This window comes from Melanostigma gelatinosum (assembly GCF_949748355.1).
Source record: "Melanostigma gelatinosum genome assembly, chromosome: 19".
NCBI lineage: Eukaryota > Metazoa > Chordata > Actinopteri > Perciformes > Zoarcidae > Melanostigma > Melanostigma gelatinosum.
Window position 1 is genome coordinate 4,673,490 of NC_136652.1, and position 144,179 is coordinate 4,817,668.

Genomic DNA, 144,179 nt, shown 5'->3' on the forward strand with positions numbered 1-144,179 from the left:
TGGTGGGTCCCTCCTAGTCTCCTCAAGGTGAGGGAGCTTTTCCCCTGGGATAGGCTGACAGTAGTACATTCATTAGACATGTGATCTGAATGACAATCCTGTTACAAGCTAAGGTTAAGATGGTGTTGTTCAGCATTGTTGTGATTTACTAACTTCGTTGCCTCAGATTGATTCTGAAGCTCTGCTAATGTATCATATGTGATGTTGCAGCGTTTGTTAATAATGTTGAGACATTAGCTGAAGCGCATTAGGAAGCAATGGGGTTAGATTTGTATCTAAATTAGGGGTGTTAGGGCCAGGGTCCTGAAGCTGCCCTGAATAACCGAGCGAGGTTCCGAACCACACGGGGTTCCTCCTCCAGCGGTGGCCCTTTAGAGAGGGTCCATCCTGGAGTACATCCAGTCCTCCCACACCTGTTGCACACACACCTAAATCCGTTGATATCGGTCAGTCGGGAAGGCCGATGTTTTTAGCCTGAAATAAGTGATACTCTAGCACCCTGTTGCCACAGAGACCTGGTTCAAAATACCGTAAAGGCACGTACACACAGGAAGCAGTGTTATGAAAATATAAATCTTTTATTGGTACAAATATAACTAGGTGGAGTAACCAGTGACAGCTGGTTTAGCGGGCAGGAGGAGTTCGCAGACCATGCGCTAAGATCGGCATCACAAACAATTTAAAGCAAAAGAAACAAAACAAAAGACCAAGGCAGTGTTTCACTAACTAGAAACTAAATGAAAACGAAAACATAAGGAATCACAAACAACTGCCAATAAACAGAAAACAAACCCAAAAGATTCTACTTCAACCCATCTGTTCAGCAACCCAGCCACCCCCACTTGGATTCCCCCCCAGCTATCATTGGGTGCACTGCTCAGGAAGCTCTAAAAAAACACGAATACAACATTACATATTTCTTGATCAGAATCAGAATCGTTTATTGCCAAGCAAGTTTTCACCTGCAAGGAATTTGTCGTGGCGGAAGGTGCGTAACATTCAAAAATAAACTAACATTTAACTATCAACAACAGTCAGCACAGTGCAGGAAATAGAAACATATTTCAAATGTACAATAAGATGTGGAATATAGGATATAGAATAAAGTGCAGACAAAAACATATAACAGGACTGTAAACCAAGTGAAGTGTATGAAATGTTAAAAGTGACAAGTAGAGAAACAGGGATGTGCAGGGGAGAGTCCAGAAGTAAATGTCCTGGGGATGACAGAGTCAGTGGGGGACCCGGGCTCTGTTAATGAGCCCGACTGCGGACGGGAAGAAACTATTTGTGTGGCGTGAGGTCTTAGTTCTGATGGACCTCAGCCTCCTGCCAGATGGAAGGGGCACAAACAGATCATGTCCAGGGTGAGAGGGGTCGGCTACAATCTTTCTTGCTCGCTTCAGGGTTCTTGAAGCGAACAAGTCTTGGAGGGACGGCAGATTGCAGCCAATCACCCTCTCAGCAGAGCGAATGATGCGCTGCAGCCTGCCCTTGTCTTTGGCATTGCCAGACCGTGATGGAGGAGCAGAGGATGGACTCAATGATGGCTGTAGAAATGCACCATCATTGTCTTTGGCAGGTTGAATTTCTTCTGCTGCCTCAGGAAGTACATCCTCTGCTGGGCCTTCTTGGTGATGGAGCTGATGTTGAGCTCCCACTTGAGGTCCTGGGATATGATGGAGCCCAGGAAGCGGAAGGACTCCACTAGGGCTGCAACTAACGATTATTTTAATAATCGATTCATCGGGTGATTATTTTTTCGATTAATCGATGATCGGATAAAAAATAAAATAAAAGCATTAATTTCCAACCCTTTATTCAAAAACAGAACTGATCTTCAGAAAGTGCACAAACAGGTTGCTCCTTGAACATCCCTGAGCTGTTAAAGTAACAATAAAAAAATCATGAAAAATGGACTAACACAAAGAACATACACATGTGCACAAAAATATGTATATTTTTGTTTAAAGGGACCTGAGCTGTCAGAACAATGAATAATTTATAAAAAAATAAAGAAAAATACAAATCAGAAAACTTTGTTTGAACGTCAGAACTTGTTCTCTACACTACACTCACAGACGCACACTCACAAACTCTCACACTCACAGACACACACTCACAAACTCTCACACTCACAGATGCACAAACTCTCACACTCACGGACGCACAAACTCTCACAGACACCCACACAAGTTCACTTGAAGCCATCATTGTAGTAAGTGCAAGTTAAGTTCATTTATACACCACATTTAAACACAACTTAATGACCAAGCGCTATAAAATAACTTTAAAATGAAATTAAAAAGTACAGCACACAAATATATTTGTCAACAATAACTGATATGGTACAAATCACAGAATATATATACATGACAACAGATTGAAAAATGAATGGGCCAAAAAAGGCGAGTGAATAAAAATGTGTCTTTAGTCTTGCAAACTATACCAGCCCTGCTTTACTACTGTTATTAACGCGCTAACGCTAACTTGTCATGCTTGTCAAGCTGGATAACGAGTAAACACCAGCACCAGAAGAGCTACTGGAGGGACGTAACGTTCCTCACTTCGAAACGGAACTAAAGTAGGAGTCTGTAGTGATTTAGCCTGCTGTTGAACATCCTTCCTCCTCATCAAGGACTCCAACATGATTACATTGTTGAATCAGGAAATAAATACTGTAGCCGTCTGTGTTCACCCAGAGCTCTACGATACCTCATATCAATAGAGACCGGACCAAACTATGTGTATAAATATGTGTGTGTGCACCATATGGAAGTCTGTGATCCACTTGCAGGTGGAGTCGGGCACGTGCAGCTGGGAGAGCTTGTCGTGCAGCAGAGACGGGATGATGGTGTTGAAGGCAGAGCTGAAGTCCACAAACAGGATCCTGGCATAGAGTCCAGATGCTGGAGGGTGAAGTGAAGGGCCAAGTTGACTGCGTCATCCACAGATCTGTTGGCTCTGTAAGCGAACACATGGAGGTGTTGAAAATGTCTGTAAACACCGGAGACAGCTGATCAGCACAATGCTTTAGGGTGGAGGGGGAGACAGAGTCCGGGCCGGCTGCTTTGCGGGGGTTCTGTTTTTTAAAGAGCCTATTTACATCTCTCTCCAGAATAGAGAGAGTCGTCACTGGGGGGGGGGGGGTGCTGGGGTGGGTGATACAAAGGCATGGGCCCCTGCTGAGCTGGTGGAGGGGGGGCTGGTGGTCTGGGGCTGGTTGATGGGGCTGTGGGGGATGGAGTCAGGACTGTCCCATTGTCTTTCAAAGCTGTCAGGATCCAGGATCCCGGTCTGACCTGTTCGGTGTTACCTCTGTTTCCCCTGATCTCCTCTCCTCATGTGTTCTGTCGTTCCCCTGTTTGTTATTGTGTGCCATGTGCTCTCTGTTTGTCCTCTGCCTCCAGACGCCTCCCATGGCCACACCCTTGAGTGTGCACAGCTGAGGACACTCCAGCCGATCACCTCCTGCTGCCTGACACACCAGACTCAGGGCCCACTAATGAGTCCCCTGGCACTACATAAGCTCTGGCCCTGCAGTCTGGGGTTGTCAGGTCGTACCGTCTTTCACCCGCGTCAACCCCGTGGCGTCCTCTGCCCTCCTTGTGTGTACGGATTACACTCCGCCGCTCTGCCCTCCTTGTGTGACACGGACTACTCTCGCCGTCAAGCTGCCAGCCCTCCGGTGTCGAGCCACGGGCCTCACACCGTCGATCTGCCACTCGGGTGTCGGACCACGGGCTCCACACCTTCACACAGTCTCAATAAAACCTGTTTATAGTAACTTCTGTCTCCTGTGGTCTTGCATTTGGGTCCTACCTGTGAACTCACGTAACAAAAGCGACAGTAGAACTCACTCAGCTTGTCTGCCAGGTGGAGGTCGTTCATGGAGTGGGGGGTCTTAGGCTTGTAATTGGTTATCTGTCTGAGACCTCTCCAGACAGAAGCAGAGTCATTGGCTGAGAGCTGATGTTGCAGTTTCTCAGAGTACAGACATTTAGCATCTCTCACCGCCTTGCTGAACCTGTACTTTGACTCTTTGGATAAGACCTTGTCCCCACTCCAAAAAGCCTGATCTTTCTGCAGCCTTAGGCCATATCCACACTAGGCCGTGTCTCGTTGGCTGCAGAGTTCTCAAATAGAACCGATCTCCGTCCACACGGGAGTTTTCAGCATTATTGGAGCATCCACACAGCAGCCTTCGAAGGCGGACAGCACGTGACCATTAACGTACACTGGGCATGCGCGTGATGGTGTAAACAGGAAGTGGATTGCTTGCTTAGTTAAAAAAAAATATGAGAGTAATGATGTAGTCTAACAATGAAAGGTTGTATTTGATACTTAAGATCTTCCTCTATAAACTCAAACAGACACAGTTCGTGGAAAGTTTTATTTTTCAGACGTAGTTACAGCGCTGCGGGGTCTGTCTGTCTATCTCTCTCTCTCTCTCTCTCTCTCACATCAACTTTACTTTAAAATCAACACTTACACGGAAACGTTTACTCGATTATGGTCCATAAATGTGGTCAACACACGTCGATCACTCGCTTCCATGTGTTGTTGTCGTGGGGGCTGATGAATGTAACGTTAGCTCCATTGGGGTATTCCTTCATGAGATACGGCATCAGGGGATAAGCTGGGTCACCCAGCAGAGAAAACAGGGACATCATCTTCGCCCTCTATCAATTCTTTAGGGCATTTGCTCCATCTTTTAGGGCACAACATCATGCAACAGCTCCGACTCACTAGCTTCTAAGCTCATTTTAACATTACCGCCAATAGGGAAATTCTAACCGCGATTAGCATCAGCGAATATAATATATCTTCGTACATATTTTCATAAAGAAATACTTGCAGACTGCGGTCTGTCAAGGCTACCAAACGGAAAAAGTAAAACGAATCAGCGTCGATCACTAGTTTCCTCTGTGTTGTCTGTTTGTAGCTGTAGCGCTGAATAGCATTTATTGCTAACTGTAGCTTCAGACAGCCGCTCCGTGGGGGCTGATCGCCGATGGTCAAGCAGCTCGCTCATCGCTCGAAGAACAGCTCGCCTCCTCCGCATGTAGGCATTAGCAGCATTGTAAAATGACGAATTTAACTCCACAATAGCTGCTACTACAGACAACAAAGCAAGCAAGGCTGCTGGTCGCCCGGCTGTTTTGTTTTCTTCCGGGTACGGGTCACGTGATAGTGAGTGTGACGAATCAGGGACGGAGACGTCATGGCTGGTAATAACCAATCCAGTAGCGAGCACGGGTGTGGGCTCATTTTTTTCTAACAGACATCCGTATCCAACGTCTACACTGAACCAAAACCCCGGGGTTCTCAAATACCTCCAACCTCAGCGGAGTTTTCAGGTTCCTCCGTTAAGGCTGCTCCAAAACTCCGGCGTGGTGTGGCTGCTCAGTGTAAACGTAGGAAAAGTGGACAAGTGTGGACATGGCATTAGCTGTCTGAGTTCTGCTGTAAACCAGGGTTTGTCATTGTTATAACTCACCCTGGTACTTGTTGGAACACAGCTGTCCTCACAGAAGCTGATATATGAAGTCACAGCCTCTGTAAACTCATCCAGACTGTTTGTAGCAGTCCTGAAGACATCCCAGTCTGTACAGTCCAAACACGCCCGAAGGTCCTCCATAGCTTCACTGGTCCACTTCTTGAATTTCCTCACCACAGGTTTGCAGAGCTTTAGTTTCTGCCTGTAAGCAGGAATCAGATGGACCATGACGTGGTCCGAGTGTCCCAGTGCAGCACAAGGGACGGCGTGATATGCCCTGCTGATTGTGGTGTAGCAGTGATCTAGAATGTTCTCCTCTCTGGTAGCGCATTTTATAAACTGTCTGTATTTAGGGAGTTCATGGCTGAGGTTTCCTTTGTTAAAGTCGCCGAGGACAACAACTAGAGAGTCCGGGTAGGTCCGCTGTGCTGCCTGCACGTTGCTCTGCGGCGGCATGTAAACACCAATCAGAATGAATGAAGTGAACTCGCAGGGGGAGTAAAATGGTTTACAGTTCATAGTGAAAGATTCCAGATCCGGAGAACAGTGCTGTAGAATCACTGTCACTGTCACTTTCCCCAGCACACAAAATACATTAAAAAAACCCTTCCACTATAAATATATATATATATACCTGAATCAGCCATCCCCCAAACACACGCTGTCCCCTCCGTAACGGATGCCTCCCAGACACTGCGCTACCGACGCAACTTATGCGGCCTCACGCTACGTCTCCGCTTGTTGCGGGAGAGAAAATATATGGACTCGGCACCCCTGCTCGTGGTGGCGGAGACAGAGAGCAGACACGGCACACCAGCTCATGATGCCGGAGAGACAGACAAAAGAACGCGATTTGCCAGCAGGTGTATCTTTTCAGCTAATCGGGGCCCGTGCACCCCATTACCGGTCCGGCAGACACAATACTTTCACCCCGTCAGTTCCACTTGGTTACATCCACCTCCCCCTTAATCATTCAGTGTCCCACTGATGGCCTATTTCCCATCCAGATCCCACATCAACCTTCCCCAATTCTTTAGCTAACCCTGAAAAAACCTGTTTCAGCACTGCCTCGTGAGTCTGCTGCAACTGCACCACCCCTACAGGAGCTACTCCCTTCTCCCTTAGATGGCTTACCACAGACCTCGGCAGCCGGTGCGTGTTAGAATGAACCCCCGCAGTAGCACGCTTGGACCTCCGAAGTGGAAGTGATGGTGAAGGCACATGTGATGGCAGTGTCTGTGGTGAATGCAGGACATGTCTATTCTCACCTGCACTTACTCTCTCCTCGCCCACAGAGGGGGTAGCCCCCGTTGGACGGGGGGGAGACAGCCCTTCCAAGCCAACTTCCCTCTCTCTTTCCCCTTCCCCCTTCACAATGCTCCCTTGTGCCCCCGGTCCATCAGGACTCTCCATCGGGAAGTGAGGACTTAGCCACTCCCTGGACCCCCGGTTCCTCTCCATCCATCTGTAGGCTTGGACTACAAATACGCAACTCATTTCCATGCAGGTTGCGTTGGGGTTTCGAGAAATCAATCGGGACAACAGAATACACGGGCAGATCACCACCCAGCTGAGCTATGATTCGGTGATGGGTGGGAAGCCACACATCCTGAATCTTATGCCGACCCAAAACCTGACGATTCCTAACATACACTAATTGGCCTGGCTGTAAAGGATGGTCACCTACAGGCGCGCCTGCATACCTTTTGCGAGCTCCCGCTGCCTGCTCCATGTTCTTTCTAGCCTGAGCATAGGCACAGCCCAACATCCTCTGATGCTCCTCAACCCACTCATGGACATTACCATCAACATCCTCCCTATCCTGTCCCAGCCAGACATCCAGCGGAACCATTGGAGCCCTCCCGAACATGAGAAAATACGGCGAGTAGCCAGTACTTTGATGTTCAGTGGTGTTATAAGCATACACCAGCTCCGGAAGGTACTCAACCCACCTCCTTTTCTGCTCCGGCCGCAGGGTACGCAACAGATCATGCAGCGGCCTATTGAAACGCTCACACTGTCCGTTCCCCTGGGCATGATAGGGGGTTGTTGTTGTTGACTTTTTTTTATCCCATACAATCTACAGAGACACTGGACAACCCCAGCCTCAAAGCATTTCCCCTGGTCAGAGTGCAACCTTGAAGGGACCCCATTGGGCTGAATCCAATATTTCACCAAGGCCTTTGCGACCGTTACTGCACGCTGGTCTCTGGTTGGCACAGCCACCGTAAACTTGGAGAACACATCGGTCTTGTGGGGGTGGCTGGGTTGCTGGATGCAACAGGAGACCCATGCTGTTGCAACTGTGCATTCAAGGAGTCATTCATGTATTTTAAGGCCGACATAGCTGCCTTGTCTGCCACACCCTCTCTGTCAGGGCCTGTAGCTCCTCTCGAAGATATTCCATCTTCACCGTTCACGCCATCCACTCCAGCTGACGACTCCGGCTCTTGTAGCTGTGTAGACTTCGTGAGACCCACTGCCTTGGTCTAAAATCTATTGCCTTCGCACCAGTCCTGCCCCTCCAGCACTAGGCCCAACCAAACTGCCACTGCCTAATTGTACCCTACTCACAGCGCCAAACTGTAGCACCCCGTTGCCACAGAGACCCGGTTGGCTAGTGGTAGTAGGTTAGTGGTAGTGGTATTAAGTTATCCTGGTTTTCGCATCTCTAAGCAGGCTAAGACAGTCTTGCGTGTAGATTTTGGGAGATGCGTTCATTACTTAGGTCGGAGGTTATTGAACAAGCCATCTTCCAGCGCTTCATTCGCACTGGGAGGGGGTAACGGTTACGCAGCTAGGCTGTACACCTTTTCAGCAGCATTTCCTGTACCAACAACCAGGAGAGAGCTGCGCCGTTTCCTTGGGATGTCAGGATACTATAGACGGTTCTGCAAAAACTTCTCCTCTGTAGCAGCTCAACTGACTGCTTTAACCAGTCCCGCAAAGCCCTTTGTGTGGTCTAGTGAGTGCAACCAGTCTTTTGAAAGTCTTGAGAGTATAATGTGTTGCACTCCTCTCCTGACTGCCCCAGTTTCTCCTCGCCTTTCAAGCTGGAAGTTGATGCCACTGCAGTTGGAGCTGGGGCAGTTCTTCTGCAAGAGGATGACCAGGGCATCGATCATCCTGTGAGTTACTTCTCACGGAAGTTCAACAAACATCAACTTAGGTATTCCACCATAGAGAAGGAAGCTCTAGCAATGTTGTTCGCCCTACAACTTTTTGAGGTTTACCTTGGGTCAAGTGTTAAGCCTATTAAAGTTTTCACAGATCATAACTAGGGTTGGGTATCGTTTGGGTTTTTTCCGATACCGGTGCTAAAACGATACTTTTAAAACGATACTGGTGCCTAAACGGTGCCTGAACCGATACTTTTTTCTTCAAATTGAACAATATATTAACTGTTTAAAGTATACTATCAATATAAAAAAATACAAAACACTTGGCTTCAAACTACAGCTTCAAACTTTTTAACTATGAACAATATTTTTTACAGTATACTTAAATTAATGTAAATAAATACAAAACACACACACGCTGTACACACACTCCAGCTTCAAACTTCAGCAATTATTTAGCAGAAATATGAGCATATTTTCCTTCTCTGGCAAAATACAACACGTCTCATGACTTATTTTATTTTACCAGTTGGTGGCGGTAATGCGCCAATTCGCCATTTGACAACTGCCAGTACACCTCAAAGGAGGAGAAGAAGCTTTCGCGTGCCTGTGTTGTTGTGCTTATGAGCGACAGCGCTAAGTACCCCGTTGTAATCATACTATGAATGAGGAGCGGAGTCCTACTGCCAGAACGGAGTCATCCGAGTAGTGTAAAAAAAGTATTTCAATCGGCTCTGGCACCGAAAGGAAGCACCGAAATCTGCGTTGCGTTTCGGTCCGGTAGGTACCGGACGTATAGGAACCAGTGCCATATTGGCACCGAGTTTCGGTACCCAACCCTAATCATAACCCTCTTGTGTTTATATCCAGAATGTATAACTACAACCAGCATCTTATGCGTTGGTCTCTGATCATTCAAAACTACAAACCGTGTCATAAAAAGGGGTCTGAAAATGTTCTTGCGGATACTGTATTATGAGTGGGGGTGTTACGTGTTGTGTTTCCTGCCCTTCTTTCTTTCTTTCTTTCTCTCTCCCTCATTTTCCTATCAGGTGTCAATCAGTTGATTGGGTTCCACCTGTGGGGGCCGGTCGTGCTGCTCCGTGGGTTGCACCAACTTCAAGGTGGCCAATCAGCAGAGTGAGAGCCAAGAATACAGGCAGTAAAACTCAGGAGTCAACAGGGCTTCATTTTGTTGTGTTCTGTCGATGCTGAGACTGAGACTACATGTTAATGTTTGTGGTGAGAGGTTACGGACAGTAGGTGAGTCTCGGGTACCCTTTAAATTGGTACAGACACGTAGTTGCTTTCTGTGTCTAGATACACTCGGTGTGTTGGTCGCTGTCCCCTTTGTATTTGGTTTTGATCGAGTAACATTTAGAGAAGCTAGAGAAGCCTTTTTGTTTGTTTTGTTTCAGAGGTAGTTCGTCAGGCTTAGTTTTGTTATGTTGATTGTTTGGCACGACCACATGTGACATTATAAGAATACTCCACCACATAAAGGTGGCAATTCCTTGAAGATGTGTAACATGTGAAGCATGTTGCCTACTGTTACTATCTTGTTACCCGGCTTCATACGGTTGTTTTTGCTGTTAAAATGAAGGTTTTGCTGATTTTATGTAATTATTAGGTGCCATTTGTATCACTGCAGGCCGTCCTGCGTCATATGACAATAGATGCATAGATTAGATCAGGGGTGGCCAACCAGTCAGAGACTAAGAGCCACATTTTTTACTGTGTTACCGCAAAGAGCCACATCATACACATGGGCACACATGAACATCATCCCTTCCTCACACACACACACACACACACACAGCCAGATTTATTGTAAATGACAGAAATTGACTCCTACAGTACTAAGACCACAGGCCAGTCATTTTCAACAATGAACATTGTGTGCACTGTCTCACACACACACAGACTCTCAGTTCAACCAGGTCCACAAACAAAAATATAATAATTTACAATAGCGTTTTTCTTGCTTAGTGGGACTTCTGGCATTCCTTGCCTTGAACAATCCTCTTCAAATCTGGCTTGTATTCCGTTGTTGCCACTCGAAGCACTTCTTTCACATGGGTGTCAGTCAGAAGAGATCGATGCTTTGATTTCACGTGTTTCAGGGTAGAAAACACAGACTCGCAGACGTATGTTGACCCAAACATTGACAGTATCTTAAGCGCAGCCCGTTTGACATTGGGGTATTTTTCCAGAACTCAATGGTCCCTTCCCTTAAAGCAGGTTTCAGTTGGTCCTCCTCACAAAGATCGATCATCGCCAACTCAGCCACGGCCTCATCTGTGACTAGCGGGGCTTTCAAACAGTCCGTCTCCGCATTAAATGGGTCGATGAGGAACGTAATCTGTGGCCTTTTCAGTTGTAGATCACGGAACCGGGTCACAAAGCTTTTGTGCAGGTTTTCAATCAGTATTGCATATCTGGCTCTTTGCTTATTCAGGGCAGCGCTGGTGACTTGCCCGCTGGCTTTTAGCAGAGTGGGAAAATGCGTTAAATCTCCACATGGACGTCTGATACCATTCGTTTTAGTTTGTCGTTTTCAGGAGACAAGATTTCAACAACGTCACAGGCATTTTTTAACGAACTCCCCTTCATTGTATGGCTTTTTAGCCCGTGCAATGTTCCAAGCCAGTTGATATGATGCAAGCGTTACGGTCTCTGAGTGCTTTGTACATTTTTGGAAAAACTATCTGCTTTTCTGCCTGACTTTTCAAAGTGACCAACTTGTGCTTGCGAAGTTCAGTCCCTTTTGGAAATTCCTAGTTGATGTTAGCATGGAGTGAGCTGAAGTGGCGCTGAAGATTTGAAGCTTTGAAATGTGCTAATGACGCCTGACATATAAGGCAGACTGGCTTGCCATTATGTTCAACAAAAAATATGAACTCTCCCACTCTGTTAAAAACGTCCTGTGTTCATCTTCATATTTTCGTTTTGCTGTGCATTTTTTCCCAGCCATTTTGAGAGCGAATTGGACACAAATTGTTTACTCAAATGATCTTGCCCCTACAGCAGGGGTCTTCAATTAAAATTCCAAAAGGTCCAGCTTGAGAAAATCTCCTCGGGCAAAGGTCCGGAACAGTGTGTGTGTGTGTGTGTGTGTGTGTGTGTGTGTGTGTGTGTGTGTGTGTGTGTGTGTGTGTGTGTGTGTGTGTGTGTGTGTGTGTGTGTGTGTGTGTGTGTGTGTGTGTGTGTGTGCGTTGGTATCTCCGGATTGTGAGGGCTTTTCACCTGTTTACATACTTACTTTGTGAGGACATGCTGGACTTGTGAGGACAAAGTCCATGTCCTCACAAGTCGCGCACTGTAGAGGCACTTATCAACACGTAACTAACGTCCTCCCGCATTTTCTCCGCATGTCTCAACAACTCGGTTTCACCAGAATTCTAGTGTATGCCAGTGTGTGCGCCCAGTGTATAATTTAGATTTCCACATTTCTTTTTATTTTTTTATTTTCCCGCGAATGTGTATCAGTGTGTCGTCAATCATTGGCTAGTATTAGGCAGACTGGTCATTGGCTGTACTCGAAGTCAATCACACACTCTGATCTGTGATTGTCTGTTCTCGAAGTCACTCAGGGAGATGCTGGTCAGTGATTGGCTTCTGAACCTGCGGTCAGGTTTCGCCCTGACGCTGAAGAAATGAGTCTGGATTCGATGGACGTCTTTTGTGGGCTAATACGGACTTGGAATTAACTTTACCGAACTGGTAAGTGAAAGTTTTAACGATGTATTAACAACTAAATGCATTTAGTGAAGGGCTGTCTTTTCGTTGCTTTGTAAAACAAACGTCTCCACTTCCTCGTGAGCCTGGACCGGCGCTGCACCAGGTGGAATCAATCCGGCTTAATGTTCAGCTGATTCCACCGCAAACTTTTACTGCACTGTAAAAGTCTGCGGAGGAATCAGCTGTTATTGGAGCTCGTTGTGCTAGCAGCAACTGGCCAAGCCAGTTAGCTGTAAATGCTTTTCCGAGCTACGACGAGCAACAGTTATTACCGGTATATTCGCTAATGCTAATCGCGGTTAGCATTTCCCCATTGGAGGTAATGTTAAAATTAGCTTAGAAGCTAGCGAGTCGGATTTAGATAGATAGGTACTTTATTCATCCCCAGGGGGACATTTGTATGTTACAGCAGCAAGACACACCAACAAGTAAAGTAACAGAGTAACCAAAATATTAAGTATTAAAAATAATATCCATTAGAAATAAGACGTCTTAATTAGTGACAGCTGATATGACTTAAGCCCGGTGACGTTCGTCAGCCCGAGCATTCATAATTATTGTGAGGAATAATTAACATGGACATGTGATCAGACAGTCTCTTCACATATATTATTATTATTATTATTAAAAGGTGATCTGTGCAACTTTGTTTTTCAGGAAGTTTGTATCAAACAATATGCCCCTGTTAATTATCCAACTTTGAAACCTAATTTAATTATTGCTATCCTCACTATCAATACAGATTGGTTTAGTACTGCAGACTCAGCATGTTCTCTGGAAATTATTGCAGCAAAGATGGTGGCGAGAAGGAGAACAAAGACTCCTGATCGAGATGCCATGGACCACATCATTCTGGCCAGAGACTAATCTTTTCTGGAAGGAAAATTCATTGACACATTTAAAGGTAAGTCTTTCATCTCATATTGTTTGGACACCACTGACATCATAGTTAACTCGCAGTTATATATATGTACATATATATATATATATATATATATATATATATATATATATATATATATATATGTACATATATATATATATATATATATATATATATATATATATATATATATATATATATGTACATATATATATATATATATATATATATATATATATATATATATATATATATATATATATATATATATATATATATATATATATATATATATGTACATATAAAACAACGGGGACGGATCCAGCACGGACAGTTACAGGAGTGAGGGATGAGGAGGTAAGGAAACATGAGAACACCAGGGTAGGGAGTGAGGGATGAGGAGGTAAGGAAACATGAGAACACCAGGGTAGGGAGTGAGGGATGAGGAGGTAAGGAAACATGAGAACACCAGGGTAGGGAGTGAGGGATGAGGAGGTAAGGAAACATGAGAACACCAGGGTAGGGAGTGAGGGATGAGGAGGTAAGGAAACATGAGAACACCAGGGTAGGGAGTGAGGGATGAGGAGGTAAGGAAACATGAGAACACCAGGGTCGGGAGTGAGGGCCTTGGGTCCCCTGAAAGGCGCTATATAAATTAAAGTTATTATTATTATTATTATTATTATTATGTTAAAATGAAGCTCAACACCTGTAAATACACTAACTGCAGAGAATACGACGATTCAGTCACGGATATTCTCATCTCTGCGAGCGCCGAATTCACAATGCTCCGCTAGTTCGTACAAAGCCCTGATAAAAGTCTCAGCTTTCTCTCCCGGTATTTGCACGCGCAGATGGAAACATGCACGTTCGTGTATTACATTCCTTCTCGGCACAAAGTACTCATTGAACTTTCCAAGCACCCGAACAAAATCATCTCTTATGTCCATCTTCGGGAAATGCAAACAAACGGAAGATGTTCTCCGACTCGCTTCCCATAGCGTATATCAGGCTGTTCACCTGCACGGCACCATCTTCTTTGTCCAGCTTGGTGGCGGTTCTGAATCTCACAAAACGCTGCTTCTACTCCGGCCATTCTCCTGGCTTATCGAAGGAAAAGTTTGTCGGGGGATTGAACTTTGTCATGTCTCCGCTTTCACTTCTGACACCATGTAAATCAATGCAATAGAGGCTTCTTAGTTTGCTCAGCTGGTTTTAATGGATCACCGTGTCTCACTTTACATACATCTGGAACTCCCGTATAAACCCCAGTATATGCGCATTAGACTACCGTATATGACAGTACCCGCCTATGAGTGCTTTTGGGCGGCGGAAGGGTTCATGGCAGCACCCCCACTGCTCGTTCAGGACAGTGCAGAATGTACGAGCTTTAACGTCACAGTCAAAACACCAGAAAAGTCTCCAATAACACCAGAAAAAGTCGCTAGATTTGTCGCAAGTAGCTTTTGGCAAAAAAAAGTAGCCATGAGGGTTTGGAAAGTCGCCGGATTTAGCGAGAAAGTCGGCAAGTTGCCAGCACTGGCTAAATATGTCCCCAGAGCAACATTGGACGTAACAATAATTCCTATCGCATATAAAACCAAACAAAAATCCATCTTCATAAAAACAAGTTGTAAAAATAATAATATATAAACAAGCATATTAAAGCTACTGCAGATGTAAAAACAAACGCATTTAACTTAGCAGAGCTGCTGTTCACTATCTAAAGACAAAGTGCATCCTCCTTTCTTTGTTAAAGAGTTTAATCTCACGGTTGTTCAGTACATCCGTGTGTTTTAGTTCCAGTAAGAAGTCCTTCTCCGTTCATGGACGCCAGTGAAGACAGTGGAGTCTCCCAGTTGTATTTCTTGAATACGTTTTAATGCGTTTGAGGCTGAAGATGTCTGCTCACAGAGGCAGCAGATTTTGGGATTGTCACCGCCCAACACGTCACGCTAGCCCACTGACCAATCACGTACTTGTAGGCCAGCTAGCAGCTCTGACACGTCAAAGAATACGCCCAACATGTCAAACTAAAGATCTGATTGGTTGAACACGATGACAATCAACAATATCGTCCCCATTCACTTAAACTGCAAAGAGATTCAAGTGAGAGTCTGCAGGCCTAGTCTTCTACCTAGAGACACAGAGGTGAACGCTGATTGGATGAAAGCTCTACTTAAAACAAGCTGCACTGGAAGCAGAGCAACTGAGGAAGACAGTAGCGGTGCAATGAGAACATAAGATAATGGGAAAATATGTTGATAAATTAGAATACATGTAGTGTATTTATGAAAATGTTTTAAATTATAAAATAGCGATAACTTTGTGATTCTGTTTAGGCCAGCAGAGAAGGCTTTGAAGGCCCTGACAGCCCACCACTGCTGTTAACAAACACAAATACATGCAAGTGTAGAGCTTATTGTATAAAGATCTCTGCTGATCAAGCAAATGTAAAATCTGTACTCCAAATGTACCTGCAGGGCACAAATAACTGTGGGCGGCCCACCCAGATAAAGCCATTGTGTGGTTAACTTTGTTAAGAATTTGCGACCTACATTCCATGTTTTTGCAGGATTTATTTCATTCAGAAGATAAGCCACGAGTAGCGTTAATTGCCGAACAAATAGTTAATTCTTTCCTTGCTATTTTAGGGAGAGGTGTTTTTACACGGGAATACATTGCACCATCCAGTTTTGTGATGGAGTACCGTGGAATTCTGTCACGAACTACAGGTGTAGATGACACAAATAATCCCTGTGTGTTTGATTTCATCTGGAATGGAACACACTATTGGTAAGTTAGCTGCTTGTTGATTTACTGAAATGGATTTCTTTTTATAGAGTTATTTGTTGTAAAAGAACAAATCAATCATCAGTTCAGATTCAGAACAAAGATGGTGTATGCTGCATGGTATACTTGTATCTATTTAGTTTAACCAGGGCCTCATCTTGTGCGTGTGAATTTCCCAAAAGTTATACAGCACAATGCGTGGGAAAATGTAAGAGTGGTGCAGTGGTATATGTGTACAAAAGGTTCCTGTTTTACATATAAACCAAGGTTGGACAACACAGAAAATATTTCTGTCATGACATTTTGAATGATTTAACCCCAGGAAAGCTTTTGAGTTTTATCTGGGCTATTTGTCTTACAGCATAGAAGAGGATGGAACACTCGGACGACTAGCAAATGATAATCACAGAAATCCCAACTGCAAAGTTAAAAAAATAATTTTCAAAGGAAGGCCACACTTGTGCCTGTTTGCTATAAAAGACATATTTCCAGGCGAGGAGATAACGTACAACTATGGGGCGTCTTCTTGGCCATGGAGATCAATGGTGAGTTTATGTTCTCATGTTCTCTAAATGATAGTGTGTGGTAACTGACGGGGCAACAGTGTTTCATTGTCTCCTGCTTTTCATTGAACTACTTGGCTGATTTATTCAGATCATATTTTATTCCCAGACATTACAATGTCCTTAAAGTCCCAGTGAAACAGAGGTGTAACTTATTTTTCTCAGTTTTCTGTTGTCATTGTGTATAAGACTAGAGTACTCTGTAGGCTAGCTGATCCACTGTAAATGTACACACCTTCATAACTGCAACGCCTCTGCCTTCACACAAGTCTTCCTCAAACTTCTCCAGAAGTTATATGACAACAGCATATATTTTCTCTGTACAATCTTAGGCACCTTGTAAAGAACCGTCTTATCCTGAACCCAAGAAAGGAGTTCCATTCTCGTCAGAAAAAGAAATGGTAAGTTCCTTTTTGTAATATCGCAGTCGCATGCTGTTTGGCTAGAATGGGGGGAAACAACACCTCCATGACACATCCGCCTACTTCCTGGGATGGGATGTATTTCATGTCTGCAGTGCACACCGCATGCTAACAGTGAAAGTGGCAGTAGGTATTTAATCAGCATAGAATTTACTAAAGTAATTCCCGGGGAGAATTTGGGTTTCATCGATACAGTTTTGCCCACTTAGAATAGAAAAGTACACAAAGACAAATTATAAGAAAATAGAAAAAAGAAATGTGCAATATACTACAACAATAAATAACATATATGGAAATAAGAAATGTGTAAAATTATATAAACTACAATATAAAACAGTGTAAATAATAATAATGCGGAAGAACTGCAGATAACTTGTCAAACATGAATTAGCCATCCCGGTCAGTAAATGGCATCACTTGTGTGTCGGGGGATGGGCACAGCATGGACCTGCTTTGTGAGGACACCTGTTCTTATGAGGACCATCATATTTCTTCACACACTGGTCAAACAAGTTGGTTTCATGTTAGCTTTTAAGCATTGACTAGGCTCAGGCCTTACGTACACTATTCAAGGCAGGACATACTTTCATACATAATTTGTGGTATTTATTGAACATGAAGGAAGGTCTTGATAGATTTCTCTCATAAGTTGAAGGTATTTTTCTCAGGTTATTTTGTCTCCGTGTATAGGATTCATCAGTGATCTTTTATGTTCCATCCTTCCTTGCTGGCTAGTAAGCAGAATTTCAGCCAGACAAATGGCCAGTGTTGTAGAACTTTGATTGCTGAATGTAAATGAATCGCTGCTGTTTTTATATTTTCTAAGAGTGTCCCTATTTTTGACTCATTCACAGGAATTCTGTGGTGAATCAAGTGATGCTTTGAATACACCTTGTGCAACTCCCTTCACACCAGTGAATGAGAACGTAAGTTGGAATGTATTCTTCTTTCACACACTGGCAAGACGTTACATGTGGGTGGCTGGGGGAAGACGGTAGTACCGGGCTGTTTTACCTGAACCATATATGTCTCCACTCTTTGGGTCAAACAGAAGCTGGTCGAATGTTTTAGAAAACTTGGTAAAGTAAAATGATGTCTGGTCACAGTGTCTTGTGAGGACAGCAGATAACTTGTCAAACATGAATTAGCCATCCCGGTCAGTAAATGGCATCACTTGTGTGTCGGGGGATGGGCACAGCATGGACCTGCTTTGTGAGGACACCTGTTCTTATGAGGACCATCATATTTCTTCACACACTGGTCAAACAAGTTGGTTTCATGTTAGCTTTTAAGCATTGACTAGGCTCAGGCCTTACGTACACAATTCAAGGCTGGACATACTTTCATTACTGTTACAACTACAACAAATGACTTGCATACATAATTTGCGCTATTTGAAGGAAGGTCTTGATAGATTTCTATCAGAGGTGTAACTTATTTTTCTCAGTTTTCTGTTGTCAGTGTGTATAAGACTGGAGTACTCTGTAGGCTAGCTGATCCACTGTAAATGTACACACCTTCATAACTGCAACGCCTCTGCCTTCACACAAGTCTTCCTCAAACTTCTCCAGAAGTTATATGACAACAGCATATATTTTCTCTGTACAATCTTAGGCACCTTGTAAAGAACCGTCTAATCCTGAACCCAAGAAAGGAGTTCCATTCTCGTCAGAAAAAGAAATGGTAAGTTCCTTTTTGTAATATCGCAGTCGCATGCTGTTTGGCTAGAATGGGGGAAAACAACACCTCCATGACACATCCGCCTACTTCCTGGGATGGGATGTATTTCATGTCTGCAGTGCACACCGCATGCTAACAGTGAAAGTGGCAGTAGGTATTTAATCAGCATAGAATTTACTAAAGTGATTCCCGGGGAGAATTTGGGTTTCATCGATACAGTTTTGCCCATTTAGAATAGAAAAGTACACAAAGACAAATTATAAGAAAATAGAAAAAAGAAATGTGCAATATACTACAACAATAAATAACATATATGGAAATAAGAAATGTGTAAAATTATATAAACTACAATATAAAACAGTGTAAATAATAATAATGCGGAAGAACTGCAGATAACTTGTCAAACATGAATTAGCCATCCCGGTCAGTAAATGGCATCACTTGTGTGTCGGGGGATGGGCACAGCATGGACCTGCTTTGTGAGGACACCTGTTCTTATGAGGACCATCATATTTCTTCACACACTGGTCAAACAAGTTGGTTTCATGTTAGCTTTTAAGCATTGACTAGGCTCAGGCCTTACGTACACTATTCAAGGCAGGACATACTTTCATACATAATTTGTGGTATTTATTGAATATGAAGGAAGGTCTTGATAGATTTCTCTCATAAGTTGAAGGTATTTTTCTCAGGTTCTTTTGTCTCCGTGTATAGGATTCATCAGTGATCTTTTATGTTCCATCCTTCCTTGCTGGCTAGTAAGCAGAATTTCAGCCAGACAAATGGCCAGTGTTGTAGAACTTTGATTGCTGAATGTAAATGAATCGCTGCTGTTTTTATATTTTCTAAGAGTGTGCCTATTTTTGACTCATTCACAGGAATTCTGTGGTGAATCAAGTGATGCTTTGAATACACCTTGTGCAACTCCCTTCACACCAGTGAATGAGAACGTAAGTTGGAATGTATTCTTCTTTCACACACTGGCAAGACGTTACATGTGGGTGGCTGGGGGAAGACGGTAGTACCGGGCTGTTTTACCTGAACCATATATGTCTCCACTCTTTGGGTCAAACAGAAGCTGGTCGAATGTTTTAGAAAACTTGGTAAAGTAAAATGATGTCTGGTCACAGTGTCTTGTGAGGACAGCAGATAACTTGTCAAACATGAATTAGCCATCCCGGTCAGTAAATGGCATCACTTGTGTGTCGGGGGATGGGCACAGCATGGACCTGCTTTGTGAGGACACCTGTTCTTATGAGGACCATCATATTTCTTCACACACTGGTCAAACAAGTTGGTTTCATGTTAGCTTTTAAGCATTGACTAGGCTCAGGCCTTACGTACACAATTCAAGGCTGGACATACTTTCATTACTGTTACAACTACAACAAATGACTTGCATACATAATTTGTGCTATTTGAAGGAAGGTCTTGATAGATTGCTATCAGAGGTGTAACTTATTTTTCTCAGTTTTCTGTTGTCAGTGTGTATAAGACTGGAGTACTCTGTAGGCTAGCTGATCCACTGTAAATGTACACACCTTCATAACTGCAACGCCTCTGCCTTCACACAAGTCTTCCTCAAACTTCTCCAGAAGTTATATGACAACAGCATATATTTTCTCTGTACAATCTTAGGCACCTTGTAAAGAACCGTCTAATCCTGAACCCAAGAAAGGAGTTCCATTCTCGTCAGAAAAAGAAATGGTAAGTTCCTTTTTGTAATATCGCAGTCGCATGCTGTTTGGCTAGAATGGGGGGAAACAACACCTCCATGACACATCCGCCTACTTCCTGGGATGGGATGTATTTCATGTCTGCAGTGCACACCGCATGCTAACAGTGAAAGTGGCAGTAGGTATTTAATCAGAATAGAATTTACTAAAGTGATTCCCGGGGAGAATTTGGGTTTCATCGATACAGTTTTGCCCATTTAGAATAGAAAAGTACACAAAGACAAATTATAAGAAAATAGAAAAAAGAAATATGCAATATACTACAACAATAAATAACATATATGGAAATAAGAAATGTGTAAAATTATATAAACTACAATATAAAACAGTGTAAATAATAATAATGCGGAAGAACTGCAGATAACTTGTCAAACATGAATTAGCCATCCCGGTCAGTAAATGGCATCACTTGTGTGTCAGGGGATGGGCACAGCATGGACCTGCTTTGTGAGGACACCTGTTCTTATGAGGACCATCATATTTCTTCACACACTGGTCAAACAAGTTGGTTTCATGTTAGCTTTTAAGCATTGACTAGGCTCAGGCCTTACGTACACTATTCAAGGCAGGACATACTTTCATACATAATTTGTGGTATTTATTGAATATGAAGGAAGGTCTTGATAGATTTCTCTCATAAGTTGAAGGTATTTTTCTCAGGTTCTTTTGTCTCCGTGTATAGGATTCATCAGTGATCTTTTATGTTACATCCTTCCTTACTGGCTAGTAAGCAGAATTTCAGCCAGACAAATGGCCAGTGTTGTAGAACTTTGATTGCTGAATGTAAATGAATCGCTGCTGTTTTTATATTTTCTAAGAGTGTGCCTATTTTTGACTCATTCACAGGAATTCTGTGGTGAATCAAGTGATGCTTTGAATACACCTTGTGCAACTCCCTTCACACCAGTGAATGAGAACGTAAGTTAGAATGTATTCTTCTTTCACACACTGGCAAGACGTTACATGTGGGTGGCTGTGGGAAGACGGTAGTACCGGGCTGTTTTACCTGTACCATATATGTCTCCACTCTTTGGGTCAAACAGAAGCTGGTCGAATGTTTTAGAAAACTTGGTAAAGTAAAATGATGTCTGGTCACAGTGTCTTGTGAGGACAGCAGATAACTTGTCAAACATGAATTAGCCATCCCGGTCAGTAAATGGCATCACTTGTGTGTCGGGGGATGGGCACAGCATGGACCTGCTTTGTGAGGACACCTGTTCTTATGAGGACCATCATATTTCTTCACACACTGGTCAAACTTGTTGGTTTCATGTTAGCTTTTAAGCATTGACTAGGCTCAGGCCTTACGTACACAATTCAAGGCTGGACATACTTTCATTACTGTTACAACTACAACAAATGACTTGCATACATAATTTGCGCTATTTGAAGGAAGGTCTTGATAGATTTCTATCAGAGGTGTAACTTATTTTTCTCAGTTTTCTGTTGTCATTGTGTATAAGACTGGAGTACTCTGTAGGCTAGCTGATCCACTGTAAATGTACACACCTTCATAACTGCAACGCCTCTGCCTTCACACAAGTCTTCCTCAAACTTCTCCAGAAGTTATATGACAACAGCATATATTTTCTCTGTACAATCTTAGGCACCTTGTAAAGAACCGTCTAATCCTGAACCCAAGAAAGGAGTTCCATTCTCGTCAGAAAAAGAAATGGTAAGTTCCTTTTTGTAATATCGCAGTCGCATGCTGTTTGGCTAGAATGGGGGGAAACAACACCTCCATGACACATCCGCCTACTTCCTGGGATGGGATGTATTTCATGTCTGCAGTGCACACCGTATGCTAACAGTGAAAGTGGCAGTAGGTATTTAATCAGCATAGAATTTACTAAAGTGATTCCCGGGGAGAATTTGGGTTTCATCGATACAGTTTTGCCCATTTAGAATAGAAAAGTACACAAAGACAAATTATAAGAAAAAATAAATGTGCAATATACTACAACAATAAATAACATATATGGAAATAAGAAATGTGTAAAATTATATAAACTACAATATAAAACAGTGTAAATAATAATAATGCGGAAGAACTGCAGATAACTTGTCAAACATGAATTAACCATCCCGGTCAGTAAATAGCATCACTTGTGTGTCGGGGGATGGGCACAGCATGGACCTGCTTTGTGAGGACAAAAGTTCAGATTTCCTGATGCTTAGAAACTTCAAGTATTTGGATTGTTAAAATTGGAGTTATGGTATAGAAATCAAGTTGTTTTTTGTTGTTTTAGGGAGAAAAAAGAAGATTGATTTGACCCAGGATGAGGCCACCAACTCCGAAGGTAAATATAATAATGCTATGGATGGATTTCTTAATTATTATTTTTTTAGCAATTCAATGTATGTGGTCCTGTTGATGCTTAAGTGGGCCTGCATAAAGACTTATGGCTTTGTCTACTGTGATAGGTTCTTCTGTACCACTACTACATTGTACTGTTGTGCGGAGGAAAAGACGATGCGCCTCATTCTGCATTTTAGTTTTGGTTCTATTTCTAGAAAAACACATTGCCCTGGCAACCAATGCAGATAGTTCAAAGATGCCAGAACTCACAAGTCCGACCTGCACACTTGCAAAAATAACAGTGTAGAGAGTCAGTCCTAAAGAGAAAAGTTTTTGTACAATTTCGAATGTTTCAAATATATATTTTAAGTGTACTATGTTACAGCCTTAAGCAGGAGTTATGTAAAGTTTATTTACCGAATACTATCGGTACAGTGGTGACATAATGCTGTTTTTATACTCATTTTAATTGAACTTAAGTATATATAACTTTGATAAATAATATACTCGATAACCCACAAATGCTACATTTGAGTGCATCAAAAGTTATTCCAAGAATGTTGTAAATCTCGACTAAACTTATGATTGTCTTTATTATAATCTAATCAAGGAAAATATGTTCTTGTGATTGGCAGATGTCTGAAGAAGATCTTCCAAAAAGCCGTGGAGCAAGGTAGAAGTTTCATCTGTCATGAAACACTTTAGAATACACATTTCAAAGGACACCTTGCTACGAAGTTGAGTGTGAGCAATGTAAGAATGCTCAAGACCATGTTTTGAAAGACAGAACTGTTCAAAACATCCGAGATTTTGTGAGGAACAGGGGCCTGACTTACAAAAGGAATAATGTAACATGAATATCCATTAACCGTAGAGTTTAGTGCATCTGTTGCATTACTGCACCTGTTGCAGCACAGTTTGTAGCGCCGTTTACTGCGTCTGTTTCTGTTGCGGTGCCGGTTAATGGGGCAGTTTGCAGTGCGTTTAACTGCGTTGTTTGCAGTGTGTTTTACTGCGTTTGCATTGCACTGCGTCATTTGCAGTGCGTTTCGCTGCATCGTTTGCAGTGCGTTTCACTGTACACTGCACCGCTTGCAGTAAGTTTCACTGCGTTGTTTGCAGTGCGTTTCACTGCGCTGCTTGCAGTGCCGGTTACTGTGTCGCTTGCAGTGCGTTTCGCAGCAGTGCGTTTCTCTGTTTCGTCGCAGTGCGTTTTAAATGTAGCATTTTTCTTTTATTTACGACAGAAATCTTGTACATTCTCAATGTTTAAAGTCATTACATTACAATAAATGTATTTTCATTTAAAGGCATTCTGATCTAGCTTTTGATTTTATTTCCTCCATTACCCTGTTGCTGATACCATTTTATACTTATTCTAAACAAACAACAAACAAAAAAGTCGTCACAATTTTAAAGTAAAAGCAACCTTTCAGAATAAACATTGAATATATGCAATTCAAATGTTGTCCGTCTCTACCATTCTTATGCAAACGTCCATTTGAACTCAAGGATGAAATTATTAGATTTTGATGGTCAAAGGTCACTGACCAGACAAAAAGTCTTCATTTGCTAATTATGACAATATCACACGAATGAATACAAAAAATGTGCGTGTGAAATGTTAACATTTAAACCTACATAGATGTAATTTGTAACATGACTGGTTGATGGATGCATACAACTGTGAAGAGGTAATTCTAGTTTAATGGGAGGGGTTTGTTTGAGTTTATGTGTGTGTATTAGGGGTATACAGTTCACGAAATTCTCATTTCAATACAATACAGTGGTGCCATGGTTAGGTTCGGTACATTTTCAATACAGCAAATAAGCAGAAATGCCTCGCTGGTGAGACTCGAGGGGGCGTGTCTGAAGAACATGGCTCTTCATCTCCCATTCAGTAGTGAGGTAATGTGTCGTTACAGTCAGGTAGCTTTGTGTAGTCCGTGACGTCCGGCCGTCTGTTGTTAGAGGAACAGCGGGAGCCTCGGACATTTGATTCTCTGTTTGGACTTTTGTTTTCTTTAACAAAGCAGGAATTATGGTCTGGCGAAATGGGCTCGTGAATGAGTAGTGTCACGGGGCTCAATAACATTAAGCATGTTGGTACAGTCTGGTGTTCCAGTCCAGATTAGGGTCTCGTATCTGCGGCTATAAATATAACAATCGCCGTGGCGATTGCTTTAGCCCTGTTTGAATCGGTAGGGAGTAGCTGCCTAAACACTGCGGGAAGATGTTGAAGTGGGTGTGCTGCTGTTGGTTTTACTGGTAAACTAGTTTAGCGTAGTGCGCCTACGTAGTTCTTCTGTGGTGGGCGTGTCAGACAGCACGTTGTCTGTTATGTCAGGTGGGTTGCCATATCTATCTATCTATCTATCTATCTATCTATAGGATGGTCCTCATAACTCAGGGTCTTGCCATGTTTGTGTGTGTATTGGTAATGTCCCACTGAACCAGGATGGTCCTCATAACTCAGGGTCTTGCCATGTTTGTGTGTGTGTGTGTGTGTATTGGTAATGTCCCACTGAACCAGGATGGTCCTCATAACTCAGGGTCTTGCCATGTTTGTGTGTGTGTGTGTATTGGTAATGTCCCGCTGAACCAGGATGGTCCTCATAACTCAGGGTCTTGCCATGTTTGTGTGTGTGTGTGTATTGGTAATGTCCCGCTGAACCAGGATGGTCCTCATAACTCAGGGTCTTGCCATGTTTGTGTGTGTGTGTGTTGGTAATGTCCCTCTGAACCAGGATGGTCCTCATAACTCAGGGTCTTGCCATGTTTGTGTGTGTGTGTATTGGTAATGTCCCGCTAAACCAGGATGGTCCTCATAACTCAGGGTCTTGCCATGTTTGTGTGTGTGTGTATTGGTAATGTCCCGCTAAACCAGCAGGGTCTTCATAAGTCAGCGGCATGTTAGGATCCGCCCCGTCCCAACAGTCCTGTAGAATGTCAGGTCTTAATATCTCCAGATTCTTTGATGAGATATTAATTCTGAACAGTGAGGTTTGTTCCCTTTATCATAAGGACCAGTTTAATACTTATTATCACTGTCTAGGACTAAGGAAAAGGTGCGTCTCCATATACCAGGGTTTGAACTGGTATGGGTGAAAAGCCCTCATAAACCACCCGCGCCCGTATAGGTGTGTGTGTGTGTGTGTGTGTGTGTGTGTGTGTGTGTGTGTGTGTGTGTGTGTGTGTGTGTGTGTGTGTGTGTGTGTGTGTGTGTGTGTGTGTGTGTGTGTGTGTGTGTGTGTGTGTGTGTGTGTGTGTCCCCTACTGGCGAGAGATCAGAGAGCTTCAGAGCCTCTCTGCAGTTTGCACTCTGAGAAACTCAAACTCTTCTGTCTGGACCATCAGCAGCCAGTGTGTGTCGTCTGCAGAGATGCAGAAAAACACACCGACTACAGATTCAGACCCATCGATGAAGCTGCTCGACCACACAGGAAGAACCTTCAGGAAACTCTGGAGACCTTAAAGGAGAAGTCAACTGTTTATGAAGAAGTTAAAGTGAAGTCTGATCAAACAGCAGAACACATGAAGGTCCAGGCCCGACGCACAGAGAGGCAGATTAAGGAGCAGTTTAAGAAGCGTCACCAGTTTCTAGAGGAGGAAGAGGAGGCCAGGATGGCTGCACTGAGGGAGGAAGAGGCGCAGAAGAGTCAGATGATGAAGGAGAAGATGGAGGCTCTGAGCAGAGAGATAGCAGCTCTTTCAGACACAGTCAGAGCCACAGAGGACGAGCTGAGAGCTGAAGACGTCTCATTCCTGAACAACTACAAGGCTGCAGTGGAAAGAGTCCAGCAGCGCCCCCTGCTGGAGGATCCACAGCTGCTCTCAGGAGCTCTGATAGTCGAGGCCAAACACCTGGGCAACCTGACCTTCAACATCTGGAGCAAGATGAAGGACATGGTCTCCTACACGCCTGTGATTCTGGACCCAAACACTGCTCATCCAGAACTCATCCTGTCTGAAGATCTGACCCGTGTGAGAGGAGGAGAGAGACAGCAGCTTCCTGATAATCCAGAGAGGTTTGATGAATCCTGGTCTGTTCTGAGCTCTGAGGGCTTTAACTCAGGGACTCACAGCTGGGATATCCAGGTTGGAGACAGTACAATCTGGTCACTGGGTGTGTTAGCAGAGTCTGTCCAGAGGAAGGGACTCATTCTGTCTGGATTATGGACAATATTGTTCTATAAAGATAAATACTCAGCATGTTCACCACCAGCTTCATCCTCTGTTGTCAATGTGCAGAAGAAGCTCCAAAGGATCAGAGTGAATCTGGACTGGAACAGAGGAAAGCTGTCGTTCTCTGATCTTGATACTAACACACACATACACACCTTCACACACACTTTCACTGAGAGGATGTTTCCATACATTTGGACTGCTGACAAACTGAATATATTACCAATGAAGGTCTGTGTGACAGTGGAACACAACAGTTAGAGATAAAGATCATAAATATATTCATGATGTTTATGTTTTAAAGCCTTAAAGCTGCACCTGTCCTCCTGATGTCTCATTATTCTAAATATATCTTTATCATTTCAGTTATTGTATTATTGTTTTTGTTGTTATTTAGTTTGACAATCAGCTGTTTGTTTATATTCTCTACCTTTTCATATGTAAATATATCACTTAGTTCCTCATGTTGTGCTTTGTTTAGCCGTTCTCGTCCTCGACAGCCGAGACCAGAGGCTTCATGTTGTCATCTTGTTTTCATGATGTTCGTCCGCTCCATTCTCATCAATGTGATGTATCAGGAACGTCTGGAGGGAACTTCTTCAACTCTGATACAAACATCCACTTGGACTCAAGGATGAACTGATTATAATGTGAAGTCAAAAGTCACTTTGACTTCACAAAACAATCAAGAATTCATCTAATTAGGGCCCGAGCCACCGACAATGTCGGCCAGCGAAGGTCCTATTGAAATTGTACTCGTTTAGGTAAACGTACGCATGTTTGGAGGACTTGCCATGCATGAAATCTCACCAAATTTTGAGGACTTGTCAGGCCTGGTGAAAATAGCCATCTGAAAAAGAATGTATCTTTCTGTGTAGAAAATGGCTCTCTAGCGCCCCCTACAAGTCGGACCGTCGACGGCCCTCGGCCAGTATGTCTGAATGTCCAAATCCGCCAGATCTAAATCCGCCAGATCTAAAAAAAAAAGCCTCTCAGGCCCCTAAGCTCCGCCTACTTAGATTTTCCGCCATCTTGAATTTAGTGAAAAACACATTTTTGCAAACTACACGCTGGGTCCGATTTCTATACAATTTGCTGTGGATCATTAATGGACCTATATCATCTAAAGTTATCAAAAGCTTTTATAGATTCATATTCTTTTACAAGATACAGACCAATGAACTTCTTAGGGGCGTGGCATAATATCAATACACATCAGTTCTCAACCATTTCTTTGAGAATTTCTTTGCATTCGACCACTAGGGGGTGCTACAGTAAACCCGCGAAATTGTGTTTTTTGTCACTTTTTGCATTTTTCAGCCTTCGTACTTTAACAAACTCTTCCTACAGAATGTATGCGATCTTTTTTAAATTTGGTCAGGATGCTCTTAAGAGTTTTGTGATTAAAAGCTATCAAAATCGAGAGTTTTCGTCGAAGATCCTTGACGTGGCGTGGCGGCAATTTTGCGTCATTCGGCATGAAAAAGCAAGTTGTTATAGCTCCAAGGTACATTATTCTATCTGCACAAAACTTCTTATGCATGATGCTACTTCATGCTGCTACTTCCTGCCGGCACCCCCGACATGCTGGAGGATGCGAGGGCCCGTTCATCGCTGCTTGCAGCTTTAATTGTAATTTGTTTTTCTGCCATGACCCCTCATTTTCTCCTTGGCATGTCTGGAAAGATAACTTCCAAATCTCCACAATAAATGATAATCTTCACTTTACAGGATGATTTTAATCCAAGTGTCCTTGTACATGTGCATTTTGGCCAGACAGAGAAAGGAATGATATTCCCACATCTAATTCTAGATACAGAGAAGCTCATCGATATTAATTACAGAAAGCCAATCAGGTAATGAAACAAGTCAATCTGGCACGACGGGAGGGAGGGGTATAAAAGCAGTAAAGCGTATTGAGAAAGAGAGAAGACAGAGAAAGCAACTGATTCTTCTTAATCTGCCACATTTTTTTATTTTTTTACAAGCTGCTTCCCACCCACTCCTGCCTGCTTGCAACTCTCCCGAAATGAAATATGCATGGGAGCCTTGGATTTTATCTGCTGTTTATCATCCTGCCTTTGTAGAAATACAATAATAAAAGATAAAAATAATAAAAAATAAATGAATAACATAAAACAATATATATATATATATATATATATATATATATATATATATATATATATATATACATACATACACACATATACAGTTGCACTCAACATGCTTCAACCTCCACCGCAAATCAGGTCCATCTGCAAAACCTACAAACCCTCAGCCGCTCCCGATAAACAACCCAAACAAGGACAACCCAAGTACCACAAGCGGTCTCCCCAAATCCAACACAAAATGCCACCACCAGAGAACACCGCAGTCCCAAAACCACTCAACACCCCCATGACAAGCACCTCCAGTACCCTGCAGAGCACCCCAACGCTGCCACGACCCAATGCAAACACGACGCACAGCCAGACACCAGGCCCAACAGCACCCCGAGGAATCTCACAACATCCCATCATAACCTACAAAAGTGACACTTGGGCTCCCTTAAGTATTTTTTCTACTTGTTTATCAATATGTATTTAATTTGTATTGTCTTTTTGTTATTTTGATATTTTGTATTATTTATTGTTTTATTACACATCTTTTCATTTTTTGTTATACATTTTGATATTTCAGATTTTCACATGGTGTGTGTGTGTGTGGGGGGGGTCTAACTGAGAAGTGAGGAGAGTCAAGTCAGTCCACTCTGCATTTATGAAAACTGTTTTTTGTTATTCATACAGATGGCCACTAGAGGCCAGTGTACGTACACATATTGGCAGTCACAACAGCCACTCATGAAGAAGTCACTCAGTGATGGGGTGGAGTTGATTCTGTTGGCATACAGTTTTGCGTCTTTGAGGGCCCAAACCTAATTGATGACTTGTTCAATAGTTTCTGTGAAGGCTCCTTTTGTGTTCTTGCAGCAGTAACACATTTTATTATTTTTGTTTGTTACTGGATTTTTGTAAGTATTTTTTTGCATATGAGACTTGTATATCTGATTTGGACTCGGGTTGTTTTCTTAATGTAGATTCTGCCTTCTTATTATTCATGTAGATATAAATATATTATATATGTAATATATATAGATTTGTATATATATATATTTGGAAGTTATCTTTCCAGACATGCCAAGGAGAAAATGAGGGGTCATGGCAGAAAAACTAATTACAATTAAAGCCGCAAGCAGCGATGAACGGGCCCTCGCATCCTCCAGCATGTCGGGGGTGCCGGCAGGAAGTAGCAGCATGAAGTAGCATCATGCATAAGAAGTTTTGTGCAGATAGAATGATGTACCTTGGAGCTATACCAACTTGCTTTTTCATGCCGAATGACGCAAAATTGCCGCCACGCCACGTCAAGGATCTTCGACGAAAACTCTATTTTAATAGCTTTTAATCACAAAACTCTTCAGAGCATCCTGACCAAATTTTAAAAAGATCGCATACATTCTGTAGGAAGAGTTTGTTAAAGTACGAAGGCTGAAAAATGAAAAAAGTGACAAAAAACACAATTTTGCGAGTTTACTGTAGCACCCCCTAGTGGTCGAATGCAAAGAAATTCTCAAAGAAATGGTTGAGAAGTGATGTGTATTGATATTATGCCACGCCCCTAAGAAGTTCATTGGTCCGTATCTTGTAAACGAATATGAATCTATAAAAGCTTTTGATAACTTTAGATGATATAGGTCCATTAATGATCCACAGCAAATTGTATAGAAATCGGACCCAGCGTGTAGTTTGCAAAAATGTGTTTTTCACTAAATTCAAGATGGCGGAAAATCTAAGTAGGCGGAGCTTAGGGGCCTGAGAGGCTTTTTTTTTTTTTAGATCTGGCGGATTTAGATCTGGCGGATTTGGACATTCAGACATACTGGCCGAGGGGCGTCGACGGTCCGACTTGTAGGGGGCGCTAGAGAGCCATTTTCTACACAGAAAGATACATTCTTTTTCAGATGGCTATTTTCACCAGGCCTGACAAGTCCTCAAAATCTGGTGAGTTTTCATGCATGGCAAGTCCTCCAAACATGCGTACGTTTACCTAAACGAGTACAATTTCAATAGGACCTTCGCTGGCCTGACGTTGTCGGTGGCTCGGGCCCTAATTAGATGAATTCTTGACTGTTTTGTGAAGTCAAAGTGACTTTTGACTTCACATTATAATCAGTTCATCCTTGAGTCCAAGTGGATGTTTGTATCAGAGTTGAAGAAGTTCCCTCCAGACGTTCCTGATACATCACATTGATGAGAATGGAGCGGACGAACATCATGAAAACAAGATGACAACATGAAGCCTCTGGTCTCGGCTGTCGAGGACGAGAACGGCTAAACAAAGCACAACATGAGGAACTTAGTGATATATTTATATATGAAAAGGTAGAGAATAGAAACAAACAGCTGATTGTCAAACTAAATAACAACAAAAACAATAATAAAACAATAACTGAAATAATAAAGATATATTTAGAATAATGAGACATCAGGAGGACAGGTGCAGCTTTAAGGCTTTAAAACAAACATCATGAATATATTTACGATCTTTATCTCTAACTGCTCTGTTCCACTGTCACACAGACCTGTCATACATTGATTTTGTTGTAATTACATTGAATGTGTTGTAATTCTTCTTCAGTTATGCTGTTCACTCCTTACACATGACATCTATTGCACTTCAGTCCATCCTGAGAGGGATCCCTCCTCTGTTGCTCTTCCTAAGGTCTCTTCCTCTTTTCTCCCCGTTAAAGGGGTTTTTTGGGGAGTTTTTCCTGTTCCGATGTGAGGGTTCCGGGACAGAGGATGTCAAATGTGTACATATTGTAAAGCCCTCTGAGGCAAATTTGTAATTTGTGATTTTGGGCTATACAAAAATATATTGAATTGAATTGAATTGAATTGGTAATATATTCAGTTCATTAGGACTGCTAATATATGGAAACATCCTCTCAGTGAAAGTGTGTGTGAAGGTGTGTATGTGTGTGTTAGTATCAAGATCAGAGAACGACAGCTTTCCTCCGTTCCAGTCCAGATTCACTCTGATCCTCTGGAGCTTCTTCTGCACTACGACAAGAGTGACTGGAGTTGATGGTGACCGTGCTAAGTAGTCACCTTCATATAACCCTATTCTCCATAATCCAGATTGTATCGCTCCCTTCCTCTGGACAGACTCTGCTAACACTCCCAGTCTCCAGAATGTACTGTCTCCAACCTGGACATCCCAGCTGTGAGTCCCTGAGTTAAAGCCCTCATAGCCCAGAACATAGCATGAAGCATCAATCCTCTCTGGCTGCTGTCTCTCTCCTCCTCTCACACGGGTCAGATCTTCAGACAGGATGAGTTCTGGATGAGCAGTGTTTGGGTCCAGAATCACAGGCGTGTAGGAGACCATGTCCTTCATCTTGCTCCAGATGTTGAAGGTCAGGTTGCCCAGGTGTTTGGCCTCGACTATCAGAGCTCCTGAGAGCAGCTGTGGATCCTCCAGCAGGGGGCGCTGCTGGACTCGTTCCACTGCAGCCTTGTAGTTGTTCAGGAATGAGACGTCTTCAGCTCTCAGCTCGTCCTCTGTGGCTCTGACTGTGTCTGAAAGAGCTGCTATCTCTCTGCTCAGAGCCTCCATCTTCTCCTTCATCATCTGACTCTTCTGCTCCTCTTCCTCCCTCAGTGCAGCCATCCTGGCCTCCTCTTCCTCCTCTAGAAACTGGTGAAGCTTCTTAAACTGCTCCTTAATCTGCCTCTCTGTGCGTCGGGCCTGGACCTTCATGTGTTCTGCTGTTTGATCAGACTTCACTTTAACTTCTTCATAAACCGTTAACTTCTCCTTTAAGGTCTCCAGAGTTTCCTGAAGGTTCTTCCTGTGTGGTCGAGCAGCTTCATCGATGGGTTTGAATCTGTGGTCGGTGTGTTTTTCTGAATCTCTGCAGACGACACACACTGGCTGCTGATGGTCCAGACAGAAGAGTTTGAGTTTCTCAGAGTGCAAACTGCAGAGAGGCTCTGAAGCTCTCTGATCTCTCTCTAGTAGGAAACTCTCACACAGGTTCTTTACCACCAGGTTACAAGGTGGATGTTTCCTTGAAGATATTGTCTGACAAACTGGACACTCCTGAGTTTGTTTCTTTCTCCACCAGCTCTTCACACAGTCTTTACAGAAGCTGTGGCTACATGACAGAACAACAGGATCTCTAAAGACTTCATGACAGACCGGACAGCAGAGATCCTCCTCTATTCTGGAAGCCATTTTTTTCTCAGAGTGAAGCTGAAAACACAGAAAGTACATTCGATTAGATTAGAAAAACTTCATTAATCCCCAGTGGGGAAACTCTTTTGCCACCCAAAAACTCATACAGACGACACAGTCCACAACAACACAGTACACAGCAGACAAAAACATATTACAAAGGATAAATAACACCAGACAATGCCATATAAAACATGATCGACATCAGAAAGATAAAACCTCTAAAGGTGTGCATTAAAAAAATCGGACTGCTGCTGGAACGAAAGACCTTCTTAGTGGTTCAGTAGAACACTGAGGCATCCTGAGTCTCTCACTAAATGAGCTTCGGAGTCCATTGAAGACACCGTGTAGTAGTGGATGGCCTTCATACAAGACAATTGTTTTTAACTTGGCCCTTGTTCGCTTTTCAACAGTGATTTCTAGTGAGTCTGGGGTAAGACCAATCACTGAGCCAGCCTTTTTGATCATCTTATTGATCCTGTTTTTATCATCCACAGTGATGCCCCCCCCCCAGCAGAGCACAGCATAAAAAAGAACACTAGCCAAGATCCCCTGATAGAAAACATGAAGAAGCTTCCTGCTGATGTCAAAGGATCTAAGCTTCCTCAGGAAGAAGAGTCTTGACTGAGCCTTTTTAAAAACAGCATCAGTGTTCTTCTTCCAGTTTAATTTACTGTCCAGATAGACCCCGAGATATTTATATGACTGGACAATCTCTATCTGCTGACCTGCAATTGTCACTGGGGAGACCTCCTCCTTCTTCCTTCTAAAATCAATGACCAACTCTTTGGTCTTTCCAATATTTAGTTTTAAAAAGTTTTCATCACACCAGCTGAAAAATTATGCAACCTCCCGTTTGTAGGCCAGGTCATTGCCTCGGGTAAGTAGACCAACCAGAGCAGTGTCATCTGACAACTTCTGGATGTTACAGGACACATGGCTCTGCCTGTAGTCAGCTGTATAGAGTGAGAATAAAAAGGGGGATAAAACTGTTCCCTGTGGTGCTCCAGTTTTAGTTAAGATGGTGTCAGACAGTTTGTTATCAAGCCTGACAAACTGTGGTCGAGACAGAAGGTAATCCAAAACCCAAGCAACAGTTGTATTGTGCAGTTTAAAAGTCATACGTTTTTCAGCTAAAAGGTGCGGTTGGATTGTATTAAAAGCACTGGAAAAGTCAAAGAACATGATCCTAACAGAGCTGGCAGTTGTTGCAAGATGACTATAAATAGTGTGGAGCATAAAAAGTAGTGCATTTCTCACACATCAGTCATGGCTCCCCTCCCTCCTTTTTTAACTACACTGTTTTTAGTCAAACTCACATTCAGTGTGTGGAGCGTCAGCAGGTTGAAGCAGCAGTGTTGTAGTTTTCCTCTTTTCTCTCCTGTAGCTGAACTCACTCAGATGAAGTTGTTAGTTTGTTCCGAAGGTGAATCTGATCGTCTGTTTTCAGTCTGCGTGTCTCTCTTTCGTGAGAGAGGAAGACAAACTGTTTCCTGGTTTATCTCAGCTCTCAGCTGAGGGGTGGAGCTTTGCCACTCCTCCTCTGATGGATGTTATTGCTTCTCATGTAACACTGAGGCGTGTCTCCCAAAGTATTAACTCATTGCTGGATATGTAGACTGATAGAATGCAGCAGGCTGTTGTAAAAGTTATCTTTGTGTTCAAAGGTAGTCTGAACGTCAGTAGAATGTCGTGGAGGAGTTAAATATAATTTAGTAAACTGCTGAGAGTATTCTTTGAATAAGGAACCACGGAACTTCAAGGGAAAGGAGTAACGTGGAGTATTGTTGGAGAAGGGTAGTATGTGCAGTAAGGAATGATGTGTAGCACCCCAACACTCTAGAGATTAGACCTACGCTGGAATGATGGGGTGTAGTTACCACAAAGGTTTACCTGATTTTGGTGACTTAATATTACCCTCCGAATAACAAAGAAAGTGTCAAACTTAGCAATAATTAAATAACTGACCACAGACAGCTGATTGGGATGAAAAAATATATACAAGTTTCGTGACAGCTTTTGAAAATGTTCAAATAATAATTACTCTTTCGGGGGACACGAAAACAAAACAACAATTAAAGCTGCGACTGGCGATGAACGGGCCCTCGCATCCTCCAGCACGTCGGGGGTGCCAGCAGGACTCCGGCCTGCACGTCCGAGAACGTCCGCGACTTGTCTGACAGCGCGTCTGCGAGCGAGACATTTCTAATCCCGCGTGGACCGCCTGATGCTGGAAATGATGCTTTACAAATAGTCCGATGCTTCCTGTATCCGCTGCCTAGCACTACAGAACACGTGCATTATGTAGCTCTATATCAAGTGTAAACCACATTGTGTAAAAGTCATGTAAATCGAATGGTGTTTGTCAAAAAACGCAGATTTCCTTTGGCCAGCAGGTGGCACTGTGAGTATTAGGGAAAATTAGCTTGTAGACATCCTCAGGCCATGAGTGTTATCAAGCATGTGAAGTTTGGGACCATTTGGAACAAGTCCAGCTGAGTTACATCAGACATTTCCTTTAGCCAGTAGGCGGCACTATGAGTTATTGAAATTTTTTCAATTGAAGTATGTTCAGGCTTGAAGTAGCATCATGCATAAGACGTTTTGTGCAGATTGGATAATGTACCTTGGAGTTATAAAAACTTCCTTTTTCATAAACAATGAGGCAAAATGTCCGCCACATCAAGGTTTTTCCACGAAAACTCAATTTTAACAACTTTCCATCACAAAGGTCTGAAGAGCATCCTGACCAAATTTCAAATCTCAGGGTAAGTTACTGGATGCAATGTGCACATATGATGAATATTTTGGGAATTTCGGATAAATGGTTGAGAAGTTGTCTATTGATATTATGCCACGCCCCTAAGAAGTGTATTGGTCCATATCATATGAACGCAAAGAGATATCAAAAAGCTTTTGATAACGTTTGATGATCTAGATCCAATTATGATCCACGGAAAATTTCGTACATATCGGATCCAGCGTGTAGGAGGAGTTTGCAGAAATGTGTCTTTTCACTAAATTCAAAATGGCTGACTTCCGGTTGTGTTTAGAGCTACATGTGATACATCTGTTGAACAAATGTTATACATCTACATTTTATATATCTAGCTGAAACGTACTGCGAGGGCTGCATCGTCAAAATATTGTATAAATTCATACAAAATTGAAAATGGCCTTCCGGTAGGGTTTAGAGCACGGTCCCAAGAGACTTCTTTTTAAGTCTCCATAGGATACATGTGCCTACCAAGTTTCATACATGTAGCCAAAATGTAGCGCTGGGGCTGCTCTTTTGAAATATTGTAGGGAGCGCTATAGAGGCAATTTACGGCCAATAAAGAAAAACATATAACCTATTTCTTCCAATGACCTGTGACACATGTACAAAGTTCCATGAGTTTTTGAGCATCCCAACCCACTAAACCATCAGCTTCCTTTTTCATGGCGAACGATGCGTCGCCACGGCAACAGCGTTCAACGAAAACTCACAAAATTCATGATGATGCATCATCAATGTCTTAAGGCTATCCTTACCAAATTTTACACTCATCAGGTCAACTGGCTAGGAGGAATAAATAAAAGTATAAATATGACATTTCTTTTAGCCAGTAGGCAGCGCTATGAGTTATTGAATTTTTTTAATTGAAGTATGTTCCAGCTTGAAGTAGCATCATGCATAAGAAGCTTTGTGCGGATTGGATAATGTACCTTGGAGCTATAACAACTTCCTTTTTCATGCCAAATGACGCAAAATGGCCGCCACGCCACGTCAAGGATCTTCGACGGAAACTCTCGATTTTGATAACTTTTAATCACAAAGCTCTTAAGAGCATCCTGACCAAATTTCAAAAAGATCGCACAAATTCTGTAGGAAGAGTTCGTTAAAGTATGAAGGCTGAAAAATTCAAAAAGTGACAAAAAACACAACTTCGCGGGTTTACTGTAGCGCCCACTAGTGGTCGAATGCAAATAAATTCTCAGGGTGTGTTACGGGATGCGATGAGCACATATGCTGAAAATATTGGGAATTTAGGAGAAATGGTTGAGAAGTTATGTGTATTGATATTATGCCACGCCCTTAATAAGTTAATTGGACCGTATCTTGTAAACGCTAAGCTATCGAAAAAGATTTTGATAACTTTAGATGATATAGGTCTATTAATGATCCACAGCAAATTATATAGAAATCAGACCCAGCGTGTAGGAGGAGTTCCTAAATTCAAGATGGCTGAAAATCTAAGTCGGCGGAGCTTCGGGGCCTGAGAGGCTTTTTTTTTTTTAGATCTAGCGGATTTGGACATGTGTGTTGAATTTCAAGTAAATCGGACATACTGGCCAAGGGGCGTTGCCGGTCCGACTTGTAGGGGGCGCTAGAGAGCCATTTTTTAGACAGAAAGATACATTCTTTTTCAGATGGCTATTTTCACCAGGCCTGACAAGTCCCCAAAATTTGGTGAGTTTTCATGCATGGCAAGTCCTCCAAAAAATGCATACGTTTACCTAAACGAGTACAATTTCAATAGGACCTTCGCTGGCCCGACGTTGTAGGTTGCTTGGGCAGAATACTGAAAATACTATGATATCCCATATGCTCCACTTAAAGGACCAGTGTGTAGGATTTAGTGGCATCTAGAGGAGAGGTTGCAGATTACAACCAAATGAACATCATGTATCATCATTTATTTTCATCATGTCTAATCTTTCATTTATTCTTTTTCCGGCAGAAACGGCCTTCCATGCTAAGGATGAATAACTGGAGTTATGGAGGACTTTACTTGGCAACATTGTGAATAATTATTGTTGGAAGATTTCCTGGCCAAAGTCCCTCTTTTAAAATCGCACATGTACAATGTAATATTGAAGGAAAAGGCATTTCTAGTGAAAATCTTCAAACTTTGTTTAGTACTCAGTTGTGACCCATATTAGAACCATCTTCTCCTTACCCTGCCGGATACTGTGAATACCTTTGACATTGATTCATCCAGGGAAGCTTTGCTGAGTACACACGAGACGTTTTAGCATCCTCTAACTTCCCACTTTAATCATCCGACACTCTCACACATGCAAGCTACGCAGTAAAACCTCCATTTTCTTCCATTCGTCAAAGAGCGGCGCCACCGGAGCGGCGAGTTAATTAGCTAAAGAACACTCTGATGGATGTACAGTAATTGGTTGAATGAGGAAGTCATGAGGATGTCAAACTTGATTTCCTTGTGATCTTGTCATTAATTAGGTAATGTAAATTGGCTGTGGATCTCTTGTTGACTGCAGTAAAATGTGCTGCGCTGGTCAGTCAGATTGCGTGAGTTGCTGTAAGTCTGAACTCTTACTGCACTGTCAGGTTTACCAGACTTGTTTCTCCCAAAGGCAGCAATCTGGTGACTGCCATGCAGTGGTGTCGTTCATAGGAACCATCGCTGCACACAAAGCCTTCTCAACTGACGCCAGATAGAAGCCTCAAAAGCACCAGAGTGAGAATGACATCATCAAAACTGTCATGCTCACTTGTCGTAAAAAAACCCATATTTAATGAATCGGAAACGTAAGGCTGTTGTTGACCATCTAGTGGTAGTAAAGCCATGTTCAGACCCATATCTATATCTATAACTAAACTAAACAAAAAGGTTGAATCTCAACGTTTGCCGTTCCATAACGTGACGTCATCGACCAAGAAGTAGAGCTTGTCAATCATGTTGAAGGTACAGCGGCCATGTGCATTTTTGTTTATTGGAATCAATAAAAAAAAGAAACGTCAGAAACAAGAAAACAACTTTGGTTTTTCGTTTCGTCTTCGCGCAACGTCAGCGGGTGGAGGCTCTGGGAGGCAGACTTTCAGCTTCGAATTCCGCAAGTAGTGCAATCTCCAGCACCGGGGGGGTCTGATGCCGAGGGACTGCCACCAAAGTGTCTCTCTGCATCTTTACTGCAGAAAGTGCGTCGCACTTAAAGCTTGAGTTGGCTAGAAGTGACAGGACAGAGTAACTTAGACATACATCTGAAAATAAGAGTGGCTGAATAAGTGCATTAGACTGTCTACACCTCTTATTTCTATAATGTAATCCCCCCCCAGAAAATGTTGCCCACGGTGGCTTTAAGTGGATTGTTAAAAACAATATACTCTACATTTGCTGTAATGAAATAAATACGTTCTGATCAAAAGAGAGGCTGACATCTCAAGACACAGAAATAAGGTAGCAACCGACTTTTATCTTCTGAAAAAGATAACTCCACTCTCACTATCTGGCCACAATAACTATTCAACTCGCTTGACATTTAATAGTGAAATTGAAACGGAATTGACAACAACAAAGAAAGTCACTCACAGGTAGACAAAAGCTCTTTTAATGAAAATCAAGTATTTTCCTGTCAAGTAAAAAAGATTGATCATATGCATACTATTTATAGCTTTAACATAGCAGGCAGTATAAAGAGTTTACATTTAAAATATCCGGAGCATTCAAAAGCATACGTCTTCTAATCGGTTGACACTGAGACATTCCCGTACACCGTCGACTCCCTGTGGTTCTGCTTTTGGCTGGTCTGATCGGTGGTTGTTCAGCTCCTCGCTACCAAAGAAATGCACACAATGTGCAAGCCTGGCCTCAAATTCACATGTCCAGAGTGCTGGGAATGATGCTGTAATGTGCTGGGCGTGCTCAATCAATCGACGCACGTTAGAAAAAGGATTGGGGATAAGAAGTAGACCCATGTGATTTCAGTCTGACACATCTGTGATGGCTAATCTAGGATGTCCAAGAAGTCTTTTCTGTTGACCATTTTCCACCTAGATGTCTGCATCTATGGAAGACTGCTTGATCATTTTGCTGCTGATTTGCTATTGCCGTTGTTTCATGTGGCTGTTGTTGACCTCCGAGATGAAAAGTCCACGAGTGTGCAACTGCAACTGGACAGGTAACACAAAAATACACACAAGCTTACATGATGTATATGCGTCCATCTAACCCTCAGCGGACTTCTGTCACAGGGCATGTCAGCGTATCGACATGTTGGTGTAGCAGGTTTATCATGCACACAGTATGCAATGTGACACTAAGGAGCCGGAGATGATTCTATGTCACACTAAATATCACCAGATTTGAAACACAAAGGATAAGAAATGTGTATCAGAAGTTCACTTTTCTATTTCAATTAGTTGACAGAAGATTCTTTGTGCTATTCATTTATTGTGGAGATTTGGAAGTTATCTTTCCAGACTACATGCCAGCAAACTTACAGCTACACTAGTTTTGTAGCCACAACATCCATACTAAGCCAGCTTGTTTCTAAAATGCTCGTTACATGTGAAAACTACATCTGTTCACACCAGTGATTTACGTCCTTTGTAAAAGCATACGTTTTTCTTCGTTTGGCGCCAAACTATTTCAAATGCAAGAAATAGATTTTGCGTCTGAATTTTACAGTAACAAAATGTATCTCTGAAAAAAATATCCACGATTGAAAGAAAAATTGAAAAATCAATATTACAGGTGATTCCAAACTTTTCAATGGCAGTGAATATCTTAATACACTCCCCCGGCATGAGTGCATGCATCAATAGGACTCGCACTCTTTTCAATGTAAAGACAGATGAAGTCCACAGGAAGGAGGACGGGGTGCAACACAGAAGACCAGTATGTGTTTCCTGTGTGAGACCAAAAGTCAATGTGTTGGCATTCTCCCATTTAGTTGGCTTTGTGTGGACGTACGACATTCAAAGTGGGTTGGATGTATGCTGTGGTGAGCGAGCTGCGATATTTGTCCATAATCTTTAAGAACTCTGATATAGAATTAGAATTACCTCGAAAAACCGACTGAGTCTGAACATTACTTCCACTCCAACAACTTTCTATTCTTATTCCCATCATTCCTTTGCAACATCGCACAGTGCTCGTCACAAACTGTAAATAACATAACTAATAAAGATCTAACACAGCCATCTCTCCCTCACTGTTCCCCTCCCATTTGGCAAAAGCTGATGGACTTTCAGTCCCTTATGAAATATATATATTCATATGCTTTTCAACTCTCTTCATTGCCAAAAGTTTTCAGCATCTCTTTCAGGTGGAGAGAGAGAAAGAGCAAAGGAGAGAATTCTAAGGACGTAATTATCACGGCGACCCTCGGCAGGGAATTCAGACTACTTCAGTAGGTTGTGAAGAAAAGCCATTGAAATGAAGGATGTTAAAAGGTAGGTAGTGGTGCTAACGAGATCATTGATTTATTTATATATTTGGAGGGTATGGGGATAACTGCAGATGTATTATACAACCTATTCAATTAATAAATGATATAGAACTGATTGGTGCGCATTATGATAATGACATATATATATATATATATATATATATATATATATACACACACACATATATATATATACATGTATAGGGGAAAGCTACTGCTCGTGGTGGTGGTGTTAAAGAAATGTGCGCAGGAAGGGAGGATGGAGAAGGTGAGAGTAGGTGGGGTGAGAGGGGTGAGAAGGTGGGATAAGAGAGGAGAGAGGAAGCATGAATAATCCATTGGAGAATCACGACAGGATTAAGACAAGGTGGAACCAGAAATATCCCCAGTCGAGGCAGCTTGGCGCAATAACGCTGCAACGGAGCACCACACGACAGCAAGCCACTCCTGCTGCCAGTCTCCGCCGGCTCAGGAAGCAAAACGTTAGGGGAATTATAAAAAAGCCACTATGATGTCGCCTTGTACAGTAAAACGTCCAGCATGACGCAGCATAGAGCCTAGACTCTATCTGCTTTCCCGACTGCCTGTGAGACACAGACCTTTTGGTAAATGCAACATAAAATGTGTCAAACACCGGCCTAGCACTTTACTCAATTAAACAGATGGTTTTCTGAATCCAAACTTCAACACAAACCCTCCTGCTGAGGTCCGACAGCAAAACAGAAACAATTTCAAGAAGTCACTTCCTGATCTTTAAAGGGGCACTCCAGCAACGTTCCTCTTCAGTTCAGTGTACTTGTCATGGAGAGTACCACTCACCATGTGAACACAGCTGTGTAATGTATTTTGTGGCTCTGGTAGAACAATAAAAAACAAACAGCAAAGTCTTAATGATGTCATCTGGGTTATCTTGTTTCGGATTGGATATTTTAAAACCCGCATCACCCAGGTTGTCCGTGTGGCAGTTACTTTTTGATTAATTGCTTCTCTGGTTGCTAATATGCATGGGGTGGCGGTTTGATCAGACTTGAGTCACAGTGGTCTGGCAATAGAAGTTAACATCCTGACTCAGGCGTACAGTAAATACTAAGTGATGTACAGCAAACCTTCAGCAGGGTGATATTCCAGCATAGAAATAGCGCTTAGTGTCTCAGGGGGAAAGTGTGTCAGGGGGCTCAACAGGGGCCCACAGCTACCTCACAAACAGCCTAGTGGATGAAGTCGCCCTGCATAGTAGGAGCTAAATGTCAGGCTAATATCACCTAATACCACTTGTGAATTCTGTCCCACACAAGTCCCCCACCTTTATGGTAGTACAATACGAACATGCTGGAGTACCCCTATTCCTTTAAACATGCTATAAAATCAGATAATTCTGAGGTAATTCCATTTTCTTCAACTGAACTTGATCAGTGTCTTGACAGCGGTGGAGAAATCTGCCCTTTTTTTCAAGATTTTGACTGAAACAAGTAAATCTGCGTCGTTATGACAGACGGCGACGTTTATCTCTTCCTCCCTCTAACGCCTCTCGCCGACATTTCCTCTCACCCTTTCTCTCCCCCCTGTGTTTGTCTGCGTGTGTCACTTCATTTAAACAAGGTTAAATCTTCCCCCTGCTTGGTAAAAGAAGCGCAGACTAGCAAATCAGAGATCAAACTCTTCCAAACACCTAGGTGACCAGAAAAACAAGCAACACTGGTAATTTCCTATTCGTCTGGGAAGAGTATACCTCGGCAACATGTGTGCACAATACAAAGCCGTGCAGAGCTGTGCAGAGCTATACACTGCTCTTGAGTGACATTAGAATGTCCACAGCATTGGGAATCTTAATAGTGACTAGAGGTGGTGAGATGGGGGATTAAAATTCATTCTTTAGGAATATCTCGACATGTGAAACACAATTTCTGCGCACAAACATGCATGCTTTGCTCTGTTTCATAGAGACAACATACGTACTAATTCATATGACTGTGAGTGATTTTTGCAAGATGAACAGTTATGAGAAAGGCATTAAGAATTAAGAGCATGTAGAAGCCTAAATCCCACAGCATCGTTACAATCTCAAATGACAAGTTACCATCCAATTTATTAATACACTTCCACTCACCTATTCAAACAGCACGCAGACAACCATAGACATTTCACATCACTGTCATTGTCACTGTCACTGTCATTTCACATCACAGTGTATTTTTTATTTTTTTTGGTTAATACACTGGGAGGGGTTCTGCCGTTACAACCTTTTTTTGCTCTGGCCAGGAGCTAAATGAGTATAAAGTTGCTGTATAACTCCCGATAATGTTTAGGGAAAGAAAATAAAAAAATTCCACATTCTTTCTCTTACTTGTTAAATTTCATGAGGAAAAAAAGATGCAATTACTCATTTCAGTACACTTTAGTTTAGCTACCACAACCTCCCTTACTCTAGCATGGCAAGTAGCGTCTGGTGGTTCAAGCTAGCTAATTAGGGCTAATCACACTCCACTTTGACCCAGGCTAAGTGAGCCGTTAGCCTGGGGCTAACACATCTTTCACCGTGGGCTAACCAAGACTTAAGCTAGGGCTTGCTGGCCATGCTCCAGAGCAGGGCTAGGCTCTAGTTTGTGGGGTCATCCCCTGAATAAACGAATAAACACAAAACTAAGTTGTGTTAGTGTGATGGGCTAAAGCAAACACTGGTGTTGTTTAAAATGTAACCAATTTAGCCTGAACAGTAGCCATGTGCTACAACTGACATTCAACCCAGGGCTATAGAATGGGTGGCAGTGTTAATCGTACAGCACTAAGCATATGTTGACAATGTGTGACTGTGTGAAAAGTTATCCCAAGGTCAATGCAATATGTAGTGTGAAAAGCTAAATTTTAGCAAACTCAAAATGACCAAATAACAGATATTACTGAGTCAGTTTGTCAAATGTATGGTCCTTCTGACTTGTCACACATGTAGCATTTAAAATGATTCCATAATCATCATTTGAGGACAGCCACTGTTCAGCTAAAGAGAAGCAACCACATCTTGGACCACAGTTATGTTTCAGAGAGGTTAAGACAACCTCAAAACCTGTTCAAAGAACATTTTAGTAACCAACACTTTCCTGGATACAATCTTTCTTGCTCTGGCATGACCAGAGGCTTTTGGTGGCCAAATTATAGTTAATTAATGGCAGCAAATTTGCTGTTTAACATGGTTTATCATAACTGAAATTACTGAGTCAATTCAATGACTTTTTCCCATTACTGTAATGTGTAGACATGGTGGCCGATGTTTAGCAAAAAGTCAAATTAACAATAGCTTTAAAGAGTATTCTAAAAACCACATGCTTTATAACATTCAGCGACTGGTTTCTATGACGGAAGACTGTTAAGTTATAAACTAGTCTTCATCATGCCCATAGGTTGTTGTAATGTGATGTAGTTGTGCTACATTACTAATTCTAAGCCTATCAATGGAGCCTCTCACAAAACATTATCAGCCTACCTGTATACCGGTACAACTGACATCCAGTACCACCTGACTCTTCAGGGATCTGTATTGAAACAGTACTTGGTGGTTTGAGCGAGAGCTGACCATGAGGACTGGACTTCCCATACATAGCATATGTAACTGGTTAAAATGAGTGGTATACCCTTTTAAGACACAGTATTTAAGGCTCAGACTTTGGCAAAGTTGAACTGACCAGACTCCTCCAAATACATGGAATAATAAGAGCAAACAACCGTGTGTACTCTCCAGAGTTAAATGGACACATTGTACTCATGTTTTGTATCATTATTTCATGTGTTTGGGTCATAAAACTCAAGTAGTAACACAAAACCATCGGTTAGACAATGTTGTATGGAACAGAAGCATAAAAATAGGTTCTTATTAACAGCCACACAACTATAAGTATTGCTACTAAGATAGATAGATATATAGATATATAGATAGATAGATAGATAGATAGATAGACAGATCTAAGACACCCCATCTATCTGCCCACCATATAGCAGGAGCTTACAGAGTGGATCCAATGAAACCGATTTGTAACATTAGAAAATGTGCAATGTTTGTACGGTCACCATTATCTGGTTTGTTTTCTGAATTAAAGATTTTCGTTGATGAAAGTAAGTTTTATACATGATTATAAAGCAAGTGAATAAAAGTGACTCAAACAACCAAATTTTACTATGAATGTGTAGGATTCAAACTATATTTGTAGTACAGAAACATAAACTCTGATAAAAATATGAAGAACATACCATCAACAAATCCAATGAAATGACCAAAACCACCAATGTATTGATCCTGTGTGTATCAAAGCCTTATATCGTATTCCTCTGTGCCACATTGCTCTATTACTGAGTTGCTCAATTATATGATTAATATGCTGCTGAAAATAGTCCTGCAAATGCACCCATGTGTGAGTAACCTCTCTTGTCTACTACTGTGCAACCAATGGGAACCAAGCCTATCGTCAGTGGATTTGAGACCTACCGATACAGTAGGGTGAGTCAATTAGAACATTTTAAGAGATGGACAGACAAGACAAAGAGATGGTTTTGGTCAGTAAGAATCATTTTGAATGATGCCAAGCTCATAGTTTAAAGGGACAGTGTGTAGGATTTGGTGGCATCTAGCGGGGTGTGGTTGCAAATTGCAATACCCATCCGCACACACGCCCTTTCCACACTGAGATAACGTATGCCCTAGTGCAAAACCATGATAATGCAGGCCATCCTTACCACAACAATACTTTTGTGGGAGCAAGTTAGACAGTGGCTGGCGGTGCCAAGGTTTCACAAGCGTGTCGGAAAATTAAGATGCCTTCAGGTAATGACAAACATGAAAGACCTTCCCTAGAGCCGGTGTTTGGTTTGTCCATTCTGGCGTACTGTTGAAACATGGCGGTGAAAACTCTGTGAGTATATGAAGGGCTCAACCCAAGATAATGAAAACATAGTTATGAATATTATATTCCATTTCTGCTAATAGATCCCTTAAAATGCTTCACACTGGCCCTTTAAGCAGTTTTTTTTTCAAAAGAAAAAGACCGAAGACTATAAATACGTGTTTAAATATCGGATATCACATGCTGTTAATACAACCCATTGGTAAGACTCAGTGTGTTGCCTTAGAGGAATTTCCTATTAATTTATAATAATGCTATTTAAATACACAGGTGCCTAATCAGACAGCATTCAGCATTGGGAATGATTGTAAGAAAGCCGAAAAGTTGTAAAAGGAGCTAGGTAACAGCAATAGCTTTCTAGGCAGCAATGACTGGTTGCCCAAGTAGACAGGAAGTATATTTAGGAATGATGAGCCAGAATAGTTACCGGTTATGCAAAATACTGAAATCTTTGCAGTGAAGCTTGACCTGCTGTACAGCAAACTGTAATCGTTGTTTTTCAGACAGATTCTGTAAATTTCTAATCTCAGTTTTTGTGGAAAGTGATTTCTACAAACCCTTATAATCTGTTCTGTTGTTTCAAAAAGGGCTGTCGCGTAGTGGATGTTAGGACCAAGTACACAATGTAGAGGAGTCGAGACACACAAACAAACAATAGAATGGTGTCCACAGTTTCCCATATAAAAACTTGAATCATCAACAAACATTGACACTGCAGTGTGTGCAAGGAATACGATCGCGTATACTGGTAACATTCCACTGTTTATTACTGGCCCACTGTGTTCAACTTTTTTCCCTTTTTATTCTTTTTTTTAAGAAAGTTCTGTCATTAAAAATCTTTCTGTAGTATATATTTTTTTCTTAGAAAATATAGAAAAGAGAAATTTACAGTTATTTTACACATGAAATATCCTCTGGCTTTTGTTTTGGAACAGATGTGACTCATTTTGTCCTTTTGCAGCACATGGTGTTACAGAATATGCATCGAAACAACAAATATAAGTCACTACAGCGTAGCAAAGAAAACCCAGAAAAAAAATAAAAACACGCAGACTTCATACAGAAAAATTAAATACATGCAGTGCCATGCAAACACAGTTCATTTTGGGAAGTAAAAGATTTGCATTTCTTTCCCGTGTTTCAAACATTTCATGCCTTCTTGCTGTACATACATGACATGGCTTTTACATAATGTGACGTTCACTGCAGCTGCTGCAAGAAGTAGCTTGCCAAAAACTCCTCCCTTCTAAGTAGGCTGATGTTTGGTCGATGAAAGTTATAAGGTTCCTATTATTTAACATTTCAGCAGTTTTAATTGCTTTCTAACTCCAGAGAAGCAGGACATGTGTTTGTGGTAAAGTATGGCAGGTAAACAATGATTCCTTTCTACCTTCGTGTCTCATTTGCTCACTGATATTCATTTTTACAAGAACTGGGTTTTGACAGTTAGTTATTGATTTTGCACTTGAATCTTACTCTCTGGTCCAGTCCCATGTCAAACACATATTTCTCACTCACATTTGGTCCAATATTACCATTCTAATCTCCCCCTACATGCCTGTTTAGCTGTCCTCTGTCAGAGCCGTTCACTTTCTCAGTGGCACCACAAAGAAACAAGACAGCAGTGTCCCCTCAATGACAGCCCTCGTAAGATCCAGCCAATCACTGAAGAAGATATTTACTGGTCTGCAATCAGCCACATCTGCTCACGTATGGGGCCTCTCTATCACACGCCACCAGCTAAAAATCTGCCGACAAAGAGGTCAGTGTGAGATTGGTATCTGCCAGAGCGGCTGACCTTGAGTGTGTTTGTTTTGGTACTGCAACCAAGATTCTTATCGGGCCTTGGCACATATAATACATACATATATATATAAATAAAACCCTCTAGGTAGCCGGCAGACGTTTTAGACTTCTTAGACTGACTATTAAAAGAGGGTATTTGTGTGTGTGTACCTTCACATTTAGAATGCTCCAAATAAATTAGATAGCTGAAGTCTTGACGTCACTTCCTGGCGAGATGCTATTCTTAAGCTATCGTAGCTCAATAGAATATCTCATTGAGGGTGTCTTTAATTGGCCTCTCGGAAAAAGTGAAATGCTCTGCTGTGGTTTTCTACTCCAAGATCAATGGGTGTGTTTTACAGTATTTGCTATTAGCATTCAAACCCTTGATGATTGTAAAACAAAAGTTATACGATTGATTTGTTAACATAAAAAAAAAAGCTGTTAAAAAATCTGGTTTTCTAGCATGGCCTTGCCCATATTATACATCACTGTAACAATTCTCTTCCTTGGCTGGTGCCAATGCTAGTGCTATGTCATCATATCTAGTCTTTCAGTTGGTATTAACCCAGAATGGTCTTAGGCTTGGGGAAATGGTGTTCATTAAAGCAGCATTGTTTTGGTCACGTGGGGGCCTTGGAACATGCTGAAAAACACATCTTGATAAATGATCACCTCAAAAAGTAGGCCTGTATTAGAAAGCAATTGATTATTTACACATCTAGCAGATACGGAGCAACATTAGCAACAATTTGGCATTGTGTTTCTGATTGAGCTTCTTCAAGCTCTGTTTTGGTCTCCACCGACTCCTGATGGACATGTGTGGCTCTTTAGCCGCTAAATGCTATGTCCACTCATTTTCTCTGTTTGCTATTTGTTGCTGGGAAGGTAGCAAAGAGAAGGTACATCAAAGCTTTTTCACAGGACAAGCTGCCTACTGCTGGAAACGAGGTTGAGAGTAGTGAGAGCGAGCCGTACAGTTTGGCTGCTGGCCACAAAACAATGGGCTGAAAGACACTACAATGCTCTGCAGGGCTGAGGTGAACAACAGAGTTGGGTAATAATCATCTGTGAACTTGTCACAATGATCAACCCCTCCGTATGAACTTTAAATGGAGTGAACAAAATACAAAGATAATGTTGTAGGGCTGGATTAGTAGTAATTTGTTTAATTACAAATGTCAATGATTTTGAATAACTTTACCTCACTTCTGGAACACAAATCTGGACGTTCTAGTTTCACTACGGCTCTTTATCAGTTTTTTCATACTATTCAGAGACAGTCTATTCAACAAAAGGTGCTTCACAGCTTAATTTAAAGCCTGCTTCACAAACCTGAACATTAAATAGCAATCATTCAAATTAGCTTGAATAATTCATGATTCGTGGTTGGTTTCTGTGAAAGTTCAAACTTACTGAGTCTTGCTGTTGTTATAGAACTCTGTCAAACAAAAAAGTATGTACACTATTTGGCACCACTGCTAGTTTTGAATCCCATTCAGACCTTCCAATTACCAGTGCCATGCCATGAGCTTTTGTACGTGGATCACAGAGACATTCATACTCTCTCGGGAATTTTCCATTGTTATCGACCTGCAAGAAAGTTCCATATTTCCAGCCATGGAAACACCCTTCACTTTTGGTTTTACTGGTCTGGTGCAAAAGCAGTTTCGGATAAGTCATACTCAGGCTTCCTGCCTTTTAGAAATACTGCTGCATGACAGTTACTTATCACTTCCTCTTCATAAGCTGCAGCCCACTGCAGTTCCTGTTCCTGTTGCCATTGCCTACGACCTCATTTGCCCTCTGGAATAAAGCAGGAATATTTGACTCCTGCTAATATGAACCTCGACGGTTCAATTTGCACGATGCAATGTGCAAGATAATTCTTCATAGTGGACACAGTGTATGCCATCTGCCCAGTTCAGCTGTTCAGCTATTTTTTTACCTACATAGTTTCTCTCCTTCCATGGAATTTGGTTGCGTTTGTTTTTGCCGTTACCACGGTGTGAGGAGTAAGGTGCGCGTGCAGTCGTCTCCTGCACAGTTTCGTTTACACACTTTTGTATGATCCCACTAACCACTTTCACCAACTAGTCCTTGACTTAACAGACTGCTATGTTCCTCACTCACTTCTTTTGAGATAAGGGCAGCAGGAGATGAACATAGAATTGCTAATATTTAAATAGACTCACATACCGATTGTTTGGAATTTACTTACAGACTTAGCAAGCATAAGTTCTGGGAACTAACTCGTCTAATATACCAAATAGTTGGGAAAGAGCTTTGGAACCGTGGGCATGCTGCAGTTTGTGCAAATGAGATACACTGTCCAGACTGAAGGACTGACCAGTGGGGCTGCGCTCTACTCTGGCCAGCTTAGCTGCTGTTGGTTGGGAGTGATCAGTTCCCACTCCTCAGGGGACTTCTCGGACGCCCCTTTACCTCGAGAGGCGGCTCACCATTGGAGGATACCTCTAATCCACCAATAACTGACGGATAACCACTGATACTCATTGCTAAAATTACAAACTACTCAGACGTTTGTCACATGATCAGGATTCTCCCTGACTTCAATGCACTCTATCTCCTCCCTTTCTCTTTCCCTCTCCCGCTCCCTCTCCCGCTCTTTGCGCTTGGCCCGTTTCTTTTTCTTGTGTCTCTTTTTGGACGGCGGGAAGAAGGTCAGGAAGACGGGCAGGATGACAAAGCAGTGCAGCACGGTGCAGCCCGCCGTGAGGAGGGAGCACTTGAACAGTGTGTAGGTCAGATTGGAAGGCACAAACACCAGGGGCATGATCCCGATCACAAAGCAGGATGCGTTCTGCAGGATGGCCGCCCCGTGCTCCTCCAGTGCCAACTTGATGCACTGCGTTCTAGTGTGCTCGTTGGCCAGCACAAAAGTGTACAGGTGTGGTACACAGTGATCCATGGCGAAGTTGAGGGTATAAATAAGGCACAGGATTGAGATGCTGTCCATGCCGACGTTCCAGAGGGTCATCAAACCCAAGACGCCCAGCTCCACGGACGTTACCGTGAGAATGAGCCAGAAGTTCCCCAATGGGTTGATGACCAGGAAGAAAGTGAGGATGAGGATTGTGAGTACGCTGAAGCCTGAGGTCAGGATGGGCGAGATGACAGAGGAGCTGTAGCGGTCCATAAACACAAACGTGGGATTGAAGGCAATGAATTTGATGCTGTTGATCAGCATCAACGGACGGAGCTTTTCCAGAAGCTCCACCACCGCCTCGCGCTTCTTCTCTGTCGTCCGTGCCACCAGGTACATCCGAGAGGCGATAATATCGTACTCATCAGTATCGCGGTTCATGGAGAAAATGATGTCCTCAGTGAAGTGCTGGTACTCCGGGCTGCGAAGGAAGGAGCCCTTAAGGATGGCGATGAAGTCGCTCTTGGTTGACGCGCTCACATTCACCACGCGCAGGTAGTGTAAAAAGTTGTCCATCCAAGAGATCTTGTTGAAGCCATGACTCAGGGTCTTCAGGTGCTCCTGCACCGTGGAGTTCCAGTACTCGATGGGCTCGTAAATGTAGAACCCAATCACAGGACTGTAGTTACTGAAGTATTTCTGCTGGGTCAGAGCGTACGAAACACTCGGAGAGTTACTAGCCAGCAGGTTCACGATATTAGATCCATCACTGATCTGTAAACATCCCATGAATGAAAAAGAGGCGTAGATGAGATATAGAATGACCACAAAGGGTTTGACATAGGTGTTGGTAATCCATTCTGTGTAGTGCTCACGCAGGAAGTGCTGGATGAAGTGATTCTGGTAGGGGACGCTGTCGTGGTGTGTGGACAAGTCATGGCCATCACTCATCATGGTTTTGAACCATGTGGGCTGGCGGTCCAGGTACTCCACTGAGGGGATTTTACAACAGAAAACACTGTGGTAGCGGTTCTGTTCCAGCTGTCCGGCAAACACCAGGCAGGAGCCGTAGAAGGAGAAAACGTAGAAGTAGTTGACCAGGATGGCAACGCACATGCTCTGGCAGAAGATTTTCACAGACTCGATGTTGGTGAAAGGGCTAGCTCCCATGCCAAAGGTGATGATGTAGAGGGAGCTGGTCATGGTGTAGCACACCATCACATCGGCAAAAGCGTCCGCCACGCGCTCCTTGAAGGGCAGGTTTTCCCTCGTTCTCCTCCAGCCTGCCAGCAGCTCGAACACCCCTTTGGTTCCATGGCCTAGAATGAAAGAGAGAGAACTTGGTAAGAATTCGGTTTGCATTGATGTATGAGCACTGTGTACATCAAACATGACATGGTTTAGAAAATTGTTCTCTTTGCATGATATACTCATTCCTAGTCAGTGAAATGGTCCTTGTCTCAGAGGGATTTTGGTGCCACTGAGTAATAGCATTATCAGAATGCTCCGGATTCCTAAAACTGCATTATTTTGTGACTGAACTGAACTGCTACACATAATGTTATTAAGCAGCATCAACAGATATAAAAAATATATCATGGTACAAATGAGCACGACATTTTGAAGAATTTCTTTCAGTTTAAACGTCTGTGCCACCGTAACAACTACTTTATGATGACATCTTCAGATGCCATGTTTTGTCCAAAAACTAATTCAATTTTATCAAATAAATCAGAGAAGACCTGAGGACACAATCTGAAGCTTAATTTCTGTAATCTTCAGATTTTTGTTGATTTGACATGTTTTGTACCCCAAGAATGAATCAATTTGAGGTCCCTACCACTCGGACAGTGCCAGAGGCTAATGGAAAAACACAGGTCCAAAGAAAACAAAGTTTAAGTCATTTTGAACTGGTGGTCATAACATAAACCTGTAGTATTGTTAAAGCATCCTGTGTTTCTTTGTTGAGGAACATTGAGAACATTTTTACAATTCTGAGATTTATTAAAACCTTGTTGGCATGTACAGTACTCAAGTACTCTGATATAGAATTAATGTCAAATCAGCCAGTGTGTTCACACAAATCTCTTGGTAGATACCCTGACATATATTTCAAAGAAGTATTTTTTGTAATATGACTTTTGACATGAACTTCTGAGGGCTGCATGATCAACTTGCTGGCATCACAGTTTACTGGAGCGTTTTCATAAAAGCAGTAAATATGTCAGGGTATCTGCCAATCTTCGCTGTCCAACGTGGCCCCTAGAGGCCGCCATGTCCAGTACACACTTCAATACACAAGCGCTAAAGAAAGAAGACAATGCACAGATGTTTTGGGGTACTTTCACCATGTACCAGCAAAGCTGCTGAAGGGTTTTTGTGTGACACGACAGATTAAAAATAAAATTTAAATTGGAACATCCTTGGTGAAACTCCTCCAATAGAGACTTTCCTTTTCTGCTCATATCTGAGATATAGTTGTACACGGTCCTCCCTACCATGCACCAGTAAGCAGCATCCAAATCTGTCTGCAGCAGGCCCATTCAAAGTGAGTCAAATCTGTGGGATTTTCACCAGTCGAAAAATATAGACATGAATACACAACATTCAAAGGCATGTCCTCCACGGTGCAAAATCTCCCACACAGGAACACCCACCCTCCCACGCACACTGTTTATTTATTTGTAAAATGAGCTGCATTTCTGATCAGGGGGAAACTGCTGCGAGGGAATGCGCTATGAATTTCTGAACGCTACAATCAATTTCCTCCATCACGTAAATATTTCAGTACAAGTGAACACTGGATTGGGCCCATATGCATATGCCACTCGGCCAACGTTTAAAGCTGTAAAATGTTCTTTTCAAACCTAGCAGGCGAGAGGGATTGCAACACTTGACAGCATTGTAAATTTCCCCTCGTCTGATACAGAGAGAACGAAAAGTTAATTAACTATAAAGGATTAGGCCTTTGGAATGAGCTGGCTAGATGGTTTTTCTGTGCTGCAAGTCAATTTGTTAGTGCCAGTTGGTTTAGAGCAGGGGTGTCAAACTCATTTTCACTCTGGGGCCACATCAGCATCACGGTCGCCCTCAAAGGGCCGGTTGTAAATGTAAGACGGTGTAAATGTAACTACGGTACTCCTAACATAGTTAGTTTAGTTTCCCGGGATATCTGTGACTTCCACAACACGTACTTCCAGTTGTGTGATTTCTCCTCCGCCATTGTTTCCTGTTGCTGGTGCAAAATGCATTCTGGGATATTTGGCTGTCCCAAGTACAGACAAGTCACCTCCGATGCATCCCGGGTAAAATGGGCAGAGCGAGCCACATCCGGGCATTAGGGCCGTGCTTGGCTCGATGTGAACTTTGAATTGGAACAGTACTTGGGCTGAGACTGATGACGTTTCAGTACAGAGAAGTACGCATGTTGAGAAACTTGTTGGAAATCCTCTTTATGGGCTGTTGCATCTCCTGTCTACCTGTTGTGATAGTTTTAATGTCGGCACACAGACAACATGCCATCTCATCACTTCGACTTTCTATCTCATAATTTCGACCATGGGGATATTTTTATTTTCACATCTAACTTTAAATTTTTGTAAAAAAAAAAAAAAAAAAAATTTTTTTTTTTTTTTTGCTGGCGGATTCGCGGGCCACATAAAATGACGTGGCGGGCCGGGTCCGGCCCGCGGGCCGTATGTTTGACACCCCTGGTTTAGAGGGTGTGGAGATGAGGGAAATTCATGCCCATATTTTTTCCAACATTACACCAGGGGCGTCGGCATGCATTTCCCTTCACCAGTTACCAAATAGGATGTTAAGTAGCGTGTCATTTGCTCGTCATTATTGGAAAAGCCTTGGGATTTATCATAGTGATTGATTGCTGGCAGGAGGAGGTGGATACTAACAATGAGGCCATCTGGTGTATCCCTGGTTACTCTTGTTTTTAGTTTTTTTTTACCGATGCAATAGCTAGAACTTTTGTTGTAAAGTCTTTATCTTTGGATACACTCATTCACTTACATCACACAATATTTTGTATCTGTATGTTGTAGGGAATAACAGTTCCTTTAATACTGTATATTTTCAGATACAGTAAAACATTTTAAAAAAGGCCCAAAGACAGTGATGCATACTGATTGTGCTGCAGCTGTTTATTTTCAATAATATTTAGTATGTTGATTATTTTTGGTAGGGCTATTGTTTTGAGGCTTCGATTTATGGATTTTGGCCGCAACCATATTTGGATGCGATGGTGGAGGGAGGGATATGCATGACCATGCTGATTGACAGGCCGTCAAGCCATGAATCATACCCTGCTTTATTATGTATTTTACTGTAAATTATGTACTAAATTAACATCATTCTGTATTGAAGAAGATATTTTCCTGAGGTAATGTATTAAGTGAGAAGTGGGTTTATTTTCTCATAGACTTCTATACAATCAGATTATTTTTGCAACTGGAGGAGTCGCCCCCTGATGGCCATTAGAAAGAATGCAGGTTCAAGGCACTTCAGCATTGGCTTCACTTTTCAGACCTGGTGCACCATGGCACCAGGACACCTTGAAGATTTTTTATGATTAATCACAGACAATGGTGAAAAAAGTTCCAGAAACCAAATTCTACAGAATTTGCAATCACACCCAGTAGAATAAAGCAGTTAATCCCCACATCAAAGAGGCTGGAACAAACACATCTGATTCTGATTCTGGTTGATTTATAAAAGACCTTGTGGATTGATTTTCTGCTAATCAAGTAATTGATTGTGGCTCAGCTCGACATGCGCTCACGTTCATTATTTTTGAGACTGAATAGTTTCATTTTTACACACACATATATATAACCCTATTACCACTAATGACTATGCCATTATCAGTGAATCTGTAGACATATATTCATCGTATGGTTTACAAAACAAGTGTGCTTTCTAGTAAGAGCAGAAATCATTTCATCAATGCCAGCGGGAGATCTCACACCTGTCTTGCCTCTCTGTGAGAGTAGGTTAGTCTTTGAAAGCCTCATGCTTAAAAGAAGAATCCCAATTCGAGGGGTTGAGTGAGAACTGAAAGAGCGCAAGCAAATATCAAAATCAGCAACAAGCTCGCTGGGGTAATGTGTATTCACAACCGTGTCACACAAAGACAGATGCTCTAACGCAGCGGTTCCCAAACTTTTTAGGCTGCGCACCCCCTTCTACATCCCAACCGGGTTCACGCACCGACAATCCCCCACACCTTAAAAAAAAAGAAAAAATCAACAGAGCCTATTTATAGCCGCATAGAAATCGGACCGATGACAGAACAGTTTGCTCGCGCGTGGCGTTTGTTTACAAGATTTAGTCCGCTGTTAAATGTTGCAGTATCAACACAAACCGAACAAAGGGGAAACTGCAACATTGTATCATATTAATCACTGAATCAGAACAAAGCAAACGAAGTGAAGGTGTGAAAATGCCCTGAAACACTGCAACAAAGTTTCAATATCTTTCAGTTCCACAAGGCGTCACTTTTAAAGAGCAATCAGGATGCGAGCACACACGCACAGGCTGAGATTGCATCACATTTAATTTACAATTAACCACACATAGCGGTTACATTAATCTGAATCGAATTACAATAAAGTTACTCTCTCCAATCATATATTCCACCATCTCTTTGGCAGCTGGCAAGCACACGTCTTCGGCGATTGTGTGCGGTAGCCCCTTTCTTGCTATTCTGTAACTGACCAGATATGAAGCACGTAGTGTGTTTTTTGACCCAACATGAATGAGACTGCAGTTGTTTTTGGCTGTTTTGTAACTCCTCCAATTTCGAAATATAAAAATGTAAGGGGCTTTTGACTTGCACTGGCATGCTTGGTGTTCAGGTGGCAACGTAAATAAGAGGGCTTCAGACAGCTGTTAGCCAGAACCTCACTGCACACCACGCACTGTGGCTTTGGGGAATCTGCTTTGCCAATCCAAGTGAAGCCCAGACACAGATCATTTTCATCATATTTCCTCTTGTTTTTCCCAGTCTGATGCTCTCTCGTTTCCTCTTTTTTCACCTTGACTCCGCGATGGGCCGATGTGCTCCCCATTTGTCTGTGCTATCCCTTCTTCCTTTTCGGTCTCCTCCGTCTCATCTCCGACTCCTGCTCGATTTCTTCTCCCGGTCTCTCCCCAACGCACCTCTCCGTTCCTCTCGCCTCCGATTCCTCTCGCTCTCTCTCTCTCTCACGGCAGCAGAGACTGAGATAGAGATTGCATTCCCAATTATTGCAGTGATAAAAACTCCAGTGTCACCGGGATGTCCCCTAAACCAGGGGTTCTTAACCTTTTTGACCTCGGGGCCAAACTTTTCAAGTACAAAGTGTCCCGGGGCCCACTCTGACTATATGCATCAAAAGTGTCAGACAACCTGTAGGTCATACAGAAACAGAGCAGTGGGCCTTTGGAGTCAGTAAAAATTTAAGATTTTTGTCCGCATAAAATAAAAAAGTATCTTTCAGTATAAATAACTGCCGGTGGCTGTATCTGTACAGGTAAAGGACAGTATAGGGCTGTAACTACACTATCAGTGAACAACTGCCTCAAATTTGAAGAAGATTGGACAAAGTATGACCATTCTACAGTGTTTCTTCCATGAAGAGATCCAGGCGGAGCTCTAAAAGGACATTTGGAGACCCAAATGGACACATGGTAACCACATGATATTCTGACACACTAAAGGTGTTTCTCCCTTTATATTTTGATATTATATTATTTTCCTTTTATTTTTAGCCTTTGCAAATTGCAAAAACTATGTATATATGGTCGAAGACATGGTGTGTGAGTAGCAGACTTGCTGTGCTTAATGGCTGCGACCGAGCGCACGAACGAGAATGAGAATAGCTCAGTTACGCAAACGTTGGTTGACGGCTTATGGAAGAGTAGAATAAGGTTTGTACTATAAGTACTAGCGTTTTCTGAAGGCAGTAGCTCCATGGTAACATCCGCTAGCACGTTGTCGGGTCTGTAATGTGTCTTTTTCCGTCTAAATGCTGCAAGATACGACTTGCAGCGGTTATGGCGACTTTGGACAGTGTGTGTGTGGGCTCCTTTTGTGGCGAAACCATAAGAAATTAAAGAAAATCGATGATTTCTTTGCAAAGAAGAGGATTTTGGGCATGCTGGGATACCAAACACGGACATGTTTTGTGACGTATTTGCGCAAACAAGCCATAGGAACGGAAGGGGAGGGGATCGAGGATGCCGGTGTTGAACAGGCAAAACCCTTGTTAAATAAATAAGATGATACAATGTGATGATCACAAAGACATTTATTATCATGTGTATGTAAACCTGCATACACAACAAGAAGCCCAACACTTTCCCACGAGCGTTGGATGTTTCGTCGCTTGGTGTCGCTTTATTTTTGAAGGCTTCAGTGCTTCGTTTGATAGCATTAGCCCACATTCCACACACTGAGCCCTCGGCTCTGCCTCGTTGCCTCCGTTCACAAAGCCGTACTTAAGAAAGTCAGGGTTGTACTTGCACACACATTTAGACTTTTGGGGGGTATGGCACCACTGTCGTCTTCATTTTTTCTTTTTAATAACTTATCCATAACTTTCGCTACAGGCTAGCGGCTAGCTGAGTGTCTTCTTCTGCTTATTGCAGCTTGTTAAACAACTGACTGACGCATTACCGCCACCAGGTGGTGGGAAGCTATATTGTAACTGAGCGTCTCATGGATAACAGTAATATCTCTGGTGTCTTCAATTGATAACCTATGCGGTCCCGCGGCCCTCGCGGCCCACAGGTGCAAAACTGAAAGTTTTTCGCGGCCCTCTAGGTGGCGCTCGCGGCCCAATCATGGGCCGCGGCCCTATCATGGGCCGCGGCCCTAAACAATGGCGCACACACACACACACACACACACACACAGTATGACTACATTGCTAGAACTTTATAGCCACGACTATGAGTCTGCCGGGGAGACCACACTGTCATTTGCTGTTGCTCTCGCCATCGTCACCCACACACAGGCGCTCTGGAGCAAACACCCACATACAGACAGCAAATGAACTAGTCTGCCTCCTTTCACCTCCCTTTTCCCTCTGTATACGAGACTGCAGGTGGTGTAACACACTCTCTGGCAGCTGCAGTGAAGGCTCACAGCTGAGCGCACTGACTGGGGATTGAGATAGATAATAACAGCCTCTTATCAGCAATGTCAACCTGCAAAAACAATCAAAATCTGCTTTCCAGGCAGCATTGATTTTGCCTGTTTCCCAAGTGTAGCTGCCATTGAGGACAATGATAGACAGATAGATAGACTTTATTTCAGACTCGGGGTCCATACAGACAGATACATAAAAAGACAGACACAAACAATAAAAGTACATAGGCCTAGCAAAGGCCTTACAAAGAGACAGCTGTACCAATGTCGCCACAGCTGGGACTGGTAGCGTGTGGTGCTAAACCTTATGTTGGTTAAAACAAGTATGATCCCATTTACAGTCATTCAGTCTACAGATGAATTTGTACAATTTAAATGAGATCATGTCCCCAGTATTTTATCTGGAAATGGAAGGGTTTTGTCATCTTTTGAGGGGGTTTACATTCCAGAACTAGAAATGACAATCAACACTCTCAATTTAAATCAAGCTCCGGGCAGTCTTGAACAAAGTGGACAATGTTGTTTCAATCAACCCTCTCAAACGCTGTGTCGGCATCAGCTATGTGGCTCTAGATCAGATTGTTTCATGCCACACCTCTGTTTTGGTTGGTTATGACCAATATTTATCTCTCTTGTAAGGTCCCTCAGGGGTCAATCCTGGGTTCCCTGTAATTCTATATGTACATGATGCCACTCTTCAGACTGTCACTAGCCTTGCGTGGCACTATAGGCTACACATGGCTGTAATCCCTCAGTAAACAGAGTAAGGCAATGCAAGGCAAGTTTATTTGTATAGCACATTTCAACAACAAGGTAATTCAAAGTGCTTCACATGAAACCATTAAAATCATAAAGGCAAAAGTAAAGGAGATTTAAAACATACATTGAAACAATAATCGATGTCTCCCTGAGACATTACGCTGCACGCAATCAACCATACACTGCCGCAATTCTGCAATTACTCGCACACAAACCACGTCTGGAAAAGATCTCTGCCGATCTGCGTTTTATAGTGTACGCCTTGCACGAACTCGGTCCCGGAGGAAATGGCGATATATTGTGCAGTCCTTTTAAAACCATTAAAAGCATCAAAACATAAGGCAAAAGAAAAGGAGATTTAACAGCAATTAAGAACAGTGTAAGAAATAAGAAGTAGAAGAAGTAGAGGTTGCAAACCAGAAAAAAATAAGTTGTCTTGGCATTTGAACACATGCACATGTACAATAGAAAAATGGAGAGAGGTCTTCAGGAATTTATTTTATTGTACTTTCATGTCTCATGCTGTTCGGCCAAGGGTCATGTGTATTTCCCAATGAAGCCTGGTGCTATGGCTGTGTCTCTTACATTGCTGATATTGAGTGCTGAATAAATCAAATCCATATAGTCCCCCCTGGTCCAAGTGCCTGCATCGTTACAGTCTAGTCTGGGTGCGCTATCTAAATGAGAAGCTTGTGATCTTGGTGTCATTTTTTGACTCCGAGCTATAATGTGATGCTCTCAAGTCACCAAAGTACTGCAGTGTTGTTTCATTCAAGGCATATAACCAAAATCCGTCATGCATGCTTTTATCTCCCGCTGGCTTGACAATTGTTACGCAGAGTATTCAAGTCGCAGCAGGTACTTATACTTATGACCTCAGTATTTCTAAAAGTCTGGCTACCACCTTGGCTGCTTTTTTTGTCAGTGTGGGCATTTAATTCTGGTAATTATCTGACCATTGTTACTGATTAGCCGGTGATAGAATTTGCTAATTTTGTAGTTGCGGCACTGATGAACGTTTGCACCGAGAGAGCAGCTGCAAACATCCGTACACCCGTCTGCAACCTTTTACTGAGTCACCTATTCCCCTTCCCTCCAGTGGGGGACAGGCTGTGTGTCTGCCAGCCGCCACAGCAGAGAAGCAGAGACGGATCAAGAGGGATGGGGAAGCTGTAGCTCAGAATGGAAGGATGAAGAGGCAAGAGGGGCAGGTACATCCCTGAATGGATGGTAAGAGGGAAGTTTGTCACCAGCTGTCTTGCAGACTATTTTCTACTGTGAGGAGAGGGGGGGGGGGGAATAAATAAAAGCCTGACTACGTTGCTCCCATAATGGAGGCTCTGCCTGCATTCGCTGCCCACCTCTCCTCCCCTGGCACCGCACCGAAAAAAAAGCCATCGAGTCATTAAACTACATTACTGCTCTAAAACTTTTCTCTTCTGCGGCACGCGGCCCCTCGCAGCACATCCATCACGAGGCGAGAGAGCGTGGCGGCGCTCCCGCCCACCGCGGGGTTCTTCCAATCAGGGCGACCGTTAACCATGCCGGCTTGTCACACAGGTGGAGATGACGGAGGAGCCAATATCGCACAGAGGAGGTCCCGCCGCAGAAGAGTGATGCAAGCTCAATAAAATAAAAAGAATAAAAACACATGAGGGGAGTGAAAGTGAGGAGGAGCACAGGGGAGCCCAAAAAGCAATCTTCACATCCAAATCAATATGTGGACGATAACACTGCTAATGAACTCCAATCTTTTGGGGTCTTTTCTCGCAACCAAGAAGGACATTTTATCCAATTTAACTCCGCGGTGCTGCATAATTTCAGCTGGAGGTGAGTTTGACTCTGCTGCAGTGGGTTACATACAGAAGTAATGACTACTGGAAGTCATTGCCTAGACTGGAGGCCCAGAGAGTTTTAGTTATTTCACATGACAGGTATCACATAAGATGCAAAACCTTTAAAAGGGACAGGTCACCCCCAAAATTCAAAAACAACAAAAAAACTTACCTGTGGTGCTATGACTCAATCTAGATTTGTTTTTTTGTGACTCGCCTGGTCTCTCAAATATACTACATCAAAACAATCTAGATTGATCAATAGTAGGTAAAAGGAAAATATAGATATTTTGGGGTAAACTCCCTTTACATTTGATTCGAGAATATTTAGTCAGAAATATTTTGTGTTATAGAGAAATACTTCTGTAAGCCAGTTTGCAGAGACTTTAAATTGGACTTCCCTTGGCAAACATTTAGATTGCACCTGATACTAGCTCACTACGGTTAATAATACTAGCTTCACCATAGACAACATTGAAAGTACGTGTCAAAAATTGAATTCTTGCGTGGCCATAAACGCAAGAGTCACTTCACTGCAGACAGAATGATTGCAAACCATATCAAATACAATTTTGCACCAAAAAAACACAAATTCTGCACCGCTCTGCTTTTAATAACTGCAAGATTGCCTTTCCTGTATCTTTATGATATTGGACTCACTCACCCACACACACTCACACTCCGTAGTTCGGCAGCAACGCTATCCTGGATTTTGAGTCGGAGTCTGGCTGGGTTTGCCCCCGGGGTGTGAAACAGCACATTTGGACATTTGCATGTTTAAGCTCTCCCACTTCTGAGAGAAAAAGTATGTTGCTTCTGCTTTTCTGCAGCAAAACATGGAATTCACATCTATGTGCTGTCTTATTTGTGTCTTTCCAGCGGCAGGTTTTGCAGTAAAAATCGAATGAAGCGCACCAGGTGTAAGTGTAGTTTATTGAAGTAGCTTCTTTGTACGTTGGATACATTGCAGTGTTGACACCGAGCTGAGTGATGCTTTTTTATCTTTAGTTGAGTGAGTTGCCTGGATACGTGTACGCATGTCTCCATTTATTTATAGGCTTTTGTTTGTATCCATCTGCTGATGTCACTTCCATAGGTTGCCATTTTCAAACTCACAGACAATAAAGCTGTGTCAAAAAGTGTCTCCAGCTTTGATGAGATCTCTGTCATGTGTCTCCCCCTGACTCTGGCAGAAAGGTCTCCTCTTCCATCAGATCCTGAGAAGTAATTAATTCCCTGGAGATGCTGATCTTTAATGATACGTCGCAGTGAGTGTCAGATTTTGCTGCAGGGTTATCCGCAAAAACAATCGCAAAAGACTTTCACAATAAAATCTTCCATCCATCGATTTATGAGCTTTTATTTCTGAAGTTCATTTTGAATCCGTTTCCCTCCACCTGCAAATACACTACATGAATAGCCAATATGTCGTAGGCTCCGCCGTAGCCTCATCCGTAATAACTGTTGTGGCTGTAATATGGAGTAAACTGATTGGAGGGTCACAACCAGGCGGCAACCTCCAGTTCTGCTGAGTGAAGCCAACGCAGAAGTGTCATAAAACTTGCATTCTCTCTAATGACCAGCAGGGGGCGACTCCTCTGGTTGTATAGCAGTCTATGAGAAAATGACTCTACTTCTCTCTTGAATTATTCCCTCAGTAAACATTGTAAACATGAGTTTATGGTCTCAATCTCTAGTTTCAAGTCTTCTTCAATACAGCATGATGTGATCGACTAGTTGATGACTACGTCCGCTTCTTAGATACAGTCTATGGTCACAGTATTATTATCATTATTACAATATATAGTGATGACTATCAACATGAATCAATATTGAAAATATTTTGACTGAATTCAGAAAATAATAACACTGAGAGTAAAAGGTCTCCAGGATGCTGAAATGGAAGAGTCATTTATTCGATGCATCTTTTTCCCGTTAGAGTGCCACTCTTCACAAGACAACACGGCGCACTTAGTTACACCCAGCCATCCAACCAATCACACGCCTTCTTGTGTTTCTAAAAACAATTTCCCAACTGAGTGATATTTAATACAACTGTCAAGTGTAACCCAAATGTATGAACACGAGTCTGAAATAACCGGAGAGAAAAGCATTGCTGTCACTCTCTCGCCTTTGATGTGAAATGAGTTCACAAGCAATCAGTGGCATGCTGTGAACATAAATACCACGGACCAAAATACACAGATGCAGGAAGTATGATGCACAGTTGAGCCATTAAACATGCAAGAGCTCACCACTCTTTGATGCTATACTTAGCGATGTCAAAGAGGGGTCCTTCCGAGACCCCACTTCCTGCTGAACGTTAAAAATGGATGAGCCCCCCCAACACGCCTGCTCATTGACTATGATCTGTAAAAGTGGCTCTCATCCCCTTTCAATATTCACACATTCACAAATGGCAAATCAGTTTGCCAGATTGGGACAAATTGGGCTACTTTTTCTTTGATTGCAAGGGTTGCAAATGGTTTGGGTGGCTGAGAACTTTATCGTTAGGGCAGTACAGTTAGGCTACACTGTGAGTGATAAAACTCTCCAATCTCAAAATGTGCAAATTTTAACCTTCTACGATAACGATGGCTAATTATTTATTGCTTTCTAAAAAGTTATTATTGAATCTGTTTTCCACTCCCAACAAAGACACCAGATGAACAGCCAACAGATCGTAGTCTCTGCCGTAGCCTACATTTACACCGTCGCCACTGTGGTTCCTAGCTACATTGTTTTGAATGTCACATTTTAAGCAAAATTACTTGTTTCACTATCAGCATTTGAACCATTTTCAATAAGGACAATAAGCGTAAAACTATAAATTGTGCATTATTATTAATAAATATATCATAATTATCAACAGCAATAATAAAAAACAACATTGTGATACCTTTGTTGGCCTTATTGCCAAAAATGGGAAAGGTATGCCTCGATCTGACGTTTTTAGTCATTTTCATTTTAAGTCATATATATATGAATGATATATATCCCGCGATACTGGGGCTTTGGGCATCGGCCTATACCATGTACCAATCTGATACCAGTGTTTAATCAACAAGTTGCCTTAAGTATGCCTCACTGTGTGAAAGTGACTTTTAAGGCGACATCAGGCTTGATTTACACATTGCTTTTCAAATTTTATTGTACAAAATGTAACAAATAAATGCGTAGATATAAATGTACTAAATTGTTTTTTATTAATATAATGATATCCAATACCAGATCGGCCTATTAGAGTCAGTATCGGACCAATATATATATATATATATATATATATATATATATATATATATATATATATATATATATATATATATATATATATATATCAGTATTGGAGCATCTCTAGCCCTAACCTTTAGGGAACAATGACAAAATCGATGAAAGTACAGTACAAATACATCTACAAAGCATAACTGAACTTTATATATCTCGAACACTGAGTTCACACTGACTTATTACAAACAAACCAAAAGGAGTAAACATGATGTGCATAATTATGTTCTCTGTTACACAAGCAACAAAGTTGTCATGAGCAGTATCCGTGGAGACTGGAACATTACAGTATTTGTCATAACTAAATGACAGACACAGCGGTATTAGAGGACAGTAGAGTACTTTGAGGTGAACAGAATTACTCCTTAGGCTACAGGCCGGATCGCCATGGGAATGTGGAGAGGTGGTGCAGTCGCAAACTGTGTTGTTCTTGATGTCTGCTTTGATTAAACTCTGACTTTTCCTTCGTGCCACTGCAACTACTTTAACATGCAAGAACCACGCAGGCTCCTTATACTGCAGATACGGAAACAGCCTTCAACTGACGCTGCTGTGAGGCAAAATACTGAACCCTGATTTTATAATTGTAAACTGAGAATGGAAGTAATACTTGGGAAAGATAAATAAAACGTGAACATCGCACTGGGAATGGAAGCAGGAATACATTTAGTTCTCAGAATCTAAAAAGAAACATTGTTCCCGTTGCCCACGGCAACATCAAATTGTGGTCATCAAGAGGAGTATATCGTATCGACTCCAAATGGCTTCCAGAAATGGCGTGTTTTTCCATCTGGGACCATATCATCATAGAGCTATATTAATTGATGTATAGACCTGGTTTATGATTCCTCCCTGCGGTCCTTAATTACAACCCCCAAGCTGTCACACTTCCATCATCCCAGAGCCGCTCACGGCAGTAATATCCATAGATCGATCATTAGTCATCCGGCCCTACTTATAGAAACAGGCAGGGATTCCCAGCGGGCATTTCACCACCAGCAGAGATGGCCACCGCGCGTGACTGGCTGCGAATGTTGAGTGTCACTATTTATCTTGCCCTCACAAGATAGAAAAATAGCAGTCCGTAAAAAACATCAAGGTCCAGAAAGAGAACACTCCCGACAGCTTGTAAATCATGCAGCAACACTGCCGGGGACATCACAGGCTCAGATACAGTAGATGTGTCAGAATACAGAGAGAGAAAAGATGATTGATGGAATCATCTTTAAAGATGCTTCTTTTGCTCAAACTTAACTGCTATGATTAGAACAGCAGATCAACACAACTGAACAACTAAGCCATACTTATATTTTGGCAACCTTGCACATTATTCACATGGGTACCTGTAGACCCTTTTCACAGCAGAGAATTTGGCTGGCAAAAGCAGTGTCCCCATGGTAGTTGAGGTTACTACAAGAAACTTTTCACTCGTTATGTCACAATGTAATACTGATGCCTCTTTCTGACCTACAAAAGTAAACGAGACCGCAGCAACCAGTCTGCCGCGGGCAGACCCAGATACGGCTTTGTTACCGCCTATGACCTGCAGTTGGAGCTCAGGCGGGGGGGTTTGAGTTCTTGTGACTTGACTTGGACTCCAGCTCAACGACTTGAGACTTGGACTTGCCCATCAAAGACTTGCCCTTAAAAGGCTTGAGACTTGACTTGGACTTGCCCCTCAAAGAACAAAGACTTGATTTGGACTTGTCCCTCAAAGACTTGAGAGTTGACTTGGACTTTAAAAAATGACTTGCCAGTACAACTACCTCCAAAACTCACAAATTAACATGGTACATCCCGGACTACATCTTGACTGGATGCAGTGACTTTTACACTGGTTGCCTGGCAATCTAACAGTGATGACAAGAACTATTCTTCAAACATTCAAAACTAGAACGATTTTTAAGCATTTTCTACTTGGTTTCTTTGGTGGTGATATCACTTCCCAGTACACCTCTGTGCTTTAAAATCTCAATACTGCTGTGACCACCGATAGGATTCTTTGGAGTGGAATTAAGGAAAGTGTGTCTGATTGTTGTGGAACTAATTCCTAGTTTGACTCTCACCCAAAAATAAATTAAATACAGTTCAAGGCAGCCATTTGAAACAATTTATGCTGAGACAAATGTGGCCCAAGTAAAAAAAGATTGGATTACGGCTCGGCGCCATGGAGCACCACCATTTCCCTGTGGGATGTACAGTGGCTGCATGTTATTCGTAAGTATTGGTAAGATGAATATACTGAGCTGATTGAGGCCCGTCACTGCCTGTGAGAGAAAGACTGAGCCGTCCCGTCCTCTGTGATGCCGCTGCATGTATGTTTCATGAGTCTCTTCCCTTTTCTCCTCACCCTTCCTGTTTATACACTTCCAACAGCCCTCGCGTATCCAGAGGGAGAAGGAAGTGACAAGCTCAGCTAAGCAGTAATTGGCCAGCTCGCAGAAGACACGGCAGATAGACACAGGGGAGACGGACGGGAGAAGCTGCTCCATATTAAACAAAAAGGTCCACCCGCATGTGGTGGTACCTGCCCCGTGTAGTTTCTTTCTCTACATGATTCAAAGGCCTGAGATGACATTAGCTTCATTGTTCAGAGAGAATAATGCATTAGTTTTACTTTTACGTTAAAGGAGGCTTGAATAAAACAGAAGAAAGGGAAACGGTGATACAGCTTTACGTTTAACAAGCCACGTTCAGCTTCAGAGGGCAAAGTCTTTGTATTCCCCGATGCAAACTTTGACGCAGCGCGTTATTGTGTCTGTTCTTTGAGTGTTACATTTCTGATCGGTGCTACCTTTGTGAGCCTCGTAGCGTTGGGTGTGAAGCCTGGAATATTTAAAACGGTCAAGTACAGAGATCGGCATCGAACGACTGGTGAGATTTTTAGCCTTTAGTTTGCTTATTTTATTTTATTTGCTTATTTTCTGATGAGATAGTTCCTGACTGAAATCATAGTTTTGCCAGTTTTAAATTGAATGTCATTTAGCCATGATTGGCAGAGTTTAAGAAACAAAATAGCACTTTATTGATCAAGTATCGGAACATTTGGAACGATACTCAGCCCTTGTGTTTTGCCGACTGTTGTGCCAAGACTGTTTGCTACTTGTGCAGGTGTATTTGTTGTTTTTTCCCCCAGGTAGCCCGTCTCTATATTGGGTTCATCTAGTACTGGGTCCTAGTAAAAGCTTCCTTGTAACGTGGTGCTACCAATACCACACCTCGCAGTGATAAGCCCTACTCCAGCAGTTGGGCCCTATCAGGTCACAGTTTAATGTTGTTCCACTCTGATGGGAGAGTTAGTTTGCTTCATGCTCTCAGAGTTCTTTAAGTGCCAACGCATATTCACCAGTTGGGCAGTCACACTGACCTTACTCAGGAGTGGCTTTCAGCTGGCCACTCCACCACACAGGCAAGATGAAGAAGTGCAGACAAGGATGGATGTTTTTGTGGTTACAACGCCCTCCCCTTTGCGGCGATGGACCCCGTTGTGCCAACTTTCAGTGCTAGTGCCTTTAGACCAGTGATTCTCAACTGGTGATTCGCGACCCAAAAGTGGGTCGCGGACCCGTTTTCAGTCTTCAGCCTTTGCCTGACAAAAAAAATAAGTAAATAATTGTGATTTTATTTTGAAGGGCATTTTTTATGTAGCGGAATTATTCCAGCATTTACGGAACTTGTTCAGCGGTGCAGGAAAAACACAGACCAATGCGTTGTGAATCACATCACGTGATGAAGCTCAGCCAATCAAATATGGGTATTGTGACAAGTTTCCTGACTTGAGTGAGATGTACACACACGGGGAGAGACGAGGAGAGAGAGAGCAGAGCAGGGCTGTTGAGGTGTGGGGTGTGAAGGTCAAACCATAGGACGATCTCCAAAAGAGAGAAATGTCCAGAGAGACCAGAGTCATTAGACTCTGACTGGACAGACTCATCGAGGTGAATTCTTCCAACACTAATTTCTCTTTTTGGAAGATGAGAAAAATATAATATTGTGGATTTTTCACTTCACACTGAATGAACTGAATTTAAAGCTGCAGGACAATTCAGTGAAAATATTTTTTTCTAAATTGAATTTCATTACGTAATTTATTTTTTAATCCAGCTGTTATTTTACTTGAAATGAGAATAACATGTATTCATGTATTTCTATGTGTTTATAATCCATCCAGTTAACTTTGAAAAATGAGAATATTTGTTAAAATATAATTGGTGTACTTTCTTTATTTGATTTGACAGTACTACACAGAGACGTTACTACTACTAGACATCTTGAATATAGATATACCCAAATGATATATATATATATATATATATTAGGGGTGTAACGGTTCACAAAATTCACGGTTGGGTTCGGTACGATACAGTGGAGCCACGGTTCGGTACGTTTCGGTACAGTAGAAAACTATAAATGCCAGAGAAATGTACTTGATTTTAAAATATATTTATTCATTACAACTAACATCATAAAGTTATTCTTTGACTTTGTACAATGATGGAACTATACCTGAGTGACCCATCTTCTGGGGTGTCTTCTTAGCAACATATTAGCATAAAAAACAAAAACTGCTCCTTAATGTTATGTAGTATTGTTACTTACATCTTGCTTACATCTTGTGTTGTTACTTACATCTTGCAAAAGAGATTTTAATCTCAATGGGACTACCTGGTTAAATAAAGGTTTAAAAAAAAAAAACGTATTCGGTTCGTCATGCGTACCAAACCGTGAGCCTCGTACCGAACGGTTCAATACGAATACGCGTAACGTTACACCCTATATATAAATGATATATATATGTACATAATTTGGGTCGTGGGTCCCGGCTTGTCATTAAGGGGTGATGGTGGGTCCCGCAGCCAGACCAGTTGAGAACCACTGCTTTAGACGATACTGTGTTGCAGGTCTATGGTGACTTATTTAGACTTAAAAAGGTATTCCAAGTGATATGTACAAATTAAAATCAACCAATCAAATGTACCCCAGGTCAGTTTAAAGGATAACTCAATGAGACATAATGCATCTCAGCTCAAATTTAATACAAATGGTAAACATTGTCATAGCATCCCACAGAGACTTAGAATAAAATAAATAAATAAAAGAAAGTCCAGTGAGTCAGAGAAATAGAAAGTTATTTTCGGATAGTTTCAAAGCAGGTTCTAAAGCACAAATAAACACACACCTCCACACAAGGCTGCGGAAGCTGCCGGATTTAGAATGAATGCAGCCGAAGTGCACGCTTCATCGTCACATACCGCCACTTTGGATCATAGACGCTAAAGGGTGCCTCAGTATCAGACGCCAAGGGGCTTGACAGTGGCGGTATTTGACAAGGTGGGAATGAGATCTAACTTCACACCCTGCTGATGAGCTGGGGGTTACAACCCCTCGTGGAGCCCGAAGGCTCTTTGCTGACCCCCAAAAATGTCCCGAACACATCAAAGTAAGAAGAAAGAGAATCCAGGCAGACACCACCGAACACTTCTAGTGGGTCATAAGTGATGATTGAGAGTGACTTTTCTTAATCAGTCTATTCCTTTTTTTTAGGAAAACGCTGCATATTTATAGGCCCTCCTGTAGCATTGAAGTGCCTGTGTGGATCATTTGAAAGTGTCTGTACATTTTAGGACACTGTGGCATTTACATGTTTTTCTACAAGCACAAGCCTTTGAAAGATGATAACATTCTATAATTTCTATACATAGGGGCTCTTTAAATATCACTCTATGATCCCAAGTGTCACAGTAGTCCCCACAGAGGAGATGAAGGGATCAAGAACAAGCTAAAATGCCAGGGGGACTACATTCAGATAAGATAATTAGGTCTATTGTGTGCATCACCAGCTCAAATGAATCATGGGACTGTGCAGAATGACTGTGTGTACCTCTGCTTCAGCAAAAAATACTTGTTAGCACTGTGGCTAACAGACATCATTAGCCACAGGCTAACACATTAGCACAAGGATAACATAGTGAAGTTAAAATATTCTTCCAAGAAAAGAAATAAGGCTTTAAGTTGTGGTGTGAGAAGAAACAGTGAAGAACTGGACAGATGAGTCACGCTTCATAATGCTGCAGTATCAAAACAATTGGCAATTTCCTTATACTTGCATTAGTAATGATACTTACAGTAGAAACTAATGTGCAGCTGCTTTAGCTAGTTGGATGTCAGATAAGCAGATTGAGAGAACTAGAGCAATGAGAGAGATGTTTGAAATCCCATCTCCTCGCCAGCATAAAACGCATCCAGGGACAAAAGAAATGCTCTTTTTTAAATTCGGAAATCGAATGACTCAATGTCCTGACATGCTTGAATTGATGAAGCATGCGCAAACACAACAATTAGCTGGCGAGATAGATTAGCCAAGACGTTAAAATGCAAAAAAACGGAACTTGCGAACTTCAGTGACGGCACTTCCGTAGTTATTTTAACGCAAACGATGAGTGGTTTTGTTGCCCAAACCTAATAAGTATTTCATGATATTTTCCTGAACCTAACTGTGACGGCCCCTGCCTATCTTACAAGTGTACAAGTGTGGTTTTGCCAGTTATTTGTCCCTGTGTCCCTGAAGGTGTCACAGGAACGTGGTTGCGGCAGAGTGCCGGATGCAGAGCACCTGGTCCTGGAGCTCCTAGTTAATAAAAGCCCTACTCAAGTGTTGCTCTGGTCTCTTCTGCTCACCTGGACTCATCCCTGCCAGTATCTGGCCGTTTTTGCCTTGCTTTGGTGTTCTTTTGTTTTTCGCTGACAACACCACACACTTCATCATGCGCACACATTCACATTACTGATGTTACTGACCGACACATTTGTAGCTATTTCTTTACTTCATTAAAATAAATAGCTTTAATTTACCATCATCGATTGTGTCAAAATATTTTGCGTAAGATAGAAGACAAACAGTTGTATGACGATACCTTGAAATAATACAACCCTGACATTTCAAGGAACATTTGTTTCATTTGGGCTCACATTTTCTTTTTCTGGTCCGGTTGGTGATTGATGAATCTACTTCTCGTACTCATCCCTACTGAAAACTGCCCAGACTCACTTCCACCGACTAACACAAAGTGCACTGTGGGGACACCAACTCCCTCATATGGCGTAATGTAATGCGATGCAAAAATGGCTTGAAAAATCATGATCGAAAAAAAATTAAATGTCATTAAAAAATGATATAATGTTTCAACTCATAGTTTCCATTAAACCTGGTGATCTCATCTCAGCAGGGGGCGCCACACTGCCATCACTTGTAAAGTGTCAGGATCCATTTCACTCCTTAGCATCTGCCCTGATGTGGCGTTGATAGTGATAGGGGTGTGTCTCAGTCAGGACCTCCCAAGAGGAGGGTGGACATCTGCTGCCGTTGGGGTCCTGTCACATGAAATTACAGACTTAATCAAGTCCTCCTCATCTCCTTTGCCCTTCCCCGCCTCCTCCCCCCGTTATGTGCCTTTCTGTCTCTTCCCCTCTCCTCTACCTGTTCCCCTCCGTATCTGTCTCTGTCCATTCCCTCTTCCTCTGTGCCCTCCTTTAGTTCGATCCTATACATCACACACGGGTTTTTTTTTCTTCCTCACTCTTTTCTCCTTGACTCTGCTTTTTAGCCTCTCTCACCACCCCGCCCCCCTCGTCACACCTCCCTCTCCTCTCCTCGCCTCTAGGAGTTCACAAGGAGTTGATCCAGCCTCCTGTTCCCGAGTCTTACTTAAACTCCAGTTATGTCAGCCGGCCCGCAGCCAAGCCGCACCGAAGCCCCAGGGAACCGGTGACCTTAACAGCGCACAGTGAGGAAATGCAAGATATACTGTACGAGGAGGAAGAGATAAGGAAAATAATACACAGCATATTAAGAATCTACACAATCTTATTCTGTTGCATATAATATAAGTAAGATTTAGGGTAGAACGGAGGTATAAAATAATGTACAATGCTATTGTGAAGTGAGTTGACTCCGGACAGCTCGGTTTACTTGTATACTGAAGAAAATCAGTTCTCTTGTGTTCTGTGGGTGTTCGTTACTGAGACCCTGTGGTGTCTCACCACGAGTCAGATAGATGACAGTTACTGAGCCAGCTGTTAGGTATTGAGTTTTACCATAAGTCATGAAGTCAAAGAAGCTGAGCATCATCGACAGAAAATAAAATCACAACATTTGGCGAGCCAGCCAGGAGGAGGACTCCACAGGGACCATGCACGAGCAGGGCGACGTTTGCTCTCTCACATGTCAGGAGGTCAACATGAAGGTAAAGCACATGTTTGTCAGGTCTGTGAGGAAGGGACGGTTGCGAAGGTGTGGAATGTTCCCCGGGACGTCCTAAGAGCGTAAGATAGGAACTTGTATTCAGTAACAGTGTTTTTGAACCCCACTAACTAATTCACATTTTAATTACAAGTATAGTAAAATTCTGAGTGACATAATTCATCGACTGTAGAGTAATAGCTACAGCTGGTAAGTAAGGGGTGTAAGACTAACTAATGTGTATTGGAGTACCATTAGTAGAGAGGATTTGGCAACATCTAATGAGAATCACAGATCTAAACCCAGATTTCACATTAAATCAGAAAGAAATCACCAAAAGATGATCCGCGTCGATGTGTGCGACCCGCCCCTCTCTTGCTGGTTAGCGATGTCACCCGTCCTTGAACGATATCAGCCAATTGAATAGGCGTCATCAGCGGTTACCAGCCTCATAGATAAGGGTCGGAATTGGGTCTCCTACGCCTATTAGTGGGTTTCAGAGGGCCGTTATCATCTCATGGGTGATGACCGATACAAGACGAGAGAACAACGTCGACATGTAGTGGCCGTGGTCATTGTGGCAGGAACAAAGGAGGAGGTCAGTGGTGAATGGAAGGGTCAAACAACACAAACATCGGAGGACTTTCACACGAGCGACCGCTGTTCGTGTCTGGTGTGAAACCAAAAGTCAACGTGGACTCATTTCACCATATTTTTGTTTTCGTAACTCACGTACCTAATTTCACCCAAACCTCGATCCATCATTTTGTTGCCTGGACTTAAAAGTTGTTTTATTTCACTGCAAAACGTTAAATTCAATTTTCACAGCGTAGTATGTGCCGTTCGACATGAAGCATTAGAACGACATGAAGCAACCGGTTGAATGGACACAGACCCCTCCTCCATCCGGATCGTTTCGCATCGTTCCTGCCCACCTTTACCCCTGACTTTTTGAGTCCACTATTTTCATTGCATTGACTTTGTTATGGGACCATTATGGGATCCCTTGATGTGGTGGTGGCCTAGTGGTTACCATACAATCACAATGTCCCGAGTAGTCTAGCCGGTGGTCTCTGTATGTCGTCACTGCATGTCATACCACTTCCTCTCTCCCCCCGTCCGTATCTACTGTCACCTTCTATAAGCAAAAAATGTATCTTCAAAAGTTTCAGCTTTTGCAGTGAGTCATCATAGAAATGATTGTGGTGCTATCCAACCCGTAATGCCATCAGAAGGTTTTGAACATTCTCTACTTCATCCCAAACACATACTAACCTGTAGCCTCACAAGTCATGCTCACCACTGACATCCTGATAACTCGTTTTATCAGTTCAGGTTTACTCACAAAACCACTTTCTTTGCTTCTTTGAATCCAACCTGCTATGTTTATCAAAGCACTCGTTCCTCGCAGTATGTCTTTGCAAAACAACCAGTTTGTGTGTGTGAGACCACTGAAATATGAATATGAATGCAAATTTGAATGTGCCTTCATACTGAATTCCAGCGTTTTTGTGTTCTTTTCTCGCCATACAGAACTCCAGGATGTGTTCTGTCCTTGTGTTGCTCCTCTTGCGGTTGATATATGCTTTAGACACTTTCACAGTTTGTAAACAATGATAGCGTACATAAATGCTTGTCCACAGTTTGGAAACTGAAGTATGGCGGAGTGCATTGGCACTCAATAACAGAGATCGCGAATGCAACCTAAACAAATTGACTTTCCAGATCTGTGTGCTATTAGTGAGTGGGTAGAAAACATAAGCTTGGCTCAATATTTAGCTGCCAGATATGGACAGGTATTTGCTGGAGAAACCTAGCGTGTAACGTTACACCAGCTAGACATTATATGATGGTTATAACTTGTTGTTTTTCATGTAAAGCAAATCAAATACCATGACATAGACTCAAAGTTTTGACTTTATTGGGTTTAAAATGGGCGCTACAAACAAGAGCATTTTTTGATCAGTCCAGCATATATGCCGCCGGTAAAAGAGTGACCCTTTTAATCAGTGACTCTCTGCCGAATATGTCTGTCGTTGCTCGTAGTTATGGCAGCACAAACAGAACATGTAGGTGTCCTCATGAAAGCCTACATACTCATCTGTGTTTATTATCTACGCCAACCCTTTACAAAATACGGCTGAAACTCACCAGTTAAAATCGCCACTCGTTAAACATCTGTTTCTCTGAAAGGGTCATGATCCTGTCAGAATCCTGTAGAACTAGAGTCCGCTGTTGGAATATCGATTCTTACAACCAAACATGCAACAACTAGATATTTTTAAGCTGTTAACAGTTTTGATTAATTGTCTAAAGCTTGCTTTCTTGTCTGGAAGGCTCGGGTAAACACATATGTTTTATGACATTGACTGTAAAAGGGTCTATGATGTTTATTACAATGTCCACCACACCAGAAGTAGGCAACCTTTGACATACGTGCCACCATTGGCACCTGGAAGCTCATCAATGGCACACTAGCAATAAGTGTGCAAGAAAGTTTTATGAGGAATGTCTCTCTCTTATAGATGACAAATTACCTTTTTCACAACTCTTGGCAGTTGCGCATGCTGTCATTTACATTATTTATTTGCTGTTTAATTTTTTTTCCCCCACTTGCATTCGGCAAAAACCCGCCCTACTCTGCCTCTGATTGGCCAGCTGCAAGGTCCACACTAACACACATGCCACTCTTTATATTTTGACACGGCTACAAAGATCAGCTGGCATCTCCTCCGAGGAAAAGCCCATCACAATTCTGCTAATCCCTTTCCCCCCCAATCAACCCGATGTGAGTGTCAACTCCTGATAAGACCCTTAACCAACCACCACACACCCAAAACACAGTCACAACCCGGCGCTCACACTCACTCATGGCAAAGAATGGGATCCCCAGCAGTGTGGAGTTGAACTTCCCGTCCGATATAAAGAAGATCCCCACGGCCGTCACGTTGGCAATGCATATGGTCAGCACACCCAGCAGGCCCAGGAACGGCTTCCCCCTCAGGCAGTCCCGCATGGAGCTGGAGATGGTGGCGGCCAGGAGCACCAGCACCAGGCTGACCAGCACCTCCCCCTTGGCCAGCACGCCCGTCTGGTGGAAGTCCCGCCACAGGCTGAAGGAGGTAAGCGACTGGATGTGGAGCTGGTCGGGCGCGTGGGGCGCCTCGGCCGTCGACAGCCGGCTGACCAGTGCGCAGAACTCGTTCTCCCAGCGCTCAGCGATGGCATCCTGCACCACGGGTCCATGGTTGCGGAGGTAGTAGGTGATCTGGACGGCCCGGGCGAACTTGACCTGCTGGTCGCGGCTGTTGGGCGAGAAGGAGACGCCTCCCAGCTGGTGGCCGATGAAGGACACACGGCCATCCTGCAAAGGTGATTTAAAGATATCTGACATGAGCTCTGACGGAAGTGAAAAACACATTTTAAATCACACCATTTGACTGGAAACCAGTATTGTTGGCCTTGACAGCAGACGGGGGAACACCAGTGATTGGGATGCAGCCAGCTGTACAATATACCGGAGAGTTCCAGCCCACGCGGAGCACTGCAGCAGCAGTTCTCTGCCTCTTTTGCTTCAGTGTTGATTTACTGTTTCGCTCGAACTCGGCTCACAGCTGTGGACAGAACTGGTTGTTGAGGGTTGATGTACCGCTCCATTGTTAGGACTGGATTCATTTCATCACACAGCGCATTCAATACACCACGGTGGCGAGAGTTTGGAGATAATGTGATTGTGCAATAAGAGTTGTGCAAAGCAGCCGGGGCAATAAAAGTCTGTCCGTTAGTCTGCCAGGAAGAAAATACAGAACTGAGGTTATTGCTGGCCGAACCATTCTCATTTATACAGCAATGGTAGCACTGAATATGTACCATATATATTTCAGTTTAAGCAGCAGTAAAAAAGAAAGAGAACAGCTGAGGAAGACGGTGACCTAATGTCTCAAGTTAAATCTGACTCAAACTGACACAATTAAACATGATTAACACTTCTGTGTGTGCATTTAGCTACTACAGTGCAGGGGCATGGGGTTGTTTAGTTGAATATGTTAGTCTAGTCTGGCAGAATCATTGATCCTTTATCGGCCTCAAGCAGCAACATCCAGTGAAGCCAATGCGGAAGTGCCTTAAAGCTGCGTTCTTTCTAATGACCAGCAGGGGGCAACTCCAGTTGCAAAATGAAGTCAGATTGTATCGAAGTCGATGAGAAGATGACTCTACTTCTGACTTGATGTATTCCCTCAGTAAACATTGTAAACATGAGTTTATGTTCTCAATCTCTAGTTTGAAGTCTTTTTCAGTACAGCATGATGTTCATTGAGTAAATTATTAGTCAAATAGACCATAAAGCAGGGTATGCTTTAGGGCGGAGCTACCTTGTGATTGACAGGTCTCTACCATGGCGTTGGCCGGTCTGGAAGTTGTCCGTGTTTTCGTTTTCCAGTTCATTAAATCTAAGATGCCATATAATTATAATAATTACGGGGGCGACCGTGGCTTACTGGGTAGAGCGGGTTGTCTGCCAACCGAAAGGTCACCGGTTCGATCCTCGGCTGCACAGTGTCCTGTGTCGAAGTGTCCCTGAGCAAGACACTGTACCCCTAACTGCTCCCTGGGCGCCTGTCATTGGCAGCCCACTGCTCCCTATATATACAGGGATGGGTCAAATGCAGAGAATAAGTTCCCCACTGTGGGACTAATAAAGGAATGTTGTTTCTTCTTAAATCCGGTCCTGGGTAATGATTTCCCTAACAGTCCACGGTGTCTCTGTATCTGAATGACATGAAACGGCTTGAAAGTGACAGCCATCAACGAGACAGCTGTCTGTAGGGGTGCTGTGTGGTGACTTGAGAAGGCTGGTAGACATCGCAGTGTCTCCAGTTCGGAGTAAATGGCTAAATAGCTTTCATAAACGGAACATACACCCAAAGTGCTTTTAACCAGGAAGTAAGGAAGCCACTGTTTATCATGGCTAAGCTGATAATAGCCCTAAAGGGGCGCCAACGCAAAGAAAATGGATCCTGATACAGTTCAGCTTGGGGATTCAGTGTCACAGCCAACTAAGACAGGAACAGTATTATTCATTGTTTATCTTAATGCACTTGCACCCTGGCGTTAACGTTCACGGATTATGGTAGCCACCTGTATGACCCATTTAAGAATGCAGTGCATTTCATCATGACCAATGCAATCACGCACAGACATCAAAGTTTGTGCTTTATTGAGACACTTTCTCTCGTCTTATTAAACGGACCGGCCGCACAACATCGTGAACTCCCACACGCCACACATGCTTTGTTGTTGCAACCGGAGCAACGTCAATGTTAATTTGCATCTTATTGTAGATATCAATTAATTTTGTTACGAGGACAATAATCCAGCACAATCAAACAGCCGCAGGATGCTGTTTCACATCGGGGGGGGGGATATAAATCTCTCGCTTCTAGATAATAATAAATCCCAGTGATTGTTTGCTTCAGTTTCTGTGAACAATTTAGCAGCAGAGAGACAAAAAAACTAAATGGATGAGTTATTGTGGCGTGGGCAGCAGGATAAATGAGTGGTGGTGAACACTGCACCTTAAAAGTCACATAATTGATAACATTCATAAGTCAATGCCCTCCTGTTAGGGCCGGGCATGATGTAACTGACTATATCTAACATATCAATTTATCAGGCAAGATCTCTGCATTATTTCCCCGCTGCATTATTACTCTCACAAACCCTCCCACTCTGTGCTTCAAAGCTGTCGTTTCATGACAGTGTACGAGTGTGTTTGTGAACTGTAATCACGCAGTAATCACTCGGGGAACTCGGAAAGCTTTAGCTCTAATTTCACTTGTGTAATTGCACAAAGGTCAATTCAATCGACCGCACTGACTTTTGCAACTTCACTAAAGCTTTATTAAAATGAATCTCAGCAGTTGCACCGCACTTATCAAGAAACTTCTGCAGCCCGAACTGAGCCAATGCTGTGCAGAGACCGTGTGCAGGGCGGAAACACGTGCATCATCGCGGCAGAGCTTTTTGAAAGAAACGCTCAAGCTTTGTTTTCTGTTCTTGCTTTTTCAGCACCCTTTAGCAAAGAGAAAATATAGATCTCAGTGTACGTGTGCGTTAGAGACAAAGAGATAAAGAACGAGAGCAGGTGGTGGATAGGGCACCGCACGAAAGCAAGCGTGCGTGTGTGTGTATAGAGAAATCCTTGTAAGAAGTTGAGTGATATGTGAAAAGGCAGGAAGTGACAACTCTCCTCTGGTGACAGGCGGGAGAGGTGGAGAGAGACACTTCCAGGTTTCATTAATAGGGATGGGTATCGGTTGGGTTTTTTCCGATACCGGTGCTAAAACGATACTTTTAAAACGATACCGGTGCCTAAACGCTGCCTGAACCGATACTTTTTTCTTCAAATTGAACAATATATTAACTGTTTAAAGTATACTATAAATATAAATAAATACAAAACACACACACACACACACTGTACACACACTACAGCTTCAAACTTAAGTCAGTTGGTCTCGAAGAAGAAGAAGAAGAAGAAGAAGAAGAAGAAGGAGAAGAAGAAGCTTTTGCGTGCCTGTGTTGTGTTTATGAGCGGCAGTGCTACGTACCCCGTTGTAATAATACTATGAGTGAGGAGCGGAGGACCGAGTCCTGCTGCCAGGACGGAGTCATCAGAGTAGTGTAAGAAAAGTATTTCAATCGGCTCAGGCACCGAAATCTGCGTTGTGTTTCGGTCCGGTAGGTACCGGACGTATAGGAACCGGTGCCATATTGGCACCGAGTTTCGGTACCCAACCCTATTCATGAACACATCTAAACAGAGAAACCATTCAACAGAGTGCTGCAGGAAGGAGTCCTTAAACCAGGAGATGAGGTTTTTGGTTAGATGCCTGGGGAACACATCCTGATGTTTTGGTTCTTTGACTTAAAGTAAGTCAGTAAATACCTGTAGTCTCATGATTTTGCTTTTACGTCTAACACGTGAATTTGAGACGACATCGTGCTGAGCAGTCCTGAGCTTTTACAGCCCTGCTGTGTATTTACTCACTTACTCATGAGACGGTATTTTAGTTAGTTTATAGCCGAACGTTAGCTTTTTACATCTGCCGATTACATTCACACTTCACAAATCATAAAAGGACTGTTTGTGAAGATGATCTTGCTGAACAAATCACGTAAGTATCACATACATTTATTTGTCACAACATATTTTCTGCAAAAATCGAAAAGCCAATGGGAAAATCCCTTAAAGTAGATTAAAGCTTAATCTTGAAGTCTAAAGCTAGTTTATAAAAAGTAGTATATATGTGACACTCAAATGTGCTTTTAAGAGCTTTTTCACATTTGAATGCTGCATAATTGTACTTTCATATCGATATTTCTTTATTTGATATAGTTCTCCTAATTTATTCATGATGCCCCATTTGTTGATTCTCATTTTATTTTTGTAACACCTGACAGTTTAAAAAGATTACACGGCTGAACATGCAGCAGAGGGAGCACAACAAAGAACACATTCCTCCTGGGAACAGAGCTAAAGTGCAGCTCAGCAAAAAAGTAGGATTTTGTCTGTATAACAAGCAACAGAAATAAACCCCAAGTTTATGACATCAAAGCGGATTATGAGGCATGAGAAGTCCGGAAAATGAATTATCCCAGACGGCTCGTCGAACGGGCAGACGGTGAGAGAAGGAGAACTCAGGAACACGGGAGAGAGACTGAGGGGAGCCGGAGAGGAAGGACGGCACACCAACTAGGGGTGTCACGGATCACAAACCTCACGGTTCGGGTCGGATCACGGTTCAGGAGTCACGGTTCGGATCATTTTTACTGATGACTGTAGATTGACTTTGGATAATTGATTATTGTTTTTTCGAACAAAAAAGTGAAACGTCGTTGCCATGGATGGCCAAACGAGGTATGACCAGCAACTCCTGTGTTAAATCACTGTTTTTTTCTCAAAGGAGTCTGGGTTTAGCTTTTAAATAGTTTCTGCTGGCTTAAATTTTTTTGGTATTTTTATATATTTTTGTACTATTTAATGACCTTTTATGGACCAAACGATTAATCAATTTGACAAAAAAAAACGTCAGCAGATGAATTGTGATTCATCAAACTTATAAATCTCTTCCAGCTGTCTTGTTTACTTACTTTAGAAACTATAACGTTGGAAATGGCGGTAAAACATGTTCTTTTACGCACAAATTCACTCTCTCGATTTATTGACAAGGCCTGTTGAGAATTGGGTCGCGGTGGTTTGTCATTTTGAATAAGTCGTTTTAGCTTTTTAATTCTTTCTGCTTTTCTGTGTTGTATATCGTTGTGAACTAAATATAATTGGGTTTTGGTATGTCTTTAACTTTTTACTATTTTATGACCTTTTATGGACCAAACAATTAATCAATTAGTCAAAAGAAAACAATAATTGATGATAGAAATACTTGTTGGCTGCAGCCTTCATCATTATTTCCATGAGGCGATAAGCTGATCAAATCAAAGGTGATGTCTTCAAATGTGTACAGTACATCTTGGAACTTCTGCCATTCAACTGAAAGGAAGATTGCTTGCGTGAGTCAAAACGTCGCTGCAGTGCAATCTGAATCTGATAAACGGCAACTCTCCAACAACAATGTCCTGTTACGCCAGATTAACCACGGACCTCACTATGAACCCTCATAATTGGAACCTGAAAGACTCGGCAACAGGAACAAAAGTCCATTCTCTGTCCTCCACTGGGGCAGCAGCAGTGGCCTGACCCCACGAAGGGTACTGTATTTGTATCCTGAGGTGAACTAATCCTTTAACAATCTCACCGCCGACTGACAACGTGAGAAATACAGAGGCAAAAGAATAAAAATAAACTTCAACAAGAGATATTGCTGCATGCATGTCTGTTTAACAGTGAATATAAGCTGTATGACTCTGCTGAGTGGCTGTTTGTTCTCCAACAGAGCCAAGACTGAAGTGTCTCATTCTAATCGTGCGGTTCTCCAGCATAAAAATTATTTCTGTCATACCGCCTGTATGAGGATAAATTATGTGGCTCGCTGCGTATCACGACACAGTGCGGTAATATACCTTTGTTTTCCCACGGCAGAAATAAAAAGAACAGCACAGGTGTATTTAATGACAATAATGATGGCTGCATTCCACTTAGCGGCAGGTCCTGGGACTGGGTATTGTGTGTGTGCTGACTCGCCGGAACGCTTCATTGAACTGAGCCTGGGTCGTCATTGTTATTAATTACACCTGTGTCTCTCCTGCCTGTCGAAATGTTCGCTGTGAAAAAGGTTCAGTTATCATCGACGCCTTCTTTTGGACTGCGGCATCTCCAAAATGCCGACTTTTAAATAAATCCATCCTGTATTTCAGATCAGAGACACATTTTCCAGCTGCATGAGGTGCTCATCCTCATAGTGCTCATCCACATAGTGCTGCTGTAGACGGATCGATATCCGTTAAAGTGACTCTGGAGTAACCCTTTAGAACAGTCAATCCCAAAGACTGGTTGGGGACCCACGGGTGGGACGCAGGAAAACATTTTTGGGGTCTGAAAATGAATTTGCAGAATTTCTTCCAGTCTCATTGAACAATTATATCTGCAGAACACTTGTGGGCCACATGAGGGAGCATGACTGTCCGTATTATTGTGATAATTATAGTAAACTAATAACATGCTTCGAATATGAAAGGCTAGCGTACATCTGTTTGTTTAACTCAGGCATGTCCAAAGTCCGGCCCGCGGGCCAATCACGGCCCGAGGTCAGATTTTATACGGCCCGCGCCTCCTGTCTTAAAATGCATTATTTATGGCCCGCCAGCACAGTCAAAACGGAATGAATAAATCATGCAAACTCTTTTTACCTCATGGTGGCAGCACCACTCTGTAACTGTCTGGCTGTTTGAAATTGGCTCTGACCCTTGAACTGTCATGGCTACGGCAAGTAAAAAAAGGAAAGTCGATAACGAGGGCCGCCGCTTCCAGGAGAGGTAGGGATCGCAATATTTTTTTCACCGAAAACCGAAACAACTGTGTCTCCCTAATTTGCCATGAGACTGTTGCCTTGTTTAAGGAATATAATGTAAAGAGACACGACGAGACCAAACGTGCTAATGCTACAACAAGCTATCAGAGAGCGTCCGTGCTAGAAAAGTGAAGTAACTCCAAGATAACTTGGCCACACAGCAGCGGTCCCTTTCACATGAAAACATCATCAAAGTAAGCTGCGGAGTGGCCGTGGTAATTGCTAAACATGACAAACCTTTTACGGAATGTGAGGTTATCAAAGACTGTGTTATGAAAATAGCAGAAAACATTTGCCCCGAAAAGAAGACAGTTTGCTAATGTTTGCCTGGCTCGTAACACTGAAGCGCTATCATCAGATACTAAGAGACAACTTGATTTTTTTCGTTAGCCTGTTTCATGTGTGTTGAACTTAAATGTGAGAACTTTTCATCACCCTCACTAAGTCATATTTAAGATTGTCTTGAGGTGAGAATATTGATCGGTTTCTATGTAATTAGCTTTTAGATGGCTTGTTCTTTGTTATCTGACTTTCAAGATGTGAAAGAAAGGCAGAATAGTTGTTGAGATGTGTTCACACATGAATGCTTACATTTGGTTACATTGCTATTTGCTGTCATTGAAAATAAAATGATTCAATAACAATGTATGTATAGGCTACTTGTATTGTTTCAAATAATGTCAGCAGGGACTGTTGGCCCTTTGGCATTTTCACATTATCAAATCTGGCCCTCTTTGAAAAACGTTTGGACACCCCTGCTTTAACTGATGAGAGGAAATGAAAAGAAAGAGCCTGTTACTCAACTCAGCCAACAAAATGCATTTACTTGGTCTCATTGGTGAAGAAACATGCATAAAAAGAAAGTGTGATTTCTCAAATGTACATTTCTTCCAAACGGCTGGTTTACCTAGTTGGCAGTACAAATGCTCAGGAACGTTCTTTTAAGCACAAATTCTCTCCTCTCACGATTTTTACATGAGTCCCGTTTACGAGTTGGTTCGCAGCGGTTTTTCATTTTGAATAAGTGGCTCCTCGTAGAAAAGGTTTGGGAAATCACTGTTGTGTGACTTTGGTGTTTTAAAACAAACTAACCAACGATGGCAGCGGTAGAGCAGCAGCTCCTGTGTTCAATTACTTTTTTCAAAGGAGTCTGGTGGCTTTAAAGAAAGCATTGCCCACGGCTTCAGTTCCCTGATGGAAATGGCTGTCTGACAACAAGATAAAGGGCGGAAAATATTCTGTGGCAGCTCTCAATGGAAGCTTCAACCCGCCATGCTGATGACCAGGGTTGTGATACATTAAATATGTGTGTGTGTGTGTGTAACGTGTACAGAAGTGCGTACACCACGTCCCAGTCACATAGTATAGTAATATAGTGCTGAATGAGTGTGTTATAGTGTGTGCTTGTGTCCATTGGGCCTCACGCTGCAATGTTCTCTTAAATTTCTGTTGCAACCAAAACCAAAAGAAATGTAGAAAAGGGGATGAAGAAGTGAAATTGAGGTGCTGTTGGATACAATTTCAACAAACGAAATACGATTTTGCAGAGCGGTCAGCGGTGGCTTAACAGAAAATCCAAAAGTGTCTAAGAGCAAGCATGTATGCCAAGGGTTTGGATCAATGGACTAATAGCACTTCTTTCAAAATCCAAACATCCAACTGAAAATAATCTAAATTTGTTCATGGCATATTCATGTGTTCTCTTTAAAATCCCCCAAATTTAACATGTGCGTTGGATGAAGAATTTGTGGCCTGTAAAAACAAGATGTTTTCTGGGTAAGAGTGCCCCAGACCACCAAAATAAAATGCCTTCCACGGTTGACGCTTGAAATGATGAAGGTACTCGCGAATGACAAGTTACGATGTGTAAACCGTACATTGGTGTTTCATTTTTGCCTCTTTACTTAAGATTTACTTATGATACTCAATTACATTCATTTTCTTTTTTTACAAAATGAGCTAAATACTGGCAGTGAGGAAGAGTTTGGGAATGATAATAAATATGAAACAGAATGTATATCATGCCCTCTAAACCCTAAAAGACAATCTGGTTTGAGTTGAAATCAAACGCTATAACAAACCCTATTACTTCGAAAAACGCAAAAAAATGCATGAGGCCCACTGTCTATCAAATCTGTACAGTACCCTGAACGCTGCACAATAGAGATCTAAAACTCGCAACAAACCCTGAACCTAGCACTGTCTTGGGGTGTGACACGGATGTACATCTGCTCATTCTTTGTACAACACATTCACAAAAAAAAAGCCAAGGTAGACAGTAGGGCTGGGCGATATGGCCTAAAAAAAAAATCTCCGATTTTTTTACAAAAAATCCGATTCACGATTTAAATCGATTTTTTTCCCCCAAAATTTTTTGCAGATGACAGAAGCTGTTGAAAACAATTTTTTCTTTTATTTTGTGATGATTTTCCCAAGTAGGTTGATAAAAATAAAGTGCAAACAAAACCTGAACATTGTAGAAAGGTGCCTGTAGTATACAAAAAGTATTTGGTCACTCTTTTGTTTGCCTGAATCATTTAAATATAAAATTAAATTAAACATAACATTAAATGGCATTAAATAGTAGCCTTCCATTGTAAACAACTGTGCAAATGTAACTTTTTACAGTAAGCTTTTCTAACTGAATACACTGATACAAACACAGCATGAAATAAAATGTATATGACCCTTTAACATTCACATTTTCAAAAGTGCAACATCTGATCTAACATCAACATAACATATTTTGCACAGTAAATAAGTGCATGTAAACAAAATCAAGTGCATTCACAACATAACCAACAGTATTAAACAGTAGTGCATGTTTTTTCTAAATATTTTTTGCCAGGAAGACAAGCCTGTCTACTACCTCTGGCTTCAGGCATGCACGGTGGCATGTAACAATGCCCCCCCCACACACTGAAAAGCCTCTCAGAGGGGGCACTTGTAGCTGGCACAGAGAGGTATTTCTTTGCTAAAGTACTTAGCCTTGGAAAGTTAAGTTGGTGACGCTTCCACCAGTCAAGTGGATCGGTGTCTGGGTCAACCTGCTGGACCACAGGTCAGTTGTTGCGGAGTAGAATGACATCCCCTCCAGCTCCGCAGAGATCCTTTGGCGTGTACTATTGTACAGCCGAGGCAAGGCAACGTCAGAAAAATGTTTACGGCTTGGTAGCACGTACCTGGGGTCCAAAGCTTTGAGACGGTGAATAAACCCCGGCTTTTCCACGGTGTATATGGGCACCATATCTTTTGCGATATACATCGCGACTGCATCCGTGATGGCTTTCCACCGGGCACTCTTCTTCTCATGCGGAGTACAGTTGGTGAATGTCTCCAAAATGCTGGGTTGTTTTTGTGAGGTGGCGGCGGCAGCAGTGAAGCTGCTGGCCGCCATTGTTTTAGTTTGTAAACAATGCGCGCGCACTCTACTACGGGAAAAAGGGGTGGGGGCGATTTTCTCGATTTTCAATAAAACACATCGCCTTAAAGCACACATTCGAATTAATCGATTAAATCGATTTATCGCCCAGCCCTAGTAGACAGTATATGTACTCTTGCATGTGTGCAACAGATTTCAGTGTAAACGCCTCACACACACGCACGCTCGATCAGACAAATAGCAACCGGGCTCCATCTGCAGAGCACACCCGCACTTGTGCTGTGGGCTTGTGGGCCTGTGCACTGAACGTGCAGCCACAAGCATCATCTTGTTGCTTTGCTGCTGCTGCTGCTGCTGCTAAAAGCATCGACTCAGCTGCATGTGCACGGACAGATCTCACTGGGGGAGACCGAAAGGAAAGAATTCCAGGCAGGAGAGGATGCCATGGGAGTCGATCAGCTATTACATGGAGCCATGTCATGCTGCATGCACGCATGTGCTGCCCCGGAGAAGGCAGGAGGGGAGACACTGCATCAAAAAAAAAAAAAAAAGGGAGGATATCCCTGTGTGTGTGTGTGTGTGTGTGTGTGTGTGTGTGTGTGTGTGTGTGTGTGTGTGTGTGTGTGTGTGTGTGTGTGTGTGTGTGTGTGTGTGTGTGTGTGAGAACAGAGAGCAGTGAGGGGCTACATGCAGCCAATCAATTCACCTGCACCAACATGGGAGGGTGATGAAAAAAATGTAAAAAGCAGGCTGTGTTATACAGAGAGAGGGTTCCCTCCTCCGGCTGACATATGTGGCAATCCCCCCCCCCCTCCCCCCCACACACACACAACACAGCCCGGATTCCTTCATTCACAAATAATGGCAAGCTCCGAGCTCCTGCTATTCACATGCTGACTGCTGCTGCACCGTCACCAGCTCTGATGGAGGGATTCTGTTTGATTTTTGGAGGGGGGCTATATGCACAGGCCCGGCCTGACACGCGCGTGTGTGTGTGTGTGTGTGTGTTTGTGCGGGCGCGCAAAATAAAATAAAAACTCACCTTCAGCGTCGTGTTGGGATAGCTCACGGGCACCTTATGGAAGGTGCTGTTGGAGAGCACCGCCTGCCCGATGTCCTCGAAGATGGTGACGATGTCGTCCAGGAGGCAGCGCTTGTCCCGGTGCCTCAGCACGCAGAGGTGCGCGAACGTGTAATTGAACCCTTTGTAATTGATGCGCAGGTCCAGCACCTGCTTGTGGACCCGCAGGACCTGGTCGGCGAGCCCCAGGATGTTCCCCCCGGACCCTGCGAGCAGGATGAGCCTGCCGTATCTGCCCGGCGTGTGCAGATCCGAGTACAGCTTGTGCTTCGACTGGTCGATGGGGAACAGGCTGTTGGCGAGACTGCGCTCGATCTTGGCGAGGCTGTGGGTCGGCGCGACCAGCACCTCCAAGTCCGTCTCCGGCGTGAATCGGCTGAGCACAGTGGAGCCGAAGATGATGGTGAGGACCGCGGGGACGGTGAGGAAGAACACGGGGTGCCTGCTAACGAATAAGCCCAGCCAGTAGAACGAAGCCTTGAGCCCTCTGTGGATCACTTGCCGCAGCATCCTCCACAAAATCCCGCTCGCAGATGCCCCGTCTCCTCCGATGAAGCACATGTGACATCAGATTCCGTACCCCCCCCCCCCCCCCCCCCCCGGCCCCCGGCTTAGTCCAATTCGTTAAGAGATCCACACCAGGCTACATCGCCGTTTACGCACGCACACACGCGCGCGCACTCACTCGCACACACATTTCGCAACACCTGGAAAAAAGAAAAAAAAACAGCACTGCAGCAATTCGCGGCAAGACGGACGGACGCACACACGCGCACGCATGCATGCATACACACACACACACACACACAGACAGGCAGAGAGCCATCGCACATCAGCCGATCGAGATCGAGTCCGCGTTGTCTGATTCTCAAGCCATTCCGCCTCGTCCCGCGTGTGAGGGGGGGGGGGGAAGAGACGCTCCGCGAGTCCTCTCCTTGGCCGCACGCACCGGCTGCAGTGGCAGCGACGAGTGCATTCGTGTGCCTCCCGTCTACAGCCCCTCTCACGCACGCCGGTAGTGGCGCCTGATTCGTGTACTTAACTGTAACCATGTGGTAGGGTTGAAGGGGGGGGGGGGGTGATGCTGCCTGGTTATTTTAAGAACAGTGGAGGCAACATGATACTTGTTCAAATGTGCCAGCTGCTGGTGGCCAAGAGCCTGCACAGGGATGAGTTAGTGGGTTGCCTTCGTGAATTGACAGGACCAGCTATTTGTTTTTTTTACCATCACAACTAAATGCCTAACTCCAAACATTTATTCTAACCTGCACATGAAAGACAAGTCTGGACCCTCAGGCCTTTGAAGAAGTGAGGACCGGCAAAACATGTCCTCACTTTACAAACAATGTCTCTGAAAGAAAATCAAGTCAGTCCTTACAAAGACTGCTGTACGAGTACATTCAAACACACACGGACACTAAACCCTGTACGTCCTGAGGAAACTCATAAGGACATAATGCATTCCATAGCCCGTTCACCCGACCTCACTACTAAATGCCCGACCCCCAACTCTCACCCTAAGCCTGAATTTAACCTAAAAGCCAAGTCTAAAACCCTCAAACAGGCCTTTTAGAAGAAGTGTGGACCAACACGTCCTCACCACACAAAATAATGTACTCAGGTCTAAAAAAAACAACTACTCACAAAAATAGCTGAAAGGTACACATACATACCTCTTAAACCCCGGGTGGTTATTACCACCTCTGTTAATACTGGGACCTACAGGAGTCTAGAACCCCCTACAGTCGATGCAAGACCATCATATGTAACATCAATGTTTGTATTCACATTCATGCATTTTTTACGAAGTCACGAGCGATGATGAAATTATTTCAACATTGTTATTTGCTTTATAAAAACCCAAATGGTCTGTCAGACTGTCTTAGTCAATCAAGTAAGTTTTGCGTGCCGGCGTTGTAGTGATGCGCCATCGACTGTGCTTTTGTCACTAAATTAAGGGAACACGTGCATGTTTATGGTGGCCTCCAGCCTAAATTCCCTGTCTTACAGTATTCATTGCCGGTGTAAAACTGGTATAATGTCCCTTTGGCCACCTTTCAGATGTGCAAGGTCTTACAGCAGAGATAAAAATGAGTAATTAGTATTGTTCATTTACTCCAAATGAGACCATCACTTACCAAATGAACATCATGCTGCATTGGAGAAGACTTGAAACTAGAGATTGAGACCATAAACTCATGTTTACTGAGGTAATGAATCAAAGTAATTTCCCCATATTCTATGCAATTTGACCTCCTTTTTGCAACCAGACCTCAGCAGCAGAGAAGCAGCATAAAAAGTAGGGCATGTACAGTCGCTACCGCTGCTCCTGAATAATTTCGTGTCATGAGTGAAACCTCATTCACCGCTCTGCCAAACAGGCCTCCTGAGCGGACGACAGCATCGTTTGGTCTTATTTGTTTCCTTTGATGCCAAAAGCTGTTCGGAGGCCCCCCCCCCCCAAAAAAAATGCGGAATTCTCGGCCGTGCACTTTTGTTAAATAAATGATATTTTTGGAATTTCAGTTTTCCAAAAATTCATTCTTCATAACGGCCTCCACTGCTGAGTACTTGAAATAAACAACCTTCCGTTGCGACACACTACCAGCTGGGCTGGAGTAGCCTTTACAAAAAGCCTGGTTATCCAAGACGGTTGGCACAGCCATATTCCAATTCAGCAGTTCCTTTTCATGTTGTTGTAAATATGTTATGATATAGCTGTCATACAGTATGCATCTGCTCATGCATTGCTTAAGCATGAGAACCACATCTATAGGCACATTTTGCAGTAACACAAATGCTTTATGGATTACTGCCCTAAGTGGCAGAGAGAATACTATGTACTCATTCTTTTCTCCTTCCCGCAGCAGTAACTCCTCCCCTCTGGAAGGGCTTAATTAAAGGTCGCACAGTGACCACATTCCATTTAGCCTCTGATTGGATGCCGAGTGCCTCCTTTAGAAAACCAAAGTCGCTGGTCAAAGGGAAGAGGTTCACCACTGGTAACCTGTTAGTGTTATGATAGTAGTCTGCAGTAAACCAGTGTGTACATAGCTGCGTTTCTTTTTGCTGTAATTGATGGTGGATGTTTTCACTGTACAATTTTTTTTCATGACTCTGGTTCCAAGCCAAACCAAAGGAAAATCAGGGCATCGAAATACAGTTTAGCTGACACGGCAAAAGTCATATGCGTACAGGAACATGCGTGTTTCTTTGTGTCGGATTGGGAAACCCATGAAAAACATATCCAGGTGAAAGCACACATGTAAAAGTGCTAATGCTGTGTTCACACAAAACACTAAGCTGGATACCCAATCCAAAATAAACTGATTTTGCTGTGATTTAATCGCAATGAACACATCAAAATGATGCCGAAATAACAACATGATGATGCTGGTTTGCTAAAACTCTGACTTCATGCTTTGTCAGCTCTGTCCACAAGGCGACAACCAAACAGCTTTTAAAATGCTACTTTTGTGAATGGAGTTTGGATGGATCAGGGCTTTGCTGATATTGGAGCTCCATCAAGACTTCAAATTCTGCGTATTTGCATCTTTGCATTTAATCGCACAGTGCTAAAAGTGCACTTTGCATTTGGTGTGAAGGTATTCTCAAACTTAAAGGGTTAAATACAATTATTTAAAATATTTAGTGTTCTAAATAGCCTTTAAAAAACTTTTCCTGGAATTTGGGAGAAGTCACCAGACCCAGATGTTTTCAATAATCAGCCTACAAATGCTTTAGGGAATGAGTTTTAGTATATTTATTACGCAGCTGTTTACCCTAAAAACCTATTACAGCCCACTTTGCTCTGCCTGCCCCGCACCTAAACATGACAAACAAAAGTTAGCAACAAGCTAGTGAACATAGTGGGATGTATTTTGCAGATATTTCCATCAGAAGTTGGTGAAGACAAAAAACAGAGCTAAAGATGGTCAATATTGGATTTCCATTCACCAAAAACACAACTCTGAGTCAACAATAATATTGCTGCTGGGGTCGTGAATTAAACAACTGTTTGCTCACAAGTTTACTATATCACTTTGTGTTTGTGGTAATGTGTGTTTATACGCGTTGGCTTCAGCCATTGAAATGGGGTATGCTTCCGTACGCATGCTGGCGTGTTTGTGTGTATGTGAGTGCGGGTTCTGTGTCACTTCATGAAAGTGATTTTATTGTTTTCCCAAATGCTGGCGATGTCCTGTAATCCTGCAGGGCGCTCCAAGGGCTCCGGTGTAGCCGTCACTGCCAATCAAAGCCATTCATCAGCACCTCCGCAAAGACACACCAACACAGTTACTGTTCACACGACAACCCTCACACCACGATGATCGGAACGCACAGGAAGACACCGACAGAGTCACATGAAATCACACCCCACTTGTTGAGAATAAAACTCATGTTGAGGAGAAAACTCAGGTGAACAGACTTAGGTCGAGGCGTTTAGCTCAATTCAAGCAATAAGGTTTATTTGTAACAGAAGTATTATGTCCAGCAGTTAAACGTGCACGGACCTAGAAAGTTCACTCTGTAGGAGCGAATGAAAAGCTAAAAGGCGCTTAGACAGAGTGCGCGAGCGGTGAATAGGTTCTTCGGATGGAAGCCTATTGGTTGAATACAAAGTAGGAGGCGGATCTGTTTCTATCTTACAGACAGCCTGTTGGAGCACTGGGCATCTCCGCCCACACTGGCTCACGTCCGGATTCCGCCTTCTCTGGAACGTCAGTGTGTGTGAAATGTTGATGTAACAGCATATTGTTATGTTCGGCCGACAAGATAAGCTAGGCGCTAGATATGCTAAGGCGCCTCTTTCTATCTGTAAGATGGAGCAGGCAGTTGAAACTAGTTCTCTGTAAGACTATGTGACATTTAACTGGGGCAAAGGCTATCCTTCAGAGTTCTAGTCCTTTCCACTTTGTTCAGGCGAGCGCTAGAGTGCCCCGCCTGGAGTTTTTGACCTTCGTGCACTAGAACTCACATATCCGCGTATAAGCTGTGTTTAACATTGAATGAATGTATATTTTATTTACACACTCGGGTCCTCTTTAGGCTACAATACTCTTACTGGTTGTTAAACCTCAATATTCCCCTTTTATGACACAGCTCAGTTCACTTTTCTTGTTCTAGCTAGTAAGCTGAATAGTTGCAGGCTGTGTGTAATTTCATGGTCTTGGACGCTTACTCTAGATAGCGACTGAGCAAGGGCAAGGCTAGAACAGTTGTTGTAGTTTCCTACACTGACACTGATGCTCCAGTGTAACAGGGTTACTCGGCACAAATAAGGACAGGGTCCACCACTATAGCAGAACACTCATTGGGAGTTGCTCTTCTGTGCATTAAACTTGCTAATCAGATCGAATGAACATTATGTTGGCTTGAAGACACACAGGGGTCTTAAGGTTGTTGGCAATGTTTAATATCTAAGACATTAACTACTGCTTATTCAGATTTAGTTTTTTTTTTTTAAAGGTAGGTTTAAAGTTCTGCCTTGAGGAGAACCTCAGTTATTGTTAAGCTGGGGCTCATTTTCACAGCTTTTGCAGGCTGAACACCTTTACACACCATAACGAATAAAAGACACAAATATGTGAAATACTTATTGTTATTGTTTAGGGTTTTTATAGTGAAAAGTAAGGACGGAAGGAGTGGCTCTAGTATTCGCTGCCTTTGTCAAGGTTGAAAGGAGGAATACAGTTAGCCATCTTGGGTCGGACTAGGGAGCCTCCGTGATGTTTCACAAATTTAAACACAACTTAAACTGTTGCACACAACTTGAGTGATCGATGCCTTCATTAGCGATGCAAAAGCTCAGAAAAATGTCATTCAGACAAAAAAAGCACATTGCCTTTTGCCACATAATATTCACATTCTGTGTCAAAGTATGAACAACAAAAAGAGTTTGTTGAAGAAATACATTAACATGCAAATTAATTGCACGAGCAAAACACAAAAATACATAATTTTCTTCACTGTTACGCTTCAGCTGCTCATGAACTGTTCAACTACTATACTTACATACAGGAACTTTCAGTGGAAAAAGTACATTCTGCTTATTATTTAATACGATGTAGCTCTCACATCAATATATCTCATGTTGGCTGACTTATTCAATACACCCTATTGTAGATTCCCACGCTTGATCTGCGATCTCTCCTCATTTCAGTAGTTCATAAAATACTGTACTTTATGAATATATGTTTACATAGACCAGTGTTCCAGTGGTGACCATACTCTGCAAACGCCTGGTCGTCAATATTGAAATGTACCCACTTTAATGGAGAAATGTGATTCCATTTGGGTCGTGAATGTTACATTTTCTATTGGTTCAAGAGGCAATCGTTTATCATTTTTACTGCCAGAAAAGAAAGTAGCTTCAGGCTGCACTGTTGTAACATCCACCTTTTCTGTATAGATAGATAGATAGATGTAAACTTTATTTGTCCCCAGGGGGAAATTCGTTTGTAGCAGCAGCAATTTACAGAGTAAAATATAACATATGGAATGCACAATATCTACAGTACAATAAAATCACAGAGCAGATGTTGAATTGAAGGAATAGATGAATAAAAAATAAAAAATAAGCTAGAATAGAATAGAAAATAGAAATGCACAGTATATACCATGAATATAGTGGTATTAATTAAATAAAATTAGCAACTAGTAAACTCAACTAAACAACCTGGACAGTAGAGCCAGAGACACCAACAACAAGCAACAGCCTGTAGCGCTGTAGTCATGTGAAGGACGACGATCTGGCCCGAGGTGATTTATTATAGAGTCTTATAGCAGAGGGCAGGAATGTTCTCCTGAATCTGTCCTTGTGACAGCAGAGCTGGATCAGTCTGTTGGAGAAAGTGCTCCTCTGTCCCTGCAGGAGGTGGTGGAGAGGGTGGTCCGGGTTATCCAATATGATAATAGTTTCTTCAGTGTCCTCCTCTCCACCACCTCTTCCAGATTGTCTTGTTTGCAGCCAATGATGGAGCCGGCCTTCTTAACTAGTTTGTTAAGTCTGTTGGTGTCTCCGGCTCCAATGCTGCTCCCCCAGCAGACTACGGTGAAGTACAGTGCACTGACTACAACAGACTGATAGAACATCTCCAGCATCCTGCTGCACACGTTGAAGGATCGCAGTTTCCTCACGAAAAAGAGTCGACTCATCCCCTTCTTGTACAGCGTTGATGTTGGTCTTCCAGTTCAGTCTGCTGTCGATGCATAACAGCCTTTAAAGGCACAAGTGGTGGAATGTGAAAAGTCCTGAATCTATTCTTGAAAGCTGAAGTTGTGTTCATTGATAAAGAGACGCGACAGTTTGTAGCATGAAGGATCCATATTTATACCTCCCTATTTGTGCGATGACTAAGACACAGATTGAAACTGACAGATCTTTTTTAGTTCTCAGCAAAAGCTCTTCATCCAGACTGAAATACAGTCAGATTGTAGGTCGTGGCACTAGATGTATTGCTCATTTGCAGGACACTGTTTTTGCAAATTCAAAGCCAGTAATCTTTCTGATATTTAAGAAGAGAGTAACTCAACACTCCAATCTTTAAATGATATGTCGAGTCTGCCACGTTATCATAGCATCAATCAACCCAGTGTTCATTGCAACAGCAGTCCTTCACCCTTTTCTAGAGATAATCAAGGAAAAACAACAAAAGTGACGCTGCTTTGTACGCCACGCCCATTTAAACCCATCCAGATCATTATTAGAGCAACTGACGTATAAAAACAAACAGGACTAGGAAACTCCTGTGAGAAACTGAATCAACTGACTCATGCCAGTTTCTCATTTTGTGTAACAAACACTTATTATAAACAGACCACGATGTTTTGCTAAGCCGAACCCAGTAGTTGTGTTGCATAAGTAAAGCCCAAAAGCTACGTCACAAAAGACAAATATGAGAGTGGTATTGATCTTCTAATCTCTCTGCCAGAAAAACAATGAGCGTATTTCCCAACATGTCCAATTATTGCTTTGTGCTTCTGTATGTCAGCTGCAGTTGAACTTAAATAATGTACCAGGACCTTGATTAACATTTGAATTTCTAACAATGAAGTATATTGTAGTCCAATGGCTCGTCTCGTTGAACTTTGAATGTCAGCTAAAAGCTATTTGCTGATTAATTGCATTTGAGTTAATAAAAGCAATTGTCTCTGATACTGAAACGACATGGATACACATCTACCTCCCTGAAAATAGCTCAGTCAGCACGAGGAACATCAGCAAAATGTCATTGGCATCCCAAAAATACCTGCGCACAATGAGGTTTCATTCTGCTATTTCTGTCTTTGCTCTATCAATAACTTTGGGGAATAGTGACGGTGAACGAATGCCCCCTCCTTCCTGCAGGACAGGACCAATAAGAACCTGCTGCATCCATCCAATGGAGCGCTGCATGATGTGCTCAGCAGGTGTTGTCATTTTACTGGTTGATTGACATAGTTAATACCCCTTAAAATGCACCTTATGTCAAGAAAAAAACCTCACATTTGTCACTGGATTCATGCACTTTTTCACTTAAGCTTCTCCGCTAATGACCGTTAATCTTAAGAGACGGACTTCATGCAGTTTTAGCTCAATTGAACAACCTCTCGAGCCATTCACTCTCCAGAAATCTTAATAAGACGAAACTTTCTCCTCTGCCTATTAATACGAGTTGCCGGAAAAGTCTTCAGGGTTTGCTTAATGAGGGTTTGGCAGTGGCTGTCACTGATTGATTCTGCTTGTACTCCACTGTTCCCCAAAGACTAGAGCCTAATGCCTCCTCGACTGATCATAGTAAACCCACTTCTCTCAAAATAACTGGCCCAGACACCCTGCTCTACTTGACCAAAGTAATCATGATCTACCGTTCACAGTGAAAAACGCCAAAGAGAACCAACAAGCATCTGTTTGGGTATCTTTGTGATCTATTTGGGACTTACTTTAGTATTTCCTTTCACTCTGAAACTGAGATGAGAAAAATCCCTCTCAATATCATGTCCGTGTCATATTCACATGTGAAAAAACAGCACATTCTCACTCCCAACTCTTCAAACTATGGCGCTCCAGTTTCCCCTCTAGCGTCAGTTTTGGACGTGTCAGTGTTGCGTGGCAGTTTCTGCTCGTTTCGTGCATACTGTTATTTCTAAATATACTAACAGATGTTTTTTTAGTTCTTAGGTTTACTTGGTTAGTCTTAGGAAAAGACTGCAGTTTGGGTTCAAATCATTAAGTTTGTTTCGTAGCTTACTTAGTTAGTTACTTGACAAAAGTAAAGTAAGATAAGTCAACATTAATTCAAAAAAATAAAACCAAGCAAAATAAGGCAAAGCTGAATTATTTTAAATTTGCATTACATACAGTGACGTTTGCTAGCTAGCAGTATTCTTCCCGTACTTTTGTTTGAGCATTGCCGAGTTTTTTGTACGTGTATCACTTAGGACGGTAAGTCATGTGCGTATATATACGTTGAAAAACATAAAAATAAATATATGAGGACCAGCTCATAAAAACATGTAAATAATGCTACTAAAAGGTCAAAAACTCCACAGAGTGCCTTTAAAGAACAGACACAATTGTATATATATTTCCAGTAAATAAGTGTATTTTCAGATTTTCTTCTAGGTCGGACTGCCTTCTCAGTTTATATACTACATTTAGCAGTTATACACACATTTGATTTGGTGTTTTATAGTTTTCTGATGCACTACGAGTCTATTAAAATGTGCACTGTGTGTCCTTTTCCTGCTTGACTTTGTTCCTTGCGTTGTTATTTAGAAATAACTGCAAACACAAATGCACAGCTTTAATAATTGATGCAGGAAGCATATGAACATGCAGTAGTGCTTCCACCTCAGGACCATGCAGACCATGTTTTATGAATCTGCAGATGCACTCCATAACAACCCCCTGAAGGAGTGGCTTTAAAGTAGGAGAGAGCGAGATAGAGAGAGATACCCTTCTGGGTTTCTTCCACCACTTACCAACATGAAAAGAGCTTTTTATTCCACAGAGACAGAGCAGTATGAGGTAGATGATAGAAGTTGATCGCTGATGTGTGGGGGGATGGAGGAAACCCTCTGCATCGTTCTGGCCTCTGAGCTAACATCACATTGCTCCACCTGCAGGGAGACTCAAAAGCACTGAGCAATGTTCTCATGAGTGGGGCTTGTAGGTAGAAGATGCAGTACGTATTTTCAACTTGGTAAAACGTACCTCTGTGATCATAATCCTCGGGCAACGATTGTTCCGTACGACTCTTCTCAGAGTGCGAGAAGTTGTACTGGAGGTCCCTGAATAGAAGGTGGTGAAATCTACATTTATTTTAAATCTTAATGTGTGTGACTCTACAATAGACATGGCAATACGCTTCCTGGTATTCCCTCTGTGTCATTCATACTGGGAAACCCAGTGCAGCCATATCTTTATTATTAGCTACTACGTGGCTACGGGTTCAGTGGTTTTGATAAAGCCTCATGAGTGGTGAAGAGGGAGTAATACTCATATACCTAACTAACCCACAATCAGGGGACTGTCAGTCAGTGCAGGGTGCAGCGATAATTCATACGTTTTATTTTTTAGAAGCAAACAAATACAACAAAACATAAAAGACAAATGGTTGGTCATTCATACAAACGGACTACAATGAATGTGTGCCATTTTAAACAGTAATGGCAGCCAACTCTCACTAAATGCCATATGAATGACACGACAATTTGAAAGTCATTTTTGCTTGCGACATCTTTGTGATGCAGCATAGAATGTGAAAGATGGTGACGTATATGGTGGGCAAAGTGGAGGTTGATGGGACAAACAAAAACAAAAAAAAGAGATGCAATACAATTTCTTACATTTTGAAACTGGAGAATTCAAATCAAGACTGAAGCTAACTGTCTTAATAACAATGGGATGGATCATTTATTCCTCACTGGATTTCTTTTAAATGTTGGTGCTTAGCATTGCTCGAGACATTGTTTTACATTTAATATTAGAAAGAGACTGGTTTCAACTTGTACTACCAATGAGGGACGACGCCGAAACTGTTTTCCAGAATGCCGATAAAAATCATCTCCAACACCTCAATGTTAATCAAAAATACAAACAGATTGCAATTTATACTTGCTTGCTGTTATTTTACACCCCATGGCACAATGTTAGAAAAACTCAGTCTAAAAAGTCGTTTGATCTTCAAACTGTTCACCAAGATGCTCTGATCAGATCCTCTTCATGGTCTCATTTGTACCGAAATAAGTTGGGGGAAAAACACATTTCGGCTCCTTCTGTTTGGAACAAGTACCTTTTTAAATATCCATTCTCTGTGATCACTTAGCTTTTTTTGTATTGTTGATCGTCTTAAAACTGATGATGATGACACCATTGATCATTGTTTGATTGTGTCTAGTCTACAATCTTACTGAATCTGAATTAGTTTAGGGTACTGATGGGCAGGTGGCACCTTGCATGGAAGCCTCTGCCATCAGTATATGAATGTGTGTGAATGTGTGGATGATGACAGCACTTTGAGTGGTCGGAAGACTAGAAAGGCACGAAACAAATCCATTTGTCATTTAAAACCCATTGCTGTCTTAAGATCAATAACATTTTTCTGTGACAATAAAACACGAAATGGATGTTGGTCAAATGCCTTTTGATAAAACATGTGGCGTACAAATGTAGCCATGGTGAAAGGGTCCCTTTTTGCCCACTTATTGTACAACAATGGCACATTACTGAGAACTTTCTTTTTCCACGACTCACGCAGAATGTTTTTCGTAGACCAATTTTTAATTGCTGGAAGCTGCTATTGTACAAATAAATATGATATATATTAACCCTGTTGGGGTCTGACCATATGGCTTCAACATGTGCTGTGAACAAAGAGAAGCAGGCCTTCACTTTTCAAGCAAAGGTTTCATCCTGATTTGTAATTTGATGAGAGCAAAGGAATTTCACACTAGGGTGTAAATTCCCCCCCCCCCCCCCCCCCAAAAAAACCATGGTCACCTGAATGCACCGCTGCAATCTCATTGGCCGAGAGCCAAGAGACCCCAGGACCCCTGTGGTTCAACCACTGTTCTACAAAACCGCCTGCAGTACACACCTCCATGCTTTTTCCCTTCGAACAGGGAGCACACAACGCTCTCTTCGCCCGGACCTTCGTCCTGGACACATGAAGACACATCGGCCTCTCCTCCCCCCTCCAGCACCACGCAGGCCACGAGGAAGCAACGGCCTTCTCCCCTCATCAAACCCTGACAGGTCACGAGCCATTTCGCTGGACGAAACGACAGTGTTCCACTTTGAGTAAGGCTCCTTTACCCAGCCGAGACGAATCCGCATCCGCGATCCGTTCTCCGCTTTTTGCTTCTTTTTCTTTTTGTGCACACTCCGGCAGGAAGACGTCTAATCCTCTCCTGACCGATGAGTACCGGGAGACGTACGGACCACGTCGTCTCAGCCGAAGTTTAACTGTCCTCCCTGCAGCGAGGATAGATCACGTCTGCGTTTCGCTCCAGAGCAAGCTCACGCCACGACGGCACAGCGCCTGCTGCAAAGCCGCGCCGACCAGAAAGCTCCCCCTGCTCCCCCTTCCTGACGAGGAAAAAGGACCACTTTGCCACGAACACACTCCAACGTTGCAACAAGCATCGACAAGTAAGATTCTTGGTATCTGGGCATAGCTTAGCTTAAATTAACTTAAATTTAATTCAGGCCATTCATTTATATGTTGATATTCCCGTGTTTTTGTGTGTTTAAGTTACTGTCGCGTGATATTGAGATATTGCGCAACTCCTTACGGAGCAGAGAAGCTCCGTTGCATTGTGTATGAACTGCTATGACTGTTTGCTTGGGATTTATTTTGATTTATTTTCATTTGTTTTATTACACTTCGTGTGGTATTCTCTCCTCATTAAATCAGCTCTGTGAGTGAAGTGTGGAATCTCGGCTATCGTACATAACTGCTGGCAGTTCTACCGACAACGGCACGTTGTGTACGATACGGCCAGCGATCCCCATTCTCACTATAACGCGGACCGCACGCAGAAGTTTGATTCATGACCCCCACCTTTGCTCTCTTTCTTGTCTCTGCCCCTGGGGAAACCCTGTTCAAACGATCGCCTCACATCACGTGCTGCCCAGGCACACGTGATTACATACAATAGTCTCACTGCCATTTTGGCCCGCGTCACTCGACTCCGCCATCTTTGTAGTTTTTAGCTGTAGTATCTTAAGGCCCCTCCCCTTTTGCCCGCGTCACTCGACGCCACCATCTTTGTAGTCTTTAGCAATAGCTGTAAGACTCTCCTTCCTTTTCACCCACAGACCCACACACACACATACACACACACACACACACAGACATACACCCTCATCCATTTTATTCATTCTTTAGTTTAGGCATATAAAATTGTATTATAACATTTGTTGGTTGCAATATTAATTGATTTGATCATTTATTATTTTGATTTAATAAACTGTTATACTTTAAGGAGCAGTCGTCTGTGATTACTTGTGCATATGTATTTGATGAACCTGTATGTAGTAGCCTGTGCTCAAACTTAAAACCTTCACTGTCACTGAATGTATAGTCATACGCAGACTATTGACATTATGAGTGACCACTAATTATGAGACTTAGTTTTATCGTTTGGTTATTGGTCCCTGTTCGCAGGGTGGTGCCCAGTTGTTATTAATAATCATTAATAATTGTTACATACATTAATAATTCTATTGATGTCAAGAATTCAGTTTCTTAAATGCTGATAACCCAAACTCGCTCCCTTAGATCCCAACAACCCTATAAAACAGGCAAATCCAAACACAATATAATACTGAATTAATTATATAAAAGCAAGTGATGTCAACGATCACACCGGTTTTGCTGCCCTAAGCTTCTCTGTGCGTACTTGTACATCACTGTTAGTGAGGACCAATTGAAGTTAAAGACCTTTAGAGTGAGGACATTTTTGGAAAATAGGGACATTTTGGGCTGGTCCTTACTTATTCAATGGCCTATTTGAGGCTCAGACTTTCAAGTTCAGGTTAGAATTAGGTTTAGGTTAGGCATTTTTGTTGTTTTTGTTGGACCCAAACGACCTGCATTACATGTACTGGACATATTATGTAAGTAAGTGTACAGTCAGTGTGCCTTAGTGACGTTGACTGACACACAACTTCCGGCGCCGCACGAGTGGCTGCCTTTTACAGTAGCTCCCGCTCACTACTTAGCTTTTTTCTTATATTATGTTATTTTTGTTACTTCTTTTCGCTTCTTTTTTTCTCATACTAGCGACCGTTCTTAATCGGTGCATTATGGCAGCTAGACACGTCGAGCTTGTCGGGGTCTATCTGCTGTTTATTGCAATTTACACCTCCGTGTCTGGGGATCCAGCGTGCAGCCATGGTCCAGTTGTTTACGCTAGGGACCAGCTGTTAGCATTCCGGGACACGGCGGTGCTACCCGACGAGAGACCCGCTGTTCCCCGCGAGCTGAGGAGGAAGAAACGGGGATGCCGTGCGGGGGCGGAACGTCACGCCAGGAGAAGACGCTACACACCCGTCCTCCCCTCCATCATCATGGGAAACGTGAGGTCTCTGCCCAACAAGATGGACAAGCTGGCAGCGCTAACTCGCCATCAGAGAGAATACCGGGAGTCTAGCCTCATGGTGTTTACGGAGACGTGGCTAACCGAGCTAACTCCGGACACGCACGCTACTCTGGACGGGTTCCGCATCATACGGGCGGACAGCACAACGGAGAGCGGTAAGAGGAAGGGAGGATGCCTGGCAGTGTTTGTTAATGATAGATGGTGTAACTCTGGGCACATCACTGTTAAGGAGCAGACCTGCACAGCGGACATTGAACTGTTAGCGGTTAGCATGAGGCCACACTATCTGCCTAGGGAATTTTCGCACGTTATTGTGGTGGCTGCGTATATCCCCCCCTCTGCTGACGCTGAAGCGAACTGTGACATCATCCACTCGGCGACAAGCAGGCTGTTGACACAACACCCCAATGCCCTCCTCCTTCTCTCTGGGGACTTTAATCATGCCCCGCTGTCCTCCACTCTGCCCACATTCAGCCAGTATGTCAAATGCCACACCAGAGACAATAAAACACTGGACCTTCTTTATGCCAACACCAAGGAGGCATACATATCATCACCTCTCCCTCCCCTGGGCAGATCTGACCACAACCTGGTGCACCTCCTGCCTGTGTACACAACTCTTGCACAGAAGCAGCCAGCTGTGACCCGCACAGTTAGACGATGGACCGATGGAGCCGAGGAGGCTCTGAAGGACTGTTTTGAGATAACTGTGTGGGAGGTATTCAGTGATGCCCATGGGGAAGACATCGACGGTCTCACCGACTGCATCACGGACTATATTAACTTCTGTGTTGAGAACACGTACCCACCAGGACTGTACGGTGTTTCTCAAATGGCAAACCCTGGATCTCTCCGGAGATAAAGGCCCTCCTCAAGGAGAAGAAGAGGGTTTTTAGATCTGGCAACAAAGAGGAGCTTAGGACTGTGCAGAGGGAGCTGAGGATGAAGATCAGGGAGGGGAAAGATGTCGACAGGATGAAGATGGAGGACCAGCTGCAGCAGAATAACACCGTCGGGGTCTGGAAGGGCCTCAAGGCGATTTCTGGGTTCAAGGGGCCCAACCAACAGCCTGAGGGGGACCAAAAGTGGGTGAATGAGCTGAACTTATTTTTTAACAGATTTCACCAGCCATCCACCCCTCCCCCCACCCAGACCTCCCTGCTGCTGCAACCCCCATCATCTGCATCCCCTGTGGATTATTACCCCCCCTCCCCCTCCACCTCCCCCCTTCCCACAGCACTCGGCTCCCCTCCACACCTCTCATACTCAGCACTCCACGACCAGCAACCCACCCCCACTCCAACACACAGCACCCCACCCCCCAGCATGTCCCTCAACCAAGTGAGGAAGGAACTGAGGAAGATCAAGGCGAGGAAGGCCACGGGTCCAGACGGCATCAGCTCAAGGCTCCTCAAATCCTGTGCAGACCAGCTGTGCGGGATAGCGGAGCACATATTCAACTTGAGCTTGAGGCTGGGGAAAGTATCACAGCTATGGAAGACATCCTGCGTGGTACCGGTACCAAAGAACCTGCGGCCCAAGGACCTCAAGAGCTACAGGCCGGTGGCGTTGACATCCCACCTGATGAAGACCCTGGAGAGGCTGGTCCTTGCCCATCTCCGCCCTCTGGTGAGTTCATCCCTGGACCCACTTCAGTTTGCCTACCAGTCCAGCATTGGGGTGGATGATGCCGTCATCTTCCTGCTGCAGAGATGCCTCTCTCACCTGGAAAAGGCTGCACTGTGAGAGTCATGTTCTACGACTTCTCCAGTGCCTTCAACACCATCCAGCCTTTGCGTCTGAGGGACAAGCTGGAGCAGACCGGGGTGGACCACCACCTCACTGCATGCATCCTGGACTACCTCACCAACCGTCCACAGTATGTGCGGATACGAGAGTATGAGACAGATCGGGTGTCCTGCAGCACAGGGGCCCCACAGGGAACCGTTCTGGCTCCATTCCTCTTCTCCATTTACACCTCGGACTTCAAACATAACTCTGCCAACTGCCACCTGCAAAAGTTCTCTGACGACTCTGCAATCGTCGGCCTCATCTCCGCCGATGACGACAGAGAATACAGGGAACTAAACCAGGACTTTTTAGGATGGTGCCAGCGGAACCACCTCCACATCAACTCCAGCAAGACCAAGGAGCTGGTGGTGGACTTCCGCCGGGGTAAACGCCCTCCTCCGACACCGGTGAGCATCCAGGGACTGGACATTGAGGTCGTATAAGTACCTGGGTGTTCACTTGAACAATAAACTGGACTGGACTGACCACGCTCACGCTCTTTATAAAAAAGGTCAGAGCAGACTCTTTCTGCTGAGGAGACTGAGGTCTTTTGGGGTGCAGGGAGCACTCCTGAAGACCTTCTTCGACTCCGTGGTGGCATCAGCCATCTTCTATGGAGTGGTCTTCTGGAGCAGCAGCATCGCGGCAGCTGACAGGAGGAGACTGGACAAACTGGTGAGGAAGGCCAGCAGCGTGCTGGGGTGTCCACTGGATACTGTGGAGGTGGTGGGAGACAGGAGGATGATGGCGAAGCTCTTATTCCTGATGAGCCACGCCTCCCACCCCATGCAGGACACTCTGGCAGCTCTGCACAGCTCCTTCAGTCACCGGCTGATTCACCCCCGGTGTCTGAGGGAGAGGTACCACAAGTCCTTTCTCCCCGCTGCTGTCAGGCTGCACAACAAACTGCTCTCTCGGTAGACCACTAACACTTTGAACACGAACACTTTGAACACTTCGGAACACTTTAATTCATTCACCTGGTGCAATATCTAATCCGTGCAATCCCGTGCAATATCCAATACGTTTAAGTATTTATCTTATATTTTTATTCCGTCTGTATATTCTGTATATACTGGTATATTTAATATTCTTCTTTACTGTCTTATTTTATTACTATTTTACTGTTTCCTGTTTAGTTTATTATATTACTTCATTTGTATCTTTATTTTTTTACTTGTGAGCAATGCTGCTGTAATCCTGTAATTTCCACACTGAGGGACTAATAAAGGATTATCTTATTTTAACTTATCTTATTCTGAATAATGTACCATAAACACAAGGACATATCTAGTTAGTGGTATAAATACATTCATCCAATTTGCTGTCGGAGTTGCAGGTTTGACATATTGGTTTATTATCTGTGCTCGTCATCTATTTCCCCACTCTTCAGTCATATGTAAAGAGTTGCTGTCTTTGATGCCTAAGTCAGTAGAGGCTTGTCTCTCTCCATGGCGCTGATCGCTTTCACAGCCCGGAAGGACCTTTGCAGCAGTGCCAATTCTCAATCTGTCTCCTCCATATTTCTTTGTTTAGTTTAAATATGAGAGTGATTTCAATTACGTACGTGTTTTCCGATTGTTTTTAGAATGTCGAACTTTGACTTTGTCAAAAAGATTTACCATATGAAATATGGAGCTAGGACAGTAAACATGGCCACCAAAAATACAATTTGGCCATGCCAAATTTACGCCTTTACATTTTAAAAGAGCAGTGGCCGGTGGTCAAACTCCAACTTGACAAATCAATGATGTAACTTCATCACTCAGCAACTTCCTCACTCACTCACTCACTCACTCAATGACAGGCTTGCCCATTTATAGGCTGGCCCCCGGTCCTGCCAAAAAGGGCGAAGAAAAGACTGTGGAACTCTTTTCAGTGCCAATTCAGATTTTTCCCCCTAATACAAATCATGAAAGTGTTTCAATGCCAATGTTTTCTTTATCAGTTAAGATCTTGTTTTTCAATGCCGAAGTTTACTATCACTGTCCTCGCTCCACAGGCTTACAGCTTACATGTCAAAACACAACATATATTTCTTTCTTGAGAGATCGTAGCTTTAAAGTTGGAATCGTTAAGACATCAGTCTTAGCATGGTGACAGCAATTACAGTTTACGTGCATTCCTTGAGAAGCTCTCTTTGTCAGAAATACAACAGAGGAGCAGCTGGTGCATCTGTTTACATTGCAACCAATTGCATTGCAACCTCACAGTTTGACAAAGACCTCAGTCTATAATCGTCCTTTGCCCATCATTCAATGAGAAACTTTCGCCCGCATCTAAGTGCTCACTGCTCCCACTAGTTCCATTCCTGCCGTTGAGTAATCACATGCATTGTGTTCTGTGAATCCCTCGTGCATAAGGAGGCAGTTTTGAATGCAGCGTGGCAATGGCTGACTCCGCCACCAACAATGAAAACTTCGATACAGAAATGTAATCACAGAATGTAAAGACATTGAGTATAATAATCCAACATTTTGAGAATGAATTGCTGAAACAGGATTGGTATCTTTGTCAAGTCTGTGCATTAAGTATGGAGCTAGACGATTAGCCTTGCGTAGCATAACATCTAGAAGCAGGGGGAAACAGCTGGCCTAAATGTGTCATGAAGACCAGTCTATACATTCCCTCAATATATCTGTGCCACAGTAGCCAGGTTTGACTGGTAGTTCCAACACGTACCCTTAAACCACAAACTGTTGTTTCCATTGATGTCCCGATAAAAGGTGCTCAATATGAAACTCAGAGCATGTCTAGTGCCTCAACAAGGCTCAAAACATGGCGACAGCTGAGCTGTTAGCAAAGATGCTCGACGACAAAGATGACTCATTACATGCTTCGCCAGTGGTCTGAAATGGTATCCACTTCCTGTCTCATAAGTGGGTGTAGTCATGGCGCGTTTTCCACCCCATCCCCCACCGTCTCATTTGGAAGTGTTGTGAACATCAGTGGATGGATGAGAGCTGATTGGATTTAATTTGCATCACATATGTATGTTTATTGTTATGTTTAGCTAAATTTCTTGTAAGACTTATATACAGGAGGACTGAGAGCTGTGCAGCACAGTGCAGAAGATGAGGCTTATGTTATTTTATGTCTTTGTTTGTCAACAAATCCTTTGAAAATCCTTTTCCGTCTGAAAGGATTGCCAATTTTGTGTCAGAATGCTCGGGAGATGTGTGGCTTGTGAAAAAATGGGTCCGATATTTACTTGGGGCAAAATAATTGATCATAATCTCTGTGTCACGTTCACTTTTCCCATTGCAGTCAATAGACCCTGGACCTGCCGCTACTCTCCCAAAAGGGGCAGAGAGAAAACCCACTCGTCACTGATACAGAGAACTGTCTCTTCTCCCTTTTTAAAAAATATCTTCCACTCTGTTCGAAAAATTCACTCGAGGCCGATGTAAAAATCATTCAAGACTGCTCAGAGGTCTGTCTCTGAGTCTCTGCTATATACTTGAATAACAACAGGCAGTGTGGTGGCACAGGGCAATTTACGTTCTTGTCACAAAGGATAACACACGAATTGCGTTTCACACAGCGTAGTCTGCGTAGAGTATCTGGCACATCACTTGTTAACAATTCATTCTAGAATTCTTTATCGTAATCAGGAAGTCATGGTTGCAAATCAGCTCTGCCACCGAGGAGGATCGAGCGATCGCAGAGCGGATAAGCTTTGCTGGGCTCGCGGTATAAATCCGTGGCCTAGTCAGGAAGAAGACACTCAATAAAGGATAGATTGTCTTGAAGGGGTTTCTCTCTGTTCTCACTTGTTTTGCATATTTGCAGAAATCAATTACATTACAGACATGGCTCGCTGGGTCCACGTCCTACTTTATTATATAATTATCATTACAAACTAAACAAGAACACTTTTCATGGTACTGTCAGGTTTGACATCCTGAACACCGCTACTTTAGAAAGACCAAGAAGACATCAGACATTTGCCTCCGGGCTCCATAACATAATGTGACCCCCTGTATGGAGGCTCATGGTAGAAAAATCAGTTCCATTTCCCAAACGTTAACCTGCTTCCCCATTCATCTCAAAGGTAAAAGATGTGAGATATATTTTCTTATCATTCATTTATTGTCCTTTTGCTTGTGTTCGATTCGACTGAACTTTTAAGGCCGAGTCAAACCGGTGTTTAAAAAACAAACTTCCATGAGGAATGAATTTACCACAATGCACTTGCTGCAATCGCTTGCAAGTTGACAAGTAAATCTCTGCAAATCTTTCGCATTAGCCTCCGCTCATCGGGCCTGAAGCCAGGTGGGATCTCTATGCTTCACTGAAGCAACTGCATGAGAGTCTATGGAGAAGAGCAAAGTTAATTATTCTCTCCGTTGTGTTCTTATTTTGCGATACAAAGAACAAACTACAAATTTAGTTTTGGTCTCTTTTTTTTGTTTTGCAGTGAATTCAGTTATTTAAATAAAATTATGTATTTAGCGACTAGCTGCAGCATTAGAGACAAGAGTCTTAAACAACTCTCGTGGAAGCAATAATGCTGTAAATGTATTTTCTGCTGAAAATGTTGCGGGCTCCATGTACAAGTTCCATTTTGAAACACAATACAGTTATGGTGTACTTATATACCGTATGCATGTGCAGCTACTCTCACTGAAACATGCCTAGAATTGTATGGTGTGCGTCCTGCACGCTCACAGTTAACTGCATGTTTAGTTGAGTACTGTATGTATGTCAGCGCATACAGTAGTGAATGAGTAAATGGATGTGCTTGAGACGGGCAAAGATGGGTGGGTGTCCCAATGCATCTTTGCCTGTACGTGTTGCCACATTCCCTCCAATTCATCATCGTGTCAATGCAGCAGTGTGTGTGTGTATGTGTGCGTGCATGCGTACGTACTGCGAGGCTGAGCTGGTGTCTGCTCTGGATTAAATCATTCCAACTCATCAACAGTGCAGATCCAATCTCCTCTTTAACTCCAGAGCGAGAATCAACGGACAGGTCACACACACGCACACACAACAGAGGGAAGGAAAATGCAGATATAATAGAGAACAGAGGAGCCGCGATGTGATTTTCATTCATGAATTGAAATAGTTTGTCACACACTCCGTTTCACTCGGTTTCTCCCTCGTGTGCCAGTCAAATGTAAAAAGAAAATGAAATCAAATCTTTAACATAAGCACCAAAACCAGTGCAACGGGGCTTTCAAGGAACCCCAGGCACAGTCTGACATGTGTTTCAATGTCATACACACAGTACCAAGTGAAGCCAATTCGTAAGTTCCTTAAACCTGCATTCTTAGTAATGTCCAGCAGGGGGCGACTCCTCTGGTTGTATAGAAGTATATGAGAAAATGACTCTACTTCTCTCTTGATTTATTACCTCAGTAAACATTGTAAACATGAGTTTATGGTCTCAATCTCTCGTTTCAAGTCTTCTTTAATATAGCATGATAAATGATGGTCCATTTAGAGTCAAATAGACCATAAAGCAGAGTATGTTTTAGGGTGAGGCTACCTTGTGAATGACCTTGTGAATGACAGTTCCCGCTTGTCACGGGAGTTCACAGATAGGACCCAAACGCAAGACCACAGGAGACAGAAGTGAATATTAATCAGGTTTTATTTAGGCTGTGCGTGCAGGTGTGGAGCCCGTGGTCCGACACCCGAGTGGCAGATCGACGGTGTGAGTCCCGTGGCTCGACACCGGAGGCCTGGCAGCTTGACGGCGAGTGTAGTCCGTTTAACACACGGCGGGTAGAGCAGCGGAGTGCAATCCGTGGACCACAAGGAGGGCAGAGCGGCGGAGTGTAATCCACAAACACAAGGAGGGCAGAGGATGCCACGGGGTTTCAGCGGGTGAAAGACGGTACGACCTGACAACCCCAGACTGCAGGGCCAGAGCTTATGTAGTGACATGAGACTCATTAGTGGGCCCTGAGTCTGGTGTGTCAGGCTGCAGGAGGTGATCGGCTTGAGTGTCCTCAGCTGTGCACAATTAAGGGTGCGGCCATGGGAGGTGTCTGGAGGCAGAGGACAAACAGAGCACATGGCACACCACAACAAACAGGGGAATGACAGGACACATGAGGAGAGGAGATCAGGGGAAACACACACCGGGTCAGACAGGGATCCTGGATCCTGACAGTACCCCCCCCTTAAGGAACGGATTCCAGACGTAAAACAAGACACAAAACAGGGCGGGTGGAGGGGGTCCGGAGGAGGGATGTCCCCACAGCTACAAGGCCGACTAGGGTGGGCGGAGGGGGTCCGGAGGAGGGGTGACAGGACCTGACCGGCCACGGGGCCGCCGAAGAGCGTCGGCCACCGGTGCTCCGGTGGACGGCCGGGAGGGCAGAAGGGCTCCGGACACGAGTGCTCCGGCGGACGGCCGGGCGGGCGGAAGGGCTCTGGAGAATAGGATGCTGGTGCAGCAGTGGCAGGTACTGGAGGTCTCTGCTGCTCCGCGACGGCAGCGGGCACTGGAGGTCGCTGCTGCTCAGAGACGGCAGCGGGCACTGGAGGTCGCTGCGCCTCTGGGACGGCGGCCGGGTCTGGGAGAGGCTGCGGCACGGAGGCGGCGGCGGCCAGGTCCGGGGATAGCTGCGGCGCTGAGGCGGCGGCCGGGTCTGGGAGAGGCTGCGGCACGGAGGCGGCGGCGGCGGCGGCCAGGTCCGGGGATAGCTGCGGCGCTGAGGCGGCGGCGGCCAGGTCCGGGGATAGCAGCGGCGCGGAGGCAGCAGGAACTGGAGTTGGCTGCGGCGCTGAGGCGGCAGGAACTGGAGCTGGCGCTGAGGCGGCAGGAACTGGAGCTGGCGCTGCGGCGGCAGGAACTGGAGCTGGCGCTGCGGCGGCAGGAACTGGAGCTGGCGCTGCGGCGGCAGGAACTGGAGCGGACTGCGGCGCTGAGGCGGCAGGAACTGGAGCTGGCGCTGCGGCGGCAGGAACTGGAGCTGGCGCTGCGGCGGCAGGAACTGGAGCGGACTGCGGCGCTGAGGCGGCAGGAACTGGAGCGGGCTGCGGCGCTGAGGCGGCAGGAACTGGAGCGGGCTGCGGCGCTGAGGCGGCAGCGGCAGGAACTGGCGTAGAGGCGGCAGCGACTGGCGCTGGCGCTGCGGCGGCAGGAACTGGAGCTGGTGCTGCGGCGGCAGGAACTGGAGCTGCGGCGGCAGGAACTGGGAGCGGCTCTGGCTCCGCGGCCGCGAGGTCCGGGGATAGCTGTGGCTCCGCGGCCGCGAGGTCCGGGGATAGCTGTGGCTCCGAGACGACAGCCGGGACTGGGGATAGCTGCGGCTCCGAGACGGCAGCGGCGGGACCTGGAGGTCGCTGCTGCTCCGGGACGGCAGCGGCGGGAACTGGAGGTCGCTGCTGCTCTGGGACGACAGCGGCCGGGACTGGAGGTCGCTGCTGCTCTGGGACGGCAGCGGCGGGAACTGGAGGTCGCTGCTGCTCTGGGACGACAACGGCCGGGACTGGCGGTCGCTGCTGCTCTGGGACGGCAGCGGCCGGGACTGGAGGTCGCCGCGGTACGGAGACGGCGGCGGCCGGGACTGGAGGTCGCCGCGGTACGGAGACGGCGACGGCTGGGACTGGAGGTCGCCGCGGTACGGAGACGGCGGCGGCCGGGACTGGAGGTCGCTGCTGCTCTGGGACGGCAGCGGCCGGGACTGGAGGTCGCCACGGTACGGAGACGGCGGCGGCCGGGACTGGGGATTCCCAGACCGGCGGAGCGAGGACAGGCGGGAATAGTGCGGGTGCTGGAACTGGTGGAGACTGGACTGTCCGGGCTAGTTCCTGCCCGCGCCAGAAACGGCTCATCTCCTCCAGCAGCCTGGTAGTGCTGCGCAGCGTAGCTGCTCCTGTGGTTGCTGGGTCCATTATGGTCAGGTCGTTCTGTCACGGGAGTTCACAGATAGGACCCAAACGCAAGACCACAGGAGACAGAAGTGAATATTAATCAGGTTTTATTTAGGCTGTGCGTGCAGGTGTGGAGCCCGTGGTCCGACACCCGAGTGGCAGATCGACGGTGTGAGTCCCGTGGCTCGACACCGGAGGCCTGGCAGCTTGACGGCGAGTGTAGTCCGTTTAACACACGGCGGGTAGAGCAGCGGAGTGCAATCCGTGGACCACAAGGAGGGCAGAGCGGCGGAGTGTAATCCACAAACACAAGGAGGGCAGAGGATGCCACGGGGTTTCAGCGGGTGAAAGACGGTACGACCTGACAACCCCAGACTGCAGGGCCAGAGCTTATGTAGTGACATGAGACTCATTAGTGGGCCCTGAGTCTGGTGTGTCAGGCTGCAGGAGGTGATCGGCTTGAGTGTCCTCAGCTGTGCACAATTAAGGGTGCGGCCATGGGAGGTGTCTGGAGGCAGAGGACAAACAGAGCACATGGCACACCACAACAAACAGGGGAATGACAGGACACATGAGGAGAGGAGATCAGGGGAAACACACACCGGGTCAGACAGGGATCCTGGATCCTGACACCGCTATGACGGCAACCATGTTTTCGTCTTAGAACCTTAAGCTGTGTTTTCAGCTCATCAAAGTTAATTGTACGCCTAAAAATGTCTTTCATACATAGAATCCTTTCTGGTTGCAAAAAAGAAACAAGATGGCAACCACCGAAAACCAAGATGGCGACGGCCGAAATGCCGAACTCGAGGCTTCAAGACTGTAGTCCACAAACCAAGGAGTGGTGTCACGATGACTACGTCCACTTCTTATATACAGTCTATGCATAGCTCCAATGAGGTGTCCAGTGAGTTATCATCTGACTCATTGGACTAAAGAGAAGAGAGACTCCAATAGATCCAGCATGTAGCCGTTGTAAAATGATCCCATCTTTATTTCTACATTCATTTTGGAACTGCTCCAAGCTAACAATGTATTGGACTTTAAGAAGAGTAGAACAAATATCTGGATTCTGGTACACTGTACATAACTAACACCACACAGTATGTACTGCTCATTTTCAGTTAGCGTACAGCAAATGAATGTACTTCACCTTTTCATACGAACACGTATGATGCAAGTAATGCACCAAAAGATCGAAATTAAACTTAAGAGAAAAAAGCAAAGAAAGCGTCTTTATCATGCATGCTGGCATCTTTTTCGGAAATCTCTTTTGTACATTTGAATGGCAGCCTGTGATGATGGGGGAGAAACTAAGAGGTGACTTGCTGCAGCTGTGATTAAGCTTTTGAATGTAGATGTCTATCTGTCACGGCTGACAGTACACAGCATTCATGGCTAGTGAATGCAAAGATACATCAGAGGTGCTCTTTCTGCCTCTCGCTCCACCAGCTTTCTTTCTGTGAAAGCAAATTGACTTTTCCTCTCTTGCCTTTTGCGATTTGTAACATCTCCACTTATGTCTGGAACATCTGTGGCCCTCCAACCTACTTTTCAACGACTCCTTTTCTTTCACTCTGAATGACAGTGTGTTTGTGCCCATTTACCTGTGATGCTCCATTTCCCTGCTCTACGGCACTCGTCTCTTTTTTTATCAAACCTTTCCCAGTTAGTTCTGTATGTATGGGGTTCCAATGCTCATGCGCCATAAGTGTAAGGAAACTAGTGCAATGATGGATGTTGCGGGAAATCTGAGGGTTTGCTGCGTTGTAGACAATTGCAGCAGCGGATAATGGAAACAGGACGTTCACAACTACAATTATATTTAGTATATATGTGAAACTCCTGTCAAGGTGGCTTTGATCCAGCAGTTAAAGGTTTAAATCGTGGACGTAGTCATCGTGACATCACCCATTGGTTTGTGGACTGCCGTTTTGAAGCCTCGAGTTTGGCATTTTCGCCGTGGCCATCATGGATTACGACCGTCAACATGTATTTTTTTTTTGCAGTTACCATATTTGGAATGCGAAGGAGTGACGTAGAGACGCCGTATACGGCTCTGGTAGCGGAAGGGACCTGTCAATCACAGTAATCTTGCCCTGAAACATCCCCTGCTGTATGGTCTGTTTGACTCTAAATGGAGCATCATCTACTAAATGAACATCATGCTGTATTGAAGAAGACTTGAAACTAGAGATTGAGACCATAAACTCATGTTTACAATGTTTACTGAGGTAATAAATCAAGAGAGAAGTAGAGTCATTTTCTCATAGACTTCAATACAATCAGAGGAGTCGCCCCCTGCTGGTCAGTAGAGAGAATGCATATTTTAAGACAGTTCCCCATTGGCTTCACGAGGCAGAACTGGAGGATGGCACCTTGTTTGAAAGAGCAAAAACTTGATTCAGATCAGTAAAGACAGCCCACAGACTCAAAACAACATCTTCAAACCACTGAGACATTAGCCAAGAGTTAGACCAAGTAAACAATTAAAGCTGTCAAGCAACATTAGGTTTACACTTAAGTTTTTCCTTCACAATATTTGTACAAAATCGAATGGAAACATTTATCTTGCTGGTGCTGTCAAGACAACAAAACTAATACAAAACAGAATGAAAGAGAACCCTTTGCACCCCCCCCCCTCAAATCTAATCTCATAACAATTTTCATAATCGTCTGGTAGAACAAAAGTTGCTCAGGTGCAAACACTCTTCATCCTTAATATGATCCCTTTTGGGAAACAAAGAGCAATAAGGAAACCGAAGAGATAAATACTTGAATCAAGCATCTCAAATTATGTAACGATAGTCATCAACTTTTGGGATCATGTATATATTTTACAACCCCAAAAAAAATGTCAAGCTTAACTAAAACTACCTGGTTCAAATGTTTTCACTGGACCCTCTCAACGGCATGCAATGTTTTTTTTGTATATGTCAGCATACTCGGGACATGCCATGCCATGGCATCTATGAGTCAATAGCCTTGGCTGTCAAATTTAAAAATCAGTTTTTTGGTCTACAGCTCTCAGCTGTCTTTTCAGTGTCTTGTATGTGATCCAGCTCCGGTTTCATCAGAACCAGCTGTCCAATGGGTCCTCAACCAAAGACTATAAGTGAACGCAGTGACGTCACCCATTGGTTTGTGGACTACCGTTTTAAAGCGTCCAGTTTGGTGCTTTGGCAGTCACCATTTTTGTTTTTTTTGTCCATATTTGACAATTGTGGAGCTGGAGTCCTCCTGGCTTTAGTGTAATACAACATAGTTAGGAATTTGCCTCAGTTTGCTCACGAGATAACAACAAACAGTCACAGCATAAAACACATAAGAAATGAAAACACACATTGTGTAATAGCCTACATAATCCCTTCACCATAAGACATAACACACATCCGTGGATGTAAAATATTGACTGTCCAAAAAAACTATCTAAGACAGAGGGCATTTATTGCTGATTAGACAGACAAGCAGCAATATGACATCACAGTCATGTGCAGTGAAGCGACTTATGTCAAGCAGACATTTGTAAAAAAAGAATTACGCAGAGTGCAGCTCACCGGCATCAGACCTACACATTTGGAGGAAGGACAGACATTTTGTCCTCACTAACAGGGGAGAATGAGGAACTGCCCGGCCAAGTTATTTCTGCCTCAGGCGCATATACCACCTTTCTGCTGACACTGCGTTTTATATGGCCAGTTGAGTATGAGGGCCTAAGTCCTGCAGCTGTTGTGTAACGGGTACAAAGTTTGAGCAAAACACTGGTCTCAGCTGCACTTTTAGTTTGAAGAGATACTTTGAGATTTGAACATGCTAACATCCCAAACTAAGACGTTGAATATGCGGACGTCAGCTAGCATGCAATAATGGTTCTTTTCTGTATACCAAATGCTAGGGGGGGGGGGGGGGGGGGTGGAGTTATTTTTCTTGAATGATTTGATGCTGTATTTAGGCCACACAGTGTATTATTGAGTTATTATCGGAGCTGAGTTTGAACTTCCCCTTCCAATTCATGCTATATGCCTTAAGACAATTAGAATGATTGGCAATTCAAAATGAAAACGTCCAAAGTGAGGCACAAGGGGATAAAGCACTGCTGTGCCAAAGTACAGCCTCACAGATCAGCTATAGGTGGACTAAGGTATTCAGCTGCAGGTGCTAATTGGCTCTATATACAACAATGTGTTTAGTAGCTTGTTCAACGAGATAAGAAGAAGACATTAGCTGCAGAACTAACGTGGGTTGCTGTTGTTGTGCAGCGTCTCCAGCTGAGGTCCTGCTGGCTGTTAGTCAGAAAGTCTGTTTCCATCCACAAATGGAAAAGAAGCACATGAATAATAGAGTGGAAATGCTGGAAATAAAAAGACTTACCAAAAGTTATTAAACATTTAACACATGAAACAAACACAAATGACATATTCCCATTTTATAAAATGTCTAATATTGTGTCGATGCACAGCAGAAGACGATATGATCTGGAGAGCAGATATGTATGCGCTATTTAATTTCCGTTTAGGTTTATTTACAATATTTCCATGATTCTTTAGTTCCCACTTTGCCCTTTTGTTAATTTAACAATGTACTACTTATTTTTTTAAATCAATTCAGAAAATTGCCATACAATTCATTGCATCACAGAGCCTCTTCTATTTCCCTGCAAGTATCTCTGATACTGTGAACTCAGATAACATTCCCAGATGAGCTCTGTTTCCTGATCAGAGCTTTTTCCAAATGCTAGATATGCTGACGTCCGCCTCACTGTGTGTCTGTCTGCTTTCCTGCTCCGTCCCGGTTTCTGTTTCGTTTTTTTTGTTTCCGCCCCTTTTTCCCGTTCTGCCGAACCTTGATTGCAGAAGCTGCACGGAGCGCAGATGTGGAAAATATCAGAATTATTTCATGTGGAGAGGAAATTTGACCAAATTTGACGAAAATACTGGATGGGGAGGGGGAGCTAATCATGTCGAATTTCACGAATGAGGCTCTTCACCAGCCATGTTACGTAGGGCATATAGTGCTTGGGTATGCAAAAAAAACTGTGAAAACACTGGGTTGAGCACAAATGACATAATCTCCATAATAATTCAGAAATGAGGCCACTGAATCTTCGACTATTTTTAATACATTTTTCAGATGATTTTCAAAACAATTCCAAAATGTTGCACAATGTCAGATACTTAATATTAGTAATCAGATTAATCTGAAACGCTTATTTCGGCTGAGTGGTGGTAGATGGACGATAAATGTCCTGAAATAAATATTTGCAATTTGACATTTTTAACAAAATTTAACAAAAAACTTCTCCTTCAAGGTTCTCTTTAGGCTAAAATACGGCACATAGATCATTTTGCACATTTCTCTCAAAGCATCCCATCACATGAAATGGAGCGCTTTTCCATTACATCAAGCCTGCACCCACTGAGGTACAGTAATGGTGCCGCTCAAGAGTCTGCAAATTTGTGTTGTAATACACGGAGAAACAGAGACCAATAAAGAGAGAGACATAGTATGAGCAAGTTAAATGGCGATAAAAATGTCTTTATAGTTGTATAGTTAATACAGACACCAGAACCTTTATTTAGTCTCTGCCTTTGAAAGCAGCAACTCTGCAGCACTGTGAGTGCTCTCTGCCTCTTCATGAGAAATGTACAGAGTTGCCGTAAGAGAGATTATCCAAGTGAGCAGCATGGAGAACAAGAATAGAAGCTGTGTATCCTGGAGCTAAATAGAAACCAGTGTTAATGAGTTCGTATACAGCACAGAACTAAAAGCAACTTAAACTACCAGTGCTGTTTATTTGCTTTATTTATGGTATTTTTACACACGTGTATCTGTACTTGTACTTATCTCTACAGCAATAGTACATGTCCCACAGAACAATATCCGATGCAACTGCACTATTAGATTATTATAAAGACCTGACCAAGCCTGTTTTAACGTTGCAGCGTAGTTTAGTCCAGTGGATACAAGGTCGTCTTGAGCACCTGTTATATGGGCTTTTCAGCTGCCTGGAGAGGGAAGAATTGAGTAGGAGGCAAGTCAGAGTGAGCTTTTGTTTTTGTATTCATAATTGGCAAAAGGGGGAAAGTAGAGATGGCGAGAACAAATGATTAAAGAAAGGTAAAGACAAAAGGAGAGGAAAAAAAAAGAAAGAGATCTGCAGCAGAGCAAAACAAATCTGTAATAACCAGGAGGATAATTACAGCTGCACTCAGCTGATCACAACCTGAAAAAGCAGTGTTCTGTTCTTCAGAGGACACCATACACATGTCGACACCTACACACACATTTTCTGGTCGCGTGTTACTAAAGACTCGTGTCAGCATCCTGAGTGGGATCCAGATGGTTGAGAGCAGCGTCCAGGTCGTAGTTTATTAAGAGGCTCCACACCAGGTGGCAACCTCCTGGTCTGAAAAGCGAAGCCAATGGGGGAAATTCCTGTGGTCACAAAAACAAGTCAGATTGTATAAAAGTCCATGATAAAATGACTCTACTTCTCTCTTGATTTATTACCCCAGTAAACATTGTAAACATGAGTTTATGGTCTCAAGTCTTTTTCAATACAGCATGATGTTCATTTCGTAAGTGATGGTCCTTTTAAAGAGTAAAGGCGACAGACAAAATCAACAGTTCACAGAACAATAGGAGACGTCGCGACAACTACGTCAATTTCATATTTACAGTTCATGGTAGAAATGCTGAGGCATGAAATGTAGCAACATGGATCAACCATAAATGAACACCTATGAGCAGTGGCCTGTGTGACAACATTGAATTTAAATGACAGTGTATTTTCTGATCACCTTGTGATCACAGGGACGGAGCAGCTCCTGAAAGGAGTAATTGGGAGGAGCAGAGATGTGATAAAATTGTCATTGGCGCTGGGCAGATAAACTGTCAATGTGTCAGCAGCAATTTCACATTCCTGGCAATTGGTCATGACACCGTAGCTGGGAAAATATCCCAAGATTGCTGCTCTTGCAGTGGGTGGCTGTTCAGCTATTTTAAAAGAGCTGAGTAGTCGACAACATGCGGTGCCGACATAGAAGCTAATTCAAACCGAGGTGGCAAGAAAAGCTTCCTTTTTTTGAAGGTCAGCTAATTTCTCTATTCCTTGCCAAGAAAGAGACATTCGGCTTCTGCATTTGGAATGAATCAAGTCTTCTAAAAATGAATTGTTAGTAGGAGGGGATATTTTTAGCCATGTTGCCAAGGGGAAGGCAATGTGGGTCAGAACCTATCCAGACAAATCGAATATAAGATCGATTGCTGTGACATTTTGAACAGTTCGTGTTAATTACCAGCAGGTAATTGGGTACAGGAACTTATGGATCTCAGAAAATATTTCTGCCACTAGTCCAGTTTATTCCGCTTTGTTCTCACTCCTAACTTATCAAATATCTCCAATGAATACCCATCTGCTTCATGACTATACAGTCAGGGCAACTGGTGCAGTATGAAGAGCAAGAAAGTGGGATGGTAGGTGGGAGAGGAGGTTGGATGGTTCAATCAAACCTTCACACAGCAGACCTCTGTTCGTGTCCTGTGTGAAATCAAGTCAGCATTGACTTCACCATTTACGATGGTTCTGTGACTTAACTTCCGTATTAATTAGAGGCAGTTACGTAATATACTTTACACATTTTAAATAACAACAAGTAGTTTTGTTGCGCATGTGAACCTCAAACTCTATCCCCGATCCCCGACAGGTCTCGTATCTAGAGCGGCTTCGTTTGAAACGGCCACTGACCGAGCTTTGCTTTTTGAAGAGTTTGGAGTGAGAAAGTGATTCATCGTGATATTGCATAAAACAAACCAAGGCACGAAACGTTCCCCTTTGTTTGTAAGATTGTTATTTACTCAACAATTAAAAGTTTAGTACCTTTTGTTGGTGGCCAATTCACGTAGTGTGTGCATGTCCATTTAGATTGTATTGTTTCGTGGTGACTTGAACAAAGAAGAGTAATATTAAAGTAGTAGAGATTTTGGAAGTCAGAAATCACACACACGATAAAATGCCATAACTTTGATGAATCCTTACTTGTTTATTACTAACAGTAGTTGTCAAATTGAATGTAGCATGTTATGCATTACCTTGTGTTTCGTTGTCATTAGATGTTGGGAAATGTTAGCACATGAAAACCTCATCATGGGCAACCATATCGTCGTGTTGCATGCTGATGTTAGCATTTAGCTCAAAGGGCTTTCACATGCACCAAAAGGACAAGTTTGACAAATGTTCACATTATCACTCAGTGGGGGAGCCATGCGCTCATTTTTCTGCGGGGTATGCAACCAGACTTAAATTGTGAACCCAAATATGCTGACAGCCCCAACGCGCATCCAATGGAATTCACATCCACAGACATGATAAGATGATATCTTGTTCCTATACATTTGCATCTTGTTCTCGCTCCCAATACAAAACACCATCATTTGGTTCCTCCTTGATCTACATATTTTTACGTAAAATCATAAAAAATTGGCTGTTTTTTTACAGCTTTTTACAGAATATACAAATTCATATTCATAAAATGGACATGAGTGGAAAGTCTACCACCATCATTATCTGCTTCAGCATACATTCTAACTGCCAAGACAACAGAAATAAATTCTAAATATTTTTCTTGGGCAGAGTAGTAGTAACAGTAAGCCTTTGGTCCAGGTGTGCCATCTGAATCTTTGCCACTGAATGGGTCCATTAGAGCAGGTGAGGTTTAACTGCCGTGCTCCAGGGCACCTTTAACTGTACATAACAGGACAGAGAAGCTTTCATTTACTTCTCCGACAGATAGATTTCATCTGGCAAACTTCCATCTACAAGTCACAACTACTCTCTACCTTCCAGCTACTGTAATTCCCCCAGAAATCACTGCAGCTTGTTTCTTTTATTTTCTGGGAGCTGATAGATGTTTTCAAGGACACTGGGTGTTGGGGAATAAATGAACCGAAATTCCCAATCTTAATGGTGCTCTCCACTCAATCACAGGTGGATCAAATTGCAATAGAAAAGCCATCATCACCTACTCATGCAGTGGCAGAGTGAGGATTTTACCTCATTGATTCCTGGCGATTGCGGCTAATTACGGCCAGGTCCAATTTAGTCGTACCGAGAAAAGGCCCGATAGTGAGTCATACAATTAATACAATATAATTTTATTTTTAAAAGCGGTCAACTAGAGACTGAAAACAAAACCTTTATACTCGAATGAAAAAAAGGCCACAACTAAAAATGCTTCTAATAAGTAAACAAAATATGCCAAGTGAAGATATCTTAGCGACATTGGAGCACAGCCTGACGCTACGGGCTCTGCTTCCGTCTATATTGAAATAGGACTTTCTTTACCTTGGCCGGAGTTCTACAACAGCTCAGTTGTCAGTGATCTAAAAACCACTGTCTGGCCAAAACGCAAAGAAAAAGCTAGTTTTACAATAGTACCCATGTCTGTGTGGACTAGGCCTAAATTAAACTGTAAATTGCAGACTGTATAATAAAGTGTTTTCCACAGGATTTTCCGATTTAGTGCAAAACTGTGCTTCGAATTGGTGAAATCCTCCTCCGACCAGGTTGCTGCACAAATCATCAAAATTGCTGCCGGGTCACATGGTCCTCACATGAACCCCTCCATATGCATAATGCATGTCTTACCCCGAGGCTCCATTAAGCCTTGTGTGCAGTATGTGTCACGTTTAGGCTTTGCCTCCTGTGTTCCTGCATCTCTGTGGCTCCGCCCCTGGTCTCCTCCCAGCTCCCTCCTGTGTCTTTTGCTGAACCGTGAATCCTGACAATATGTGCTGCCCTGCTTTCCCTGTTCTGGTTGTCAGATTGTAATTTGTCCTTCCCCGTGTGTTCATTGTCTCCCGGCATTTCTTCCTCGGCTCCTGTGGTTTGTGACTTTGCCTTTTTTCAGTTTGGATTCTTGCCCGCTCCCTGTTGGAGTTGTTTTGAGTTCCTGTTTATGACTGCTTGGTGCCCAGTAAAGACCCTTGCATTCTACCTTACCTCGTCTCCTGAGTCTTGCTAAACCGTGAATCCTGACAATATGTGCACATCACTCGGGCAGATGAAGCCACTCTTTAATATGTGCACATCACTCGGGCAGTGAAACCACTCTTTAATATGTGCACATCACTCGGGCAGTGAAACCACTCTTTAATATGTGCACATCACTCGGGCAGTGAAACCACTCTTTAATATGTGCACATCATTCGGGCAGTGAAGCCACTCTTTAATACGTGCACATCACTCGGGCAGTGAAGCCACTCTTTAATATGTGCACATTATTCGGGCAGTGAAGCCACTCTTTAATACGTGCACATCACTCGGGCAGTGAAGCCACTCTTTAATATGTGCACATCACTCGGGCAGATGAAGCCACTCTTTAATATTAAACACTTTTATTATATCTACTAACTACAGTTTTTTGCTCAAATTTCTTACAATTCCCCCCTAACTCACAGTTCACTGTGAGTTAGCTACTCAAATGTAGTTAGTTATTCAAATGTCCCTGGAGACCTCCCCCCTACTCAATCCAGGGAGAGGCTCCCTATCTATCTAAACAGAGGCAAACAATTCATGCATACAGATATCATTTCAAGTATTCCTGTTCAGTCCGTTTCACCCTACGCTTGCCTCGCTAACGCAAAGAAGAGTCGAATGCGTTGAAGTTCACTGCCTTCCATGTCTTGGGGCTGGCAGGATCAGGATACAGCCTGTAGGCTAGAGAACACATACTGAGAAGCCTTGACTGTTCTTTTACACTTGACAAAATTACATTTCTTAATCTTTACACCCTAAAATCCCTTATAACCCAATTAAACAAAAAATAAAATCTCAAGATACTCATCCAAAACAATCCGTCTATTTCCCAAATTTCCAACATCTCACCGGATGTTTTAGAAGTCCATCTGGGCCTTTATCAGGTCCTTCAGGATCTCCGAGAGGATGGTCAGGAACCGCTCGTGAAGTCCCTCTGGTGGCCTCATCTAGACTGTGGCCATCAGAAGCTCCAATTCGTCCTCATCCTCGTCACATAACTGGTTGCCTGGACTGGTGTCTGGCTCATCGGTGAAGCAATAAACCCCTGTAGAAGTCCACGGATGCAAGGGAACCCCCATCCACAGACAACTAGGAGGCCTACGACGACAGCACACAGAGTAATTACGATTGACAAAAATGTATGTTTCCACTGGCCAAACATACTTCCCAACCAGTCGGTGAATGGATTCGTGACACCAGAGTTCTCCGCTAGCTCTTGGCTGAGTGCTGTCAGTCCCTCCAGAGCCCTGGTCACCGATCCATCAGGAGCTGTGTTATTTGGAATGAAAGTACAGCACGCAGTCCCAAACAACTGGCCAACGCCACCTTTCTCTGCTAAATCATATCTAATGCCATTCTGTTCTGCAAGGTCATAAAACTAGTCTTCGCCAGCTGTGCATGCAGTCCTGATATGGCGTCCCTGGTGAAGGTTACAAAACGCTGTTGGTTATAGTAAATGTAGTTGATCCAATCGACATTTTTATTAATCATCACCCTCTGAGAGAAAACAGATTCTAAATCTGCTGCTATTTGATTTCTGGCTTGAAAGTCATTAGACACCCCCCTTGGCACTCTTATGACATCTTATGTACACTTGGTCATCAAAGGCTCCCTTCGGGCCACCGGCATCTCTTTTGGATCTTCTGTTAGCATGTGGGCGTGGAGAGATGAGTTCTCTATAAGTTGCATCAGTGACAGGCAAGATATAGAATGACAATATAAGTTGCACCAACGCACATCTACCTGTCCAATCTTTAGGCAGGATTGGATATATGGTTCTTCCTCCACACCACCACCATAAATCAGCTCTGGGTGCTGTCTGTCTTAACACACTGTTATATAGATAGTCGCTAGCATTGTGACAAAGTGTCATCAGTAAACAGAGTTAAAATACAACTAAATTCAGGACTTAGGAGTCTGAATCTTGAAGGAACTGGTGTTGCTAGGGGTCTAGATCCTAAACACACAATACAATCTGTACTTCTCTGACTTGAAGCCGTATATTGTACCCACCGGAGCCATAAATTCCCATCTGCCATTCCAGTTTCCAACCCCGGTACCTCATTCTCTGCATCAGTCGTATGTCGAACCTGGTCTTTTTGACAGGCTTAACAATAATCCTAATGAGCCCTTGTGGGGCAGGACTATCAGTAGTTGCCTTTCCCTGTACTACGTAAAGTCCTCAGTCAGTCAATTTTGGGTCTGTTAAGGTAAATCTTAAAGGATTACATCTACCCACCCCCTTTGTACACATCACAGTCATAATATGATAACAGCTTCCCATACTTATGTGTGGCGGGCCCACACTGGTCAGTTATGATGCACAAGGTTTTGGACATCCACCCGTAGGTGTGTTCATACTTGGGACAGGAAACTACTTCACAGAAGTCGAACTGGACCGATGTTGTACCTTCTTTGAACATAAGAGTGAGAGTTACATTTTCATAGGTGAGTGTCGTCAGAGAAGCCTCTCTACGTGGTCTAAGATCGGTTTGATTAGCTACTGAGGCTAAATGTCGAATCTTGATGTAGTCATGCATGTGTTCTGGTTCCTGTCTGTGGTTAATTCCCCATACTAAGAGGGAAACTACTGAAATCAGGAAGAAAATAATTACAGACTTCCATAACCCACTGAACCTAGTCTCCTAATGGACGCCATCGCTTAAACTGTGGGGGAAACGTCATCTTCAGTACTGTCTAAACCCCTCTATTGAGGTGTCGATGGCTTCAAATTTTTCCTGTTTGATGTTCAATCCTGTCTCTGCGAGTGTCTTACTCGTTACCTTCGCTGCTGCACAGTGAGTGAGGTGGTGCCAAGTCGCTCCCATTTTACCTTTTCTGCATGTGAGGTTGCCAATACTACCTCCCATGGACTGGTCCACCTTGGTTCACTCCACCTGCGCTTGTGGACTCTTATCCACACCAGACTGCCTGGTGACACGTCAGCCTGCTTCCTTTCGTCAGCTGCTGCTTCTGCGTTTGTCACCTGAGAAAACAAAACTCGGCTCATGTTAGTTAGAGCTCCCGTATATTTCTCAATTTCTAGAGTTAGCAAGTCTAGGCTAGGACCTATCACTGAGTTAGAGGACTTGGATTGTGCTGTATTTAAATTCAAAGTTGTGGTTTATCATGACGTTATTAATCTCAAAAATTGTGAGTAGCACCTTTACTGAAAACTATTCTAAATGTGGATCTACAAAAAAATGTTTGACACCTTACCATAAATGTTTGACACCTTACCATATCTCCCCTTCACCTCGATATCTCTGCTGTAAGGGATCACATGGCAACCATCTATGTATCTTGGCTATACACTGAACCTCCCCATGGTCCTGGTGACAGCATGGGCATCTGTTGATGTCTCATGGGAGGAGGTCCAGCTGGACCTGGTCGTAGGTACTGCTGATGTTGTGGTGGGAACGGAGCATGTTGTGGTGGTGCATTGGGCTGTCTTCCTCTTCTTTTATGTGGGCAATCTCTCTGCCAATGACCTTCTCTCCCACATACGTAGCACACTCCTTTACTTACAAGACCCCCATGCCCCCCTTTATCGTTACCTCTCCCTCTGTTGGATGCACCACTTCTGCATCGTGGTGGAGGCTGATAGTACACCACCGTGGAGGCTGGTACTGCTGGATTTTGTTGCTGCTGGGCTTCTGCTGCTATCATCTGTTTCTTGGCCTGAACTTTTCTATTTAATTCTCTGTCGACCTCTGCTACTTGCAGTTTCAGCAGTCGCCGCTGCATTCTCTCTATGTCTTCCTGTCCTTTTGTCTTCTTAGTTAGATGTCGCTGGTTGTAGTGAGTTAGGTGTTTCCTCCACATGGCATCTTTCATGTTGCTCAAGCCTACTACTTCTCCCAGCGCTGTCCGTACCGGTGGAGGCAGGCCCTTTTGCACACTGTGTCGCCATACCACAGTGGTGGCTTCATTGCTATCATGTCTCCCCCCTGTGGCCCTCTGCCACTCTTCTTCAGCTCTCCTCAGGTACTGATGGGTTTCTTCTTCTGGTTTTATCTTCAGTCCCGAAAGAGAGTTCGTTTTTGTTTTTTTGGCCCAGATTCTCCGCATTGCTGACCAGAAAACTCCTCGAAAGTTGTCAAATGGGGTTTCATCCCCCCTGTTGGTCGTTCCTGTACTTACCTCCAAAATGTTCAATTTGGCTGTTCCTTCGGTGTGGATCATCATGGCACGGATGTCTCCCAATGCCAATTCATCAGCTGCTGTGAGTTTTTCAAAGACACGGATCCACGGATTGGCTCCACCTGCCAGCGGTGGCAACGCCTTTTCCAGTGCGTCCATGTCTCGGTGTCCCCATGGCACAAACTCAGCTTGTCCGTTGGATTTTACCAGCTCTCCTACTTCCCTTCTCTGCCTCGTTAATGTAAACATTATGCAGCCTAGGAGTGTTCAAATGTGTGTATTAAATGTGCACGCTTGTCATCACATGAATCAAAGTCAACTCACCCTCTGTGCTGTATGGTGTGCGGCCGTTGACTCCAAAACTGGGATCCACTGCTCCACTTCCCAGATCTGGATCCACTCAACCACGCACCTTGACTAAAACAAACACAAAACTGCCAAAAGTTCAGCAGTAAATGTTAGCATACGTCTGTAGTGTAAGAGAGGTCAACGATCTCTCAAATATGTTTGCGCCGTCCGTGTCAAAATTGATTCTTAGGAACGATGTAAAATAGTAAATGTACCAAAATTAGTCAATACTGGATATGTGAAGGAATCTCGAATCCAAAATTGAAGTTAGAATTCCTAAATCAAACTCAACATCTAAATCAGAATCAAAATCACAAATCTAAATTCAAATTCCATCACTGTGTTCAAAAATATTCAATCAGAATCTCATTTACTAATGAATCACAATTAAGTTCAAGAATTGAATAAGCACAACTGAAACCAATAATCTTTGTTAAAATGCTGTATTAGAACCAAGTCAACAACTAAAGTTATAATGCTTAATTAAAACTAAGGTCAGGATATAAGCTCACAGGTCATAGACAATGAATCTCTAAAAACTGTATTGTGTAAATTATCTATTAATCCACTGGGTGGCGTACTTATATTATAAAACCATGCTGTGATTGTCTCTCTAAGCCACCAGATGTCAGCCTGTTTTAGCACTAATGTAATTACAGATTCTAAACACTAGGTTTATCATTATCTAGCAGTTACTCCTCCTGGCCGCTAGTTGGTTTTCTGGCGTTTTGCATTTATTCTACTATTTTTCTAGCTTCCTGTTGACGTTCTAACTTGCCAGAAGATATGCTAACGGGAATGCTAACGGCTGTGCTAACAGCAAAAACGGAGCTTCTAATAAAGCATACGCACACACAAGTTTCACCAAAATCCCACACATTAATTCCACACATACACCTCTGTCTCCTCTCACAACCCACCGGTTATTTTCTTGCATAAACACTTTTATTTTACATACAGAGTACCGCAAAACCGGAGCTACACGTAGCTAGCGTTAGCTCCTCACGGCGGCTACAGATCATGCAATGTTATTCATCATTTTAAACGTATTTCCACGCTGCTAAAACACAGACTAGACGCACGTATTATTGGACTTAATGTCCGTTTTTTAATAACCTTAAATCCTCTGGTTTAACCAGACCCTACGATCGTCGTATACAACCTTTCACCCAGTGTGTTCTCACAATCGTATCTCCCCACAACGCTATCGCCAACACGGCAACCACGCACATGACAAGACACAATTGTTACCGGACTTATTTATCTTTTACCCACCCGAACGTCCTTTAATATCTTGCATTCAAAAGCCTCCCAGCACCCCGCGGCAATCCTACCTTTGCAGACTCGATTCCCGGCAGCAGTGCCTGGCTGCTCCCAAATGCTACCGAAGCTGTCCTGGCTCACCAGCTCCTTCTTGTCAGTGTCTTTATTCCATTTTGAACCACACCATCCAAAACTCAAACTCTAGGCAAGGCCGGCGAGGTAGTCCGCGGACATCGGGCTCTGTTAGTGCAGGAATCCCCGACCCCCGACGGTCTAACTCCGCCGGTCCTACCTATACCGAGCAGTGTTGGTCCACCACTCCCAAAAAATACGCAGTTCGGCCCATCAGGGCTGCCGCCCATCAACGCTTATCGATTCAACGCTCCCAGTCCGAGTATTTTCTCCCGGGCCGGATATAATTGTACCGAGGGTCAGATTTGGCCTGCGGGCCTCGAGTTTGACATTTTGACAAGCCTCTGAATTTGTTGATCCTTACTAAGCTTTTCATCTGGGTTATGTTGTCCAGGGCCCAGTTCAGAGTCTGCATTTTTCCTTTTCAAATATTTCTCCATCGCTGTTTGTCTCGTCACTGCAACCTCTCCATCATTTAATTCTACTGTCTTAAAATAACAAGGTCATTATTGCGCTACCTACTGTCACCCACTGGCATGGAAGAGTATTTACTTAGCCAGCCACTGTATTGCAGCTCAGACGCTCAACAATGGCAAATTATTTGTAGCAACTAAATCATGTTTTTTTTGGACCGATTAATTGAAATTGGACATTTTCCCATGGCACACCTGACAATCTCTCTCACGGCACCCTGGTTGAAAATCATTGTCTTAGAGCAGCGGTTCCCAAACTTTTTAGGCCGCGCACCCCCTTCTACATCCCGACCGGGTTCGCGCATTTGGCCACATACTTACATGTATTAATGCGACGGATGGGCTTGCATCTTCGCACAAAGCTCTCCGATGTTTGGCGCAATTGAAGACAGTTTAAGCCTCAGGTCTTTCTCAACATCATCCAGTCTTTGCCGATATTTCGTCTTTACTGCTGTCAGAGCAGAGAAACCAGCCTCACACAGATACGTTGTGGCAAAGGGCATCAAAACTCTCAAGGCTTGCTTTGCCAGGACTGGGTATGCTGGCATTGCCTTGGTCCAAAAATCCACAAGTGGCTTTCGTTTGAATTGCAACTGCAGTTCTCCATCAGATGACAGCTCAATCAGCTGCTCCTGCTCCTGAAATGACAGCTGTGGGACAGGGAGGGAAGCTTCAAATGGGTTGCGAATCCACGTCTGAGATGTGTCCATAGGTGGGAAGTATTTCCGGAGCTGCTCGGCAAGTTGTTTGAGGTGTTCAATTATGAGACCTTTCACATGTTCACCCATGATCACGTCGTTTGCCTCCAAGAACGCGTGAAGTGTAGGGAAACACAGAAGCGTATTCCCACTCACACAGCTTGTCCAGAACCGTAGCTTCTTGATCATAGCTTCTATCTTGTCTTGTGTGTTGAACAAAGTAACACTGACTCCCTGCAGACTTAAATTCAGTTCATTCAGAACAGAAAAGATGTCGGCGAGATAGGAGAGCTTCTGCAGAAAGTCCTCGTCATGCAGATTGGACGCCAAATGAAACGGGTTGTCCTCAAAAAACTGCTGAAGTTCGTGCCGCAGTTCAAAAAGCCTTGTCAACACCTTGCCGCGGGACAACCAACGCACTTCAGTATGCAGCAGCAGTGCTTTGTGTTCGCTGCCCATCTCATTGCATAACAGTGTGAACAGTCTTGAATTTAGCGGACGCGCTTTAATGAAGTTCACCAGTTTCACAGCATCATTGAGGATTGAAAGTAGATCAGCTGGCATGTTTTTGGCTGCGAGCGCCTCCCTGTGAACACTGCAATGTAACCAGAGAATGGATGGACAGACTTTCCTGATGTGAGCTATAAGCCCTGTGTGTTTCCCCGTCATCGATTTTGCCCCGTCAGTGCAGATTCCCACGCAGCGTGTCCAGTCGATCCCATTGGTCCTCATAAAGATGTCAATTAAATTGAAGATTTCTTGTCCTGTTGTTCGGGTAGCAAGGGGCCGACAGAACAAAAACTCTTCCTGCACCGTTCCTTCGAAAAGGTAACGGACGTACACCATAAGATTGGCAAGATTGGCCACATCTGTAGACTCGTCCACTTGCAGAGAGTAAAACTGACTCTTCTTCACGCGACCGACTAATGTAGCCAGGATGTCTTCGGCCAAAGCATCAATGCGGCGCGACACAGTGTTGTTGGACACCGGGATCATGTCCAACTTTTTTGCTTCTTTCTCCCCAATCATACATTCCACCATCTCTCTGGCAGCTGGCAAGCTCACGTCTTCGGCGATTGTGTGCGGTAGCCCCTTTCGCGCTATTCTGTAACTGACCAGATATGAAGCCCGTAGTGCGTCATTTATAGACCCAACACATGAATGAGACTGCAGTTGTTTTGGGCTGTTTTGTAACTCCTCCAATTTCGATTTAAAAAATGTAAGGGGCTTTTGACTTGCACTGGCATGCTTGGTGTTCAGGTGGCGACGTAAATAAGAGCTGTTAGCCAGAACCTCGCTGCACACCACGCACTGTGGCTTTGGGGAATCTGCGTTGCCAATGCAAGTGAAGCCCAGACACAGATACTTTTCAATATATTTCCTCTTTTTTTTCCCAGTCTGATGCTCACTGTCGTTTCCTCTTTTTTCACCTTGACGCGATGGGCCGATGTGCTCCCGACTTGTCTGTGCAATCCCTTCCTCCTTTTCGGTCTCCTCAGTCTTATCTTCCTCTGACTCTGGCTCGATTTCTTCTCCCGGTCTGTCCCCAACGCACCTCTCGGTTCCCCTCGCCTCCGATTCCTCTCTCTGTCCCTCTCCTCTTTTACAACTGACGGCTTCAGATGTCCCACCTGACAGTTTCCCCGATTTCAGCCAGTTTAGCATATTTAAATGAATGTTGCGGAATGCATGAAGTTCGCTGTTAGCTGACGTTAGCTGCACAAGCTAGGCTGGCTAGTGTGTACGACTGGCGGCAGGCGGCAAGACTGCCGGAAGGAGCTCAAGTGCATTTATTAAATTGTACGTTTTTAATTTTAAATCTTACAAAGGGAATTTTTATCATTCATGTTTTTATTTTGTGACAAATCCCACTTTTTAAATTAAAATTACATTTTTTTTTTATATTTAATATTATTACACCGTCAGACCGCCATTACACTTTTCCTCTCGCGCACCCCCTAGAGGCAGCTCGCGCACCCCCAGGGGTGCGCGCACCCCACTTTGGGAATCCCTGTCTTAGAGGGTAAATGGGAGAGAGACTCAATAGAAGACAATGGGGGGGATGTAGAAAGAGTCATTTCACTGAGCCAATACAGGCCTGGCTGCATTATTCAGATTATCTTGTGCACACTCTGTGATCGTCTGGCACCAGTTCATTGGAAGTCTGAGGTAAAGTTCAACCCTCTGACTGTTTCTCTCAGTCTATCTTACCCACAGATACTCTGTATGTTTTCTGCCCTTGTTCTTGTTGTCGTGTTTCAGATATCCAAGCTTATTGACACTTACAGGGTCCCCCTGACTCCTGCGAGGGGAAGCATTGAGGACACAGACGATCGATTGGTTTGCGACTCGGACGCGATGCAGAGGTTTCCTGCCGCCCTCAGAGACCGTGTTCTGCGTGTCTGCCTGCCTGAGAAATTGTGTCATTTGCATTCCCTCAATGTGCTGGAAAGACACCTGACTGATAGCATCCCGTCTGCAAATGAACATTTGTGAGTGTTTCAAGTGCTATTAGTGTTTTTTTAATGATGATGAACTGAATCTGAAAAGCCACATTACGGATCATTTTGTTGTATAAAAAATGGGAGGGAGGCAGGAATGGCTCAGTTAATCTTCTCTGGAAATCATGTGGCAGAGATTAATATGAACGTGTATCATGTCAATATTTTAGAGCTGAACAGCCACAATAATGAGCTGTGAGTGGACTAAATATCAAGCAATAGTTAGGACTAGAAACACACTTAATTAATAGAGCATTTCCTCTGAAAATCAGCCATAACCATGGTCGAGTCCTTGTACAGTACATTATCAAGGGCAGTATCTGATTTAATGTGAAGCATTCATTGGTGCAGTGGAGAAGTGGATTTCTTATGAATGTTATTTCTGATCCTTCACTGCCTCTGCTTTGATTTGTCCTGCAACCTGGACATTGGTCACTGATCAACTCAACAAATTGGTTACCAGATTGACAATTTCGATGACAGCTTAAAAATACGAACTCACTCACATTACCAGCTGTAGCTAACTAGAAAACATCAGCCTGGCAGACACAAATCATATCCTGAAAGACATTTTTTCTTCATAGATGTGAGACGTTTCGACAGTCGGGAAGCAGACGCACTTAAATGCACCCATGTCAGACAGCGTTTCAAAAGCTTGCGCAAAAATGTATTTGACAGTTAGAATGGAAACACGCGCTAATCAGACATTTATTCTACAATGTATTAACCTGTTAAGCCTGCTTTTCCATTAAATTAAGCGTTAGGAAAGCATGTTTACACACAGTTTGACAATTTACTCTCTATCTGCCTGTTCCATAACAAGCTCTGTGATGCTTCTCCTATGTTTAAATATTAAAACCCAATCTGCCACGTTTATATTGCATCATTGCATCAAAATGAATTATTCCAGAGGTCTGGTGCATTCATTCAATATTCACATTTTCCCCAAACTTGGCTTTAAAAAAACTAATTTAGAAACCATGATGTCCATTAAAACAAATGGGTTTGCAAATATCACCTTGGCCGCAACTCCCTCACAGTATTTTCCACTGCAACATTTAGTTATTTTGTATCTCCCTCTCTTTTTGAGAGTGGGGCCCATATTTTCACGTTAAAATGTTGTGTTTATTCAGTAGACCACGCTCCAAAATAATGGCAATGGTCTTCCTTGAAAGAATCATTTTGGTAACATTTGTCAACGGGTCATACAACGTTGGAAGCGGTGCCCTGTTCATTCCTATGAAAGTTGCCTCGTTGTGCAATAAGTGAAAACGTTTTTGACTCCGAAGTGATCAAATTACCCGGATATTTTGGCGACCTTCCGCACCAATGGGGCCCATAGAGCAAGCGCACTAGCGTTTCCTTCAACCCCGCCTCCCAGCCCTGAGGCCGGCATCATTCACATGAACAGAGGAAGGAAAATAACTCTGGATTCGGCTATTCATGCATTTAATAACGTTTAGGTACTACTGATTTAAATATTGGCTATATTAAACAGGGGTATTTGAGGTTGATTTACCTGAAATACCTGGATGTAATTCTGTGATAAAATATAATTGATTTTCCTTTTAATATATCCAGTGGTGCATGTCTGTTCATTCAGCATGCTCAGGCATTCCCCCATGCATGTCTTGTTGTCTATTCTCTCATGCTCTGGTGCCAGAGGAGCTAGTAGCACTGACATATCCTGTGTCTGCGTCTGTACATCTGGCCAGCACAATGCCAACAACCTTGACCTCACCAGAGACCCTACTAAAAAGGCCTTCGTCAGCACAAAAACACAGACAACCACGAAGCATGAACATTCATCACGGATGAGTCAACCCTGACTGTGATTCTGACAAACGTCATCAGTTACGCAAGATTGACAAGTTTGTCGAGATTTTGTCAAAGTCTAATTGTTAAGATGATATAGATGGAGATATTTCGTTTAATATAATTGTACAATTGTTATTACTCATGCATTTGATACAGAGTAGTATATGGCAGCATTTTGAGGAGTATAAAGAGCGACAACGTAGTGAGGAGGTCACGTGGATAGGCGGGTCTAGGAGGCCACCATTTGTGTCCCATTTGATACACAAAGGACAATATTGACTTATTGGCCCCCGTAGCTGTAGAAATGTGATCGAATCTGAATTGTAAGTCGCTTTGGATGAAAGCGTCTGCTAAATGACTGTAATGTAATTTGTCTTGTAACCTCCCACTTGGTGACTTATCTGTCATTTAACTTCCATACTTTCGAATGTATTTTCGGCCAAACCAACATCGTTTCATAAACCTAACCAAGCTGTTCTGTTGCCTTAACTCAGTGGTTCGCAAACTGTGGGGCGGTATTACAGGTGGGGCGCAGGGGGAAATGCAGAATTTTTTTTTCTTTGTAGTAATTAATAAATACATGACGGAATGTATGGAAGCCCGTTTCCGCCACTGTGAGGAAAAAATACAGATCCTGTAAGTCATTATGATGAGATAGTAAGTCATAATAATGAGATAGTATCTCATTATAATGACTTAGTGACTGAGGGCGGGGCATAGCAGAGCAGGGTTACGGTTTAAGAAGGGACCCTGTTAACTGGTGACCTTCAGCCAAACTCAAATGAATTCAACTTGACACATCTGCGTTCTTGGCTGGTTGAATTCTTAATTTTGCTTTTCTTGTTGCCTCTGATGCATTATTGTCCACATTGTGTATTTTCACCTCATGACAACATCACAACATCTGCCTCATTAATTTGCAGCGCCACAAAGATTTGTCTCGGAAACCAGCTGTATTGTAAACTGCTCCGTAGTACACATCAAATGCTCCACGGTAAACACGCAATCTGGTTGACTTAAAAGTGATTGCAATTTTCTTTATTCTATTATTTGAAAAAGCACAGATGGAGGAGTCACAAAATGTTATTTCACTAAAAGTTCAACATAGACCATTTTGTTACAATTTTGTTAGGGCGGTGGGGCATGAACATTTTTTCTTCCTCCAAAGTGGGGCGCGACAGAAACAGTTTGAGAACCACTGCCTTAACTGATCGCTCAGGTTGCTGGATATTTGGAGAAATCTTGAGTAAACCACCCAAATGTACGAGACGAAACGCTAGACGGTAACTCTAGGAAGGCATCAATAGCCGCATTTACAGTCACATTTGATGCACATTTTTGAAGTATCACATGGAATGGAAAGGGCAAAATCCGATAATACTAACTCCAGTTGTTTTTGGCATTTGCCCCAAAGAGTTGATTATCAACACTTTTCTGAATAGATTGTAGCAAAGATAGCATTTAATAAATGCTTGTCTTCATTTCTGGACAACATAAAACATGGCAAATACAAGCTGACATGAAAGAAAAAATTGAATTGCCAGATTTGTGAAGACCTCTCTCTTCCCTTCTATCGCACATGGGCTAGCTGGCCGAGGCGACAACCTCTACTGTTTACTGGCGGATTACAGCCATGTTCAGCCTCTAGCGCCAACTTCTGACCAAACCATGCTCTCGAGTATATTCTCTCCAAACCAGTTGATGGAAAAGCGCCTAATTTGCAACTCTTTTTATGCAACGTTTGCTTAAAATTAGCTAGTGTCTCTTGGTAGTTACAAATTCTGAACTTGGCCTCATTCTTATTCTTCAGCTGCATTCGGGCCGGTATTTTTCTTTCCCACATCCAACATACTTCCCCTCTCTGACGTCTGGCACCAAGTCCAAAGCAGCAGCACCTGTCGTGCTCGTCAACAGGCCTCCGGCTCATTGGTAGGCATCGAGAGGGGCCAGCTGGATATTATTACCGCTAATGAGGACTCACAACTCCACACTCTCAGTGTGTCTCAAATTATAATGGATTAAAGCGAAATGATACAAGGCAATCCACAATATCAGAAAGGCCTGCCACAAAGGGATTCCCGGAGCTGAACACATCATGTGCCATGTGGGCCAAAACATCGTCCCTGCAGCAGCCTCTTGGGAGGGGGGGTAAAAATATAAGAAACTGCACAGAAATGGAGGACTTTGTCCACCTTATTTGCAAAATTTGTTGTGAACCGACAGCAGGTTGAACAACAAAAACATTCTGGACCTCGTTCTTTTTGAACGGCCACAGAACTCTTCATTGTACCAGCGATGGGTATTTTACAGAAGACCCCATAAGAAGCAGAGGCTGACACAGCAGAATGTTTTATTTATGCCAGAATAGCTGGTGCGTGAGGCAACCTAACAAATGGCTCCTGGCGAAACTGAGGAATAAGCCTCTTTATGCTCCATTACATCTGAGGTCCAATGGGAATCACCAAAACCGTCTCTAAACACAATTTGGCTGGAGGAAAAAACAGTTTGCAGGACACAGAGGGAGAAATAAAGGGACATTCATTTCTGTCGCAAACATTAACTTTAACTGCGGCTGTGATATCGCAGGTGTGCTGAATCATTGTGATTCATATAAAACCAGCTATTCCTTGTTATGGTTGACAATTATGTCAATAGAAGGAGAAAATAGAGGCAGCTAAATAGTCATAAGACAATGATTATGTCAAAACTGCAGCAATAATGCAAAATAAAAAAGTGAAGCTATATGCCCCGCTGGAAAAACTGTTTTTGGAAAAATGTCTTTATTTCATTTATTGCAGAGAGTTAGCTGAGAAGATCAATCCTCTCTAACTGAGACAGAGGAACTGACGTAACTTATGTACATGGTGTTGTTGAACTAAAAGGTGTATCGCTAAAACCTATTCTAAGCTGTATAGATAGTATTAAAAGGAGACAATGGCCTTTCTATTTTAATAAGGCTTTCAATGAGACATCCAGCTGCTCTGAGAGAGAGGTAGAGAGAAGTAAAGAGGGGAGCCTTGAGGAAATACCCTGTTCAAAACACAATCACAGCTCTGAGACACCAGCACCTGCTCTATTATAGCACCTGATGGCGTGCCAGACAGTGTGACTAAGTGTCAGCTGACTGATGGCGAAGCTCAGTGTTGCATGAAGGAAAAGCTCGTTGTATGAAGGTCATATTCATTGCGAAGAAGTAGAAATTTGACTTGGAAACTTACCAAGTGAACTATAGATACACATATGGAGTGTTGTCAACCTGGGTCTCATCAGCGTCCGCGACTTATTGTCTTGACCACAAGCAACTATTCACGTCTGCCTTAGAGTTGAAGATTTGGGGGATTTGTGAAAGTGACAACATCTTACACTTGGTGTAAAGAAATAAAGCTGCAATCCAGACGACTCGGAACTCAAGTTTTCGACCACCTAATAGAAAAAGTAAAATGGAATGCGAGTCGGAGGAGCTACTTGTTAACTCCAGGGAAAGCTATCTTCCCCAACTTAACGAAGAAGAACATCACAAAACAACTGCAGCTCCCATGGAAATATAGTAAGATCTGATTTGCTTGTAAATTGACGTCCGTCGACTAAAATGTCTCATGACCCCCTCATGCATCCTTTTTCCTCTTTTCATCGCAGTCGTTTCATCTAAGCGGGGCTCCACTGTGGGGGCTTGAGTTCACCCCACAGAGAGGAGGCCGGAGCGCATGATCCCAACTGCTGTTTGTGTAGAGACGCTGCGATAATGAATCTACCAAAACTGGTTTACAATTAAAAGGAATTTAATCCTACTGAAGCAAATACAATTATACAGTGAAGTACACTACTTCTATGGAATATGGAACAATAAAACCAACGAAAACCCCGTGCAAAAAAACTCCCCTCAGCCCCTCAGAAGACACGTGTCCTCGGAGCAAAAACGCGAGAGAAGAGAAAAAAGTCTTTGATCATCCCACCCACATACAGTTCAAAACCCCTCCCCTTTTGTCTATCTCAATTCCTATTGGCTAACTTCCTCGCAGGACCCTCGCCCTGGTGTGCTCTGTAATCGCCTGTCTAAAAGTCTCTCTGTCCCTGATCCTTATGCTGCGTTCACACCGGTCGCGTTGATTTTTTGACGCGCGTCGAGATTACATACAAAGTCTATGCACAGACGCGATGAGACTGGCGCGCCGCAATCTTACGATGGCGCGGCGCGTTGGACGCGTTATTGCAGTGCGGTGGACGCGTTGGACGCTGCAAAATCGCCAATGCGCGAGTTGAAATTTTTCAACTTCAGCGACATAATCGCGTGACGCTGTGGCGCGATAGCCTATCAGCATTGAGTTGCTCCCCCTGTCATCACTGGCTTCCTGCCGTTGTTGAATCAGGAAATAAATCCTGTAGCCGTCTGTGTTCACGCAGAGCTCTACGATACCTCATATCAACAGAGACCAGACCAAACTATGTGTATACATGTGTGTGTGTAAACCATACGGTACGAACAATGAATAGATCCTGCCGTATTTACGTCTACGTGACGTTATTGAGTGCTAGTGGAGCTGCTACGATGTTAGCATAGCCTAGCACCGCTCCATCAGAGCTCCATTGAGAAGACCAGTAACCTACAAATCGGTATCATTACGTAGTTATTTCGGAGTCCCGTTTTGTCGGAGAAGACAAGTACAAATCGGCATCATTATGTAGTTATTTCGGAGTCCCTTTTTGTCGGTTTATTGCCGTTGAATCACAGCCAAATCAGTTTATTTTGTGTTCCTACAGCTGTAGTAAACAGCGACCGGTGGCTTGCTAGACACAGTAAATACAGCTCGATACAATCCACGGAGCTCCTCTGAACAATATTATGAACCAGACATGACGGCGTTTGGCATTCCGACGTTTGAGGGACTTCCACAACACGTACAAAGCAGCAATTGTCCTTATTCCTTTCACGGTTGACAACGGAAAGAAATGGCGGCCAGGTGAACGGCTTCCAGGACGATAAACCACGCCCCCTCTCCGGTGCTACGAGATTTTGCGGCGTTTGGTGTGAACATGACCGGCGGCGCGTTGGACGCGATTGTGCAGTGCGTTGGACGCGATTTTGCAGTGCGTCAAAAAATCAACGCGACCGGTGTGACCGCAGCATTACTCTTAATACATTCAATGACTGTCTGTTATGGCTTAACCCTTCTATGATAAACATTCTATATCAAAGATAAGACTGCAACTTTTGGCAAAAGCTTCATGTCTACAAATTATACAAATGATACTCTTCTAGCTACTAATCCTAAAACACTTTTAGATTATCCTAATTATGCATTTCCAAAACACTTATGATTATGAATTCTTAAATATGAATCATTAAACACTTCGATGATAACTTCTTAACACACAGTTCTACACTCAAATTTCCTACACCACACCGTTTATTTGTATCTGGTTTCACTTGTTGATAAACCACTACAAATCTGTAACAGCAGCCAAAAATGGATAATATAGGCTATTCGAATAATGTAAAGACGAACAGTGGGATATCCATGCGTTAGCATTCCCTCGTCAGAATAATAGGCTTTCCTGTTGTTCCCATTCTGCCCTGAATGCAGCATTTTTCTCAGAATTGTGCCTCTTGTGACTACGTTTCACATCAGTTTTGCACTCGCCACCTTCGAGGAAAAGCAAACAAACAATTATCTGGGCAAGCAGCGCAGACGATGGGCTTTTGCAACACACCAGCACAGGAAGCTTTTCAACTCGACATGCATCTATTAGCCTCCTTGCATTAACTTTGCGTGCAACTGTACCACGCGGAAAGTTTGTTTTGCATTCGGTATGAACGTAGCATTAGTTTTGCAAAATTGTATTCTTTTTTTTTGCAAGGCTTCAGGAGGCTCACGCGGCTTCTCCTGATATGCTTAGTATTTATTTTATTCTTTATTTGTTGGTTTATTTGAACGGGACAGTGCACATTAATAAAAACATTTCTGAAAATGTGCCAGAGTTAGCCAAAAGGCTATTTGTCATCTGTAGTCCCAAAGGCAGATGTTTACAAAATAAACCTCAAAACAATGCAAGATTAAAGTTAAAAGGTTATACAATATTGACACTTAATGCGTGGACAATAACTGAGAAAAACTGTTCAAATAGAAACATGGACTAAAAACAGTATTATGTTGTAGTTTTAGACACTAAAAAACATCCATGTCCATGTTGTGTTGCTGAGCTGCCAAATTCTCTACAACGAAAGTGACGAGAGCAAGGTTATATAAGTCATGATATATAATAATCTTATCAAATATACGACCCATGCTTTATGTATTTGGTGTACGGTATGACTGTTTTATGAGACTGTTCTCGCTCATGAATGAGGTTCAGCCATTATTGTTGCTGACAGCTGCTGACAGCTGCTGGCAGTACAGATGAAGGGATCTGTCTCAGGCTGATGATGCTGGCGGCCAGGACCGATGGCAGGCGGGCAATGCAGCCGGATAAGTCTGCTAATGCAGCTTGTAAAGTACCAGATATATGGATAGTGTAAGAAATTTGAGCAAAAAACTGTAGTTAGTAGATATAATAAAAGCGTTTAATAATTAATAATTCATAATTCATAATTAGTCATAATCATAAGGGTTTTGGGAATGCATAATTAAGATAAACATAAAGTGATGTAGGAATAGTAGCTAAAAAACATGAAGCTTCTGCCAAGTTGCAGAAGTTTAACTTTCATACTGAAGGATTATTATAGAAGGGGTTAAAACGTAACTGACAGTCATTGAATGTGTTAGTAGACTCAGGGGCAGACAGCCGAATACACTCCTGGAAGTTAGCCAATAGGAATCGAGATAAATGGAAGAGGAGGGGTTTTCGAACAGAGGTGGGAGGTTTAATTTCAAGACTTTTTTCCTCTCTCTGTGTCATGCCCCTCGGACGACGGACGTGTTTTTCACCTGAGGGGCTGAGTTGAGGTTTTTGCAAATGGGGTTTTATTGTTTTAATATTTCATAGGAGTATGTACTCCAATGTGTAACTGTGATCGTGCTTGCATCAGTGGAATTAAATTCCTTATAACTGTAAATCAGTTTCGGTAACGTTTTTAGCGCCGTGTGTCTGAAAAGCTATCATTCCACGTGTGCTGGCCTCAACAATAGCTTTTCCCGGGCTGCGCCAAGGTTGCCCAGGTTGTTCTTCCTGACCAATGAGCTGTACAAATGGTCATTAAGCCTTTGAACCCCCCCCCCCCCCATGTCTCTCCCCTTTGTTCTTTCTTTTATTTTAATCTCAATTATCCTCTCTTCCTTTCCGCACCAGTTGGCCTGTGTTTCTGTGCGACAGAGTCTCTCATCTCCATCAGTCTTCCTCCCCGTCCAAAAATAGATGGCATCTGGATAATAGTTCCCTTCTGCATCTACCTGATTTATGCCAGTGACCAAACTGGCCTGCCAGCACGGAGGCCCAGCAGAGTACCAGATCGCACAGTTTGGGATCCCAATAATCATTTCATGCTTGGTCAACTGGTGAAAAGGAGCATGGCGCCATCCAAGGGTTACAGGAAAGCAACGTCAGTGGAAAAGTTGATGAAATGCCAGTGAGCAGGTGACTCAGTGAGAGGTAACCTAGAGGCCGGCTCTGCCAATATTGCCTTTAATTGGCGCCAACAAACACCGAACTGTACCAAAGCAGTTTTTGTCAAAGTGAATCGTGCTCTTCAGTGTGTGGATGAATACGTGTTTTAGTTTTGTCGTATAAATATCTGTAACTGGTTCTTGTGAGTTTGTCCTTGTCATTGTGTTAATAACGTTGATTTTGACTCTATGGATTGTCCGTTAATGATAAAGCATCCTGTCATGCGCGTATTCATGTGTCTGTACTTTTTTACAAAGCAAGAATGATGGTCTGGAGAAATGGGGATTGTTTGGCGATTTGCTTTAGCCCTGTTTGAATCAGTAGGGAACAGCTAAACGCTGCGGGGCGAGTTTGTAGTGTGAGTTTGTGCGTGTTGTTTTCCTTAAGCTAGTTTAGCATAGCCTCCTAGAACAGAGGTCTTCAACAGGGGGTACTGCAGGGGGTCCGCGAAATATTTGGTTGATTAGACAATTTAAAACTTTTTTTCTCCTCTAAACATGAATCTGTCCATTATTTTAACAGTTCAGTAATGTATGAAAGATAACCGGTATCTTTATGCACGGCAGTGGCACTAATAGGCCACTCATTTTTTGTTTCCACATTTATGTTTAAAATGAAAACATCAATGTGAATATCTTGTGTGCATGATTATCAAGTGATTGACAGACTATGTTGATGTTGGCATTGGTATCAGCTGACACGGTATGTTTCTAAATGGCAGTGGCACGGCCTCCCTACTCACTGTACCTTACACATGTTTATGAAAACATGAATATATGAACCTGTGTATTATTTGAAAAGCTTAGTATTGAATGCACAATAAAGAGGTATGTTTATACATGGCACTAGGCCCAGTTTAATATAAAACACAATTTTATACAATATATCGGGGGTCCTGACTGACTGCAGCTAGGTAGAGTGGATCGTAAAGGATCGGCATACTCCGGGAGAGATTCTGTTCCCATGCCCAATGTGCGTGTACCTGGCCAGCGGCTGGTTGTCAGCACAGCAGAGCATCTGTCCTTGAATTGATGGCCCCTGTTCAGGAGGAGCCGTGAAGCTGAAGTGTCCTCTGGCATCACAGAGAGCTCCTACCATCCACTCTGAGCTCTCTCGATGTCGGGGAACAGTATCTTTAAACCACATGTGATAATACGTTGAAAATAATCTTTGTACAGTTATGGTTACAGACTCTCTCCACCTCCCTACATTCATATTTAGAGTGTCATTCATTCGCCAAAAAGAGAATAAATGCTCAATAAATAAAGTTAAAAAAAAAAAAAATTTTAAAGTTTGCTATAGATGTCGCAAAAAGATTGTAAAAGTGAATTCCTTCTGCCATGATATAATCTGATATGGCGAGAGCTTTCGTATCTATGTATGACTTTATTAAAGAGTTCATTGCTATTTTAGTTGTTGTTCCTATTATTACCTGATTAACACATCACACTAGAGGTCATATATTAATTACACGGTATGAATGAAACCTGCTCCCAGGATATTTTGAAACACCCTGCCTTGTACATTTGTTTTCACTTTACGTTTCATTGCATTCATTTGTATGCGCAACATCATGTGATGAAAATTAATAAAAAAAACAGTATTCATGATACATTTCACTCAGACAAATTGAAATTCCTGAATATATTTCCTAAAGTGTGGTCTACATCAGACATAAACATGCAAATTGAAAGCAATTCTCGATACATGTTCAAAGTCACATTTATCAGACGTGACGTATACGAGTACTCTCTAGCTGTGTTGAGTAGCCCCATTGATGTCGTGGGCCGCCTAATCTTCAAACCCTCTAAATCATCTCTCCTGACTTAGCCGACAGTCTCTGGGGAGCTGGACAGTGTGAGTGATGTAGTGTTCAGTTAAACTCCACCGGTGCAGTGAGTCGTGAATACCGGAACGGGGCATTGTCTAGTAGTTCATCGACGGGAGAAACACACACAAGGTTCCAACAGGCCCAGTCAATTCTCTGGGGAACGGCAAGGGGGCAGAATTGAGTTCAAAGGTCAAATGAGTGGCAGTGACCTCAAGTTGACACCCATTGAGAGAGTGGTACTCCCGTTGATAAAATAAGCATTTATGAAGCGCTGCAGATCGCAAGTACTGCGCTTTAGTGAAACGCTGTCTGTGGCATCAGCGACGTGCAGCGACCAAGAGGAAGCGAGGAACCGTGTACTAAAACAACGGGGGCTTGAACGTTCAGAACCAACGGTGTCTCTCTTCAGCCATTCTTAAACTCCTAATTGTGAACCAACCCATAAATTATTGAACAGAATATTGTGCTAACGTATACTCAATAACCAAAAGACATTTACCGTGGTGTCCTGCTTGTGATGTAAGACGAGCCACGGCGTTTTGGATTTGAATAACTCACTTTTAGCATTGAAACAAGCAGAGTATATTAGTTATGTGATAGCATGTAGTGGTATGTATTTGTTCCCCAAATCATTTTAAATTAAAAAAGGCAGAAATGAACCATCACTGACACATAATGACAGGATATAATCCATGCTTTGCAGTGTGCTTGTGGAATGTGTACAAGCAGTGGTGCCAGCAGCTGTCATTTTGTTTACGATGCCTACAATTTTCCGAATTACTTTGTTCTTTTTTGTTTTTTATTATGTCTTGAAAATATAATTTGAAAATGTTTGGATCAAACGAGTCAGAAACAATCCCATGCCAACCCCATCTCGCAGGACATTTACATGTGTCATTCTTATGCATTTTAGGGTTTTTGTGTGTTTCAGGTCCTGTGTTTGTTCCACTCATCCACCATAAGAAGCCTCTCTCACATTTGATATGTCACTTGTTCAGAGCGTATCATATCAATGTGGATAAGTTACCACTGCAGTCACTGCAGACTGCACGGTGTAACAATGACTTGGTCATTTATAGAGCAGTTTGTGAACAGGCTGCCTTTGCACAATGGCGCCTTGATGCGTGAGCTGGCAGTGAAAATCTAGTTTTTGAAAGTCAACAAATATGGATTGAAAAAAACAAACATCCTGTGACTTTTGGAAATGATTAGGTCTATCTTTTTGGACTTAACACTGAAGAGTTACTGGTCATGTTTGGATCACACAAGTGGGAAAAAAAATGCTAAAATTGCAACGCACATCTCTTTCAATTGTTTTTCCAAAGCCAGCCAGCAGACCCCATTGACAATTGTGCTAATTTTCTATTAAATGTAATGTTCTTCAGAGCATCTTTATCACTGAAGAAACTGAAGTTGATGCC

At 43.2% G+C, this 144,179-nt stretch overlaps 3 protein-coding genes and 1 long non-coding RNA gene across 5 annotated transcripts; 2 read left to right on the plus strand and 2 right to left on the minus strand.

The window, feature by feature from the left end:
- The first annotated feature begins 15,952 nt into the window (after positions 1-15,952).
- LOC306793332 lies at positions 15,953-17,024 on the plus strand. Its single transcript, XR_013772877.1, has 3 exons — positions 15,953-16,039; positions 16,398-16,581; positions 16,932-17,024. It is a non-coding gene; the product is annotated as an uncharacterized lncRNA (long non-coding RNA).
- An 8,979-nt stretch (positions 17,025-26,003) lies between these two features.
- LOC306793484 (nuclear factor 7, ovary-like) lies at positions 26,004-27,182 on the plus strand (the record flags this gene model as incomplete). Its single annotated transcript, XM_079291130.1, has 1 exon — positions 26,004-27,182. A coding segment is annotated over one exon (1,179 nt), but the record flags the coding sequence as incomplete, so codon positions are not given.
- A 4,393-nt stretch (positions 27,183-31,575) lies between these two features.
- On the minus strand, positions 31,576-34,637 carry LOC306793434 (nuclear factor 7, brain-like). The gene is made up of 2 exons (XM_079291066.1): positions 34,523-34,637; positions 31,576-33,221 (listed from the first exon to the last, which is right to left on the minus strand). Exon 2 carries the CDS (start codon positions 33,201-33,203, stop codon positions 31,827-31,829), a length of 1,377 nt encoding a protein of 458 aa, XP_079147192.1. The 5' UTR covers positions 33,204-33,221; positions 34,523-34,637; the 3' UTR covers positions 31,576-31,826.
- Positions 34,638-50,597: 15,960 nt separating this feature from the next.
- Positions 50,598-88,261, minus strand: ptchd4 (patched domain containing 4; the record flags this gene model as incomplete). Of its 2 annotated transcripts, none has more annotated exons than XM_079290764.1 (3): positions 50,598-52,267; positions 76,078-76,573; positions 87,836-88,261. In XM_079290764.1, the coding sequence occupies 3 exons, from the start codon at positions 88,259-88,261 to the stop codon at positions 50,598-50,600; spliced, it is 2,592 nt and encodes an 863-aa protein (XP_079146890.1). The 2 variants fall into 2 exon arrangements, with proteins under 2 accessions (XP_079146890.1, XP_079146889.1); XM_079290763.1 differs by having other exon boundaries at positions 87,662-88,261.
- Positions 88,262-144,179: the final 55,918 nt, after the last annotated feature.

What these genes read in the sequence shown, in the direction of transcription:
- LOC306793434 (XM_079291066.1), bottom strand. Translation starts at nt 33,203, where the DNA reads ATGGCTTCCAGAATAGAGGAGGATCTCTGCTGTCCGGTCTGTCATGAA.